Here is a 124,061-nt window from a genome sequence, read left to right as displayed (position 1 = left end):
GTGGCTGGGCTTCTTCTCTCTTGTCAGGCCAAGTTGATTTTCATTCTTTTAATTCCAAATACATTTTAACTCTTGCAGCGTCCTGGATTCTAAATTCACTGAACATTCACCAGGATATGTTTTCACACTGGCACTTAACCAACTGTAAGAATTCCGAGTTCATCTTGATTTAACGTAACAGAAACCTCTAGCACAAACACCAAGTGACCCTAAAAAGTTGAGATGAAGCCATGTGGCTTCGCTAATAGGTTCCAGTTTGGGACGTGTAGAACTTTTTCGAATGTTCTACCATTCTGCATTTTGACGATGCCACGGCACTCACGAATAAAGTCTGTCCAGGTTATCTTACTCCAAAAGCTTATTGGCTTCTCGTTGGAAACAGCATGGAATTTGAAGCTCACCATGATTTGACTCTGTTCTACCTTTCCATTCTCTTCTCTATCTTTCCATGCATTTTACGTTTGAGCCACACCAGATGGATCACTGTGCTTTCACATCTCCTTGCCTTTGCATACACTTTCCCTTTCAACGGAGGGATCCTTTGTCCTGGTCGAAATCCTATTCTTATTTGGTTGATATAAGAACCTTTCTCCAAGAAGCCACTCCTAAGCCACTTTGGGACGTGTAGACACTACTAGCTGCTTCTTTAGCATTCTCATAGCACTTTGCTTGTAACTCTGCTTGGCATTGCTTTTGTTCTATCTCCTTAAGCACGTGATGGTTTTTAGAGTTATCTTTGATACTTGAAAAAAAAAAGTTTATTTTACCTACTCTCTGTATCCTACAGCAAATTCTTAACTTGGTTTTCGTGACTTCACTGGAGGTATGGGAAGGTGGGACAGCTCCTGGACCTTTATTTATAAATATATATGTACATGTTTCTATAATTACGTGTGTGTGTGTGGGCACACACTCTGTTGGGAAGAGGGTCCATAGCTTTCATTAGATGCTCAAAGGGATGTGTAGCCCAAAAGAGGTGAAGAACAACTATTCGAATATTAGACTATTCTGGAATGGGCACCGTGCCACTCAAACAGATGGGGGAGATGACTATAAGCAACCAAGAAATCATGAATGTGCATCAAATGTGGGTGCTTAGGGCATGGTACCCAGCTGGGCAGGTGGAGAACGCCATCCACCCAAAGCTGCCAAGGGCTGTTAGCCAGTGTTGATTAAACTCTGGACTGCGCTTGCACTGACTTTTGGAAATTGCAGTCAAATCCAGTCCTCCCCAGTCACGGCACAGAAGCACAGGAGTTGGCTGAGTTTATCCCCATCAATGCCCTGACTGTGCCTTTGTTGAGAAGCTAAGTTGGCAGTGGCAGTAACGCTGCTTGTTCCTGTCTCGTTTTTCAATTCCCAGATAAATATTAGTTTGATTAATAATCATGTTCCAATGGGTCATAGGAAGGATGAAATAGACTACAATTCTGGAGGGAGAATATGGTGTAGGATGTATATCTTATCCTCATCCTTACAGGAAAATCCTGTAATAGAAATAGAAAATCTCCTCAAAAAGATTACATGATGCCATATCTCCCTTACCATCTCATTATAACACAGGAGTCAAGTATGTGGGTTGCAATATGATACAGTCATGTTTATGAGGTGACCTTCAGCATAAGGGATAGATAGGCCCTTGATTATACTTCTTAAGTGCCCATGCTAAGAAGCCTCATGATTTTGAGAATGCTTTTCCTGCCACTTCTCTCCTTCCATGTCTTTTTCTTCCTTCCTTTCTTTCTTTCCTCCTTTCTTTTCTTTCTTTCTTTCTTTCTTTCTTTCTTTCTTTCTTTCTTTCTTTCTTTCCAGTGCAAGTGAGCAAGGGGCAGAGAGAGAGGGAGAGAGAATCCTAGGAAAGGGCAGAAATGGGAGAGAGAGAGAAAGAGAGAAGCGGGGCTCGAGCTCACCTGATGCAGAGCTCAAGCTCTTGAACTGTGAGATCATGATCTGTGCCGAAGTCAGATGCTTAACCGACTGAGCCAGGCAGGTGCCCTCTCCTTCCATGTCTTTCTTAGAAAATCCTCCGTGGAATTGGTTTGGCTGATAAGAGACAGGCTAACACGTGAAAAAAAAAAAAAGGCACAAAAAATACATACACTTAAAATTGTCACATGCATTTGCGTGCTGGTCAACTAATCCTCATTTTGGCACTTGTCGAAATCATTTGTCGCATATTATTCCTCTCACAACAGAATACTAAAAGAGAGCAAAAGAATATGCAATTCATGTATTTGAAATGTGGAAGTAAAACCACATGTTTCCCCTTCTCCTGAAGTGACTAGTTATTTGTATTATTTCTTTTCAAACAAACCAAGTCACAAAAATCCTACTACATAAAATGCATTATGAAAATCAAAGACAATTCTTTCAAGAGCAATCGTCACAGCCTTCCAACCTTGCTATGCCTAAATGGAAGAGCCGGTGTCTTAATCTGAAAGGCAATAAAACTTGCATATAGTCAAATCAATCCCTACCACTGAGTTTCTTTGAGGGTAGAAGACACTATTCCAGGGCAGGAGTTCTAAAACTGGAGGGTGCATTAGAATCACCTGGAAGGCTCGTGAAACCAGATTGCTAGGCTTCACGCCTGCTAAAGTTCCGAATACAGTAGATGTGGGTTGCAGCTGGAGAATGCGGATCTCCCGAATTCTGGTGATGGTGCCGGTGAGGACTTTGATAACAACTGATCTAGGTCTTGAAGGTCCTAAGGTGTTTGTAATCAATTCGCAAACCAGAACAGAACATGTTTAAAAATACCTAGCAAAGCAAGGTCACCTGTTTCAAAACCCCTAGCGATAGAAGGTAACATAAGGGTCCAAAGCAAGATTCAGTGTGTGTGTGATCGAAGTGCCCTGGTGGGAGAGGACTCTGGGCTGGCAGGATTTGAACTGACTCCCAAATCTAGATCAAGGTCATCAGAGAGAAGGATGAAGGGCATCCTAGGAAGGGTAAATGAACCAAGTTAGTTTGAGCTAGGGCTGGAGGGGTAAGCTTGTGAAGGGCTTTCAATACCATCCTGTAAAGAAGTTCGGATTTGATGCATCAAGTAATATTCTTCTATCCATACATTGTCTCTTCCTGTGGCATGCAGACACAAAGGCTTGGCTCTCTACATTACCGCAGGCATTGCAGTACTGTATCCCAAGTACTGTTTAGCTTAGGTGTGGGAAGAGAGGGGAGGTTCTAGTGTATCTCTGATGTTCGATAAGATACTAACTTAGACCGGGAGGTGGATTATTTACAATGTTGAGTCGACTTATTTTTCCTAGGTTGCAGGGATGGGAAATCAGGCAACTTTTGAATGTCTCCTTACATACGGCGAAAAGCTTGTTTGGGTGTGGACTGAGGTGGCCCACAGGAATAGGAAACCTCTTAGTTGGCTGGGGCAATTCCAGGTGTAGGAATCACCTGGAGATCTTGTTAAAATGCAGATACTGAGTCAGCAGATCTGAGGTTGTGCATTTCTAACAGGTTCCCAGAGGATGCAGGTGCTGCGGGCCGGGCCGCGCTTTGAAACAAGGTACCAGGGGACATCCAGAGCGCGTTGGGGGAAGAGAGGCCTGTTGACCATTATCCCTGAAGGAATGAGGATAGTTGCAATCCTTAAAGGGAGGCCTCTCTGCAGTTCCCCACATAGGGGGGACGGAGAGGGTGTGGGGACAAAGAGAAGGACGGCCAGGGCACAGCTGGGAAGGTGGCACCGGGGGAGGGCGGAGGCGGCGAGGTGCGTCAGGTACGAATGTTCCGGTGACGGCGGTCCCGCGGGGCAAGCGGCCTAGGGTCCGCGGCGCGCCTCCTCCCGGCCAAGGCGCGATTTCTGCTCTTTCGGCCCTCGGCGGCTCCCATCGCGGCTCCCGGGAGCGGAGCGGAGACCGCGACGGCGGCAGCCGGTGGCTCCGGCGCGCGGGCGGGCGCACACCCACCCCGCCGGCCCCGGCGCTCCGGCTCCCGGAAGCGGAAGGGGAGCGCGGCCCGGCCTGGGAGACGGCGGCGGCGCCGGAGGAGGAGGAGGAGGAGGAGGGGGAAGAGCCGCTGGCGGCCGCGAGAGCACCGGCGGCGAGAGGCGAGCCCGCCGGCGCCGGTGAGTGTGTGCAGGCGCGGGGCCGACGCGGCTGCCCGCCCCCCCCCCCACGCCCCCCGCCTTCGCCCCGCAGGGCCCCGGCCGCCGCTGCCCGGCGCCCGCCGCCCTCACCTGGCCGCGCTCCCGCCCCGCGTCCAGCCCCTCCCCGCACCTGCCCCCCGCCCCGAACCCGGCTCGCCGCGGGCCCGGCGGGTCTCTCAGCAGCTGCAGCAGAGCCGCAGCCGCCCGCCAGCTTCCCCTCCCAGAACTGGTGGCAGGGGTGGGGGTGGGTTCCTGCTCCGGTCGAGGTGATTTGGGGTAGTATTTTTTTTTTTTTTTTTAATTTGTTAAATGTGTGTCCCGAGTTTATCGCCTGGAAACTACAGTTTTCCCTCTCTGCACCCCCGCCCAGAGACCTGCGCAGGGATCCCGGGTTTATTTATGCTACCACAGCCTTTCATTCATTTCCAGATCACTGGTGTGGGGCTGCAGAGGACTAGCAGCAGCAGAAATAGTTTGCTCCTTTATTGACCTTCTGCCTCCCTCCCCCGGATCCAAGAGTGATTTTGAGAAAATGGCTCACGGATGGCAGCAGTTTGCGCTTGTTACCATTCGCTATAATAAATAGGTCGCTGGATTTTAAGTGGGGAGTCCATTTAAAGTTGTGGTTTCTCAAGCTATATTTGGGTCACATCTTAAAATCCCTTGTGAGTCAGTCAGTGGAGGATGTCTGTATCTCTAGGGCTGAGAGAACCTGACCGGTTATTACTCGAAAATATTGCAGCATAGCAGTCCATAAAAGTACGGGGGGGGGGGGGGGGGGGGGGGGCGGGGAATCAAGGTCATTGTGGGTGGGTCATAAATCATAGTGTAAAGTTACAGCCTGAAAGACGACTGAGGATAATTAAGCACAAGTTGTGTCAAATGGATCCTCAGCCTAGGATGCTAATATGTAACCTTTAAAAAGAATTCACTACCTTCCTTGTGGTAGTAATAATAACAATGAATAATAATAGTTATCATTTGATGACCGACCGCCTGGTATGTGCTGTCCCTGGCTTTTTTGTGTAATGTCTTGTTAAATCCTTCCATTTCTTTAGATTTTACAGATGAAGTCCAGAGCGGTGCTTTATTTTGCTTTAGTTGTGCAACCTCTTAATGGCCAAAAAGATTTTTGAAGAAGAGATGAGGTGAGAAATCAATGGGAAGGAAAGAACTAAATGAGATTTAGTGTAGTGGAAAGAAAAACTACATTCTAGTCCCATTGCTTGGCACAATCTAGCTCTGGGGTCATGGATAGGCCAGTGACCCATGGTGTTTTCTCAGCTATACAACTAAGGAGTTAGGCTAAATTCTTTAAGGCTCATTTTAGCTTTCCCATACTACTTGGCATATGCTACGTTTGTAATTAATTTAAAACCCTTTAACATGCATGTTAAAAGCACATTTTAAGCATATACCTGAAGAAGTATTGGTAAAATTATATCAAAATATAACTAAATATATATTTCCATACTTTTGGAATAGTACGTGGCCTAGTTCTAGAATTCCTCACTGGGGATGTAAAACAATGGGATTATATCAGGTCCCTTCTGTTAAATGTAACATACTTTAGAAGCTATAATTGGAATAAATGAAACAGAGCGTATTTTAAATGATGGTAACTGTCACACTGCCTATCTCTGGGGTATTTTATTTAATAAAATAAATGCATTTTGAGATGCATCCATGTAACCACCGGCTTAACAGGTAGATTCTAAAGAAGTAATAATCAGTGAATCACAAAATTTTTACTTATTTGCCCACTGCCCGATTTCTGTAATTCATAGGGATTGATTCCGAACCTGTGGAAGAGTGCGTGGATAATATAATGTCACGTATTAGTGAAGAAACTAATTGAGAAGTCTAGTATTGTCTCCATGGAGCTTTTTTCTGGGATTGAAATGGAGTGTGAGTCAATACAGCCTTTTTCAGCGTAGAACGCTTCATAGTCGTATCAGTATTAACAGGCATAACAGGGAAGGCGGAGGAAAAGCCATTTTTATTACCGGGGACTTGTTCCCTAAGCTCAGTTTTACTTTACATTAAGGCATAAAGGAATTTTATATTGCTTTAGTAAAACATTAGGGCTCAGATTCAATTTTTCGAGTGCACTAAATATAAATGGCATTTTAACATCCAGTAGAATAATTAGTGCATTTATGCGTCTTATTAAAGTTGAAAATATTTGAACTATTTTGAATCCGTGAAAAACACAGGTAAAAGACAAGAAAAGGTGGAAAACCCCCAGTTTTTCTTGTAGGCGGCATAGTGACTTTTTTGGTTCAGCATCTTTGGTAAATTGAATAAACCTAGTTATTCACAGATGTGCGTACTCTCTCTGCACTGCTCTCTCTGGGGGTTATCTCCCCCAAAATACCTTAGTGTGATGGTAGTTTATTTACTTCTCTCCCTCTTTTGATGTACCCTAGGAAAAAGATGGGACTTTTCCAAAGTTTGTCGTTGGCCTTTTACGTCTCCCATTTGTGCTTTTTCCCTCCGGTAGATTAACCTCATTTAAGAGCCTGAGCAGATATCTGCTCTCTCCATCTACTTGTTACTGCTTCCACAAAAGGGCAGGTTAGGTAAAATTAGTATTTTACCACTCACTGATTAATTTTATTGTAGTTGTAACTCAACACGCTCGGTGTGATCTCAACCAGGCTTCTGATTTTAAGCCTTTTATCCCATAATTATGGAATGAAACCTAACCTACTGCAGGGTGTTCAGCTTCAAGCAAGTCAGGAGTGATTTTTTTTTTCTCGTTTAGTGTTACTATTTTTTTTTTTTTTTAGTTTCGAGACAGAGAAAAAGCGTGAGTGGGGGAGGGGCATAGAGAGAGGAGAGAGAGCGAGAATCCCAAGCAGGCTCCCCATCAGCAGTGAGGAACCTGATGTGGGGCTTGAACTCACAAACTGTGAGATCACGACCTGAGCCAAAGTTGGACACTTAACGAACTGAGCCACCCAGGCACTTGGTCTTTTAGTGTTAAACTGAGCCTGCTTTGGTAAAGCTTGGTGTGAAAGACCTCTGATTTAGGGTTTTTTGTTTTTTTACTTTTTCAACCTATCTTGGTGTAGTGGGTGCTAGGGGTAAGTAGCTAGTTTCCCTTCCCCCTTGGAAGAACTTACTAGGTTCATTTCTGGCTTTTACTGTATCCGAAGGGTTTCCTTGTGCCATGTTTGAAGTCAAAGCTTATCTGTTGTCTTCCGTCCCTGCTCTGCATTCAACTCCAATTCTTTTCTTGTCTTTCCTGGCCCTTTCCCGCATCCCTGCCTTCCTACGTGAAGATGCCCATGCCGATATTTTGTACTGCCTGAAGCAACATTTGGTCTCTTTAATTCATATCGTCCATACCTTCCGAGCTATTTGTACTTTCTGTTAGGAGATTCTGATGAAGTGTGTCCCTGTAGTGCAATATTTTTAATAGAGATATTAACTTACCTTTATTTCTCACTCATGAAGCAGGTACACAGAGGAGTAATGGCTCATGTTCAGTTTTGCCTAGAATGGAGTGATTTGAAGACCTGTTCTAGAAGCGGGTTCGTGAGACCATTGATGGCGCAAGGGTGTTCTGCTTTGACACCTCTGCCCACCACATTTTCACAGAGTCTTCTTGGAGAACTCAGCGTTGAGTCAAAGTTCCCGACTTCACTAACTCATTCCTCACTAATTTCTGAAATTGGGTCCTGATTTGCTCCCATGTTTCCGTCCTTAACTTACCAGCCCAAAGAGATTGGGTTTACAGGTTTTAGTTCAGTCTCTCTGTTTGAGATCAGATCTCTGTTTTCGGTTTTCTGCTTGAGGAGACCTCATGCCAACACGTGGAAAGAAAACTTCTCTCTATGCTTCTAGTACTATGCCAGCTGAGCGGCTGGGTCTCCTGAGATTGCTCATCTTTGACAAGTGTTCTCAGATGTTAGCTTTAGAGGAAGTAGAGCTGGGGCGTGGTTAAGTTGTATCACGACTCGATTTTTAAAAATGGGGACCCAGAAACATCTGGAGTTTACAAGACTAGAAGTAAAACTTCTTTTTGTCTCTCTTCCTCTCCTATCCCCACTCCCCTTTCAAGTTACTATTTTGAGAGTTCCTTCTCATTTGTCAGGCAGTTCTCATTTAAGCGTGATGACAATTCCAGGAGTTATTTTTATCACCATTTTACAGATGGCTAAACTGAAGCTTGAGAAGAAACTGCAGCCTGGAGAGCTAATAAGCTGTGTCAGAATTTGAATGTGGCTCTCTTTTTCGTTTCCCCACAGGGTTAATTTCCTACGCTGTTGAAATAGACTGAATACCTATGTGTATTTAAAAAATTGAATTACATCATTGGCTAATTGTTAGAGACAGCTATAGCCTGATAGTTTAGGTAGAATTATTTAATGTGGCCAATTTTCAGAGTAGATAACATCAGAAGTTAAATGTCTGTATAAATATGTTTAAAAGTATATAGTTGTAACTTTATTTTCAGAAGCAGTTATAAGTTTAGGGGTGCCTGGGTGGCTCAGTCCGTTAAGCGTCTAACTTCGGCTCAGGTCATGATCTCACGGTTGGTGGATTCGAGCCCCGCATCAGGCTCTGTGCTGACAGCTCAGAGCCTGGAGCCTGCTTCAGATTCTGTGTCTCCTTCTCTCTGTACCTCCCCTGCTTGCACTCTGCCTCTGTCTCTCTCAAAAATACATAGACATTAAAAAATATTTTTAAATAAAAATTAAAAAAAGCAATTATAAGTTTAAATTTTATATTTTCACATATTAACCATCTCTCTTGGGAACTTTCTGTGGGAAGTTTTATTGTATTTTTTTATTAAATTTTTTTTTGTAATGTTTATTTATTTTTGAGAGAGAGACAGAGCATGAACGGGGGAGGGGCAGAGAGAGAGGGAGACACAGAATCCGAAGCAGGCTCCAGGCTCAGAGCCATCAGCCCAGAGCCCGACGCGGGCGGGGCTTGAACTCACGGACCGCGAGATCGTGACCTGAGTTGAAGTCGGACGCCTAACCGACTGAGCCACCCAGGCATCCCTATTGTATTCTTTTAGAAATAGCAATGTTAAAAATATTTAAGGACCCTTTATAGTTATGAAACTTTGGTACGTTCTTTGTTATCCCAAAATTACCTGAAGTTTTAAGCCTAGCATTGTTTCTGTCCCTCTTAGGTGAGATTTGATTCCGTGATGTCAGTGAGACTGTTGAATTAGATAAAATGTTTATCCCATTTGGATGCTATCTCTGGCTGCAGGGTGGCTGTAATAACTGTAAACGTAGGAGGTGTCCTGGAGTCTAAGCCAGTGAATGACTGCGGTTTGACTCATAGACGGTTGACTTGTGCTATTACCTAATAATACTGACAGGAAGTACTGTTTTGCTGAAACATTAGGAAGCCACCCTGGAATCCGAGCCATAGCAGCATTATTGACTTAGGCCATGTTTCAGAACATTTTGTTGTACCACATTTAATTCTGTGTGAGATTTTTTTCTAGAGGAAGATGAATACGTTCATTTGCTCTTAGAGTAGCAGCTCCCCTATTTTGTCTCTAAAAATCAAAGGTGCAGGCAAGGAAACCATTCTTAGCTTAGTTCAGAAAGTCAGAGTAGAAACAAATTATATTTGACAATCTGACAATCACGGACCACAGAGTAATTGATGCTGGGAGAAAATACAGTTACAAAAATCTATACAGGGGATGGAAATGATAATGATTTTGTGTATTTTTCACATCCTCAGTATGTAACAGTTTCCTTTTGCTTTGGTAAGCAGTATGCTTAACAAACTTGTAACTTGTTTATTTCCTGTCTTGGAGAATGGTACCACCCTTTACATAGTCCCTAAGCGGAAAACTTGGGAGCCATCCTACAATCTGCTCTTTGATTCCAATTGATCACCAAGTTCTGTCAGTTTTACTTATTAAATTTTTTTAAGTTTATTTATTTATTTTGAGAGAGAGAACATGCGAGCAGGGGAGGGGCAGAGAGGGAGAGAGAGAATCTCAAGCAGTCTCTGCTCTGTCAGCACAGAGCCTGACGCGGGGCTCGATCTCACGAATCATGGGATCAGGACCTTGAGCCAAGATCAAGAGTTGGCTGCTTAGCCGACTGAGCCACCCAGGTGCCCTAGTTTTACTCGTTAAATTCTTAATCTGCCCTTTTCCACATGCCTCCTGTCTTAAGTGTTCCTTCTTCACCCCCTCCTCTCCGCACCCCCCTTCTAAGTCACTGCTGTTGTGGCCTTATCATGTACCCTCATTTCTCACCTGGGTGACCAGTAGCTTATAGTCAGTTTTGGAGCACTATCCATCCGCCCAAGTCCATTCTTCATAGCATGGCTTTTCTTTCCAAGGTGCAGACTTCATCATGGTATTCTTCTCCCTGAAATCCTACAGTGATTTCCCACTCTGCTAAGTGCAAAGTCCAGACTCATTGGCATAGTTTAACAGTGTTTTCCACTGAGATCACTCGTTTCTTGTGGGTCATGAAATCACTTGAGTGGGCTGTGACTAGAATTATGTATGTATTTAAAATGAACTAGAATAAAATAGAAGAACAGTAGCGGAGTACATCACGTATATTAAATAGACTTTTTCAGTCCTGTATTTCATATAATCAGAGTGTCAAACATTTATATTTCTGTGTGTACTCGTGTTGTAATGAAGTATATTTCTTGGAGTTGAGTGTGCTCAGAAGGTTAAACATGTTTTACGTCATTCTTCCATGTTCAATGACCAGGCATTTCACTTTACTAAGGTTTTCTCTGCCTGCTTTTGTACTTTTGCTTCTTTTGCTCCCGTGGTCAGAAGAGCCTCCGTTCTTTGACGCGCTAACTCACACGTTTACTCTCTCCAGAAACCTTTTCCTGATGGCAACTTACCATGAGAAATGCATTCTGTATTGCCACCTTGTATGCACATAAATACTCACATAACTGAAAAAAGTTCCATGAGCCAATACTCATCTTCTAGGAGATGCATTCTTGCCCTCTTGCCCCCTATCTTATGTTGTCTTACATGGTATCGATCTTGTCTGTTTACTAGTCCGTCTCCATTGAGGATGGGGCCCATCTCTTTTTTATCTGTATCCAGTGCAGAGGCATAATGTGTAGTCAATAGATGTTAATTGAATTAGTGAAATACTGAATTGGTATATGTATATTATCTAGAACTCTCTACAGTATTATTATTTAAGCTTGAACTATAGAAGCTAACTTTTATGGTTGATTCTCTTAACGGTTCATTATAGGAGGATAACTTTTCCTTACGGCATTTTAAACTAAAACTTGCTTCTATTTTAAACTCTTCATTTTATGTTAATCAGTTGCAATTGGATAGTTCTAGCCTCACGTCTTGATAGACATTACATTGCATCTTGTCTCATGAGTGATCTCAGAATCTGTTGTCATTTTGTGCTTTGCGGTCAAGAGTTTGATGAAGCCCAAATGTTGGACACAGGATACTAATTTGATTTTATGGGAACTGGGTGGTTTCAAAAGAGAGAACTTTCACGTATGATGGAAATCAAGTGCACATTTTGGGGGAGATGGGGTGGGAAATGAAAACAAAGTCAGGTGAAATGGAGTTCTCTTATTTCTGACTTTAACACCTTTGTAATTGACATTTTCACAGTCAGAATATTTTAGAGGCTTATAATTTTTATCTTTTGTGAGAGATCATTATTTGTTAAATCATTAATAGATTCTCATGGAGAACGGTTATTGAGGAGAGATCCATTTGTTGGGATGTAATTAAAAAAAAGAATGAATCAAGATAAAACCTCTAAATGCAAGTACCAGAAAAATTACAACACATCTTGGTGAATTTCCAATTGGTAAGTCTACATTTAATTTTATGTGGGAATATGTTTCTGTATTATGTGTCTTAGTATTCTTAAAGTCTTATGTTTAGATACATTAAATAATTTATAAAAAAATTTCTAAAAAAAGATAACTGTAGTTACATTATGTTTATTTAAAACATTTCATATTAAATTTTAGTTAGACATTTTCTTAAATAAGAAATTTCTTTTTCCATGAGAGAAGTAATTTGTACGTAATATGAATTTCAAAAACATTTTCTGAATTACAAATCTGATATGGCTTACAGCTGATGCTTCTGCACTACATTTAAAAAAATACTAATTTTAAAACCATTTAATATAAGGGTAATAAATATAGTGATAACGAGAGACTTAAATATTTTGTGTATAAGGTTGTGGTGTCTAATCAGACTCCCTCAGCTTTCTTTATTTTTCAGTTGGTGGAAAAGAATTTATAAGTACATATGTTTATTAATAAACTTAGAAGAACCCATAATCCATACATAGAAAGTGAGAGCTTTCTTCTCACTACTGTGTCCTTCGTAAGCCCAGTGATAACCACTCGTGTTAACAGGTTGGTGGATGTGTTTTCTTCTATACTTTTTTACTTACACACACATGTTATTTTTTAAATAGTTTATTTATTTTGAGAGAGAGACAGAGAGAGAGAGACAGAGAGACAGACAGACCCAAGAGGGCCCCATGCTGTCAGCGCAGAGCCCGATGCGGGGCTCAAACTCATGAACTGTGAGATCATGACCTGAGCCGGAATGAAGAGTCGGACACTTAAGTGCCTGAGCCACCCAGGCACCCCTATATTTTTTTTTGACAAAAAACAATAATGCCGTACAAACTTTTCTGTAATTTGCTTTCCCCTGTAACATTTACATTTGAAAAATTTTAAACACAAGAGTTGAAAAAATTTTATAGTGTAACATCTGAATATCCCTCACCTAGATAATATAACTAATGTTTTATTAAGCTTTGTCACATGCTCATCCATCTCTTGGTCCATCTGACAATCCACTTTATTATTTTTTTTTGGCTCTGTTTCATAGTAAATTGAAGATATCAGTACATTTCTTCCACTCCCTCCCCGATACTTCAGCCTGTGTATCATTAACTAGAGTTCAGTATTGGTTTATAGGGTTTTTTTTTTTTTAATTTTTTTTTTAACGTTTTATTTATTTTTGAGACAGAGAGAGACAGAGCATGAACGGGGGAGGGGCAGAGAGAGGGGGAGACACAGAATGGAAGCAGGCTCCAGGCTCTGAGCCATCAGCCCAGAGCCCGACGCGGGGCTCGAACTCACTGACAGTGAGATCGCGACCTGAGCCGAAGTCGGACGCTTAACCGACTGAGCCACCCAGGCGCCCCTGGTTTATAGGGTTTTTTAAAAGGCATATTTACGTACCATGAAATGCACCAGTCTTAAGTGTACGTTTGCTGACTTTTGACAAATTCATAACCTGTGTATCTCCGACTCCTATCAAGATAGAGATCTTTATGAGGGAACCAGAAAGTTCCCTTTATGCCTTTTCTTGTCTATCATTATCCTCCTCTCCTCCAGGAAACCACTGTTAAGCTTTTTCTCATATAACTTGCATTCTTTCATTCAGCACTTTGTGGGGGTAGCCATGTGCCGATCTAGATCTACCTCCTTTTCTCCTTTCTTTTTTTCTTATAAAATTGTGGTAGCTTGGGGGTACCTGGGTGGCTCAGTCGGTTAAACATCTGACTTCGGCTCAGGTCACCATCTCACGGTTCGGGAGTTTGAGCCCTGCATCAGGCTCTCTGCTGTCAGCAAGAAGCCCGCTTCAGATCCTCTTTTCCCCCCTTCTCTCTGCCCCTCCCTTGCTCACGCTCTCTCTCTCCAAAATAAACATAAAAAAATTAAAATTGCAGTAGCTTGGAAATAGTCTGTAGCTTGGAAATAGTCTAAACCTTGGAGGTCTCATAGTTTATTTGACCGTCCCCCTCCCTCTTCGTGAACATTGAAGTTGTGCCATATCTTTATGATTACGAAAGGCACTGTGTACAACACCTCGAATGTACATCTACCTCTACACTCTGATGAGTACCTTGGTAGCTATGACTAGAAATAAACTACTGGGTCAAAGAGTTTGACATTTTAATAGAGACTGCTAAATTGCCCTCTGAAGATGATTGTATCAGTTTACATGCATACCAGCAATGGGTGAGAGTGTCCTCTCCTGTACGCTCTCTCAAGAGTGGATAATCCGTCTTTCTAAAAGGTTTTAAATACAAGGGATGAAAAATAGGCCTAGTTATTTCACATTTTCCTCATCAGTAATGATTAGCCACTGAATTTTTTTCCTTTGTGAATTGCTTCTCTATGTATTTACTTCATATGCCTCTTACCAGTTATACGTTGTAATCTTTTTGTTTAATGTTTATTTATTTTGAGAGAGTGAGAGAGAGATGGCACCAACAGGGGAGGGGCAGAGAGAGAGGGGGGGAGAGAGAGAACCCCAAGCAGGCTCTGCACTATCAGTGCAGAGCCCCATGCAGGGCTCGAACTCCCGAACTGTGAGATCATAACCTGAGCCGAAACCAAGAGTTGGATGGACAGTTAACTGACTGAGCCACCCAGGTGCCCTGTTGTAATGTTTTTTTAAAAGGAATGCTGTATCTTTTAACTTCGTCTTTGGTGTGTTTTAGGCTTCACAAATTTTAATCCTCATGTGGTTACGCTTCACTTACGGGTCTTGTTTGTGAAGGTCTTACTCATTCTGAGATTATAAAACCACTTGCTATTTTCGTTTACTACTTTTGCTTTTTATTTGGCATTTGGAAGAGAAAAATCACTGTGAACTGAGGTGACAGGAAAAATTTCATAGGGAGAGTGAGATTCAAATTGACCTTGAATTATGACTTGAATTGAAATAGAAGTAAGCAAAATAATAGGGCCATTTCGGATAGGAGGAATGAGAGGAGGAATATTTTTTTCATATTCACGAACAGTCATAAGACCAGTGGCTGAGGCGGAGAGTCCTATAAAACTGGAAGTTTCGAGCTCACATTTCTAGATTTCCTGTAAATACTTTTGGCCAATTTTTATCATTTTCTGAAATGTGCATTTTGATGTTATCATTTTCTGTCATATAATAGTTTTCCAAATCCCTTTCTTTTCCGAGTGACTCGAATATTCTTCCCGAGGAAAATACATGGTAAAATTTAGTTGCCTGAAAAGGCAAGAAAAGAAAGGTGGTTTCCTACTAGAATGGTTTGAGTGTTGTAAATATTTATGTAGTCTGGTTTATTAGAGTTGAATTATAATATCTTTTAAAAAAGTTTGTGCGGTAGTAATTTACATCATTATTGAAGTTAGTCACGGCACTCAAGTCGAGTTACCAGATAGCAATCTTCAAAAATGTTGAAGTACCAGTAGGTCTACTAAGTTACATCAAAGTTTGAGTCATGAGCTCACCATTTAATGTACCAATTAGCATGTTCGAATCTCTAGCTAATGAAAGTATTTTACAAATGCCACCCTGGAGACCGAACAGCAGCAGTGTGTTCAGTTCGGTTGTGGGTCAGGATGCGTAATAGTTTCTGTTCAGCCGGAAGCCACGCCTGGTGGATATTAAGCGAGTGGAGTGACCCTACAACTCTGCCAGTTACGTGTCTCTGGTTGGAACCTGATTTGGAGCTCTGGGAAGACTGCTGTTTGCTTCTGGACAGTCTAGCTGTAAGGCTTATGTGGCACTAATTTTCGCTTATCAGGTATTTAAAAAAAAAACAAAACATTCACCATCTCATTCATTGTTTTCTTTGTCTATCCTTGGCTTACTTTTCCTTGGGGATGCTTATTCTTTTAGAGCTTGTTGTCTGTATCTTTTACATGCAGGAAGAAAAGACACATTTAACTGTACTTTTCAGTATCTAGTATTTTCAGTTGTGAGAAATCTTTTGCAAGAAAAAATGTATTATTTTCTGGTAGAGGAGACTACAGACAGTTCAAAAAAATGAATGAGTAACAGTTCTGCTAGTTGTTTTGCTGGCTTGTCTGCTTTTCCGTTTCTAATATTAATAAATTTAGAAATAAGTAATGAAAGGATCCTGTTCTCTGTAATTGTTGGAATTCATGGTCTGTTTTCCAGTCCCGAATGGAACTGAAACATTGCAAGAAAGAAGGTACATGAAGTTAATAATATTGAACATGTTGAGAAACAGAGCCTTCTGTCATTTCTTTTAGCACTTGATGGTTGGCAAGACTTTAAAAATAAACATTCTTTTTAATGTTTCTCATTTTAACTACGTAGACAGCATACCATTTGTATTTGAACTCCTTCGGTTTTTAAAATGACGATACCCAGTGTACTCTGTGACTTTCCTCACTTTAATGATCCTGATAGGTCTTTTAATTTTCTAATTAAAAGGTAATGGAGTTCAACTTTTACTTTTTTAGGGCCTGGACACTTTTTCCTATTTTAGAATTCATACGTAAGGACTAATTTCCACCAGATCTGATTTAAACAGTTGGGTTGTGTTATATTTGCGTTCTTGCCTTTTTTCCTGTGGCTCCAGTATTTGCATGTTCTGAGGACGAGAGGATCAGGGTATTACTTTAAAATGAGCTAATCCTAAATCTTTTTTCCTAAAGAACATTGGCAAGACCTCTAAAGGGGTGGTACCCTGAGTCTCTTCATCTGATGATAGTAAGGGATGAAAATCTGGGAGTCAATCTGGACTCTCTCCTCTGTAACTCCTAATATCCATTCAATTAGTAAAACCTACTGGGATGGTTGTAACTGTTTCTTCACTTGATCTCTTCTCCAAACCTAATTTTGGCTTTTGCCCTTTCTTAGCCTAACTGATCTCTAATTTGATCCTCGACACTAGAGCGTCGATAATTTTTTTTTTAAGTATAAATGTCATTAGGCTAACTTCCTTGCTTCAGTAGCTTTCCAGTGCCTAAGAATGAAGTCTCAGCATTGTAACATGGCGTCTTTATGCCATGATGTAGCCCCTTACTTCTCATCACTCTCCACTGAGAGCTTTATGATTTGTGATGGCAGTTTGTAACACTGCCTACAATTTTTGTCGTCTATACCTCCTGCTCTTCCTTCTGTTTGCAGTATTGTCACTTCTCTCTCTCTCTTTTTTTTTAATTTTTAATTTAATTAATTTTTTGAGAGAGTGTAAAGTAGGTATGGGCAGAGAGAGAAGCGGACAGAGGATCCAAAGTGGGCTCTGCACTGACAGGCTGACAGCAGTGAGCCCGACCTGGGGCTTGAACTCACAAACCATGAGATCATGACCTGAGCCAAAGTCAGACACTCATCCGAGTCACCTGGGAGCCCCTTAATTTTTTGAGAGAGAGAGCACGCGCGAGAGAGAGAGAGAGTGAGCAAGTATGGAAGGGGGGCAGAGGGAGAGAGAGAGAAGCCTGAGCAGGTTCCACACACTTAGTGTGGAGCCTGACGAGGGGCTCAATCCCATGACCCTGAGATCGGGACCTGAGCCAAAATCAAGAGTCAAACGCTCAACCGTCTGAGCCACCCAGGCGCCCCTGGGTAACATTTACTCATCTTTTAAAACTGAACTCATATTTTACCAGTTACAGGAAGTCTTGCCCTCATTTACCTAGTCTCCATCCTCTATGCCTCTGGTGACATCTTGTCCACATCTCTGGAACTTAGCATGTTCTATTAAATCTTATGATTCTTTCCCCCACTAGGCTATTGGTTTCTTTAAGCAAAGGCAATGTCTCGTTCATCACTGTATCTATAATAACTTGTATAGAGTGGAGGCTCCGTGAATAAATTTGTTGAACTGAGTTCAACTCCTTGCCCTAACGTTGAAGTCTTAGGGAAGCTTTTGGATCAGCTGTTCCTCGATATCGGTCAGCTCTATCAGAGACACCTGGGGAGCATTTTAAACCCTTTTATTGGTTTTTGAGCTTTACTCCATAAGGAATTATGATTCAGTAGATCTGGAATGAGGCTTGTGAATAAGTATTTTTAAAAAGCTCCTCAGTTGATTCTGGTTTGTTTACAGGTTTGAGAAACATTGTCCTGGTTATTATTGTGTTATTCCATTGTATTTTCTATAAAAGGTGCCCCCTTGACCTTATATAGTAATTTATTGTTTAAGCTTATAAATTATATCTACTAAGGTAGGGATATATTTTACATCACTTTTTTGGTACCATAAATATTTTTAACACTCATATGAAAAAAGCCCCATTTAAATAGGGGTCTCCTTTTTTTTTTTTTTTTTTTCTTTTCAAATTTGTACTTAATTCTCGTTAGTTAACATACAGTGCAATGTTGGTTTCAGGAGTAGAATTCAGTGGTTCATTACTTACATACAACACCCAGTGCTCATCCTAACAAGTGCCCCTTAATACCCATGCCCTCTCTAGCCCATCCCCCACCTATCTCCCTTATCAACCATCAGTTCTCTATCTCTAAGAGTCTCTTATGGTTTGTTGCCCTCTCTCTTCCCCACCCCCCTGCCCACGTTCCTTGGTTTTGTTTCTTAAATTCCACATATGAGTGAAATCATATGGCATTTGTCTTTCTCTGACTAACTTATTTCGCTTAACATAATACACTCTAGCTCTGTCCGTGTCATAGCAAATGGCAAGGTTTCATTCTTTTTGATGGCTGAGTAATATTCCATTGTATATGTATGTACACCACATGTTCTTTATCTGTTCTTCAGTCGATGGACATTTTTGGGCTCCCTCCATCGTTTGGCTATTAGGGTGCATGTACTCCCTTCGAATTCGTATTTTTGTATCCTTTAGGTAAATACCAAATAGTGTAATTGCTGAATCATAGGGTAGTTCTATTTTTAACTTTTTGAGGAACCTCCATACTGTTCCCCAGAGTGTCTGCGCCAGTTTGCGTTCCCACCAGTGGTGCAAGATGGTTCCCCTTTCTCCACATCCTTGCCAGCATTTTAAACAGGAGTCTTCTTGAGTTGATAGTAAGAAGATTAGTTGGGCTTTGTTCCATGAATTTAAATATTTTTGGCAATTTGTAATTCCTTTTCGCTTTTCATTAAAATTTTTTAAAATTATTTTTTAAGTGTTATATTGTGACTTAAACTAAATTGCACAAATCTTAAGTGTACAGCTCCGTGAATTTTTACATGTGTATGTACCCTTGAAGCACCACCTAGGTCAAGATACAGAACATTACTAGCCCCTCAAAGTTTCCCTTATGTCCTTTTCTAGTTAGTAAACACCCCTCCCACCACAAGATGACCACTATTTTGACTTGTGTGAGCATCTGTTAGTGTTATGATTAAAAGTTCTAAAAAATCTGGCACATATCTTTTGACCTGTGTCTCATTTCTCTTGGGTTAACCTATGGAATTACGGGGTTCGGGACAGACTTGTGTTTAACTTCAGAAGGTATTGCCAGTTTACGCTCCCATGATAGCAGTTCATAGCGGGAGCCAGAATTAAATTATGTGAAACTTATGATGAAACTTGAAAGTCCTGAAAGTTCTCTGTTTTCCAGTGTGTTTCATTTTGTCAAAAATATGCAAAGAAAACTCCACGTCATTTTATAGTTGCCAGGAATGTAGTTTTGTTTTAGTCAAATAATTTTTTCTATATAAGTAATTTTTTTCTTTCTTACCTCTCCTTAGGGTCGTCTTCCTTGTGGGTTGGCAGGCAGTTGTAGGACTGCAAAATGGGTCTCCGGATTCACTTTGTTGTTGACCCACATGGTTGGTGCTGCATGGGTTTGATTGTCTTTGTCTGGTTATACAATATTGTCTTAATTCCCAAAATTGTCCTCTTTCCTCACTATGAAGAAGGACATATTCCAGGCATATTAATAATAAGTAAGTTTCTGATCTTTATTTCTTTATACTATTAAAGAATTTTCTCATTGTGAATGTATTTGGAGTATAGTGCCACTATGATAACCTTTCTTTTAGTATTGGTGTTATTCATGTTATTTACTAAATTATGGAAGTTTTAAAAAGACTGGCTTTTCTCTATTTTGCAGGGTTAGATAGATGTGGTCATCTCCATATCTAACTCTGCAAAACATATGAAGGTCATTTTGTTTAAAATGAGACTGGCGCATTACTGCTATTTTGTGTGTGTCTGTGTATTTTTAATGTGTTTCTATTATGTACTTATTTCAAATGTGGAAGGAGTTTTTAGAATGAAGATGGTATATATTACAGAAATGGGAATTTCATGATGAAAAAATTATTACGATGTTGTTTATGATAACACTTTGAACTTCTGGATGATGATTTTCTGCTGTAGTTCATTTAGTGCTGGCTTGCTTATGATGAAAAGAATAAGATTGAAAATGATATATTTTACATGTACATGGATGGCATTTACAGTTACCTTGCACATTATGTCATTTCGACCTCACAAGTGCTGTGGGTAATACGCTCTCTGTGGTACAAGGGATAAAACCGATCGGTACCATGCAGTCAGCCCTGGGGTTAGCGCTCAGACCAAGTTTCCTATTACAGGTGCATTGCCTTCTCTTCACAGCCCCGCCCCCACCTCCGCCAAATGCCTATTTTTTATTCATTTAAAAGGCAGAATTATAATGAATGGATCTATTTTTCCTTACTGCTATTTTTCTAGTTACTCTTAAAAACTCAAAATTTCTAGATTCTTTATTTTCACATTATGTAAATATTTTAAGATCTATTGAAAGGAGCAATCGAATGTCACTAACTCAAGGTAATTTTGAAGCTAGCCAGTTGGAGGCATGAAAAAGTTTAATTGTAGGATAGGTTTTAAAATGCTGCTTTGATTCTGTCACATATAGTACATGTAGTAATTAAAAGGGAACCCATTCATTTATGCCATTATTGACAAGGAATTTGTTAATTAAAAAATCTGATTTATAACAAGTTTGTCAGTTATTATGCAAAATAATATTTAAAGATAATACGTTTGAGAAAGTCCTCGTGGCAGTATTATTTGATGAATGAAATGAAATTGATCATTTAACTTTTCCATTTTAGTTTTTGAAAATTATCCTGATGGCATTAATGAAAATACACATTTAAACTTTAAATATGCTTCTTGAGAAAATGTTTTGAAGAATAAATGCCTCATTTACCTACTTAACTTTCTTATTTATTTCAAAGTATTCTATGGCATTGCCATATTTTGTCTGGTTGCTTTAGTGAGGGCCTCAATAACTGACCCAGGAAGACTCCCTGAGAACCCTAAGATTCCACATGGAGGTACGATACTCTTCAGATTTATCAATTTGACTATACCTGCATTATTATCTTTGTGAATGCATTTTATAGCCTTTAGTATATACTAATTACATGTCATCTACGAGCTCTCAAGTCTTTTCTCAATTGTCTCCGTTCTAGATTTCTTTCTTCATAGTTGCAAATGCCAGCTGACTCCTGTATCCCCCACTCTCTGACTCTTCTGTGTAGCTTACTTGTTTGCTTGTTTTTCTCTCCTCCCACACTACATCTGTATAGCCTGTGTGAGGGTGTAGATTTGTTATTTCGTTTTCTTCGTCGGTTCGGTGCTGTATCCTTAGTGCCTGTCTCTGTCATTTGGTAGATGCTGGGTAAACACTGGTGAGTGATATATAATTACCTGATATATCTTTATTTCATAAAGGGATCTTTTTGATCATGTCCCTCACTTCGTGCATGATATTATAAATAGAATAATGCTTAGAGTCAATATTTGTGGTTTAATAATACTATTGCCTGTGTTTTTCCAAGTTCTAACAATTCAGTGAAAAATTTGACAGATTTTATTCTAGTGTCAGTTGAAGGTAATTTAGGATCAGCTTATTGCATGATAACCGTTCGAACCTCAAAAATGAATTGAAAATGTGTTGCTTGTTTTATTGCGTGCTGGGGATAGTGACCCTTGCTTACCTTCTTTCCTCAGTTTCACTCTTTGGTCATTTGCCCTATGAGCTTTGAGAACTCTCTGTACTTTCTTCTAATGAGAAATGTATAGGACTTTGTTCTACATTAGAGAGCCAGAATACTTTTTCTAGTACTTCAGTGATTTCCAAACTTGCTGCACATTAGAATCCGCAGGGATCTGAGATTTTAAAAATTTCAATGTCCTGATCACCTATGTTAATTTAATCAAAATGTCTGGAGGTGGGAACCAGGTATCAATATTTTTCAAAGATCCCAGGTGATTGCAGTGTGTCAAAAATTGGGGAACCTATTAATTCCTTCTGAAATTAGATTAGTGACAAGTCACTTAAAGAATCTTCCTTAAGTCCCTGGTTGTTGTTTTTTGTGGCCCGTCATTGAGGGACATATTTGGCTTTGCAAGTTTGATGATTAAATGGGAATGATATGACACTGATGTTTACATAGCTGTGAGAGTTTCTGAGAACTGTGTCAAATACTTTGTTTCTATTAACTTATAGAAACAGTGTCACCATCAGGTTGGTCTGTGGGCACACATGCACACGTGCATGTGTGTTTGCGGGGGGGAGGGTGACAGTCTGCAGTTTGTACAGAACCTCTTTTCTCACCCAGCCCAAACCGAAGGTTCTCTAACATCTTGATAAATGTGTTGCCTACTTCAACTCTAAAACCCACTGTTTCCAGAAAATTAGAGAAGCAGGTTTTTCCTAACCCATGACCCATTTCCTAGGAAATCTTTAATTTGCAGTGGTCACTCACACGCCTGCATGTATCAGATACTGCAAATCAGACAAAGGGGCCAAAAAGGAACTTGAAAATCTCATATCCACAGACAGCAGCCACTACTCAGCTACAGTGAAATTGTCACGTAGGCCCAGTATTCTTAGATCTTAGAATTTTTAAAGAGAAAACAGAGAATCTTGGTTTTTAAGAGAAATTTCAGGATTTGAAGACAATTGACAGCTAATTAAAAATTTAAAAAACACTGGTTTTAAAAGAATGCTAAACAAATTATGAAACCGCCGGGTTACCTTTAGCTGACAGGCCCCCGTGATGGAGGACTGCGTGGCATCCTGCTGCTGTTTGGATGTCTGCGTCCTATCTGGTCACGGTTGACGTGTGGCCTGTTTTTCTTCCCTGAGTTCCGAAGACTTATCTTTTGCCCAGTTGAAAAAAAATACATTCGTCATATTTCAATGTTTCCAGAGTCTTTTCCTATCTCCTCTCATCTGATCCTCGTGGCAATTTTATGAGGGAGGTAGACCGAATAATCAAGAGTGTAGACTGTCACACAGCAGGTTGTTAAAGACCTACCGTGACATCCCAACACTTGTCTCCATCATCTTGTTTACCATGTATCTATAGAGAGATTAATAATTTAGCCCTTTATTCACCTTGGCTTTGATTCTGGGAAAAATTGAGGTCGTCATGTGCTTTGTGGTGATTTCCTGATTATTTTGTAAATCTGGTTTTAACTTAGTAAAAAATACAGAATTTTAACAGTGAAAAAATAATATAGCATGACCAGAGGGTTGGGGCCATAAAAAGTGACATTTACTCATCGCTGTTTTAAGGTTGAGCAGTTTTATATAAATGGTTTCTTTAGGAAAGGAAATGTAAGCCCCAGAACTTTTACAGTTTTAACCATGTTTTAATTGAATTACTCCAAAATATTTTACATCCCTTTGTTTTTTTTTTTAAGTAGAACGAATTTAGTGTCAGTGTAACCCTCTAAATATATGAGGCAGTTTGAATATAAGAGAATGTTGCATTATCTCTGCAAAGATTTCTCAGAATTTGATTCTTTTAAACTTTTTGGTGTGTAGATGAAATAGTCAAATGAAATCATTTGTCAATTTCTATTACTTAAATTAATCACATGCATGTTTGAAATATATAAATATTGCTTTATATTACTTTCAGGTTTTATGAAATGATTTTATTCAACCTTTTTAGAAAACCGCTTTATTGAGTATGATTCACATGCCATGTGATTCACCCATTTAAAGTGTACAATTTAATGGTTTTAATACGTCCACAAAGTTGTGCAACCATTACTAAACCAATTTTATGTATGCATGTAAGTAAGCTCTATGCCCAATGTGGGGCTTGAACTCATAACCCAGACATCAACAGTTGCATGCTCTTCTGACTGAACCAACCAGGTGCCCCACCACAATCAATTTTAGAACATTTTCTTAAAAAAAAAAAAATTTTTTTTTTTTTTTAACGTTTTTTTATTTTTGAGAGACAGAGACAGAGAATGAGCAGGGGAGGTGAAGAGAGAGGAGACACAGAATCCGAAGCAGGCTCCAGGCTCTGAGCTGTCAGCACAGAGCCCGATGCGGGGCTTGAACTCACAAACCCCAAGATCATGACCTGAGCTGAAGTCAGATGTTTAACCAAATGAGCCACCCAGTCGCCCCTCAAACGTTTTGATCGTCAAGTTCTTATCTTACATGTTTGACTTCAGTGTTTTTGTCGTTAGTAGAGCCACTTTGAGTAGAGCTGCCCTGTAGCACATTTAAAGTTTGTGTGATAATGTCCCTTGACATTTTACCCTGAGCTATAGGGATGCACATGCTATTAATGCTCAGGGTTGTGAATTCACTTGTAGTTTTGCTCCCCTCGCATTTCTTCTATTGCTTTTTGAAGGAGCTCTGCAAGACACTTCCTGTCATTTATTTTCTACTTTGGCAAGTGATTGTGTCAGGGAACCTCTGTGAAGAGCCAAATGTTGCATTGATTTTGGTAGTCTCAAGTGGTATTTTTCTCCCTAAAACATTACTTTGTGGTTTGAAACGCATATTAGGCCCTCTCAATGACTGTAAGTCTTTTAAAAGGCTTAAATAGAAGGTTATTCCTCTCTCTGAGGGATAATTAAAACACCAAAAAAAAAACCCCTTCCCTTGTATTTATTCATGCATTTACAGCATTAAGGGGATCCCTGATAAACTGAGGGTTGCTGGAGGGGAGACGGGTGGGGGGTTGGGCTAAATGGGTGGTGGGCATTAAGGAGGACACTTGTTGGGATGAGCACTGGGTGTTGTTTGTAAGTGAGGAGTCACTATATTCTACCCCTAAAACCAATACTACACTGTATGTTAACTAACTTGAACTTAAGTAAATAACAAAAAATAATAAACGGACATACACGCGCACACACACACACACACACACACACACGAGGATCCGTGCAAAACAATGTGATAATGTTCACTTAGGTTACTTAGGTTTACTCATTTTCTTTAATTTGTTTTATGTTTTGATTTTTCTCTCCTTAAAAAAGTCACTTTCAATTTTTTATCCTTTAAACATTTCCTTTAAGAAAAAAATCAGTTTTCAATTTTTCTGTAACTACCATAAATTAGCAACTGGATTCTCTCTCCTATAGGCTTTTTTTTAAGTTAAAAATTTTTATTTTCATCACTTACAAATTGTATTTTGCCTTCTGATTCTTTCCCATAGGCTTTTATTTTATATTAGGTGGCTAGTGCAAAAGTCTTCAGACCTTAGAATATATCAGTCTCCAAGGTCACATTTGAACATGAATAAACCTTAAAGAAGGAAAGGGAGAAGATCAAGAAATGGTTTATAGATGTGTAGGATAGGTGTAGGATAGGTTAAGGTGGATAGATTTTTTTTCCCTTGCTATGCAAGGCCAAAACCTAGATGATACTTTAATTAAATTTCTAGATATTTACAGTAGTGCGTTTTTTTCCTTTGTTCCCCTCACACATAGGTGTGTATATGTGTGAAAATGAGTTTTTCAAAGATATTTCTCACTTTAGATACTTGTATAGTTTCTGAAATTTAACCAATTTAGCTCAACTCTTTCTTTAAGCAAATGTATGATCCAGACCATACATTGGCAAACTCTTCTTTACTGTAAAGGGCCAGATAGTAAATATTTTGAGCTTTATAGACCATACAGCCCCTTAGCTCTGCTACTGTAGCCCAAAAGCCGCTATAGATAATGTGTCAATGAATGGGCTTAGCTGTGTTCAAATAAAACTTTATGTATGGACACTGGAATTCAAATGTCATGTGTTTTACATTTCACAAGTTCTTCTTGTTCTTTTCAATCACTGAAAATTGTAAAAACCGTTCTTAGCTCATGATTTGCCTGTGGACTATAGCTTGCCAACCGGTGGTCTGGACTCCAGAGTTACAGGCTTTCTCTGACTATAGCCAAATGCTGTCTTCTTTTCTGAGGTTACAACATTTCAATTATGAAAGAATTTTACTAGTCTAAAGTATTAGATGCTGAAATGACCAATAATGAATACGCCATATTTATATTTTAAGGCACTGGTTTAAGACATAATGTTTTTATGTTGTCTTTTAATGAAAATCGGCTCATCAGGGAGGGTCTACTTTCTGACTCTAATCTTTGCAGTATGTGAAGTCAGGGTTTTTTAATATTAGGATGTTTGGCTGTTTCTGCGGCTAAGTGGGAAAAGAGAGATCTGCTTGTGATATTATATAAATTAGTTTTCATTTCACTCACAAAGAATACTAGTGTATCTAAATTAAACTTTAGTGTTGCTCTCTCACATAAGTTTTCATTAAAATAAGAACTGTAAGAAGTGAAAAGATTTTATTTTAAAATGAAATTTTTGATGCAAAAGATACTTTCTCAACTTCAATATTATTGGAACAATTAATTTGATACTATTATTATTGATTTCTTCTGTAGCAGAAGTTTTCATAATACTTCACTATGTAAAATTCTTGTGTATTGATTTTACTCTTGTCATTAAACTAAAATAATGAAATTAAAATAGGATATCGTTTTAGAAAATTGAAGACTACCTGGTATTATCTTCTTTTACTCATATTTAAAATGTTTCATTTTTAAACATTTAAACTTTATACTTGAGCAGGTATTTAGTCATATGTGTGCTTGTCATACTTTGCATATACTGATGATTCATTCTGAATATTTGGAGTCAGGTTAATTTTACTATGCCCAGGCTTTTAACAAGGTTAGAGTGTAGTATAAACATAGGGTTGGAAAAAAATGAACCTAAGTGTTAAAAAAGGTTTAAGAATTCTGTAAAATTCCCTTTTAACAAATATTAAATAGATGCATTCTTTGTCATAAAGCATTTGTCTTGGTAGATGACTTTCCTATAGTTCTTATAGATCTCATTAGAAAGACGTATGCTGAAAACAAATGACTTTTCTCTTTATTTCTGTAAACCTAATGTTTTTAGCACAAAACTTAAATGTGTGCTCTTTAATTACAACTTAAAAGAAATTGCTACTTGATTGTAGGAAAGAGTTTTGTAAAGAACTCCCTTATTTCCATTAAATAGTAATTATCTTATAATCTTCTTTACTTCTGAAATCATTCTAATACCTCCAACCCTCTCCTATAAACACTCCCAAATGAATTTATTGATATTAAAGTATAGAAAGTCTAGGAGGTGGGAATGCTATCTCTGTTTTTCTAATGAGTTAATAGGATTAATTTTGATTTCTTAGTCTATGAAACCAGGATTCAGCATTATTTCTTTTTTAGTTAATAAAATTTCTAGAAATAAATTTGTTTACATAAAATTCTGTTTAACTATAATGATTTGCTGGGGTGTCTGGGTGGCTTAGTCGGTTAAGCGTTCGACTTCAGCTTAGGTCATGATCGCGCGGTTCGTGAGTTTGAGACCCGTGTTGGGCTCTGCGCTGACAGCTCAGAGGCTGGAGCCTGCTTGGGATTCTGTCTCTCCCTCTCTCTCTGCCCCTCCCCCGCTTGCTGTCTCTCTCTCAAAAATAAACAAACATTAAGAAAAATAAATGAAATATAATAAGCGGTTATACTTTAGGGTTTTGTCATTAAATTTTACTGATAGCAATTTATCCGAAACCCAGATGCGTTACTTTCTATCATTTAGTTTGACTACTAATAGTGTCTTACTATTATAGTGTTTAAAATTAGAAGTGTACAGAATAAGACTTTAATAGAGTAGAGCAGCAGTATTTATGTCAAACTCTCTTACAGTGAAGATGTAGAAGAAGAATATTTTCTTGGATCTATCTTCCTATCTATCTATCTATCTATCTATCAGAGAGAGAGGGAGGACTTTCTATAAACTCTTCTAAACTGTTGTTGCTAAATTTCAGCAGTACTCTTTTGCCTTTAGTAAATGGATTTTAATTTCCTTCTCTAGAACGGGAGTTCTGGGAATTATGTAACAAATGTAATTTGATGAGACCAAAGCGATCCCATCACTGTAGCCGCTGCGGCCACTGCGTGAGGAGAATGGATCATCACTGTCCGTGGTAAGAAGTGGATAATTTACTTTTAGGAAGAAAAAGGAAAGAGATGGTGAAAAATAAATCATAGGACTTAGCATATTTAAACAAAAGTTATATTAAAGTTATGCAGTTAAACAAAAGTTATTAAAGTTATGCAGTTTTTAAAAAAAACCCTTTAGTGAGGATAATAAGGATACCCTTTTCTATCAGGTTCTGTCAACTCTCAAAGTCATTTTTGCACATTTTGCACATTTTGCACATTACACGCATGCTGGATATGTACAAGTGGTAGTTCACTGCTTCTGCTGAACTGCCAACATTTTTGGTCAATAGGGGGCTCTCTTGTAATATTTTAAAAAACGGTTCAGTTGAGAACTAGCGTTTTGAAAACAAATGCTGTGAGAATTCTGCATTGTATCTCATTTCAAAGCTGTCACAAAAATCTGTGAGCAAGATATTGTATTTAATTCTGTTTTCCTAGCATGGGATCTCTGTATAAATATTTAAACTAGTATAGCGTAGCACTTTGTAAATATATCTAAATACATATATATTTATGTTTGTACACTCATACATGCATATATACAAAGTTAACTGCACAATGGGCTTTTGAAATTTATAACTGCATTTATCTATAGTTGACTTAAGGGTGGAGTTTAGCTTTGACAATGCTGATCAATTTAGAGTTCCCCATATTTTTTGATAACTTACTTTGGTAGCATCATTTAAGGTTGGTTACCAAGCTTTTAGTGAAAATTTGATTTTTACTATAAATCTATTATTTAAATAGAAAGTATTTCCTGAGATCAGGAAAAAAATAAAAGCATTTTTTAAAAAAGCATTTTAGATAGAAGCACTTGGTTACTATATAAAAAGGCTTAAAATTGTCTGATTCCATTAACGGGATAGTGTAGTATATTAATATATAGTTGATGTTTAAAAAATATGCTTTGAATTTAAACAGATTAATTCTCAAGTGAATTTCTAAACCTCAGTGATCTGTTTACAACTATAATAGTAATAGACTAAAAAGAAAAGGCTAGGTAAAACATGTATTATTGGGTAAGTGGTAATCACACTGAAAAACTCAACTGAATACCCTTTTTTAGACTACTGTTTCTGATTAACTAATTAAATATGTAATACATGTTCAAATTACAGTTGGATATCAGTCCTTCCTTTGAAAGGAATGCATTATTTTAAGCTTTAAAATAATCAACCAGGAGATGTTTTGGTCCTGTAGAGATTAGCGATATTCCTTATTTTAAGGAATAAAGATTAACTTGGTGACAAAAAAAATGTGCTATTAACCTAAATTTTGAGATTGGGGTGAGCTGTCTGTCTGTCGGTTTCTTCTGTGGTTTTCGTCAGCTTCTCAGAGTCCTGGTGGGAAGAAGAGTGGAAGTAGAAAGAGTTGGAGGTAGGAAAGGAGGGTAGACCAGTGGCTTTAAAAAGACTGAGGGACTTTCCTGATTGAATTCCTTAGTAGAGCATTGCTGAGATAGTCAGAGGGTAAGGGCAGTGGACAGTGTAAATTGGAAGCAAAGAGAATTTTTGAGATTTTCAGAAACTGCATTATCGTAACTGCCTAAGAGCTTTAGATTTGGAGGTCGGTTCTCAGGTCACCTTGAGATTTTCTGTTTCAGGCTCTGATTACTCTTTCTGAATAGCTTGTTACTGAAAGGACTCTTACATATAGACTGAGTACCTTAGTGTTTCTTAAAGCTCTCTGGTTAAGAAGAATGCCATCATCATAGCAGTTATGTCTTAAATTTGGAAAGGACGAGGAGAATGGGGTGAGCAGAAGTCATGGAAGCAACAGCTGGTGAAGAGTGTGTTTGAGATCACACACGAGCACGCTTCCCGCTTGCGAAAGAAAGCCCTGCTTGCGAGTAGCAAAACCCAGGCATTCTCGTGTTTACAAAGCCTGAGATCTTAAGTTTAGGAAATGCTTCTGCAGGTTTTCCATTTCATTCTATGTCTGATTTTAAAAAGTAGTTTCAGTGATACACCTTTAAAACAACAATTTGTTAGGAACTGAACCTGTTGTATCTCCCCCCCACCCCCCAAACAATGGCAGTATAATGCTATAGTGAAATGAAAACATTTGTAAAAGTAAATTATAGTTCTGGACTAGGGTTTTCTGCTGGAATTGTAAAATATTTTGAAAATTGGGGTATGATAAATAAATTTGGAACAATAAAATATTGAGTTTGCATTAGCCTTGAAAATGTTAGGATGATGATAACGTTAATTGTTTTTCCTGGTTATGGTTCACTATTGTCCTGGTGGAAGTGTAGCTCTGAGAATTTGTAAATACTTTTGGATATGTGTTTATTTCCAGCAACTAAGGGTGGATTTTAAAAGTAAGAAAAATTGCGAATGCTTAGCAGTAATGTCAAAGCATCAGGTTTTAAGTTCTTTTGCTTCCAATCGTTCGAATTGCTCTCCACAGCTGGAATGCTGGAATGGAAGAGCGATATATAGAAGGCTCTTGTTTTCTTGGCTACTGTCTCTTCCTCTGGCAAGTGTCTTAACTCCTTTGTTCCTGCTCCCCTATCAGTGAAACGGGGAGACTGCCATCTGCTCTTCCTGCCACACTGGGTGGTTGTGACTTGAAGGCAGATCATCTCCACGGACTTCCTTTTTGTCAAGTAGAAAGTGCTTTACAAATGTGAGGAGGCATATCTGTAGTGTAGCTTTTCCTATGCACAGTTTGCTTTTAGGTTTAGGTGATAGCATATCTCCGGGAAGTCAAGCATAATATGAAGTTGTTTGTGTTTATTTTTACCAGCCCCAAGATTAACATTTTATTAAAGTTGAAAATATTGTTTCTGTTTTCATTTTTTTCTTCAGGATTAACAATTGTGTTGGCGAAGATAATCATTGGCTTTTTCTGCAGTTGTGTTTCTACACAGAACTTCTTACTTCCTACGCACTGATGTTTTCTTTCTGCCACTATTATTACTTTCTTCCACTAAAAAAGCGTAACTTGGTAAGAAATGTTCATGTTCACTGATGTTAGAACAGCTGTAGCATACAGTTATTAACATGTGGTTCCTTTAAGTGCAGAGGATTGGAAACAAAAAACAACAAAAATATACACCAAACTTGGTGAATTTGAGAATGTATTGGGGTTGAGAAAGTGGACTCTAATCTGACATTCCCTTTTAACCAAATCCATTTATGATTATTTATTAGTGTTGAGTGACTTTCTTTAAAAAGCAACATACGAGGTCTTTCAATATGTATGTTTTGGTTTAAGAATATCTACGATAATGAGGGAGAAAGTGAAAAATGTTAACTTCTCATTTCTTTTCAGGAATAAAAACAGACTTCAATTTTTTAAAGTTTCTCAAGGGAATGTTAAGTTTTTGAGAAAAAGGACCTTTTTTCCCTTTGACTTTAAACAATTATGATGAGAATTTGCAAGGTTCTTTAAAAAGTTATTGTCGTATATACCATCGGAAGGAGTGCTTTTCCCACTGTATACAGGAATAACACTAGATCTTAGTAAGACTTGCCCCAAATAGTGCTACTAGGGGTGGTTGGCAGCAACAAGTTTTAAGTACTTGACCAAGTACCAACACCATGCAGTGGGCATGTTGTTCCAATTCTCACTTTAATGCACAAAACAAGCACATGAGGTGGGTACAGTTTCCCCCAGTTTTGTAGAGGAGCAAACAGACTAATAGAGATTAATTAAGTAGTTACTGAAGGCACAAAGCTAGTAAGTGAGTATTCAGCTGGTTTTAGTTGTAGAACTGGGATTTGAATCTGATCTTGTGTTTTTGAATCTTACCCTCTGTGTTTTGTGTATACGGTTGGTATTGAAGCCTGATCTTGTGCATAATTTGGGCTTGGATTGTGTTTTGAAATTGTGTGTGTGTGTGTGTGTGTGAGAGAGAGAGGGAGACACACACACACACACACACACACACACACACACACAGACGAGACCGAGAAAGAGGCAGACAGGTAGACAACACAGAACGACAGCATGCACAAGGGTGTGGGTGCACATGCACACGTGAAGAAGGAAGGTAGGGTAGAAGAAAGAGGAGAAAGACTACAGTCCTTGATGGAGAAGGGGAATTTTTCTTTCCTGTTCATGTCATTTCATACTGCTTGAATCTTCTGTATTAAATAATAACAATTTTAGTGGTGGTACATTTAATTAAGTTTTAGAATAAGGGAGTAGGAGGTCTCTCTAAAGAATAAGGTCTTTAAGTTCTGCGTATTTAGATAATTTTAGTATAGATGATCATTTTGTATAATTAAAAGGATATTTGCTATTGTTGCTTGGCTGTGTATGTTAGCGGGGCCTTGTGATTATGTGTATTTCCTATAGATTGAGCAACTAAAATTAGATACTAACTGAAAAAAGTTCAAAAGGGAGAACTTTATGGGTGTTTGACTTTTTCACACTGAGAATTTAGTGCATGCCAGTACTGTAGTTTTAGACATGTTTCATCTTATTTATAGATTGATTTCTGGTATAATTGGCATTATAGTTAGACTATGTAAAAGGTTGAACGTATTCCTCCAAGAGTGACCTATCTCAAATAATTGAGCCTCGTAAGAAAAGCATTAAAATAAAATTTCCCAGTGAGGGGCGCCTGGGTGGCTCAGTCGATTAAGCATCTGACTTCAGCTCAGGTCATGATCTTGGGGTTCATGAGTTCAAGCTCCGCAGCAGGCTCTGTGCTGACAGCTCAGAGCCTAGAGCCTGCCTCAGGATCCTGTGTCTCCCTCTCTCTCTGCCCCACTCCCGCTTACACTCTGTCTCTCTTTCTCTCTCAAAAATAAACAAACATTAAAAAGAATTTTGTTTTCGTTTCTCAGTGAGATTAGGGTCATACTTTTTTAAAGAGAGATAAAATTTAGTGGCGTTAATGAAAACCCAATAGGGGGTTTGCATTGTAGGAAAGTGGAGGGGATTGGCAAACTATGGACCTTGAGTTAAATTTGACCCTTCACCTGTTTTTATTAATAACGTTTTACTGAAACACACCTATTTACATTTGTTTCCATATTGTCTACATTTGCTTTTGGGCTACAACAGCAGAGTTGAGTAGTTGTGACAGAGACATTTGGCCCAAAAAACCTGAAATGTTAACTCTTTGGCGCTTTATATTGAGTTTGCCAACCCCTGGTAGTAGAATGATCTTGGCTTTGTGAGCAGACACACTTAAGATCAAAGCCTGGCTTTTCTTACTTTATGTATAACCTTTGACACCATGTTTAGCTTTTCTGAATTGCAGTGTTCTCTTCTGGAAAATGTGAATAATAAAAGAGATTAAATGAGATAACACATGTGAAAGTACGATATATAATAGACATTCAGTTTATGTTATGTTTGACTTTATAAAAGCTCTCAAAAAGAGGGAACAGCTTTTCTTTGGCCTGTTAAATTTTATGAAAATGTTACAGACCATTTAACAGTATTACTGGGAGACCAATGATAGACTAAAGAAATTTCGATAATCAAGAATATAATGGTGGGGCGCCTGGGTGGCGCAGTCCGTTGAGCGTCCGACTTCAGCCAGGTCACGATCTCGCGGTCCGTGAGTTCGAGCCCCGCGTCGGGCTCTGGGCTGATGGCTCAGAGCCTGGAGCCTGTTTCCGATTCTGTGTCTCCCTCTCTCTCTGCCCCTCCCCCGTTCATGCTCTGTCTCTCTCTGTCCCAAAAATAAATAAATGTTAAAAAAAAAAAAAAAAGAATATAATGGTAATGTTTAACTGAAGGATTAAGACATTCGAAATTACAAACTGATGTCCCTCTCCAAATGAAAGGTAGAAACTTTGGAAAATTTCTGCCAATTAGAGAAAGAATCACTTTTTTAAATGGGAAAACTGGTTGTAGGCGTTAATATTTGAATCCTTAGATATATATAAATATTATATGTTACATGATCTTATTAAATAAATATTTAAATGCATACTGAATGTTGACAGAAGACCAGCAGAATAGTAAATGTTTGTTAGGAGATACAAAATGTAGGAAGAAAGAAAAAGTGCAGAGAAGCTGAGTTAATGTAGAAGATTAGAGGTGTGGTTTCATTCTTTGCATGTGGCTGTCCAGTTTTCCCAGCACCGTTTACTGAAGAGCTAGTCCTTTCCCCATTGACTATTCTTGGCCCCTTTGTCAAAAATTAATTGACCATATATGCATGGGTTTATTTCTCGGTTCTCTGTTTTGTTCCATTGATTTATGTGTCTGTTTTTACACCAGTATCATACTGTTTTGACTACTAAGGCTTTTTAATATAGTTTAAAATCAGAAAGTGATGCCTCCAGCCTTCTTTTTCTTTCTCAGGATTGGTTATTCAGAGTTTTTTGTTATTCTGTACAAATTTTAGGATGGTTCTCTTTCTGTGAAAAAAATGCCATTGGGATTTTGGTCGGGTTTGCATTGAAATCTATACATTGCTTGGGTGGTAGACATTTTAAGAATATTTCATTCTTCCAATCCATGAGCACAGAATAGCTTTCCATTTTATTAGTGTTTTCTTCAATTTTTTTCATTGGTGTCTTGGTTTTTACTGTACACATCTTTTACTTCATTAGTTACATTTATTCCAAGGTATTTTTTGATGCAGTTATAAATGGGATTATTTTCGGGGTGCCTGGGTGGCTCAGTCGGTTAAGCGTCCGATTTCGGCTCAGGTCGTGATCTCGTGGTCCATGAGTTCGAGCCCTGCGTCAGGCTCTGTGCTGACTGCTCAGAGCCTGGAGCCTGTTTCGGATTCTGTGTCTCCCTCTCTCTCTGACCCTCCCCCATTCATGCATGCTCTGTCTCTCTCTGTCTCAAAAATAAATAAACGTTTAAAAAAAATTGTTTTAAATGGGATTATTTTCTTAAATCTCTTTCTGATAGTTATTAGTTTACAGAAACACAACCGATATTTGTATATTGACTTTGTATCCTGCGACTTTACTGAGTTCATTTAGTAGTTCTAACAGATTTTGGTGGAGTGTTTAGGTTTTTCTATATATGTCATGTCAGATGCAAAGAGAGAAAGTTTTACTTCTTTTCTAATTTGGATGCCTTTTTGTTCTTGCTTAATTGCTCTAACTTGCAGTACTAAGTTGAATAAGTGGTAACAGTGGACATCCTTGTCTTTGATCTTAGAGCAAAAGCTTTCAGCTTTTCATTATTGAATATGATGTTCCTCTGGGCTAGTCATATATGGCCTTTATTATGTTGAGATATATTCCTTCTACACCTAATTTTAAGACTTTTTATCATGAATGGATGTTGAATTTTGTAGAATGCTTTTTTTCTGCATTATTGAGATCATCGTGATTTTTTTTTTCATTCTATTAATGTGGTGTATCACGCTGTTTTGCAGATGTTGAACCATCCTTGTATTCCTGGGATAAATTCAACTTGATCATGGTGTATGATTTTTTTTAACGTATTGATGAATTCACTTTGCTTATGTTTTGTGGAGGATTTTTGCATCTATGTTCATCAGGGATTTTGTTGTGTGATTTTCTTTTTAAAAATTTTTTTTTGTTTAATGTTTGTTTATTTTTGAGAGAGAGAGACAGAAAGAGATAGATCAGGGGAGGGGGAGAGAGAGAGGAAGACACAGAATCTGAAGCAGGCTCCAGGCTGTCAGCACTGAGCCGGATGTGGGGCTGGAACTGGTGAACCACGAGATCATGACCTGGGCTGAAGTCAGGTACTTAACTGCCTGAGCCACCCAGGTGCCCCTGCTTTTCTTTTATTCTAATGTTGTCTGATTTTGGTAGCAGGTTAATGAAAGTCTTGTAGAGTGATTTTTGAAAGTATGCCCTCTTCAGGTTTTGTAATAGTTTGAGAAGGATTGCAATAGTTTGAGAATTCTTCTTTGAGTGTTTGGTAGAATTCACCAGTGAAGCTGTCTGGTCTTGGACTTTTCTTTGTTGAGTGGCTTTTGATTACTGATTCAGTTTCCTTACTAGTAATTGGTCTGTTCAGACTTTCTGTTTCTTCATGATTCAGTTCTGGTAGGTTGTATGTTTCTAGGAATTTATCTGTTTTCTTCTCGGTTGTCCCATTTATTGCTATATCATTTTTATAGTATAGTAGTCTCTTATGATTCTTATGTTTGTGTGGTGTCAGTTGTAATGGCTCCTCTTTCGTTTCTGATTTGATTTGAGCCCTCTTTTTCTTTTTTAAGTGTGTCTAGCTGAAGATTAATCCATTTTCTTTATCTTTTCAAAGAATCTGCTTTTAGTTTCCTTAATATTCTCTATTGTCTTTTTAGTCCCTATTTCATTTATTTCTGCTCTTATTTTCATGATTTCTTTCCTTCTCCTAACTTTTGGCTTAGTTTCTTCTTTTTCTAGTGCCTCGAGGTATTAAGTTGGGTGGTTTGAGATCTTTCTTTTTTCCTAATTTAGGAATTTGTTGCTGTGAACTTCTTTCAGAACTGCTTCTGCTGTGTCTCCTAAGTTGTAGTGTGTTCAATTTCTATTTTCATTTTCCTCAAGATGTTTTCTTGATTTCTGTTTTGATTTCTTCTCTGACACATTGGTTGTTCAGTAGTATGTTGTTTCATCTCCACGTATTTGTGAATTTTCCACTTTTCTTCTTGTAATTGATTTCCAGTTTCATACCACTGTGGTTGGAGAAGATGTTTGATATGATTTCAGTCAACTTTATGAAGACTTGTTTTGTGGCCTAACATGTGATCTGCCCTGGAGAATGTTCTGTTTATGTTTGAGAAGACTATATATTCTGCTGCTCTTGGGTGGGATGGTCTATAAATGTCTGTCTGCTCTAATGTGTAGTTTCAGTCCAGTGTTTTCTTAATTTCCTGTCTGGATGTTCTATCTGTTGTTGAAACTGGAGTATTGAAGTCCCTGCCATTATTGTATTGCTGCCTATTTCTCCCTTCAGGTCTGTTGATATTTGCTTTATGTATTTAGGTATTCCTATGTTGTGTGCATAAATATTTACAAATATTATATCCTGTTGTTGAATTAATCTCTTTATCATTATATTGACCTTCCTTGTCTCTTAATATAGTCTTTGGCTTAAAATCTGTTTTGTTGGATATAAAAGTATAGCTACTTCTGCTTACTTTTGGTTTCCATTTACATCAAGTATCTTTTTCCATCTCTTTACTTGCAGTCTGTGTGTCCTTAAAGCCAAAGTGAGTCACTTATAGGCACCATATTGTTGAGCTTTTTTTTTTTTTTTTTTTTTTGTGAAATCTATTCAGCCATTCTTTGTCTTTTGATTGGAGTATTTAGTCCATTTACATTTAAAGTAATTGTTAATAGGTATGCAGTTCCTTTTTCCCTATTGTTAATTGTTTTCTGTCTATTTTATAATTCCTTTGTTCCCTTCTTCTCTTGCTCTCTTTGTGATTTGACGATTTTCTGTAGTTGTGTTGTATACTGTTGTGTAGGAATTGCTCAGCTAGTTTCTGGGTTTCTTTCAAAGAGAATTGATCCATGTGTAGCAGTAGATCCAGTGTGTCTGTGAAAAGAGTTGAGTTCAGAAGCCTCACATGTCACCACCTTGGGCTGGCACTCCCTTCTTTTTTGGTCTTTATATTTCAGTTATTCTGTATTGTGCTTCACTGTCTTCTTTGCATCTTTCCTATTTGAGACTTTATGTAATTTCTTGAAACTCTGGCTTGATGTCTTTCTTAAGTTACAGACCTTTCTTTGCCTATATCACTTCAAATGTTGCTTCTGCCAAACTTTGCTTTTACGGTTCTGATTTTCTTATTTTGTGTACATGAGGTCTCACTGCACTGCATACCTTTCACAGTCTTTTCTGTATTTTATTTTTTTCTCTGTGTTTCAGATGGCTGTTTTCTACTGACCTTTATTCTGGTTTACTGATCAGCTAGCTCTTCTGCTCTGTCAAACCCCTCCACTGAGTTATTCATTCACTTAGAATTTTTCACTTTCAAAATTTTCATTGATCCCTTTTTCATAGATCACTAGTTTGGTGAAATTCTCCTATTTATCTTCTATACTTGTGCACATTTTAATTAAAGTTATTTTAATGTCTACGTCTGACAATTTCAATATTGAGATCTACTTGTGGGTCTGTTTCTGTTGACTCTTTTTTTCTGTCTCTTAGTTTCCAATTATTTGGTCCTTTCTTCTGGCATATCTGATAAATTTTGTTGGATGCCAGCCATTTTATATGACAAACTGTAGAAGATCTGTTTTATTTATTTATTTTTTCAAGATATGATTTACTTACTTTTTTTGGACAGGCAGTAAGAGAAGGCTCATCTTGGTCCAACGAAGGGTTTGTATGACAGGTATTTCTAAGACTAAATAATAGAACATTGGTCTTAATACAGCAGTTCTTTTGAAGATAACATTGCATTTATTGAGGTTTTGTAAGGATTTATTATTGCTGGGTTTGGTCTTTGCGAAGGACTAGTTTCAGTTTGCCTTCTCTCTTACGATGTAGCCCTTCATGAGTCTCAGTTGAAAACCTTAGGTGTTTACTGTGGATTGTACCTTTTCCTTGTTCTTTCCCCAAATGTTTTCCCTCACAGGTGTCATTGGCAGTAGCATTTTGTTTAAAAATTTCTTCCCAAGTGATTCTTATCAGTGTTGTCTGCGCAACTCCAGGAGATAACACTCACATCCTAGTCTATGTGAAAGGTGTCCTATGGGGTTGTACAGAACAGTGCTGCTCTAGCCGCTGTGCTCTAGCACTGTTGTACTGTAGGGAATGAGACTTGGGATGGGCTTTCAGCATAGGTAGAGATTAACCAGACGAGGACATGAAGGAAGTCCTTGTTGAATAAGGCAATAATGGAAACAATTGGTTTTAAGGTCAAGTCTGCTCTAAAATACTAATAATACTGTACAGCAAATGTTTCTAAGGCTAAATAATAGAACCTTGTTCTTGCTACAACGCTTCTTTTAATGATGACATTTATTGTATTTTTTTTTAATAAAGGTAGAAAAAATACCAGTAATTTCAGTACAAAAGTCATCATTATTATCATTGACATTAAAAAAAAAAAAATAACGTTTTGTAGTGGACCATTTTTCGGACAATGCTGCCCCATCAATTTTTTTCTAAGTTTTTGCTGTGTCTTTTTATTTTATTTTATTTATTTTTTATTTTTTTCAATATATGAAATTTATTGTCAAATTGGTTTCCATACAACACCCAGTGCTCATCCCAACAGGTGCCCTCCTCAATACCCATCACCCACCCCCCTCTCCCTCCCACCCCCCATCAACCCTCAGTTTGTTCTCAGTTTTTAAGAGTCTCTTATGCTTTGGCTCTCTCCCACGCTAACCTCTTTTTTTTTTTTTTTTCCTTCCCCTCCCCCATGTGTCTTTTTGATTTTTCTCTAAAGCAAACGAACCAAACTATATCCAGCTCTTCACTTGGTGTGTAAAGCTGGCCAGATAGTGTCAGAAACCTGGTTAATTCACATTGTGACCCTTTCAGTTATTTGAGATGTGGAATAAAAGTCCCCCAATGTCCCTAATTATCTTTGGAGCTTGTATTAATGATCACTGTGTATCGTTCTTGTGGAAATATTAGCACAATTAAGGCATGCCATAGCCTTTGACCCTGTATTCTGTCAGCCAAAGAAGTGAAAGCTTTAGTCTGTGTTCTTCTTTATACCCTTTCGGGTTGGTAGATGGCAGCATCGTATCTTTGCCAGCCAAATTCTAAAGCTGAGTGCTGGTTCTCTGGGTGGGAAAAGAAAGTGTTAAGGACTCTTCCTTCGGTTTTTGTTTCGTTTGTTTGTTTTTAAGACGAGAGTGTTTATTAATTAAACAAAAGAAGAAATGAATTGTCATTTAAACTTTGTTGTAATGGCACTCCACCTGTATTCAGTAGAAAATTGGTACATTTTGGTTAAACTCAAGGAAGAGAGCCTTGAGAGAGAAAGCATGCCGTTCACAAACTCTGGGAAGTGAAGGGCTTGGAACCCTGGTTTTCTTCCATTTCTCTTCTAGTAACCTCCTCCTGTCAAGAGAGTTCTTTCTGTGCTGGATTGTTTTAACTGCTTTGCATTTGCCCTGTTGTTTTTTTTTAGAGTACCCGTGCTTTTTGGGTTTCTTCTTAATCTTTATTTTTAAAATATCCACCTGTCATGAACTTTAAAAAATGTATATTTTTACTATGTGAAGCTTTGAGGAAATATTTCAGTATATCCTTTAATGAGGGAAGGAGGTAGTAAGAACTTAAGGAGATAATTTATTCAGCAGGAATCAATGCCCATAATAAGAATATATTTTTAAGCTGTAAATATTGATAAATATCCTAAGTTTTATGCTAAAGAAGGCCTAAGAACCTAAAATGAATTAGTATTACTATTTTCTTTGTAAATAATAGCTAAAATAATCTCAAAATACTCTGGATAGACAAAAAATACATTTATCTGGAAAAACTGCAGAAACTTAATAGGTATCTTTCTCAATAAAAGGGAATCAATTAAGCATTTTGGTTAAAATCACAGAATCCAAAATCAATGAAGATCATAAGCTTTCATCTTAAACATTTTGGACAAGTTTTTCAAATGTTAGATGTCAAATTAGTTTGACCATCATTTGCACTTATCATGCCAATATAATGTTAAATTTTACTTTTAAAACCCCTCTTGAAACTAATGTCTTACTTTAGTGATTGGGATGAAATCATTTTAAAGATTTCAAAACCTGTAGATGAGGGGAATGATTTGGCATTTTAAATGCATAAAATAGATGGATGTTAAATTGAAATTTCTGTGACCAGTGTTCATATTTGACTTTTTCACATAGTTGTTTTTAATATAAACACTTGTCATATGGCGTATTATTAAATTATAACAGTGTATTTCATTTTATTGTGTGCTAGCTTACCAAAACCAATATTAGAAAAATATAGCTTTATAATTAAATATGAAGTATCACTATACTTAGTATACTTTAAAAAATTTATTATTCGTTGATTCATAAATATATCATTAGTCATATTTTTCATGAATTTTATGTGCTGTTATTCTGGAGCTGTAAGCATTTGATTAGTGGAAAATGTCAACTCCTTTAAAATATTCCTGCGAGGGTAAATAGCATGGTTCCCATTGTACCGATAAGGTGACTGAGATTCAGAGCAGTCTGAAACTTGTCCAGTCTGAGAGTTACCACTTGGCAGGTGTGATTTCAGCCCATTTCTTGCTGTCTCTAAGTCAGTATTCTTTCCAGGTGCTATTGTACTTTTTGTATTTTTCCCTAAGGGCATTTTTTTGTCCTAACAATTTTATCGTAGCATTATTAATTTAAAAATGTACAGATTAAAAAATGCTGGAGTGTCACAAAATCTGTTCTATGGAGAAAGCTCATTGAAATCTCCTGATTGGTGACTTCATATTTCGCTGTTTCATTTTTCATTGAGATATCCTATTTTTAATAGCTTATCTAATATGAAGACTGTCAAAATAGACCTTATTAAGGCATTTTAGTGGTTTAAATATTTTTAAAAATTTGTACCTACCTGCAGTCTCTTATTGTAGGCAATACTGTCTGCCTACGTGAGAAAATCAGAGGTTGTTTTCTTTTTGAAATAAAAAATTTGTAGCTATTAGTATAGAGATTTTGCAACTAACAATTTGTGTCATAACCACGTTAGTTCTAAGGTGACATCTTTTAAATTCTTTTTAGATGAAATAGATTCACATAATTTCTAACTGGTTCCTTTATACCTATTTTTTTGCGAAGGCCCGAAACTAATCTATGAATTACATTTAAGGCTATGTATGGGTAGAGTGACTGACAGAAGGGGGAAGGAAGGGAGAGAATTTCAAAAAGTGAATGCTTCCAATATTCAGAGAAGGAAAATAAATAATGTTTAGCAGTCCAGCTAACTCTTCGAGGAAGATACATTATTATTATTCCAAGTAGCTCATATCTAGTAGCGTTGCTAGTAGGATTTGATGTCAGGTGTAACAATGCCACAGGATTATTTGCCTAGCTTTTGGCTAACAAAGAATAGAAATAGCCAGAAGATTGGATTGCAGGTAGCTTCGAATATTGGTTAATCTCTTTATAGTTTATCTTTCTATATAACCAATCTTAAAGTGTCCTGAATACTTTATTGCTGTTTAAAAAATATTTTAGAATTTGCTCCATAACCTTTGTTTTTTGATGTCTATAAAGTCATATGGTCACTTTAGAATGGATAAAATTGCTGAAATATGTATTTAACTTTTTGGATTTGGGGGAAAATAGTTGAGAATAGCCAAGAATAGTTTGGAATTCAGGATACAGTGAAATGAAAATGACTTTTAATGCTAATATAATGGTAATTGGCATTTTTGTTCATGGACCCTGAAATGGTAGTGGAGATCTCATCCCTTGGTAAATTTTTTTTTTTTTTTTAGCTTGGAAGTTATAGTGTCAGATATACAATTAGTTTATATTTGTAGGGGGAAAAGTAGACAGTTTAAGAATGCCACGTCATTCTAACAGTTGTCAGTTCTGTGTGTCAGTATATCCCTGTGCTTTTAGTGTTACGTGGAACACAGAAACCTTCTAATAAATCTTGACCTTGCCCTGCAATACCAGGTCTACTGAATATATATCCTCAGTAAATATGTTTTATACAGCTCATTATTTATGAAGATTATAGCATTTAGTAAAAGATTTAACCCTTTTTTATTTCTAAGAATGGTTCAGTCACTTTGAGTTTTTTTTTTTTTTTAATTTTTTTTTTTTTTAACGTTTATTTATTTTTGGGACAGAGAGAGACAGAGCATGAACGGGGAAGGGGCAGAGAGGGAGGGAGACACAGAATCGGAAGCAGGCTCCAGGCTCTGAGCCATCAGCCCAGAGCCCGACACGGGGCTCGAACTTGCGGACCGTGAGATCGTGACCTGAGCTGAAGTCGGACGCTTAACCGACTGAGCCACCCAGGCGCCCCCAGTCACTTTGAGTTTAAATCATCACAGCCTGGCAGCAGTTTTATTGTCTTGTTCATCTTTGAAATCGTAAGTTCAGTGGTAAATGTAGCAAGAAAATAGGGTCTCTTGTGTTGTTTTTTATTAAATTGCTCCAGTTTTTCTGGAATTTTTACTGTCAAAATATGGGAAGGCAGATAAAATGTTTTTCTAAATTATTTTACCCTCAACCATGAACCTGACAGGTACCAGTGCAGTTTGCTCCCTAACAAAACTGCAGTTATATCTATATGCAAACTTAATGTGTAATCCTGAATGCTCAGTGATAGCCATTAGTTATGTGTGAATAATGATTTTTTTCCTTTAGATATTAATTTCCATTAGGATTTAACAAAACTGGAAAGATGCATATTACTTGGGGGCTGGAGGTGAGAGAGGGATGTATAGAATAGTCCAGTAACTTCTTTGCCTGCATTTTGGAATATAATGGTAAAACTTAAGTCAAGGCTTATTCCAAAAAGTGCTGATGACCATTCAGATGTAACAGGATTTTATTTTATCCAAGAATAATTGCCACATGAACCCGACTTCAGCATGTGAAATTGGTTATGAAGCCATTTTGAAAATTCAAGTCTGTATGCTTTAGATATCTCAGTTGTGTTCTAAGCCATTTTCGTTTTTGGAAAATGGGAAAAACCAAATCCCTTCGAGCAGTATAGTGGGCGAAGGAGGGAGATTTTGTCCCCCAGAGGACATTCATTGGATAGGTCAGGAGACATTTTGGGTTGTCACAGGTTGCTTCAGGCATCTAGTGGGTGGAGGCCATAGATGCTGCTAAAACTCCTACAATGCATAGGACAGTCCCCTCTAACAAAAAGTGATTTGGCCCAAAGGAACACCTGTGCTGAGGCTGAGAAACTTTTTAGTAGGAGGAAGATCATAAATACCTCAAATATTGTTAATTTTCAGACTGGTCTCATAAAAACACAGAAAACTACTTAAAATAATAGCCTATAAATAAAAATTGCTTCCTACTGATTGATATAAAAATTTATCATTTTATAATGTAAAATTGTATCTGTAAAGCCTAGATGTTCATTTTCAAAAATTATGAAGAACACTCATTTAGTCATTTAACAGATATTTGTTGAGTGTCTTCTGTGCACACTGGTCCCTGATCTAGGCTCTGACAATGCAGCAGTGAATAAAACAAAGTTCTTGCATTAAGGAGCTTATATTCTAATTGGTGGAGCTACGCAATGAACAAATACATGCCATGCAAAATAAATATTCTGATGTATAATAAAGTTGGGTAAGGGATAGAGATTAATGATTGATAATACAGTCAGAGAAGTCCTTTCTCAATAGCGACACTTGAGCAGAGACCTGGAACGCAAGCAAGTCACTGATACTGGGAGGAAGAACATTCCAGGGAGAGGAGAGAACCATGCCAAGTCCCCCTGGGGTGGGAGCACATTTGACCTTTCCAAGGAACAGTCAGAAGGCCACTGTATCTTGAGTGGAGCCAATTGGGGAGAGGGTAGGAGGAGCCGAATTGAGAGCAGTGAGGGATGGAGTTGGATGTTGGAGGTGTTTTGTTGTCAGGATGTTTGGTGGTCGGGACTTTGGAAACTACTGAAGGGTCTTGAGCCTAGTTGCACAAAGGCGTTTACGTATTAGAAAGAAAACTGATTGCTAGGAAGAATAGATTGAGGGAGGACAAGGATAGTAGCAGGAGGACTAGTTGCGAGAAGATCGGAGTATAGTTCAAACGTGAGATGATTACAGGAGTGGTGGAACTGTTGAGAAGTGGGCCAGTATAGTTCGGTAGTTGGGTCAACAGAATGAGGCCCCACTGAGGTTGAGGATTTGTCAGCATTGACGCCTACAGGGAGTTGGGCATGAAAGATGGGAGGTGGTATTCGGAGTGTGCCGCGCTTGAATTTGCATTTATGTTACGGGTACAGTTATGGGAAAGGATGTGATGCGGATTTAATTATAGAATTTGGATTGAGACTAGATTAGGATAGAAGATAAGATTATTGGAAGAAATGAGTTCAGGGAAATCACAGACCAAATATTAGAAGACTTATGCTAGATCATAAGTGGCCGAATCTGAGTCTTGGCTTATTTTCAGATAACTTGCATCAAGAGGCGATGCCCCCACTACCTTCTAGTTTTGTTAACATTTTGAAAGTTTACATGATATCATTACAAAAGATTACCAGATAGGAATATAGGAGTATTATTTCATGTAAGTGCCCCTGTCTTCTGCCTCTGTTGGCTTTTGTGACATGTGTGTCTGTGTCTGTGTACTTGTTGCCTATGTGTTTCTTTTTCTGTGTTTATCTCTGCTATTGGATGTGTGTAACAGTCTCTGTAAGTGGTACTCTGCCTCTTCACATGTTGGGGGAGGAAATTTTGCTCTTTTGTCAGCTTTCTTCCTCATTTTCATTTATTCAATAAATACTCATTGAGTACCTGCTGTGAGCTAGAGCTGGGGTCTAGGTTCCAGGGACTCCTTATTGAACAACAAAAAGGGCAAAAGTCCCTATCCTCAAGAAATGTACATACTACTGAGAGAGGCAGGCAGTATGTAAAGAAATAGATGTATATCAGATGGAGATAAGTACTAATGGAAAAAATTAAATATATGAAGGAGATAGGGAATGCTGGGATTTTCTGTAGTTTGGGCAAGGAAAAACAAGCAAATAGGCCCTGGTAAAAAAAGCGTAGGGGTCTCTATCAAATAAGGTGATGTTTAGGGAGAGACCTGAAGACAGTGAGACAGTAAACATGGATATCTGGGGAAAGAGTTTGCCAGGAAGGACAAGTGTTAACAGCCCTGATGTGGGAGTTTGCTTGATGCGTTTGAGGAATAGCAGGGAGATCAGTCTGGTTGGATCAGAGTGAAGAAAGTGGTGGATGAGATCAGGGAGCCAGTCTGACTCGTGCTCTCTCCCTTTCCCCTTCTGTCTCCTAATATATCCTTTTCTAGAACTTACTTGACATTTTTTTGTTTCTCCTTTTACAGGCCATATGTAACCAAATTTTATTTTACATGTTGTTGTACGTATTTTAAAAGTTTTGTTTCTGTTTCTAAAATTAAGAAAGTATTTTTATAATAGTTTTACATTACGTATTTCATGATCACAACTTTCTGTATTCCAAAATACACATATAGAGGAGTACACAAAAATAAAAACATACAGCTCACTGAATTATCACAAAGCCTCTTTGAGCAATGCTTATAAGATTTGTTCTTTTTGTTACATTAGATACAGTTCATTTTCATTGCAGTGAATATCGCTATAAATATTCATGGTGCAGTTGACCCTTGAACAATACAGGGTTAGGGGAGCCCATCCCCTGCACAGTCGAAAATTCATATATAACTTTGACTCCCCCAAAACATAGCTCCTAATAGTCTACTGTTGACAGGCAGCCTTACCGATAATATAGTCGATTAACCTGTATCTTGTATATGTATTACATACTCTATTCTTACAATGAAATAAGCTAGACAAAAGAAAATATTATTAATAAAGGCCTAAGGAAAAGAAAATACATTTATAATGTAGTAAAAACAAAACCTGGGTTAAGTAGACTGGTACAGTTCAAACCAATGTTCAAGGGTCAACTGTATTTCATTTCCTATAGGACAACTTATTTGTCCATTCTATTGAAGGACATTTACGTTATTTCCAGTTTGAGGCTGTTACAAATAATGGTGCGGGAAAACATCCTTGTTCATGTCTCTTGCATGTGTGTGTCTTTCCCTTGGACTTAGGGCTAGGAGTGGTAGTGTTCAAAGGATATATCCACGGTCCTTGAAATACCGTTAAACAGTTTTCCAAAGCGGTTCTATGAATTTAAACCCCCACTAGTAGAGAATGTAAGTTCAGGGTCCTTCACAGGCTCACTAATGCTTGTTCAGATCTTCCTGAAGTTAGCCGTTTTGGTGGAGATGGCTCGGAACTTGATCGTGTTCTAATTTGCGTTTCTCCAATGACTAATGATATTGAGCCCCTTTTCACATGCTAACTGACTGCCTATTTTGTGCAGTGTGCCTGTTTAAGTGTTTTGCCTATTTGGTGGTTGCGGTTATTTGACTTTTTTTTTTTTTTTTTTTTTGTAGGGCATTTTAGATTTGAGCTCTTTGTTGAGTATGTGTGTTGTAAATCTCTTCTGCCCTGTAGCTTGCCTTTTCTCTGTTGATGGTATTTTTTGATGAACAGCAGTTTTTAATTTTCATGTACTCCAACATCAATCTTTTCCTTTTTGGTTAGTGTTTTTTTGGGTTCCATTTAAAAAGTCATCTTCTATCCCCAGATCATCAATATAATTCTCCTACGTTGTCTTCCAAGTATCGTATTTTTTATATTTCCACCTGGAATTGATTTTTGTATTTCTCATGAAGTATGAGTCAGGGTTTCATTTTTTTCACAGATGGATAGCCAATTGATTTAGCACCATTTATTAAAAAGAAAATTCTTTCCACTCTGCTCTGCAGTGCCACCTTTTTCATAAACCAAGCTGTATGTGTGAGTGTCTGTTTCTGGTTCTTTTCTAGTCCATCGGTGTATTTGTCCTTGTGATGGTACCGCTGTCATAGCTATAGTTTTATAACAAATCTTGGTATCCAGTGATGACTCCTCTTTTTTCATTATTTTTGCTCCCTCAGGAGCCTTTTAAGACATTTTCTCCACTTCCCTCTATGAAATCACATACTAAGGAATAAGATTTTGTCAGGTAGGATAGATTTGTGTATGGCCACAAAACTATTGAACTAAGGCGATCCTCTCCCCCCCCCCCCCCCCCCCCGCAAGAACCAATTTTCTCCCTCCTTGGGGGCAATATGACCTATATTGAGAATGCATGCAGTCAACCAAACCCTCCCACCTTTTTCTTTCTATATAGGAGTGGTATGGGATTCGTTGTGTTTTGTTTGTTTCTGTGAAATTTAGAAACAGCTTACTTAGTAATTTGTACAGATCAAAACAAAACTTTTAAAAAGCTGCCACCAGTAGACTATGTGCTCTGCTGGTGGGGATTTTTATTGGGATCGTATTAATGTTATACATCGGTTTGGATAGTTGACACCTTTAACAGTACTGAGTTTCCTGATCATAAGCATAGTATAGCTCTAAGAAGAAAATAGCTTTGAGAAGAAATGGGAAACAGGGGGAGTTCTATAACCATGAGTGAGTAGTTAAAACTTTTGCAAAGAATATTCACAGGTTTGCCAGTGAGTTCCAGCTCTGTCAAATATGAAGGGAAACAATAATTCCAGTCTTCCACCAACTCTTTTAGGAGAGGAAACTCTCCCCAACTCATTTTATGTGGGTAACATATGTTGAATACAGAACGTAGCAAGGACAATAAAGAAAGAAAATAATAGGCTAGTCTGATTATGACCATAGGTGAACAACTTCTACCCAAAATATTAGCAAACTGAATCTGATTCTGTGTAACAAGCCTGATCAAGTTGGGTTTATCTTAGAAATGTAAGGTAGTTTTGCATTAGAAAATTCGTCAGTATTTTCGTTACATTAACAGATTAGAAAAAAATCATGTGTATATAGATAATCCTTTAGACAATGAAATTAATGCAAAATCATTAATAATAGAATGGAGAAACTGGAAGTTCCCAAATTAAATATGACCAAAAAAGTACAAGACCTCTAGGGGGAAAATTAGGAAGCTTAATGGAGACAATATATGTGTGTCTGTGTGTGATTGTGTATTGTAACTTGAAAAACTAATTTAAAAAATTTTCTGGAAATACAGATTATCTAGAGTAACTGAGACATTTTTGAAAAAGAACAAGAAGGGATGACTTGGTCCATTAGGTATGGAGACTTAGCCATGGGAACTAAAATGTGAGGCACTGGTACAGGGACAAACAAAACGAGAGAACAGAATAGAGAGGCCATGGCAGACGCCTGCATGTATGGACACTTGACCTCTGATCACTGAGGAAGGGAGAGTTTTTAAAATAAACCATCCTGGCACAATTGGATATCCATATAGTAAAAGTAAATTCAGACCCCTGTATTTCACTGTGCACAAAAGAATAAACATCAAGTGATTAGCGACCTAAATGTGAAAGGCAAGACTATAAAGCTTTAAGGCTTTGGATGATAATATAGGAGCATGTCATTATGACCTTGGGGTTGGGAAAGGCTTCTTAAACAGGGAATAAAAAGCACTAAAGGGAAAGACTGATAAATTGGACTAAATTGAAGCACTTGGAGTTATCAAAATACGCCATAAAGAAAGTGAAAAGGTGGACTCAGAGTAGAAGAAGATATGTGCACTCTACAACTAAAACACGGTAGTGTCCAAATGGTATGAAGAGTGGCTCCGTAAACTTGACCTTCAGGGTAGGGATGAGGGAGAGAATGTGACGGGGAAGGAATGCATAGATGAGAGCTCTGTATGGTTTCAAATGTCCTGTTTCCTGAGAGGGTGCTCTTACCTTTCTCTAAACTGAACTTACACCTTGGGCGTTTTCTGGATCTAGCCACATTTCTTAACAAAAAAATGGGAAAAATGAAAACAATTAACAAACACAGTTACTATATCAGTTTGCTAGGGCTACCATAACAAAACCCCACAGAATGTCATTTTCTCACAGTTCTGGAGGCTAGAAGTCGAAGAGCAAGAAGTCAGCAAGTTTGGGGTCTCTGGAGGCCTCTCTCCTTGGCTTGCAGATGGACCACCTTGTCGCTGTGTCCTCACATGGTCTTTCCTCTGTGCTCAGGCATTCCCTAGTGTGTGTCTGGGTTTCTATATTTCCTCTCATGAGGACACCAGTCAGATTGGATTAGTGCCTAGTGTAAGGGACTTGTTTTAACTTAGTCACCTCTTTAAAGGCTCTGTCTCCAAATACTGTCCTGTTCTGAGGCACTAGGGATTAGGACTTCAGGATAGGAATTTGGGGGGAGACCTATTCAGCCATAACACTGACTGTGTACTAAAGGTCTTGAATAGCAGATGGGCTCTTGTGATTTGGATAAAGTTTCCTAAGCCAATTTTTAAATCTCAGAAGTGCTTCATCAAAAAAACAAAAAACAAAAAAACTAAAGATGTTGTGTTCTGAAGAACTGTGCTAAATGACTACGATCTGGGTTTAGTACTGAAGATGTTAATTACGTGTATGTAAACTTAGAATGCTATTGTATTTTGAAAATGTTAAGAGTGCTAAAAAGAAATTTCTCCAAATATCTTACTGTTTCACACAGATACTCTTAAATGTAAGTGTGCAATGAAGTGAGTAGTAAATGTAATGTTAGAATTACATCTTTCAGTTTCATCATCCCCAACATTTATTAATTGTAGTTGGCTGGAATTTTTTTTTTTTTTTATTTTTTTTTTCAAGTTTATTTATTTTTGGGACAGAGAGAGACAGAGCATGAACGGGGGGAGGGGCAAAGAGAGAGGGAGACACAGAATCGGAAACAGGCTCCAGGCTCTGAGCAGTCAGCCCAGAGTCCGACGCGGGGCTCGAACTCACGGACCGCGAGATCGTGACCTGGCTGAAGTCGGACGCCCAACCGACTGCGCCACCCAGGCGCCCCTAGAGTTGGCTGGAATTTTTTAAAAGCTCACTTTACTGTGCAGAATTATACAATGGAGACCAAAAGGCTTATGGGAAAATGGAGGCACAACACCCAGAAACTCGGTCAGTGACACTCAAAAGGGTCAGAGCCTGATAAAAACAGCAGCACAGTTTCACACACATTAAATAGTTAAGAAATACATAAGTACTATATTGAACATGGCAAGGTCCCTTTTAAGGACCTGCCATGTTGTTGTGGAAGTGGGCATCAGAAGGGTTGCAGTACTGACAGAAGGGGAATCATCTGGAGTTGGAGGGAAAGTTGTAACACCAGATGTGGATGAATGTGGCCCATAACACAAACAACTGAGGTAGGTGGTAGGTGTTCGGGTGTGCGTGTGTATTTTGTGTGTTCCCATATGCCGTGATTTAGCTGGGTGCAGTTTTCCTGCTCATCTAGGGGTTCCTCCCAGATGAAATCACACATAAGCAAAACCAGAATTCTTGCTGCGCTCTCGTTGTTGCTTCATGTATCAACGGTGTTGGAACAAATTTGTGTTTTCAAACAGCATTATAGCAGGATTCACTGCACTTAATGTTTTTAGATCTTGCATAGCTCTACCTTTTCATCTTTGTTTTGTAAGGACTCTACATGGGGCTTTTTTCACTGTGCTTTTGAAATGACTGCCTAACATGTGACTGCTACACGGCACCTAAAATGTCTTGGTGAATTTAAGTTTCTCCAGGCTAATGAGTTAAATGGTTTGGGTGTGGAATCAGATTTTTGCTTGAGTCTGGTGGGTGGTCACTGTGATGCACAGAAAAGCATCAGTTCTTTTGTGTCAAGCAAGCTCGTTATGTTCGGTGACCTCCCTCTTTTTGATGTTGCTACCAGGATACCTTTAAGCCTTAACCTGAATCAGGTTTTAAAAAGCACGTGGGTATATGTTTTGGGGGTCCTTCCATTCTTCTGTTGCTTCTATCCACTGTGACAGTATTATACCAGAGCTTAGCCGCAGCAGTAGGTTTCTAGAAGTCTTTGTTCCTTCCCTCCCTTTCACTCCTCTGGTCTGCTTGGTATCAGAGTGCATGAAATGCTTCTTGTTTTCCTGTCTTTCCACCACTTTCTTGGGTTCACCCTTGTTTTATGCCCTGAGCCAGAAAATCCATTGTCCCTCACAGCATTTCCATTTCTCCTTTCTGTCTAGACATTGCAACGTGTTTCTGTAGTCTTCTGCATGCACCCCCGTTATAGCATATATCACATTGCTTTGGAATTTTGCAAAGTTGGGTTCTGTCTCTAAATAAGCTGCAGCTTCTTCCGGGCACGGACATATCTTTCTCATTTTGGCTTTTCTATTACACAGTGCATTGCTCGGCAGTGGGGGTCGGGTGAATGGATGGATGAATGAATGAAGTGGGCTCAAGAGCTGGTCCACATGATCCTATCATTTGTGTTTCCCCTTATTTTGCCTAAGTGACATCACCTCTAGGTGTCTTGATCACTTGAATTTCAATACTATGAATCAGGCTTGTGCATTCAAGCTTTTTAGCAGTATAATAATAAAATTTTCTTTTGTATAACCAAAGATCGTACAACATGGTTTTGTGTTTTTTTGCTGCAAATAGTAAATGAGTGTGACTAATTTGCAACTTTAGGTTTGAGGTTTTTTGACACAAGAGTAGTAAAAATCCTATTTTTTTTCAACTTGCTACTATGAGTTAAAACAATTATTTTTGAAATTTTCTAATATTTATATAGAAAGTGGAATAAACTCGGGAGAATATTGTTAAGATAATAAGTTAATTCATTGTTAATTCTTGACTCTTACTGAAACAATAAATAACTTTTCAATTTGTTTTTAAGGCTTCCTTTTTCCTTCTTCCTATAGGACCTCTTTGTGGTTAGGCATGAATTGGCCATAATGAGACTAGCTGCCTTTATGGGCATTACTATGTTAGTTGGAATAACTGGACTTTTTTATACTCAACTAATTGGCATCATCACAGTAAGTATCTATTTTTTAATGTAATGTATTTATGAACGTATTCCCTAATTATGAACTTAATTCCAAGAAGCTACAAAAAGTTTAGCAATTAAAGGAGAAAATTACTCACAGTCATTTATATGTTTTCATTTCCATATGCCTATGTAATTTTAAAGTAGTTACAATCAGTCTGTAGAGGACGTATGCAATTTTGTATCCTGGTTTTAAAAATTAACGTATTTCTGTGTGGCTACAGACTTCGTGTTTATTGTTTTTAGTAGTTGGATATACTCTGTTTAGTGAATATACAATATTTTAATGAATAGTTTTCCTGTTGGTCAGCATCTAGTGTGTGATCATTTTTTTCTATATTACAAACATTCCTTTGAACATTTCTTTTCCTCTTCAAATTATTTATTTACGGTAAATTCCAAAAAATGGAGTTGCTGGTAGAAACATTTTATTAATAATTCTTATTTTTTTGCGTGCATTTATTAACCGTATAGGATTTATCACAGCAGAAAAGCTCAAAAAGTGAGAAAAATTATATTGAGTAAGGATTTAAGTTTGGTAATACACTGTATTGTAGAAGATGTGGGTTAAGGTTTTCTCATACATTGTTGGTGGTGATGTAAATTGGTGTAACCTTTTTGAAAGGTAAATTGTCATTGTGTATCATACTTTAAAATGCATAGTCCTTTTGATCAGCCTCTACGTGTTTATTTTGTAGAAGCTATTTTATTCATATGTGTGTACATAAACATGTATGTTAAAAAGATCTCCTTAATATTATGTGTAATAAACATGTATGTTAAAAAAGATCTCCATTATGCATAACATATGTATTGTGTATGAAAAGTGTTTACCAGATATGTTCAGCGAAAAAAATATATAGTAAAAAAAATGTATCAAGACTTACTATAAAGTAACAGTAATCAAGAAACTGTGGTCCTGGCACGAGGATACACATATAGATAAATGACATAGAATTGAGAGACCAGAGCTATATATCTGTGGTCAGTTGATTATCAACAAGGGTGCCAAAACTATTCAGTGAGGAAAGGAAAAGTCTTTTGAACAAATGCCGCTGGGATAATTAGATATCCACATGCAAAAGCATAAAGTTGGACCCTTACCTCATATACATATATATACATATACATATACATATACGTATACATATATTAGTTCAGAATGGAGTACAGACCTAAATGGTAAGATCTAAAATTATAGACCACTTAGGAGAAAACATAGGAGGAAATTTTGGAATAGGAAATAGTATCTTAGATATGATATCAAAAGTGCAGGCAACCAAAGAAAAAAATGGATAAATAAAAAACCATAAACTTTTGTGCTTCAAAGGACACTATGAAAAAAGTGAAAAGGCAGGTCATAGAATAGGAGAAAATAATTTATAAATCATGTATCTACTAAGGGGGTTTTATATCTAGAATAAAGAGCTCCTATAAATAATAAAAAGCCTAATTAAAACATGGTGAAAGGTTGTGAATGGAGATTTATTCAAAGAAGTTATCCAGTGGACAACAAATACATGAAAAGATGCTCAACATTATTAGTCATCAGGGAAATTAAAATCAGAACCATAACGAGGTACCACTTCACACACACTAGGATGGCTATAATGAAAAAGGAGGGGTGCCTAAGTGGTTCAGTCCGTTAAGCGTCCGACTTCAGCTCAGGTCATAGTCTCACGGTTCATGGGTTTGAGCCCCGCGTCGGGCTTTGTGCTGACAGCTTGGAGCCTGGTTCGGGTTCTCTTTCTCTCAGTCTCTCTCTCTCTCTGCCCTTCCCCTGCTTGTGCTCTCTCTCTTTCTCAAAAATAGATAAATTGACATTAAAGAAAATAAGGTTGGTAAGGATGTGGAGGAATCAGAACCCTCACACACTGCTAGTGGGGATGTGAAACAGTGCAGATAACAGTCTGATAGTTGTTTTAAAAGTTAAACACAGAGTTATCACTTCTCTTATCATTCCACTCCTAGGTATATACCCAAGAGAAATGAAATCTATGTCCATGCAAAAAATTATAGGTGAATATTCATAGCAACATTATTCATAGTAGCCCCAACCAAAAGCAATTCAGGTATCTATTGCTAATAACATTTTGTATATCCACACAGTGGATATTATTTAGCCATAAAAAGAAGTAAAGTGCTGATTCATGATATAACATGGATGAGCCTTGAAAACACTATGTGAAGTGAAAGAGACCAGTCACAAAAGGCCATGTATTTGTATAATTCCATTTGTATGAACTGTCCAGAATGAGCAAGTCCGTAGAGATGAAAGGAGATTAGTGGTTACCTGGGGGTGGAGAGCTAGCGGGGCTGGAGATGATAGCTAAACGGTTCAGAGTTTCTTGTACGTGATGATGAACATGTTCTAAAATTGATTGTGGTGATGGCTGCATGACTCTATGAACATACTAAAAAAAAAAAAAGTTGAAATGTACACTTTAAATGGGTCAACTGTATAGTGTGTGAATTATATGTCAATATAGCCCTTTCCAAAAAAAACTATTTCTAGCATAAGTTAAATGTTAATTTTATTCATTTTGTATATGGTTTGTTGATATCCTTTGTTTTCTTAAGGTGTCCTTTTCTCACTGATCACTAAGAAAGGTTAATAAAAAAGTTAACTTTCAAAAAAAAAGAAATAGTGCAGGAGATCACTGTCTGTCTATGTCTGTCCTACTGGCTGTATTCAGACTCCTTTGGAAAGGCACATTAGATAGCGGTTCTGGTACTGGCCTCTGAACTGGAAGGATGCAGTCAGATATGGAAGGAAAACATTTACTGTATAACCTGTGTTTCCATATTTTATAAGGTACTCATAGTAACCTTTTTTCCCTGGGTTTTATAGGAAACATTTTTAAACACACGGGAACTTTTAAGGAATTTTACAGTGGATACCCAACCACAATTAACATGTTAGAATACTTTACCTCATTTCATACCATCTATCAATCTGTTATATGTTTTAATACATGTCAGAATAAATCACAGGCATCAAATTGTTCACCATGCAAATCATCCACTAGAGCTCAATGCTTGTTTACGTGTTTTTCCTATGAGGCAAAATTTCCATACAGTGAGAGGCATACGTTAAGTATGACTATTGGATGAGCACTGACAGAGGTGCACAGCACAACCCAAAGCCTTTTCACAACACAGAATATTACCATCACCTCACAGGAGTTCCTTCCTGCCTCACATCAGTAAGTCCGCAGAGGCACCACTGATGTCATTTTGTTCCCCACCATAGATTAGTACTGGTTGGAGAATTTCATATGTATCCATTTATGTAGATCTTCTTGTGCTCAAAATAATACTGTTTTCATCCATAGCGTTGCATGTGTTGGTAATTCCTTTTTGTTGCTGAGTAGTATTACATTGTATGACTAGGCCACAAGTTGTCTATTCTATTGAAAGAGGGCTGGCTTGGTTCTAGATTGTGGCAGTTACGAATAAAGCTCTGAATATTTTTGCTCAAGTCTTTTTGTGGAAACCTATTTCATTTTCTTGGGTCAATATCTGGGAGAAGAACGGCTTTGTCACTTAGGAGAGGCTTACCTTTTATTTCATAAGCAACGGCCAGATCTTTTCCCCAAGTACCAGTTGCCCTCTCCCCAACAATATATGAGAATTCTGGTTGTTCCACATCCTTGTCAACATTTGTTGTCATCAGTCTTTAATTGCAGCCATTCTGGTAGGTTTTAATAGCATCTTGTTTTCATTTATATTTCCCTGACGACTAATGATATTGAACACTTCTTCGTGTGCTTATTGGCTGTTCATGGATCGTGTAATGTCTGCTTAAATATATTTTTACTGTTATTCAGCTTGAAATATTTTCTAATACCTCTTGTGATTTTTCTAATGATGATGGTAAATAACATGGTATTAATAACAGTGATGAGGATGAAAGTAGGTCTTTGCCTAAATTCTTTTTTCTCTACTTTTATATTAATTCCCAATTACTTTATAGTCCGTTCATCAGTCACGTCAGAATTGCCAGATTGTACTTGCATTGTTTGAATTTTCACATTGGATTTACCGAAATCACTGGTGTATATTTTTGTCCCCTGGAAGGAGAATTCTCAGATTTTTCCAATTTCTTACGATGAATGACTGAAAATGGACATTTGGGACATTGCTGCTAAGAGTACAAGCTACTTATGAGGGCCGTCAGGGGTTTATAGCCGAGGGCAGCAATTTCTTTCTTCCCTAGCAGCCCCAGAAGCTTCAGAGGGGAGGGTTTGGCAGCAAAGCCTTCAACATCTTTTAAGAATCCCTACTTTAAAATTTTAGCATTCACTTCTGAGTTGGCCATAAAGTTATTTACTGAATTTGTTGGTGTTTGAAGGATGTGTAATATCAAATTCTGTTCTGAGTCTATTCTGTATTGCCAACATGTTAATGTTTTTCAAATTGTATGATTTTTTTCTTTTGCTATAATACTGAACAACATTGTCTTTAGAGAGGTTGGTTCTGATGTGATATTTCTAAAACTAAGTAGAAACCACGGTGTTTGTTTTTTTTTTTTTTTATATCTAATGCTTTCTCCAAAAGTTTCATTTCTTTCTGTATATGTATAGTACCCTCTCAGAGTACTCTGTACGGGACAGTTCTGATGTCTGTAGAAGTTCGACATTTGTGAAACATTCAAAAAAGAATGCAACGTTAAGAGAACATATACACTGTATTTGCTAGTCTAGTCTTTACTCACCACTCACTGTACTTCCTCTTGAATCCCAGTACTTCAAACAATTACAGTAAATTTTAACTCCATTTACCTGGGCTTTCATAGTGAACTTCTAGCATCACTGTTTTTGAATGAAAAACATTTTTTTTTTTTTTTTTTTTAGGGTTTCCAGAATGCACTCCTCCTCACATTGATTTAAGGCTCTTTAAGGCTTAATTATTTAAGGTCATTTAACCTCAGTATTAATTTTAAATCTAATGAATAATTAGTATTTAAATAAAGTAGAACCTAATATTTTAATTAAAGTTAACATACAGAGATCATGCTTACTTTTTAAAATACAATATGCTTGCTGTTTTCATCTTCTGAAAAATTTAAGACTACCCACAGGAAATGTCACACCTGGGTGTTTTTGTCGTAATTTGAATCCGTGCATCTCTCACAATGTGAAAGAAAGTGATGAATTTGTCAAGTAGTATAAGAAAGAAGAGGAGGAGGAGGAGAAGTTACAGTAAATTTAATCCTTCCACTAAAGTCTTCCTCCTTCCCCTATTCCTGCACCCCAGAGACCAAGAGGCATTTTGGGAAAATACTGGTAGGAGTATTATTTCGTCATATGAACTGTCATTACGTAGCTTGAACGTAGGCCTGTTGGACAACAAATACACAAAACACAGGCTATCTTTTTGAGGTTTAGGTTGAGATTTTCAGGAAGCAGTACCTCAGTTTTCAGTAATTTTTTTCCCATTATTTGTTCTTACTTGGAATAAATACATCATTTCTCTCCATGTAAGAGGGAAAATCCTGTCTTCTTATTGACAGTAGAAGGTAACAGGATAATCACAGTAATGATAATCTGATGTCATTTTAGATTTAGCAAGAGCAGATTATCTGTGACCCAGATAAAATAACTAGAAATTAAATTTAAAAACAGTGGGTTTCTAATCTCATTTCCAAGGTTAAAAGATCTCAACACAACCAGATGTTTCTGTGGAATAGACTAATCTTAAACCCAATTTTAAGGGATTACCTTTGATTATTTTTAGATTTAACTTTAGGCATATGTTTATAAGTTGGTAAATTTTTAGTAAAATCAATATTGAAATTAAACTGTTTTCAAAGCAATCTGCTTTGAAGCGTTCTTTATTTAGGGAACAGATTATTCTAATTATTCCTTACTTAGCCTGGTTAGCCTTTTTCTGTTTCTGTTTCCGAATGAAATGGATAGTGATGTTGTTATTAATGTAATTGATGTTGTCAGAATTTCTTATTGAGCAGTAGTTCACACACAGCCAAGAATAATGTCCGTTCTGATGAGCACCAATACTAACAGTGCTGGATGATTGTATTAGTCATGTTTTCAGTCACCGGGCTTGGAGAGAGTTCATCAAGAAACGCTAGAACAGCTGGTACAGCGCCTTCTGGTGAGGTTCTGACAGTGAGCTATTGTATACCATGACACTGCTCTGACAGTTTATCTACATTTTGTATACAAGCATTTTTGTTTTCTGGGCACCGTGGAGTTTATATAATAGCTTAAGCTTTTGATGGCGTCTCTGGAGCATAGTGCTTTTCTCAGTTGTGGTGAGGTTGAGGGTAGGGCGGGGAAGATGTATTTAGCTGTGGTTTTGTGCTTTTAAATTCTCAAAGAAAAAGAAGTGAGCTCTTGCATTTGTTCATAGGTACTCTTGTGGGACTCTACTTGAATTACTAGAGCTAGCTTAAAGTAAAGCTTTTCAAATTAAGAGGGAAAATGCTCCCCCACGCCCACCCCCCCCACCCCAAATACTGACCCATGGTTCCTTAAATAAATACAGAGAGAATCACAAATGCAGGGTGATTTCAGTTTAACTTGGTTATCTTATGCAGTGAAAAGTATCTTATGTTCAAAATGTTAAATTAGTTTAAATGAGATTATCTATTAAATAGCATTCTCCTTAATCAGACAATTAGTGGGCTTACCTGCCTTTTACTATGTATCCAGAAATGTGTCCTGAGATTATTAATCCTTATAATTAAATTTTGCCAAGTATCCCACTGAATCAATGTGGTGAATTAGCGGCATTCAGTACAATCTGTGTACAAATTATGTTTGGTTTACTCAGCTCTAAATCAGCATTGCAAATATGGAAATTATTGCTAATTATGCAGAACCCAACTCACTTACATTTCTATAAAGGACGCTCTGTATAGCATTTTGTTTTCCTTTCTGAATTATATTTTTTGTTTAATAAAAACAAAGTGTATTTAATAGAATACCTCTACTTGTAATATTATATGACATATCTTCTCAGTAGCTTTAAAAACCTAGAAAAGTCATTACAATTTAAAATGTCATTTCTTCTATGCTTTTTAATATTACATACTAATATTGGCTAAGTATTATTTCTTTGAACTTGAATACATAGAAAACTCTAGAACCTGGGTTCCCCTGTGCCAAAGAATTAGTTTAAATATATACTAAGTCACATTGCATGGTATATAAAAAGCATTCTTTTAAAAAATGCCTGCTAGCATCAAAATTATTATGTGTGGAATTATATTGCTCTTTAGCATAATATGTTCCTGTGTGAAAAATGTATATATATTGCATCATCTGTCTGCTCAGTGTCATAACTTCCCTGTATATCTGATAATGTTAAAAGTAATTAAAACTATTTAAATCTATTTCTAGAATTTCTTCCATAGGAATACTGCATTTTAATTTTCTCAAAGCATTACTAATTGCTTGAGTGATTAACTCAGTGCTTTTTTTTTTTTTTGGTGAAAAAGTTAAACATTTATGAGTTTTCATTTTACTTGCAATTTTCCACGTTCACTTTATTTTCTCATGTTCTGAATCTACATGCATTTTTTAAAATCTGATTTAAAACATTACTGTAGAATTGGAGAAAACACTGAATCCTGTATTTACGGTTAATTTGTAGATCTTTTCCACAATGATTCATATGCTTCTGTCACATTCTGTCAATACGTTAGTTACTCCCTAAATCTCAGCCAGAGAGGCCCATTACCATTAGCCCATCCTACTTATTATGCTGGTAACCAAAAATCTTTTTGAAAGTATAATTTTGTATTAAAAATGTAAGAGTAGTTGACAGGGAGTGTTGATTGCAAACTTAGTTTCCAGCTGTTTCAAATATTCAGTTACAGAGCTTACTTATATAGTATGTTATTGCATATAACCGTTCTCTTTGGCATTCTCTGTATTTTCTTGTATAGTTATCCTGTATACTTGACCACTTTCACTAGACTGTCAAGCTCCTTGATGCTAAGGACCGTGTTGTAATAGGTCCTTAGTAGATTTTTGATAAATGGATAGATGAGTAAAGGAGTCGTGGTGTGTGTTACATAGTACTTATTTTCTCAGGTGGATTGTGAGCGTCTTGTGGACATTGGATTTTATCTGTGTAAAATAGGCCCTGTCATTTTATCGTTTGTTATAAAACCCACTTTTTTTACTTAAACATGTTTTTTTAAGTTATATTCTGATGTAATTGAGATCATATCTCTAAGCCCTCTCAAAAAGAGCATAGTAGGCAACATCAGTAAAAGGACTGCTGTTTATTGAGGAGTTACGGGTTCTAACATATATCGACTCATTTAATCCCTACAAAAATCTATGAATAAGGAATTATTATTTGAAAATTATGATACTGAGTTTTAGTCACTTTCCTAAGGTTTTATACAGCCAGAGAGTAGCTTGATGAAGAGAAGTACAGGAATCATATTGGAAAGAAATTTTCAGTGACGACACATGTAAGATCTACCACCTTCTCCTTTGGTTCCATGATTGATTAAATGTTTCTGTGAACTTCAGATCTCTAATAAGAGATATAGCTGGTCCTCTCTTGGTGGATAAATGCTTAAAGTACCAGTGATTTCAAATGAAGAATATAGTGAGTTCTGGCTTCGAAGGAGGAGAGAGAGCTATGATTCATGGGAAATGTTCTCTCTTTGAATTCCAAAGGAAAAAACTAAGGAATCACGCTGTTTGTGTCCATGTTCAGTTAGTTTAGTGCTGGAAACATACATCGGGTATCCACTTGGAACCACGTATGCTGCTAGGTGCTGTGAAAGACGTGAAGTTAACTGAGCTGCTGTCCATTCATTGGTGAGAGGTGCTAGGAAGTCAAGCCAAAGTCTGTCTTAGAATTAGTAGTAGTAGTAATAGATAAAACAGGTATATAATCTCTCGTTGTGAAGAAAGTTCCTGAGTGGTTTTTAACTCCAGATTCAGTCAACAGTCATTGAATTAGGTATGTGCAACAGACCAAAGGAAGAATAAAGTGTTCAGGTGATCATTGAGGTTACACTGAGCTGTTTTCATGTCTTTGTGATAGAATGCTCTTAACTTTCATCGAGTTAGCAGTTCGGCAGGTCTAGAAACTCCATTTTGGAAATGTTTCCAGAGTTAGGCCCAGAGATCGCGACTGTGCCTTCCAGACTCAAAAGCGTTGGTTGTATAAACCAGATTGTTTGTTCCCTCACGTGGAATTGTCAGGCGTGCCAGAGGACTTTCGGCATATTCCTTGTCCTGCACAACAACATACGTGGCAGCGTTGCTCGGTGAAAACGAACCCAAAGCAGGATGAGTCAGTTGAATGGATTGGATCGTCAAGCTGTGTGTTCCGAGAGGGCTAGTTGTCTGGTGATAAATTCTTGCTCTTTGTCCTCCACTCTTACTACTGATTTTTCCAACAGACAGTAAATACTTTCCTATCCCTTTCTGTTAGGAACTCCCCCCCCCACCAACCCCCCGCCCTATTCCAGATATAATCTTACTAGTGTTTTAGACTGAACCTGATTGTTAGGGTAACGTCAGCCAGCAGGAGAAGATAAAGGATCGGTTGATGAAATAGGTAAGGTCCATAGAAGTCCTGCTGTTCCTAATTTATTCTTTTTTAGAAAATAAACTTTCAGTTTTTAAATATAGAAAAGCATTCTCATATGTCTCTTAGTTATGCAGATTGTTGGAAGTCTTAGATATTTTGATCATTAGACCATCAACGCGACATAAATATTTTTCTGAAGATAAGATATCCTGATTGAAGATGACCTACTATAAAAACTTGTGTCTTATCATTCCTTGAAGAATGAATTTTTCTGGATAGCTAGCTAGTTTTATAAAGCACTAAGAATTTATAAATTATACTGCTTGAAGATTATCTTATTGGTCATTGGCGATTTTCTTATTGGTCATTTCCTGATAGTCACTAGAGGTATTGAATCTTTTATATGGAATTAAACTGTCTGCACCAAAATCTATTTTAAATGCACTAAAAATGTTGGTTTTATTTCCCAGCTTCATAAAACAAAAAGTATATTAGGGGCATCTGGATTGCTGTCGGTTAAGCGTCTGACTCTTGCTTTCAGCTCAGGCCATGATCTCACTGTTGCTGAGGTTTTGCCCTGCTCGAAATGCGCTGAGAGCGTGGAGCCTGCTTAGGGTTCTCTCTTTCTGCCCCTCCCCCACTTGTTCACGCCTGCTCGCTGTCAAAATAAACCTAAAGACTATATCAAACCTCATTTGGCACTTTTGGAAATAACTTACGGCTTCAGTGTTCCTGCCGGTAGTAACCTCTCTGCTCCTCTAAGTTTGCAGTTCCTGCTGTGTTTACGAATGTGATGGTGTGATAACTCGTGTTGTTCTGAGTACGCTCTAGAAGTGCCAGTGACATGTTTGTGACCTGTTTGGCTGTTCAAATACAAATTGCACATTTTTCTTATAAGCGTATGCTCGATAGCTGGGTTTCAGAGAGTTATGCATTTGCTATTTCTAGAGGGAAAAGAGTGGCCTTCTTTGTCTAGCCTCACAAATCCTGTTCAAAAAGTCCTGGCAAACGTCACATTCATGGATAGAATGACCGTCTGTTTATGATCACTTAAGAGGTAGTATTCTACTTATTACTTGAACCAGTTTCTGGGAAGGTGTCAAAAGCACTTGAAAATAAAAGCTTTTCCCACATGAAGTCTAAATCCAGAATCTTTGAAGATGAATCTTTTATCGCCACAAATAAGTTCCTCAGAGTCTTAATCAAATTGTAAATTTATGCATAGTAAAAAATTTCATACAATACTAGCTGTGGTAGTCTGACTTTGTAATTGCCTTCCTTCTCTCGAAATGGTTTTTAAGTATTATCCCTTTGCATCCATTTATTTACCTGTCCTAAGAACCCTGACAGATTTCTGTCCAATCGTTTGCTTTGCATTTTTGCACAAGTTGCCTTCAGTCTTTCGGGGCATCCTGTCAACCCATCCGTGCCAGGAAACCGTTAGAATGACTTCCTTCACTTTCTCTACAGATGTGGAAGCAGAGACCCAGCCTTCCTCTAAGCCCATGATCAAGGTTCTCATATATTTGCAGACTGTGTTGTCACAAAGTAAAACATTATTTTGAGGAAATTATGCAACAGAACTGAGAAAAGTTAGTTATAAATAGACTTGTCATTGGATACCATGAATTTCAAAGCATGATAGGAAAACTGATGAATATGGAATATGTGGCTAATCTACCATCTTGTCACAAATTCCTGGGAAATATGGAAACGGAACACTGCTATTGGTTACTCTGTCATCTAAAAAAAATAGATTTATTTTCTCGTATGTGGGCCAACCGTAGTTCTTCAACGGTTCATGCGTTAAGGACTTAATATTGTGAGATGTTGATGTAACTTCTACAAAGAGATTTTTAAAGTCAAAGTGTTTTATTACCAGTATCGTTGGAAGAGAGTTCTACAACTAGATGTTCTTGGAATTGGAGTTGCTGTCCCAGATTGTGCATGCATAGTGCTGCTTAATAACAGTACAGTTCACCTGCCATATGTGAGCAAGCTATCAGAGGATAAGAGGGAAAGTTCACTAACTCTTTTGCATATTTAAAAGAACATATTTCCTTTTGTACTACTTTGAAATGTGTCTAAAACATAAAATATATATTTAAAAGAAGATCATGTAACTTGTGTTCTGAGCATTTGGCTATTATTTATTGCAGTTTCTCAGTCTAGTGATAGGATTTCTGTATATATGAATGGAACCAGCATGTCTAGAAGCTGTCTTCTCTTTGTTGACTTCCTTTGCTTACATATTTGTGTTAGAGCTTTATGGAAAACATAGAATGAGAAATTGTATTATTAGGAAGATACAAGGATAATTGTATTATTAGGAAGGTTTTTCTGTTGAAAAGAAGAAGAAATAGTTCCGCTTTACCTTTCAAGGTAATAGATGCTGTAATGTGGCAGATGCATAGATTGCCTTGTTGAATTTGTGTTTGTTTATAGAAATCCAGAACCAGTAGCACTCTGGCTCTTGGCAGCTTTCTGTTTATTAAGTGCCTTTCATTTGTCACTTTGGTATTTATTTTGTAGCACATACTCCCTGGCAGTTGAATTAAAAATAGATCGTAGACTTTTAAAAGAATTATCAAAGAAAGCAAATGTAATAGGTTATATTTTAATAAAGTGAGACTCCTACAATTTTTGTGAGGTTTTGTAACTGAATACATTTTTTTGGCACAATGTAATGTTCGTTCTGTTTTTGTCAAGGGAATTTCAGCAATGTATGCAGTTAATTTAAAATTCTTAGTACCCATATGTAAACTGTTGAAGTCTTCAGAATAGTCTCTGAATATGATGAAAAGCATCATAAAGTAGATACAGAATAAAGTCTTGATAACTTTGTTCCATCTGAGTATAATTTTTCTTTAATTTTTAATAGGATACAACATCTATTGAAAAGATGTCAAACTGTTGTGAAGAAATGTAAGTATAAAAATGAAATCTGTAGTGCTCTTATTTAAAAGTGGAAACAGCTGGCCACATTTGAAAAATGTGTGCATGTGATGGAAAGATAACATAATGATGGCTTTTTCTTGGTGCCTTGTCTAAGGTCTGAGCTAGACAAGCATAATCCAGTCTTACAGTAGGGGTCTTCAAGCCATGAGAGTTTCCCAACAAAATAAGTACTGGTCGTTCTTGTTCCTTGTCTAACTAAAGTAAGTTAAATTATTTGTCCCGAAAGTACATCAAAAGAGATTTGCTACTGTGTCGTTGACACACGCTCTGTTAATCCTGAGATTCTCCTCTGCTTCAAAAGTTCCCCTAGGTTGATTGACGACACAGATACAATATCTGCTATCCAGAGTTAAAACTCAGCTGCATGCCATAATGAAAGAAAAGCTGTATTTGTGATGCTGGGACACAATTCATCAGAGTCCAGTAATGGATCCCCAGCCAACCTGCATTGTTTTAGCTGACTGAAGTGCACCATGGGAGTGCTGTCTTTCACTAATAATGCTGTCTTCTGTAGATCGAGGCCCCGAAAGCCATGGCAGCAGACCTTCTCAGAAGTTTTTGGCACTCGTTGGAAGATCCTGTGGTTTATTCCTTTCAGGCAGAGGCAACCACTGCGAGTTCCCTACCACTTTGCCAATCACGTCTAAACAGATGGATGGTGGGCACAGATGGGTCCTCCATGCTGGAAATGCGTTACAGGTTTTCTGATAATAGAACTATGACAGTCTTCAAGTCAATTAAAATCCACCCACCAATCTTAGGCGTCATAATGTGCCCCAGGCTTTATTTTAATAGTGATCTTGAATCCTGTTGTGGGACGAATACAAGATCTATATTTAAGTTTTAAAGCATGTTTACTTTCAAATTAGCTTTCCACGGGGATTTCTTGAAATGCTTTTGTTATTAAACCCAAAAGGCAGTGATTGAGATAAAATAATTGTACATAATTTTTTTTTCTTTTTTTTTAGTACTGACAATGTTGCAGATTTTAATTTATGGGAAATTTCAGATGTTTATTTAAATTTTTCACTCTCAAACAGTACTAACCAAATCTGAATTTAATTCTTCAGGTTTATAAAAGTTGACACACCTTATAGTATATGCAAATTTTCTTTTTCAAATACATAATAATTTAAATAATACTGCCTTTTTTATATGCTGCAGGATTTTTTTTAATGCAGCATAGAATTGAACAATAAAACAACAACAGAAAAAGGGCAGTGTTTTCTTAGAAGTAGCTTTCTAATGTTTTCTGTTTTTCTCTTCACCAGAAACAAAATAAAAACGCCACTAAAATAAAACACCAACTACCTACCTTATTTTCAAGGCAAGATTAATTTTTTTTCCATATTAACTTTTCCATTTCTTTTCCCTATACTGATGTAATTGTTGGTTGTTGTTAAAATAATTACTCCAAGGTGAAATTTTTGACCAAGCGGGCATGTATATTCTATTTTACCCTAAGATTTTGATGAGCAAAAAGGGTAGAGAATTTGCAATAATTCCACAGATACCTTTTCTAGTACGGTTATATTACAATGCGTATGTTTTTAAAGTGCTAGTATAACTAGATAATATATAATGTACAGTATAAAGAGGAATATTGTGCTTTTGAAAAACAAATATATACTTTTTACTTTTACTTACCTACTAGTAGATCTAAAATTACACACTCAAGGTTTGTATGTAATAGATATTGGCCAACTAAGAATGAAATCTTAGTTATAGGAAGTTGCTAGTAAAAGTAAGTTAATTTTTGTGTACCTATAATCACCCAAATTGCAATTGGCCAACTATAAGTTTGGATTGAGAGACCTTTTGTACTTAGTACCTAATGTTAGGAAATGACCTTAAAATAAGAAAACGTAATGATCTACATGATTAGCTTCTACAAATTTAAATTGCTAATGGTGATGGTCTCTTGGAGAGCATAGAAGATTTGTGTGAAAAGACATTTTAGCATGCTTTGAGAAAAATTCAGCTTTTACACTTTTTTCCATTAGAATACTGCAAAATCCATATATCCTTTTCAACAATTTATGTCCTCACAGTCTTTCCCTTGAAGAGAAGATTAAAGGGGTCCACTGTTCTTGGAACGTACCAGTATTTTCCTTTTAGTTTGTTTTGAGAGGAAGGAGTCAAACCTGAGAAATCATGAAACAGAAGATTTCCATTGTCAGCCAGTGAATTCTACTGTAGTTAGTTCTTTCAGGAATTGTAAATATCTTCTAAAATAATTGAATAAGCTGTTCTCAGAGATACAAATACCATGTCTTTCATGTTCTGACTACAGTGCTTTATTATTTAAAAATTTGGAAGTGGCAGATGAAAATATTTATTGGTGCTGATAAGATGCATAGTAAATGTAATATGAGGAGTATATTTATAGAGCTTAGTGAACCACAAAACTAGTGTGTTTGTTTGTGTCCGGCACCTGGGTTGGGTTTTGTGCAAGCTAACATAGTGACCACATTTGGTCTGTTGACAGAACTGTTAAAGGGAAGTAACGTGTAGATATGTAGATATATATCAGTCAAATGCCTCATGCTGTGTACATTTCTGTCAAATGAGAACCTTGAGAAAAAACAAAGCCAACTGTAGACCCGCTAAAGAGCTTTATGGACATATTTACGCTTCACGTAGTAGCAGTAGCTACCTTGAAAGGTATATACCTGGGAGATCCTCATTGCCGATCTCTGTCTCAGTAATGGGAGCCAGAGATGGTCCTTTCCCCGCCCTGAGGGTTTTTGTTTTTCTTAGATTTACCACTTCTGGGCACATTTTCCTCCCTCTTTTCTCTTTAACCTCCCTGTCCTGTTCCCTCTACCTGATTGCTCACAGTCATTGGGGTACAAACTGATACACTAGGCAAGGCATATATTTATTTTGTTTGAATGGCAGAAATGCTACGTATCAATCTATATAAGAATCTATATTAAAGCCTATCTGTATACGCTTTTGCTGTAATTTTCAGTGTGCTCAAGTCAGCACACCTAACTGTGTTTACAATTCTCGAGCGATGACTTGAAAGAAGCCAACCGGCAGTTTCCTGGGACGCATGGAGTCTAGTTGTGTTCTCTCTGCGCCCTCTTTTGGCTAACTAGTGTAATTATACTGGTTCTAGAGATTTATTGCCCCACAGTTCATTATTTGTATGGCCTAATTCTGAGCATGCCAGAGGTGCAAACTTAGGGGAAGTGTAAGTACAAAAACGTAAGAGTTTATGAAAACCAGTGCATTCCCGTTTATGATGGCAGTGTCTGGATCATACAAATATGATAACTACTTTGGTTCATCCGTGTATATTATTATACTTTTTTACTATCCATTAGAAATTTATATCAGATCAGGGTAAACAAATGTAAACCATTTCATGAATAATATTTTAAACCTTATTTCGGCAAATTAAGTGCTTAGAACTAGGAAAGCCATTACCTAAAATTACCAATTCATTACAAAACACAGAAACTTACTGTAGTTACGTTGGCAAGCAAGTATCTAATGTGTTTTAATGAGTATCCAAAAAAATACATTTAGATTTTTTAATCTCCGTTTCAGAATGATTTTTTTTACTGATTTTGTTGTATTAATAGAATAATAGATTAATAATTCTTTCTATGCTTCATTCTTTTTAAGAGTATAAGTTATACTCTTATAACTCCCATTCAGAATTATAGCTATAACTTTAGTAGTCATCATATTATGGGTTTTGGATAACTGTGAAAATGACTAATGTTGAGCCTTATTAGAAAATAATTACAAGCAGTGAAATTACTGATATAATCTATTTGTTGGATGAAGTATTTCCTTATAAACATTCCATTTTGTTTTAAGCAAAATAAATGTTAAAGGATGCTTTGCATCAGCAATTCTTAATTGGGCTCTGGAAATGAAAGGTTTTTAGCCAGATATTCTGAGTTACAAGTTATATTTGTTGTTGTTCTCTTCTGTAAACAAAAATGCTTATGGACCCAAGATTGTAGGCAAAAATGGACTGAGTTCAGAATTCCCCAGACAGCAAGCATCAGTTTAAAGAGCTTTTGGTACTTTGTAACCAAGACTTCTAGTTTAAAAATACAAAGTTAACTGGTGTTCCATTATAAGAAAAATACTATTTTGCTTAAGAGTTGTATTAAAAGTACTTCATGTAAGAGGTAACCATATTTAAAATTTTAGTTAATGCTTTAACCTCTTTTAACAGAAGAAAGCATAGTTTACTTTTAATAGTAATGGAAGTACGGAGCATAAGCAGACATAATGCTCCATGTGACAACTAAGTTAAAACTTCTGTCGGACTGAACAGCAGTGACTTTTTGCCAATGCTTGGAGGTATTTTTCTCTGCGGATGCTGGCTAATTATAGCTATTCATTGTCACACTCTTAAGTCACTTCCATAAAAGTTGAAGGTGTGATTCGCTCAAAAGGGTGTATTATTTCTGAATGCTAATCAGAAAGACTTAGGTTAGGAGGACACTTCCGACTGGGAAGTGTGAAGTAATTTAGAGTATGACCACACGGTTTCCTATGTATTAGATCACAGGGCAGTTCGTGTGTTCTCGCGTGTGTTGCTGTAAAATCGCGGTGTGTCCGGCCCTGATGTACAATGGCATTAATGTTAACAGAGCTGCTAGTCTCTCCCTGGACTTTGCTCTAGTCTCTAACTACTTCCCTCGTGCTTCATGTATGAATAGATTGTCTAGCTCAAGTTTACTAAACGAGTGCTGCTTCATTAAACAAATTTTTGACATCACCTCAAATGTAAGTAGATATACCTAGAATTTATTTGGGAAAGCTTATACGTACAAACATCAGATAGTTTACTAATAGATACAAGGTTTAGCTTTTTTTTACCCAACCTGTTCTTGCTTTTGAAAATGTATGTATTGGCAGATGTAGTCATGTACATTTAGTATGTTCTATTTGCTAGTGTTGTTAACCATATAATTAACAGCTGAACGAGTGTATTATTTAATGTCATTTGTTACCTTCTACTCTAAGAATCACCCTCAGATTTTATCTATAAATCAACAATTGCACTGTGCTCTGAATTTAGCCATTTTCAATTGAATTCTAGAATATTCTGCAGTAGAATGTGAGAAAGTAATAGAAGCAACTTGTTTAAAGTATTTTGAACCAATGTTGTTGTTTTATATAGATCAGTCAGTATTTAGCATTTCTGCTGCCTTTGGGATAATGATGGTTTAATTTCAGGAAAGTGACTGTTTTCTCTGATGTCTTTCATCATCATTGTGCAGTTTTTAACAACAAAATTTACTGCATTTTTGTCTGTTCTTCTGATGTTGTAATACTTCCTGCTAGTGCTAATTTGCAACAGAAATAACAGTGGCATTTATGGTTCTTAAGGTGTTGATATTACCAGTATTTTCCATCCTCACTATATATATTTTTACTATTATATGTCCTTTTCCCTCATCCACCATAGAGGGCAGATACAAATGAGCAGTGAGTAGCCAAAATTGGATAAAGATATTAGGGAAACTTTCGAAGATGGGAAGAAGGCTAGATGGGACATGTAAAGCAGCATCTCAGCAACAGGGTTGACGGGAGATAGTCTCTGTGACATCAGGAAATCCCCAGCTGTAGTCATTTTAGCCTTGTCTCTTGTTGATAATCATTTTACTGTAAGAGTTGTTAATGCATGGGAGCATTAAGTTAGAGTTATTTATATTGCGGATTCTCATGAGTAGGCCAGATGCCTTTGAAAAATTATTTTAAATTTTAAACATTATAATTATGTAGCGTATGCTAACCTGATGTGTTACGAATAATGTGAAAGCTACGGCTATTTAATGGAGACTTGGGAAATGAATAGGTTATTGAAAGTTTGGAAAAATTGGGACCTTTTTTTACAAGCCACCTATTGCAAATAAAGGATACAAAATATTATAGTAAATTTGCCACCAGAGGGAAAATTAGCAATTTGTGTATAAAAGGTGATTTTCACTTTAAAATTTGGGCTATTTCGGTCCCTCCAAGGTCACTATATCTATTGGTATTGTGAACACCTGTAACATGTAATGTAGCCCTTGCCACAGTTGTTCAACACCTGGATCTTTTTGGTATCGATAGCTTTATATACGAGCAAAGGTATGGACAAAACAGCAACAACAAAAGTTAGGCTTCTTTTTGTGGCTTCGCTTGCCTGTTTGACCTCGTACAGGGTTTCATTGCATAGGCTGTTAACTAAAGGGAAAGGTTGTCCGCATATCGCCAGCTCTGTGTTCTTGCCAGTGTGCACTGGGTGATCTTTCAACCTACTGGTGCCTGAAGTCAGTGTTTTACAGCCTCAACAACTAAAACATACTGGTGCTACTCACTTTAGCATTGAGTGACATTTTTAATTCCTGTACCAAAGAATTATTTATTTAGGTTTTCTGTTTGGTTTTTTTTGGTTGACTGGGACTTTGCTTCTCTCATCCTTCTAAATAATGTCCCTAAGAACAATTTTGATGAACACATTTGAGTTTTTGCACACTTCTGCCTCAGTTTAATTGGTTTTAAATGTCTCTCATTTGGACTTTTCTTTTTTTTTTTTTTTTTTAGGCATATTAGTATGGTTTTTCAGTCTGTCTTTTAATATAGTTTGGCTACTTTAAAAGGTAGTTTAATAGGTTGAGGTTACAAAAGATAATTGAACACTTTTCACAAGATTGTATTTTATTTCTGCAGGAATAAATGAAAAATAATAACTCCTTTTATTTCTATAAATGAGCTATACATCCTATTGAGCCCTCTTAATGAATGCTGAAACAAAATGCTAAAATGAAAAGTTGTAACGGGCTCATTCTGATTATAAATGAAGAATTCTGCATCTGTCTATGTATGGGTGTGGGGGGATTATTTTCCAAATAAAAATACAATTAAAGAACACCTTAAAAATATATATATATCTATACACACACACCACACACACACACACACACGCGCGCGCGTGCACACACGCTCCCCAAGAGGAAATGCAAATGTACCTTGATTTAAGCAAAACGATCATAGAAAATTGAACTTCACCAACACACACACCCACAAAAGGTGTCTGGATATTGCTACTCACTTTACATGAAAATTAGAGTAAGATTATTTTCAGAACTACTTCTGCTTAGTGATTCATTTTGCCAAAAAATGGGGGGAAATGCCCTTTAGAAATACTTGCAATTGTCCAAATGTAGTAACGGCTGTCGGGGTACACTCTGCCGGTTCCCTGTTTTTCCTTTTTCCACAAATTTTCAAAATACTTATTTAGTGTCCTTAAAACTGCAACTGAAGTGGTTAAAATTTCTGGCAAGAAGATAACTGTTCGTGTATTGGAAAAGTTGACAATCACATTTGAGAATGTTTTACATTATTTTCAGTCAACCGAAATCAAATTTCTCCTTGAATGTAGATACAGTATATGGTTTTGCAGTGATTTCTGAATGGAAAAAAAGAGTCAAGTCTGAAACTTAAATGGAACATGACATAAGATCATTTGAATTATATATAGAAATACGGATGTACCTGCCATTAGAGGTAAAAGGACAATTTACTTGTAATCAAAATGGGAAGAAGCAACATTGTGTCTCTAATTGTCAACAATATATTTCCCAGGTTCTGTTGCTGCAGTATCGGTTCTGAGTTATTTGGCTTGTTTTTTATTTAAAGTGCTGTGGGTGAATGCAGTTGCTTGTTCAAGTTATTGGTAGTGGATAGTTCACTGCTATTTGTTGTCCTCCAGAGATGAACATTAAAAAGAAGTCTTCTTTAGTGTAGGCAGAACGAAACAACTACGATGATCCGATAGGAAGAAATTCCTCCACAATCCGAGACCAGTAAGTTGCGAGTCTAACACAGGGGGTGCACGATAGGCGTTCGGAGGCCTGAGCACAGATAACCACGCTTGTATGAGCCGTGTGTCCCCGAAGCAGTCTTTTTAAAACTCTGACTGGCAAGTTGAATGGGCAAAATCTGTGACATTTTGGGGCTCCTAAAATTTTGTGTCCACCTCAAACTGTGTCTAATGTTACATCCTTAAAATAAAAGTCTTTTAATACTGGGGCGTTCCAAGTGCCATAAAGATCCTGTTTTCGAATGTGTCAGGCGTTTTTTCATTCAGTGCATATGTTTAAATCTGAGTGCTGTTTGGCTGCATTGTCTGTTTTACCTTGTCTGGTCCCTCAAGAGCATTTAAAGAAGATCTTCACTAACATTTCTAGTGCTAATGGCAATAGGGAAAATAATAGCTGAGAGCTGAGACCAGACCGAAAAGAGAGAGGAAGCCATGTATCTGAGATACGCTTGTTTAAGTGAAAGATCTACACTGGTTCTTAAAATGGAAAACCATGTATCTACCTTAAGAACAATGTTTTGTGGGTTTTTTTTTTAATTTATTTCAGTGATTTAGTTTTTATTCCTGTAATATTTGTTTTTCTTTGCAGATTGTTTTTAATTTAAATTGTGGAATTTTTACTTCTCTTGAAATGTATTATGTACTGTATTTTTAGAAATCTTATTTTTAAATAAATATTTTTCAAAAACATAGGACTGTTTTTCTCCCCCACCTCTTTATTTATTAAAATCAACCCAAATTCTAGATTTCAGGACCAAGAGATGATAGGCCACTTTTTTTAGTTTTACGCAATTTGGATGGTTATTCATAATTAGTAGCCCTTTTAGGATACTGTTCTACCGTAATCCCATAATTCATCACACATCAAGAACTAGGTACACATACTAGGGTTGACATTGACAAACACAATATTTGCAGTCAGACATTTTTGTCTTAGAGATGACCCATATGGCTAGATTCAGTCCTCCAGTTTATTTCCCATTTATTGTGCCAGACACTTTTATAGAAATATTTTTTTTGAGGAATAATTTACGTAAAATGCAGAATATTCAGGTATACAACTAGACATTTTAGAGCTAGGGATATTGAATTCCTTAAAGCCTTTGCTCTCATGGAGTTATATTCTAGGAGTTTCTGGATAGCTTTTTATTGACAAATTTCCAAAGTCTCAACTAACCGCTTTACTTGGCCATGCAGGAAGTCAAAAAGGAGAAAGTATATTCGTGAATATAAATTGGTCAAAAATACCATCTGAAAATCCGTACGTCTTAGAAACCATGAAGGACTATGAACTGCCCTGAGATGGAAAGATACAGGCTTAACTTTAGTTTTAAAATTCTTAAGTTTTTATTGTCAAAAAACTATGTTGATAAATATCCTGGATTAACACTTAAATGACTTGGTAGAATTGTAGATAAAACTACAAACTTAACTGCGTTGGTGAATGAAAGCAAATTCAGTTGCATTCTGACCAACTGAGGGATTCTAAAACTTTAATCTTGTTTCATTTTGTTTCCTTTGCTCTGATTCTAGGCAACAGTTACAATAATTGTACTTCCTTAGTGATGATCAATTACAATGATTCTATATCTCTTTGGTCATAGGACTCTTTTACATTCATAAAAATTACTGCAGGCCCCAAAGAGTTTTTGCTTATTATGTAGGTCGTCTTAATTACTATTGGCTGTATTAAAAAATTAAAACTGAGAAGTATTTTAAATGCTTATTTATTCATTGGAATAGCAATAATAAGCTGATTGCGTGTTAACATAAGTAATGTATTTTTATTTAGAGACTCATGAGTTTTGTTTTTGTTTTTGTTTTTTTTTTTGCAAAGGTCTAGTATCTACCTTCATAAAAGAAATTTGAAATCTCATACTGTTTCTGCATTTAATCTGTTGCATTGTTAGTTTGGTTGAAGTATCTAGAGAAATCTGGTCTTATGCAAATAGTGTAGTTGTGAAAAAGAATAATGTTTTCAAGTGGCTGTTCATATTCTTTAATACTACACAAAAACTCAGCAAGTATTGGTTTCCTGAACTTGCAACGTGGAACCAGAAACAATACCAAGAAACGTTTTTAAAGTTTTTAATTTTAATTCCAGTTAGTTAACATACAGTGTAATATTACTTGCAGGTGTACGATGCAAGGTGATTGAACACTTCCATACAACACGCCGTGTTCATCACAAGTGCACTCCTTAATGCCCATCACCTATTTAGTCCATTCCCCCACTTACCTCCCCTCTGGTAACCAGCAGTGTGTTCTCTATAGTTAAAGGACTCTGTTTCTTGATTTGCCTCTCTCTTTTCCTTTGTTCAGTTGTTTCTTAGCGTCACATGGTATTTGTCTTTCTCTGACTTGTTTCACTTAGCATTGTACTCTCTAGCTCCATCCATGTCGTCACAAATGGCAAGATTTCATTCTTTTTATAGCTGAATAATATTGCATGGTCTGTGTGTGTGTATGTATATGTGTATACACACACACACACACACATCTTCTTTTTTAAGTTTTTCTGAGAGCAAGCAGGGGAAGGGGCAGAGAGAGGGAGAAACAGAATCCCAAGCAGGCTCTGTGCTGTCAGCGAGGAGCCCAAAGTGAGGCTTGAATTCACAAACCACGAGATCATGATCTGAGCCGAGATCAAGAGTTGGACGCTTACCTGACTGAGCCATCTAGGTGCCCCTATACCACATCTTTATCTATTCACCAGTTGGTGGACACTTGAGCTGCTTAGCTATTGTAAATAATGCTGTTATAGGGGTGCATGGATCCCTTTGAATTAGTGTACTTGTATTTTTTGGGTAAATACCCAGTAGTGCGATTATTGGATCATAGGGTAGTTCTATTTTTAACTCTTTGAGGCCTTCCATAGCTTTTCCACAGTGGCTGCGGCAGTTTGCATTCCCACCAACAGTGCAAGAAGGCTCCTTTTTCTCCATGTCCTTGCCAAGACCGATTGTTTTTTTGTACTGTTGATTTTCACCATTCTGACAGATGTGATATCTCATTGTAGTTTTGATTTGCATTTCCCTGATGATAAGTGATGTTGAGCATCTTCTCGTGTGTATTCGCTATCTGTCTTCTTTGGAGAAATGTCTGTTCATGTCTTCTGTCCATTTTGAATTGGATTATTTTTTGAGTGTTTTATAACTCCTTTATGTATTTTGGATACTAATCCTTTATCAGGTATGTCATTTGCAAATATCTTCTCCCATTCTGTCAGTTTGCCTTTTAGCTTTGTTGATTATTTTCTTTGCTGTGCAGAAGCTTTTTATTTAACAGTTCATTTTTGTTTGTGTTTCCCAGGCTCTGGAGACATAGCTAGAAAAATGTTGCTATGGCTGATGTCAGAGAAGTTACTGCCTATACTCTCTTCTAGGATTTTTATGGCTTCAGGTCTCACATTTAGGTCTTTAATCCACTTTGAATTTATTTTTGTGTATGGTGTAAGAAAGTGGTCCAGTTTCATTCTTTTGCAAGTTGTCTCTACTTTTCCCGACACCATTTGTTGTAGAGACAGTCTTTTCCCATAGGATATTCTTTCCTGCTTTGTTGAAGATTAATTGATCATATAATTGTGGGTTTATTTCTGAGTTTTCTGTTCTGTTCTATTGATCCTGTGTGTCTTTTTCTGTGCTAGTACTATACTGTTTTGATTACTACCGCTTGGTAACATAACATGAAGTCTGGAATTGTGTGTGATGCCTCCAGCTTTGCCTTTCTTTTTCAAGATTGCTTTGGCTATTAGGGGTCTTCTGTGGTTTCGTACAAATTGTTCTAGTTCTGTGAAAAATGCGGTTGGTATTTGATAGGGATTGCATTAAACGTGCCGATTGTTTTGAGTAGTATAGATATTCAACAATATTTGTTCTGCCAATCCATGAGCATGGAATGTCTTTCCGTTCCTTTGTTTCATCTTTAGTTTCTTTCATTAGTGTTTCATAATTTTCAGAGTATAGGTCTTTCACCTCTTTGGTTAGGTTTGTTCTCAGCATCTTACTATTTTTGGTGCAGCTGTAATTGGGATTTTTTTTTTAATTTCTCTTTCTAATGCTTCATCATTGGTGCATAGAAATGCAAGAGACATTGATTTTGTATCCTGCGACTTTACTGAATTAATTTATTCTAGCAGTCTTTTGGTGGAGTCTCTTGGGTTTTCTCTACATAGTATCATGTCATCTGCAAATAGTGAATGTTTTACTTCGTCCTTACTGGATTGGATGCCTTTTATTTCTTTTTGTTGTCTTCTTTCTGTAGCTAGGACTCCCAGTACTATGTTGAATAAAAGTGAGAGTGGACATTCTTACCTTATTCCTGACCTTAGGTGAAAATCTCTCAGTTTTTCCACATTAAGGATGATATTAGCTGTGGATTTTTCCTATATGGCCTTTATTATGTTGAGGTATGTTTCCTCTAAACCTACTTTGTTGAGGGTTTTTATCAAGAGTGGATGTTGTACTTTGTCAAATGCTTTTTTGGCATCTATTGAAATGATCATATGGTTCTTATCCTTTGCTTATTGATGTGAGGTATCACATTGATTGATTTTTGTATATTGAACCACCCTTGCAACTCAGGAATAAATCCCACTTGATTGTGATGAATTGTTTTTTAAAATGTATTGTTGTATTCAGTTCATAAAAGATATATTCAGTTCATAAAAGATATATTCAGTTCATAAAAGATATTGTCCTATAGTTCTCGTTCTCTCTCTTGTTCTCTCTCTCTCTCTCTTTTGCTTTTGTGGTGTTTTTTTATCTGGTTTTGGTATCAGGGTAATGCTGGCCTCATAGAATTAACTTGGAAGTTGTCCTTCTCTTCTGTTTTTTGGAATAGTTTGAGAAGAATATGTATTAACTCTTCTTTAAATGTTTGGTAAAACTTGCCTGTGAAGCCATCTGATCCTGGACTTTTGTTTGTTGGGAGTTTTTTGATTGCTGAATCAATTTGTTTGCTGGTTCTCAGTGTGTTCAAATTTTCTTTTTCTTCCTGTTTCCATTTTGGTAGTTTATATGTTGCTAGGAATTTATCCATTTATTCTAGGTTGTGTAATTTTTGGTATACAGTTTTTCATAATGTCTTATAATTGTTGTATTTCTGTGGTGTCGATTGTTTTTCCTCCTCTCATTTGTGATTTTATTTGAGTGCTTTCTCTTTTTTTTCCTGATAAATCTGGCTAAAGGGTTATCAAATTTATGGATTTTTTTCAAAGAACTAGCCCCTGGTTTCATTGATTTTTTTTTTTTTAACTTCCTATATCATTTATTTCTGCTCTAATCTTTTTATTTCCTTCCTTCTTCTTTTTTGTCTTTTTAGGTTTTGTTTGTTCTTTTTCTAGCTCCTTTATGTGTAAGGTCAGGTTGTTTACTGAGATTTTTCTTGATTCTTGACATAAGCCTGTATTGCTATAAGTTTCCCTCTTAGAACCATTTTTGTTGCATCCCAAAGGTTTTCAACCATTGTGTTTTCATTTTCATTTGTTTCCATGTAATTTTTTATTTCTTTTATTTCCTGGTTGACCCATTGATTGTTTAGTAGCATGGTATTTAACCTCCATGTATTTGTGGTCTTTGAGGTTTTTTTCTTGTGGTTGACTTCTGGTTTCAAAGTGTTATGGTAAGAAGAGATGCACGCTGTGATTTTGATCTTTTTGAGTTTGTTGAGGCTTGTTTTGTGGGCTAATATGTGGTCTATTCTGGAGAATGTTCCATATGTACTTGAAAAGAATGTGTTCTGCTTTAAGATGGAATGTTCTGATTATAACTGTTAAGTCCCTCTGATTCAGTATGTCATTAAAAGTCATTGTTTCCTTGTTGGTTTTCTGTTTGTGTGATCTCTCTACTAATGTAAGTGGGGTGTTAAAGCCCCCTACTCTTATTGTATTATTATTGATTAGTTCCTTTATGAATATTATTAACTGTTTTATGTATTTGAGTGTTTTCATGTTGGGTGCATAAATATTTACAATTGTTATATCCTCTTGTTGGATTGTTCCCTGTGTTATTATATATTGTCCTTCCTTGTCTCTTGTTACAGCTTTTGTTTTAAAGTCTAGTTTGTCCGGGGCACACTAACTGTGTGCTCAGTCAGTTAAGTGTCCGACTTCATTCAGCTCAGGTCATGATCTCATGGTTCATGAGTTCGAGCCCCCACACCAGGTTCTGCACTGGTGGTGTGGAGTCTGTTTGGGATTCTCTCCCTCTCCCTCTGTCTTTCCTTTGTTCCTTCCTCATTTGTGCGCGCTCTCTCTCTCTCAAATGAGTAAACTTTAAAAAAATGAAGTCTAGTTTGTCCAATATAAGTATTGCTACTCCAGCTTTCTTTCTTTTCTTTTTTTTTTTTAAGTTTGTTTGTTTTGAGAGAGAGCAAGAGTGAACATGAGTGGAGGAGAGGCAGAAAGAGAGAGAGAATCCCAAGCAGGCTCTGCACCATCAGCACAGAGCCCCATGTGGGGCTTGAACTCACAAACAGTGAGATCATGACCCGAGCCCAAATCAGGAGTCAGTCACTTATCCAACTGAGCCACCCAAGTGCCCATCCAGCTTTCTTTTGACATCCACTTACATAAAAATGTTTCTCCAACCCTTCATTTTCAATGTGCAGGTGTCTTCATATCTAAAATGAGTCTCTTGTAAGTAGCCCATGGATGGTTCTTGCTTTTTTAATCCATTCTGATGCCCTGTATCTTTTGACTGGAGCATTTAGTCCATTTAAATTCAAGGTAATTATTGATAGATAGGCATTTACTGCCATTTTATTACCTGTTACACATTGTGGTTGTTCCTGAAGATTTTCTCTGATTCCTTTGTCTTTCTCTCTTTCATGGTTTGCTGGTTTGCTTTAGCGATACATTTGGATTTCTTTCTCTTTATTCTTTGTATATTTATTAGTGGTTTTTGTTCTGTGCTTATCACTAGGTTTGTATATAACCTCTTCTGCAAATAGCCGTCTATGTTAAGTTGATTGTCATTTAAGTTTGAGCCGATTCTTCTTTCCTTTTAGGTTTTTGGTTTAGGTTTTTGGTTTTAGGTATTTGGTGCCATATTTTACATCCTTTTATTTTGTGAGTTTTTGACTGATATTTTCAAAGAGTCCTTTTTAATATTTCTTGCAGGGCTTATTTAGTGGCCCTGAACTCCTCTAGCTTTTGTTTGTCTGGGACGCTCTTTATCTCTCCTTCTGTTTTGTAGACAGCCTTGCTGGATAGAGTATTCTTGGCTGCAGATTTTCCCCATTTAGCACTTTGAATATATCATGCCACTTCCTTCTGGCTTGTAAGTTTCTGCTGAAAAATTCACTGATAGCCTTATGGAGTTTCCCTTTATTGTAACTGTATTTTTTTTTTTTTTTTTTTTTTGGTCTTACTACTTTTCAGATTTTGTCTTTAATTTTCCATTTTAATTGGATCTGTTTTTTGTTGATTTTGTTCGGAGTTCTCTGTGGCTCCTGGATCTGGATATGTTTCCTTCCCCATATTAGGGAAGTTTTCAGCTATTATCACTTCAAATAAATTTTCTGTCCCCTTTTCTTTCCTCTCCTTCTGGTACTCCTGTAATGCAAATGTTACTACATTTGATGGAGTCATTTGTTCCCTAAGTCTGTTCTTGTTTTGCATAATTATTTTTTCTCTCTTTTGTTCAACTTATTTTCTATTACTCTGTCTTCTGGGTCATTAATATGCTCCTTTGCCTCTTCCAGCCTGCTGTTCATTACATCAAGCATGTTTTTCATTTAGTATATTGATCCCTTTATTTCTGCTATGTTATTCCTTATCTCTCTTTTAAGGGTCTCACTCATGTTTCCACTCTTCTCAAATCCAATGAGTATCTTTATGATCATTACTTTAAATTCTTTATCGGACATGTTATTTACATCTGCTTCTCTTAGATCTCTGGCCATGCCCTTGTCCTGTTCTTTCATTTAGGACAGATTCATCTGTCTTTTCATTTTGTCTTAGTCTCTGTGCCTGTTTCCATTTGTTAAGAAAGTCAGCAGCATCTCTCATTCTTGAGGGTAACGGCCTTATGAAGTGTCCTGAAGTGTCCTGAGTGTAGTGTCTCCTGTTCCCCAGGACCTGGCACTTATGGGAGTGTCTCCAATGTGCACAGCGTGTGCTCTGCTGTTGTGTCCTGGCCACATTATCCTTCAGGCCAGTTGTCTGCAGGGGCTCTTTTTGCCTGTTACGAGCAGTGTTTGGTTCCTGGCCTGAATGTGGTGTGTTTTAATTAGGTGTACCCTGGTCTGCTTATGAAATGGGAACTGTTGCAACTGCCACTGGAACTAAAGCTCTGCAGAGCTTCTAGGTCAGGGGATGTGGTGTGGGCAGGGGTTTGGGCTGGTCTTCTGAGGGGTCTGCCGTATCGGGACTGAGGCAAACATAACTGGGAAGGGAAGTTCTTTGGGAGTTTGGCGGGGGGGGGGGGGAGTGGGGCTTGGTAAAGCCAGTTAGGTAGTGAGTGCCTACACTGCCCTGGTTACTGAAGTGGTTCTCAGCTTATGCTGAGGAGCAGGGCAGAGAAGTAGCACCTGCCAATTTCTTTGTTCTCTGTGAATGCTGCCTCTCTGGGACAGGCTCCGAGATGAACAAATAACCTCCCCATTGGGTGCCCAAGGAACTTTCAGATGGCTGTTTCCACGCTGTATGTCTGCAGGCTGTTGCCCTGCCTTCTATCCAAGAGCAGCCCCAATGCTCTTTGGGCTCTACCCAAGCCAAGCCCACTGACTTTAAAACTCCAGGCTTTAAGCCCCATTGGTTATAAGAACTCAACAAAATTCAGCCTCTCTCGTTTTCTAAGCTAATTTCTATGGGAACTCATTTTCTCTGTGCACTCCCGTGTGTCAGTCTGTCTCTTGTCCTTCTCCATGACCGCAGCTACCTCCCTACCACAGCAGCCACAGTCTGTTTCTCTCCCAAACTGAGTCTCTGCATTTTCTGCCTTCTTCATTGTGGCCTGTTCTTTACCTTTAGTTGTGGAGTTTGTTCTGCCAGTCTTCAGGTTGATGATCTGGGGTATTTAGGATGATTTGATAGTTAACCTAGTTGTATTCATTGGAGGAGGCAAGCCTAGCATCCTCCTACTACACCTCGATCTTCCAGACTCTCCCCAAAGAACTTCTCATGTTTTGTTACGTTGAAATCCACTGGTCTCTTTTTTCCCTTTGGAAAGTTCTCTTAACTACTACATGATTTTGTGACAGCATCCATTGGTCATTTGGAAAATATTGGAATAACACAGATCTTCTAAGTGTTGATACATTTAACTCTATAAAATTAAATTGAAATTTAAAAACTTAACTTCTCTGACAAGGTCAGTAGTAATGTTCAGTACTAGAAAGCTGTTAAACTCATAATACATTACATTTTTCAAAATTCTGGTTTTTACTTGAAAACTTGAATTTTTCATCATCGGTGACCACATACTGTCAGTAGTTTTCCTTGAGGTGAGAGGAACACTTCACTTACTTTTGAAAAAAAAAAGGTCAGATACCTACATCTGAAAAGCCATAGTTGGTCAGTTACTCTTTTAATAAAAAATAGTGTTTCATGAAAAACATGGCTAGTTCAGCTTGCAACTCAAACAGGTGCAACCTGTGCTTTTCCTCAAGAATAATCATAGTTGGGATTGCAGGTGAAATCCTTTATGTGTACTTCCCATATTGTCAAGCAGAACATTAGAAATGCACTCCAAGATCAAGATTTAATAAAATTAATTATTTTTACTGATACATCAAGGGCACTATTAGGTGAAGCTGGCTTATTCTCTTTTTTGAGCTAAAGTTTATTTGAATCTACTCAATTTGGCTCTTTTTAGGGAAAAAAAGCAATGGAGGAAGATAGGGCAGAACATTATGTGTTTGAGACTCAAGTTCATTTATTCTGTATCTGATAAGTGAAAAGGAATGTTAGCTGCTTAAACAGTTTGCATTTGTATATTCCTGCTTTTGAAGCACTTAAAATATAGCATCCTTAAAGATTTACATCTATTTAGTCTTGTTACAAAGACACAAAAACTAAAAATGCATGATAGTATTATAATACTGCAAAACCATTTGAGAAGCTGCCAGATACTGTAGATGAACAAATCCATACAAATGCTGCTCTAGGCTGACCAATTACCCATATGAACAGCAATTATATTAGCGTGCAAGGGCAATTGGAGGGAAAATTGGACCCTGTGGACATCCAGCTGAGCAAACAGGACTGAGGAGGGAAGGATAGAGGATGTGTGTTAGTTCGAAAGAAAAAAATACATCTAAGCTGACTTAAAAAAATATGTGTATCAGTTGCAGCATATTCTTTAAATGTCCTCTGGTTGCTTAGTATTTTTCAAATTAGCCCTTTTCTCCAAACAAACAAACAAACAAAATGCCTCTGCTTAGATCAAACGCCCCAATAGCAATGTGTTTTGCATGTAAAAAATACCAGGATAATTCAGGAAATAGAGAACTTGAAATCTACAAATTCAAACATTCAGATGCTACCATACATATGCACTGAAGTGTGTCATTAGTAGTTTAATTGTGGCACGGTCTGGATTGTATTTATCCTTCTTAGTACTGAAACTTACTATTTTTATAACTAAAAGTGTTCCCTACTTCTTATGATTCCTGGCAAAAACTGATTAAGGATCTAACATGATGTGGAGCTTTTGTAGTTCCACACTGACACTATGGATGACTAATCCATAATGAGTAAATAATGACCATCAAGTTAATGAAATTTGTTCTATAAATTGTATAAGCTATGTAACTGTAGGCCAGATATAGCCTGATTCCCTTGAGCAGGTTCATATTTTCATGGCAACTAGAAGTAACTGATAGCAAAGTTTTTTGGGTGATCTATACTTCTTAAAACTTGATTTTTGATTTAGAGAGTTCTTGAATGTTTGAAAGCATTTCAAATATTCTTAATATGGAAAAGCATCCACAATACGGAAAATACAAATCCATCCAAAGTGCTCTAATTTTTGCCATCCATTTTCCATGTGTATCAAGAATTCAGAAAGGGCACAGCAGTTTTTTCTGTTTTATAGTGTCTGAGGCCTCAGCTAGAAAAACTTGAGACTATGAAGGAGTCCATCACTGGAGACTGCAATTAGCTAACGTTTCATTTACTCCCATGTCTGATGGTTGATACTGGCTGTCAACTGGGACCGAGCTGGGGCTGTCATCAAGAACAGCTCTTTCCAGGGGCCCCTGAGTGGCTCAGTCAGTTGAGTGTCCGACTTCAGCTCCAGTCATGATCTCACGGTTCATGGGTTCGAGTCCCACATTGGTGTCTCACTCACTGCTGTCAGCGTGGAGCCCGCCTCGGATCCTCTGTCCACACCACCCCCCCACCTCTGCCCCTACCCCGCTCACACACACTCTGTCTCTCTCAGAGGTAAATAAACATGAAAAAAAAAGAAAAAAAAGAACACCTCTTTCTATATGTTTCTTTGGGCTTCCTCACAGCATGGTGGCAAGGTTCCAGAAGAGAGTGGCCCAACAGAATCAGACAGAAGCTATATCACTTTTTGTGACCTAACCTCAAAAGTAATAAAGCCTGCTGAGATTCAGTGAAAGAGAATGTAGACTGTAGTTATTGGGCAAAGTGTCAAAGTCACATTTCACAGGAAAAGTATGTTAGCTGAGATGTCCTCCTCTTGAGTACATCTATGGAAAACAAAATTTGCCACAATCATTGTCTTATGGAAGAAGTAAATTACCTTTAATCGTATTCCTTAAGATTTCTGGGTTTTATCTTGTGTTTTAAAAAGTCTTTCCTAAATGAAGGTTATGTATTTTTAAAAAAAACTTTGATTATGTTGCTCCTTTGTATTATGATACTAAGTTCATTTAGAGTTTATGGACATAAACTCCAATTAATTTTAATTTTTGTAAACTTCAAAGTTTTTCGTATACTTAATAAGCTTTTATTTTTGTAATAAGTGTGTAGTGGGAGACTAAGTTTAAGTTTTTTAGGTGTACAAAGTATCACCAACACAATTTTGGTTCACATAGCTTATTTTTTCATATCACTTGTGTTCTTGGAGGTGTGTTGCATGCATTTAAGTCTTCTAATTATTATTGCTAAACATTTCAGAAGCATTCACCTATGTTTTTATAATTGTTAACTTCATGTAAGAAATGGTATTTTTAAATACCCCCACCCATTTGAAACAGAAGCCTTTCATGTTTTTGTTTTCCAGAATTTCACATAAATAGAATTATACATTTACAGTGTGTCTTCTTTTTTTTTTTGATAGACTTCTGCTCAGCATGTTTTTGAGATTCATGCATGTTGTATCAATGTTGTTGTTGTTATTCTTTTGTATGAATACTCCTTAATTTGTTATCTATTCTACTTCCTGAAACAGTTATGAATGATTGGTGTTATTTCTTTAAATATTTGATAAATTTCAGCAGTGTAGATAAATGGGCCCGAGTTTTTCTTTTCTTATTATAGGTCTATTCAGGTTTTTCCATTTCTTCTGAAGTCTGGGGAATTTATGTCTTTCTAGGAATTTGTTTCATCCAGATTGTCTAATTTGTTGGCACAAGGTTGTTCATAGTATTCCCTTAGAAACCTTTTAATGTCTGTAGTGTCAGTAGTGATGTCCCCTTTTTCATTCTTAATTCTGCTAATACGTCTTCCTTCTTTTGTTAGTCTGCTTAAAGGTTTGGCAATATTGTGATCTTTTTAAACATTTTTAAAGTTATTTTTAAAATTTTTATTATTTATTTTTGAGAGAAAGAGAGAGAGAGAGAGAGAGAGAGAGAGAGTGTGTGTATGCAAGCCAGAGAGGGACAGAGAAAGAGGGAGGGAGAAAATCCCAAGCAGGCTCCATGCTGTCAGCACATAGCCCGATCTCACGAACTGTGAGATCATGACCAGAGCTGAAATAAAGAGTAGGATGCTTAACCAACTGAGCCAGTGATCTTTTTAAGTGACATACTTTTGATTTCATCAATTTTCTCCAATTTTGTTTTTTATTTTATTGATTTATACTAAAATTTCTTATTTCCTCATTTCTTCTGCCCACTTTGAGTTTTCTAGTTGCTTTTCTTTTTATAGTTTCTTAGGGTGAAAGAAAAATTATTGACTTTAAACTTTTTTTGTTTTCTAACTTCTACTGATTTTTCAAAGCTATAAATTGCCTTCTTACTACTGCCTTAGCTGAATCCCATAAGTTTGATCTGTTGTGTTTTTGCTTTCATTCAACTCAAAATACCAGTAAAACCTTAGTTTGCAAGCATAATTCATTCTGGAAATATGCTTGTAATTCAAAATGCTTGTATATCAAAATGAATTTCAAGAACCATTGGCTCAGTTGTGATCATGTGATGTTCGGCATCACGTACTACTTGTATTGGAGGACATTGCTTGTTTATCAAGTTAAAATTTATTAGAAATGTTTGCTTGTCTTGTGGAACACACAACAAGTTACTCACAATCCAAGGTTTTGCTATAGTTTCATTTCTCTTAAGATTTTTGACCAGGGATTATTTACAAGCATGTTGTTTAATTTGAAAGAATTTAGAAATTTCTCAAATTTATTTCTACTTTTGATTTCTAATTTAATTCCATTATTGTTAGAAAATACAGTTTCTCGATTATTTTAATTTACTGAGATTTATTTTATGTCCTAGCGTATGATGTCTCTCTTAAAGAATCTTACAAGTGTATGTGAAGAGAATGTGTATCCTGCTGGTTTGGGGTACAGTGTTCTTTAACTATCAGTTATGGCAAGTTGGTTAATATGTTTTCTCAAATCTTCTATATCTATAGTGGTTTTCTGTCTAGTTCTCTTAGCTATTGAAATTAGGGTATTGAAATCTCTAGATATTATTGAATTGTATATTCTTTTAATTCTTTAAGTTTTTGCTTCATGTATTTAGGGCTCTGTTGGATGAATGTAGATTTATAATTGCTAGAGCTTTCTGGTTGTATACCATACTATTTGGTTTATTACAAAGATTTTATATATACATACACACACAATAGCACAAAGGAAGAGAGGAAATGAACCTATATTGGGATAAAGTTTCTGTATTTTGCTGGAATTAAGTTAGTGTTAATTCACAGTAGATTGTAGTGAGTTACAATGGAGATTCTAATCACTGGAATAACCACTAAAAAATAATCTAATAAAATACAATTTAAAATCAGTAGAGGAATTAAAATGGTACACTAAAAATATATGTTTAAGACAAAAGGCAGTAGGAGAGGAATAGAAGGGGAAAAGGATTTAAGATGTAAGATATAGAACGCAAAGAGTAAAATAGTTTTTATAAATCCAATCATATCAATAATCACTTAAATATAGAATAAAAGCTCCAATCAAAATGTACAGATGGCCAGACCGGATAAAACAGCAAGATTCAACTATACACTGTCTATGAGAGACATAAGTAGACTGACAATAAAAGGATTGTAAAAGATAGACCATGCAAACAATAATCTTAAGAGAGCTAGAATAGCTATAATGATATTGGGCAAGAGATTTTATACCAAGAAACATTACTAGAGACAAAGAAGAATGTTTTATCAAAGAGGTATACTGAAGGATCATGGTTTAATAATATCAATAATTTTTACTGCTTCATGAAGGTTTCTTGAGACTGACCTTGTTTTCTTTCAGATTTAACGAGGATGAACACTACAATGATTACTAATACAGTGGGATGTTCCGTCTTGATTTCTGCTAAAAGATCATAAAGCATGGTTTTAGAACTGCTGAATTCGGTCATTTTCACTTAACATAATTATCATTATGGTTGTGTTAAGTCTAACATCTTGCTAGTTTTAAATGACTTGTCCTATCCTTTTTCTGTTTTCTTGCCCGTTTTGGATTTAGTATTGCTTTAATACTCCATTTTATCCCCTCTATTGCTTTATTAACTGTACCCCTTTTAATGTTTTAATCATTTCTTTCAGAACTACAATATGCCTCTAACTTACCTGCCTATTTTCAGATATCATTATTATTCCACTTCATGCATAATGCAAAAATCATACAACATTTTGTTTCCATTTCCCTCTTCTTTCCTTTTGAATGTTGATGTCATATATTTACTGGTACATGTGTTATAAAGCTCACAATCACATTATTATTACTTTCCTCTTACCAGTAAATTATCTTTTAAAGAAATTTAAAAGTAGCAAAAATATTTTTAAAATTTGCCCATCTGCTTACCATTTCTGGTGCTTTCAATCCTTTTTTTAGATCTTGGTTTTATGTATATCTTTTTCCTTCTGTCTGAGAATTTCCTTTTACATTTCTTGTGATTCAGGCCTGCTGGTAATGAATTCATTCAACTTTTGTTTGTCTGGAAAAGTTTAATTCACCTTCATCTTTGAAGGACATTTTTGTTGAATATAGAATTCTAGGGTTGGTGGGATTTCTCACCCCACTTTAAGCCTCTTCCATTCCATTGTTTTCTGACATGCATATTTTCTGGTGAGAAGTTTGTTGTAGTTTTTTTCCCCTTCTACTCAATGTATCATTTTTTTTTCCCTCTCTCTCTCTCTCTCATTTAATAGCCCCCTTTTCTGTGTTTTTTAGCACTTTAATTATGACATGTCTTGGTATGGTTCTCTTTGTGGTTTTCCTGTGTGGGATTATTGAACACCTTAAATCTATGAGTTTATTCTTTTCATAAAAATTTTAAAACTTTGGCCATTATATGTTCAAATATTTTGTCCACCCCATCACTTGTAAACACGTTGCAACACTTGATATTGTCCCAGAGGTTACTGAAGCTCTGTGTTGTTTGTTCGTTTGTTTGTTTCAGTATTCTTTCCATCTGTCCTTCAGTTTGAAAGTTTCTATTTTGATGTTTCAAGTGTTTGGTCTTTTCTTCCATAGTTAATCTATAGTTAATCCCATGAAGTGAATTTTTCATTTTAGACTTATTTTTTTGTTTCTAGAATTATATTTAGTCCTTGATATCATTATTTTCTCTTTTTACCAGGTACATGTTTTCCTTTAAATATTTAAACACAGTTGTAACAGTAATGTTTTAAATTGTGTTTAGATGTGTCTGTTAATTCCATCATTTCTGACATTTTTGCATCTTTTTTTATTGACTAACTTTTCTCATTATGAATTACATGTTCTTGCTTCACCCTATGTCTAGTAATGTTTGGTTAGATGTTGGACTTTCTGAATTTGACATTTTTGAGGGGTAGATACTGTTATCTTTCTTTAAGAGTGTTAGATTTTGTTCTCATAGGCAGTTAAATTACTTGCTTACCGGTTTGATCCTTTCCAGGCCCAACTTCACCGTCCTTTCCCATTCACTTCTCAGAGCCCAAGAAACACATTAGATACTCAGTTGGCTTGGTGCCTCTCCCAACTTTCAGAGAAAAAATTATTAATCTTTTGGTTTATTAAAAATGGGGTGTTGGAAACCCTCAAATTTAGCTAGAATTTCTTTTAGGATCTCCCTCTCTTAGTTTCAAGGAGAGAAAAAGTTGGGTATCCTCCCCCATGGGGAAGGGAGGGTCAATATAGCCTCTTTCTCAGAATATTCCCTCAGAGGCCACACTTACCTGCCCGTTCTTCCTTTGTGTTAATTGGGGGTACTGGGGCTTGAGGTGGGGAAGACTGAAGCAGGCACCTCTCAGGAAACCTAGGACATTGTGTGCCATTCCTGTCTTCATTTGTTATGAGTCCAGAACAACAGAGAAAATTCTGTCTTACGGTGACAACAGTAGTAACCATGAAGCTGTGCTATGAATAGCTGACAATTGTGGGATGCTTACTTTGTGCCCCCGATGGCGCTGAGAGCTTTCCTGGCATTATCTTCTCTACCCCTCAGAACAAGCCTATGAAATTGTCTTCATGATCTCAGTTTTACAGGTGAGAATATGAAGTCACTCAGCTAGGAGATGGCAGGGCCAAAATTCAGATCTGGAGCCTGCATTTTCTAACCTCTAATGCTATTTCTGTGCCCACATTGTGCATTTGGCTGTCGGTCTTGGTGACGCTATTGAAAGGCTGCATCTTTGGCTGTATCTTCGTAGGTATCAGTTGGAGAGACTGCAGAAAAGTGCCGGTGCTGTTAGCAGCCGTTTTCAACCAAAAGTCTCATTCTCCCTTTGGAATCTTCTTGACTTGAGGATTCTGTGGTTTGGGCATAAATAATAAATCTGGTGTCGTAGAGGGTAATAAAACACTCATTGACTTACTGCCAACTTTACTCTAGGTCCTAGTTTCTTTGATTCTCTTAGGGACTAACTACCTCTTTGGGAATTCATTTCCCCGTGTGGATGTGAATTAATTCCCTCAGGCCACAGAATTGTAATCTGGAAGAGTTCATTTAGCAAATGGCACCCAGCTTTTCTCACCCTGGTTTGCCAAAGACAGTGTGAGGCTTTGTTTGAACACAGGCAACAGTTCTGGACAGCAGATGTTTGCAAATACCATTTGTTTAATTGCTCGGGCACTTGATAATATATTTTTCTCCTAAGCTGTGGGAAACACATCCTTTATCAGCTTTAAAACAGAGTGCAACTTTGGAGGGCCATTCTGTCTGTCTTTTTTCCTTGTGCATTGGTCCAGACAGATTGAGTGAACAAAAAGAAGAGAAAGGGGAAGCTGTTGGCAGTTACCCCTCAACTTTACCTCTTATTGCCAGCAGCAGCAATATAGAAATGAGTACCCTTTCCCATCCCACTCCCCACCCCCTGAAATAAACCCAACCACCAGAAAGGCCCTCACAACTCACAAGCTGAAAAGACAGTCCAGGAGAAGAAGGGTCACGTGGCAGCAGCCAGCCCTCCCTCACAACACATCTTGCCGCATCTGCAGTTAGTAGGCGTCTGGGTTCTGGGAACTCCCCAGGGACCTGGCATTGCCTTATGGCTGGCACAAGCTGTAATGGGACATGTATGTTGGCTCCGCAAGAGTGCCCGGCATGGCCTTTTGTTCTGTGTGCAGTGACTTCAGTCTCTTACGCAGGCTGTGGATGCTTTGACAGTTGCACGTTAGAGGACGTGGGCATGTGGTAAGTTGGTGTAGGTTTCAGACGTATTGCTGGTCTTAGATGAGGCCCACAATAGGAACTGGGGCTCTCCAGAGCCTTCTTCCATGACGTCTTGTAGGCACAGGCTCTTTCCTGCCCTAGATGAGCGTGCCAAGCCTTAGCACCATTCTGTTCCACCCTTAAAGAATTCCCAGTGATGCCCCCAAAACTACACACAGCCAGACCTCACTTGGAGAGTTTGATTCCATCTGTCTTGATCTGGACTTGGGAATCTGCATCCATGTATCAATCTGTAGGCGATTCAGATGTGCAGCTACTATTGAGAATCACTACCTTAGCGCTTTCCAAAATGGGACACTAAATGTATCATTTGTGTGTAACAGTTACAAGAAGATCTGTACAGCCAAGAATCTTGTCCTAGCTCTGGCACTTATTTGCTGTGTGATCTCGAACGGTTAACCTCTCTGTGCCTTATTTTCATAATCTCTGTTATGGGGATGATAATTGTACCTACCACATACGGTGGTTTGAGAATCAGATAAATCAGCATATGTAAAACACTTAGAATCCAGTAGTCTCTCAGTAAGTTGTTGTAAGTGTAAACTTATTTAGAAGAAAGAAAAAAAAATGGCCATCTATTTGCTTTCAGGCTTTTTTTATTTGAATCTGGTAAGAAAACAGGAAATTGCTTCGTTCTGCATCTGTCTAGCCATTATGGTATCTGGGCATAGAGAGAGCTATGGAGCTGTGGAGCTATTTTGTGGGGCCAGATTTTCCTTTTAATTCTTGCTGTAATTGCTGTCTCTCTTAAAAACTTTTTTATAGAATGCAGTTTTAATGAAGAGTTAATTATATATTTTTAAATCTCTTAACGGGATTACTTCTGCCTTCTCCAGGAGTCAGCCCATTAGCCAGATAAGGTACTCATCCCCTGTGACAAATACACATATTCTGGGTACATACTCAGTATTTTTTAAAATGTAACTTATCGTCAAGTTAGGTAACATGCAGTGAATACAGTGTGCTCTTGGCGTCAGGAGTAGATTCCCGTGATTCATCGCTTAATGTAACACCCAGTGCTCATCCCAACAAGTGCCGTCCTCAATGCCCATCACCCACTTTCCCCTCTCCCCTGCCCTGCCCTGCCCCACCAACCCTCAGTTTGTTCTCTGTATTTGAGTCTTCTTATGGTTTGCCTCCCTCTCTATTTGACACTATTTTTTCCCTTCCCTTCCCCCATGGTCTTCTGTTAAGTTTCTCAAATTCCACATATGAGTGAAAACATTTGACACCTGTCTTTCTTTAGCTGACTTATTTCACTTAGTATAATACCCTCCAGTTCCATCCACATTGCTGCCAATGGCAGGATTTCATTCTTTCTCATTGCCAAGTAGTATTCCATCGTCTATATAAACCACATCTTCTTTATCCATTCATCAGTTGATGGGCATTTGGGCTCTTTCCATATTTTGGCTGTTGTTGACAGTGCTGCTGTAAATATTGGGGCACATGTGCCCCTATGAATCGGCACTCCTGGATCCTAGAAATACCCTACGACCCAGCAATAGCACTACTCAGTATTTTTTAAGTTCGGTTCACTTCAACAAATATTCGCTAAGTTTATCCTAGGCGCGAGGCACTTCTGGGAGAGGGAGGCAATGAAGGAATCTGACATTTATTGAGCAGCTGCTTTATACCAGATATACTAAGAACTTTATAGTCACCTTATTTAGTATCTGTGACTGACCACTATATCTTACAGATGAGGAAACTGAGACTTATAGGATTCGTTGTCCTGGTACTTTAGAAAATCCAAGGCTCTACCCTTTCTACTTTGTCATACCATCTCAGGAGGTTCAAAGGTGAAGATGGAGAGGGTCATACCGTATTTATTTAGCATGTCATTATTTATAGTCACGTGCACACCTACACTATATGTGGGGACGTAGGTCCAGAGCTGCTGGCTGTCCTGTATTCCACATGACTTCTCTAGAGCTCATAATAACCTGCGTTTGGGGGGCCTTGACCTAAGGGAGTGCCGTTGTCTTATCCCCCAGGATTATTGCAACAACCCCATGAAGGAATTAACGACCGTCGTAATGACTCATGGGCAGTATTTAGTAAGCACTTATCATCCAGGTCAGCCTGCCTCCGAAGCCCAAGGTCTTACTTAATCACTGTTACACTATGTCATTATCTACATTTTATGAATGAGGACAGCGAGGCTCAAAGGGGCTATGGACTTACCCTTGGTGTGACCGAATCAAGCCCCTTCTCTTCCGATGATATGTTTCTGATCAAAGTAGTAAAAAGGACAAGCAAGTATACAAACAAATATACTACAAGGCAGATAAGGAAAGGAAATAGGAAAATGGCAGGTGTGTGGTCCAGTGGGATAGGAAGGAAGTGAACTAGGTCTAATAGGATGAATAAGATTTCTAGAAACAGAAATAACCAGGAAGAATATTTGAGATGAAGGCAAGAGAATGAGTAAAAGTATAAAACACGGAACATTCAGAAAACAACAGACACACTGCTATAAATTCACTGTGGTGTGGGGTGCTCATAAGGGGTTGGGAGACTGGGTTAAAAATCTATGTGTGCTTGAGTGCAAGGAGGGTCTGCTCGTACTGTGCTGGAGAATGGGAGCCATCGAACGTGCGTGAATGAGCATGGAATGTGCTGTGATCAAAGCCACACTTTAAGATAATTGTGGTAGAGAACACTGAGACCAGGGAGAGGCCATTGCAGTAGTTCTTAGGATAAAAGGAGGATCTGAACCAGTGTCAGAGTGTGGGAAGGGAGAATTCAAAAAACCATTGCCATGGAGAGTTTGCAGAACCTCCTAACTGTCTAGGTGTTGGGGTCACAGAGAAGGAGGTAGCAAATATAGTTCTGTGTTGGAGCCTAGGTCCTTAAAAGAATTGTATCATCATAAATAAAAATAAGGAATTAAGAGGGGGTACCTGGGTGGCTGAGTTGGTTAGGTGTCTTGACTTTGGCTCAGTTCATGACCTCACAGTTCATGAGTTCGAGCCCTGCATTGGGCTCTGCACTGACACTGTGGAGCCTAGTTAGGATTCTCTCTCTACCTGTCTCTCAAAAGTAAATAAACAAACTTAAAAAAAAAATAGGGAATTGAGAAAGAAGAATTAATGGGAGGGGGGGCATAGGCATCTCAGTTTGAAATAGGGCAGCTTTGAAGTGCAGGCAAGTTGTTAACGTTGAAGTACATCAACCTGAGTGGAAAGTGATGCAGCCAAATTTTAGTTCAGGTGAAGGTGATCATGGGTTAGGCCATGGAAGGAGCAGGCACAAAAAGAGAGACAAGGCATAACCTTTGGAAATTCCTACATTTGGAAGACAAATAGGTGATGAGCTCTTAAAGTAGGTAAGGAAATACAAGACCATGGAAACCAAAGAAGAGAGTATTTAGGAAAAAAGATATGCCTAACAGTAGGGAATAGGACAGTCAAGGAAGCTGAAATCAGAGAAAGATCCTGAGAGCAAGTTTGATTCCAGAGTGGTGATGAGTAGGGAGGGGTTGGTGGTAGGAGAGCCTAGACAACAGGGGCTACAAAGTGAGTACGCAGGGTCAGGCAGAATGAATGGGCTGCTGACTCTCCCAAGAAATCTGTCAATGAAAGTCAAGAGACAAGATCAATTCCCTCCTGTTTTGGAAAGTCACATGGCATAACACATGCAAGTCAAGGAGGGGTGGTGGCTAGTAATTCTTTTTATATATGAATCTGCATTTTCAGGGGATCTGGAGAAAAATTTTTTAGAAAGTCTTGGGAAGCAACATGAAAGAAAGTTCTAAAGCAGTTATTCTAAAGAGGATGGATAAAACATATAATACCACAGGCTGGAAATGAACTTGCAACTTAAGAGATCACGATTTTGGCCTTTATACAACATTCCACTAATAATTAGAGGAGAGAAAAACTATAGCCTCTGGGAGAAAAAAATATTGAAGTCATTTCCAACCGAGACACCAAGTTTCTGGAACCTGCTATTAATGCACCTGGCTACACATGGCCCTTATCTTATAGATAAACAAGACAGCTTCCTCAAAGAGACACAGTATTCAGTGTTCTCTTACTGAGAGCTTCATTTCAAAGCATTTGCCTCATATCTTCCAACAGATTACAACAAAAGGACAACATTCTTTTGTTTTCCCTTATTATTTTTTGCAAGCTGCTGTCTCCGCACCATGTTACGGTGATGGTCAGATTAAAATGAGCTCTTTTAAAAACATTCAGTCGGTGAGTATTTGAAGAAGCTACACAAACTTCCAGCTCATATGCTGTATGGATGTAATAACTCTATCATATGCTCTGGAATAAAACCACGTTATGCAAAGAAGGGTGACGATTCCAGATGGCTCATACTTACCTCTGACCGCAAAAGACACACACACACACACACACACACACACACACACACACACACACACGAAAGCTAAAATAGTACAGTTAGTGAATCACCCCCAGTTTTCCAGTCGAGATACCAAGACCTACTCTTCTTGGGGGAAATAGAAGTCTCATGTGTAAAATAGTTTTGGCACGTGGCTGCCTTTGTCTTCCTGTATATAACTAAGAGGCAGGAAACCAGGAAAATACTCATTGCTTACTTACTCTCTACCTCAAGCCCTTATAACTCGAGAGACCCCATTTGCCGTATTCTTTTCTTCTCTTTTCTTTTCTTCTCTTCTTTTCTTTTCTTTTTTCTTTTATTTTTTTCTTTTCTTTCTTTCCCTTCCTTCCTTCCTTCCTTCCTTTCTTTCTTTCTTTCTTTCTTTCTTTCTTTCTTTCTTTCTTTCTTTCTTTCTTTCAAGTGTTCAGCTCTTTATTGAACAGATTACAGAAAACAGGTTTAGTCAAAAAGACCAAAGCCCATGTCATCATCAGACTCCTTTGATTCTTCTTTCTTGGCTCCCACTTTCTTCTCTTCAGCTCGGCAGCCATGATGGAAATGGAGGACCTCCTGCTGCTGCAGTGCCAGCGGCCAGCTGGCCCACCAGCCCCTACACTGCAGATGAGTCTCCTGATGTCGACGCTGGCCAGGGCCTTTGCAGACAAGCCTGGCCAGAAAGGTTCAAGACTTACATCTGCTGTTTTAATGAGGGCATTGATCTTATTCTCGGTGACCATCACATCGTCGCTGTGCAGGATGGGGCCAGAGCAGAGGCTGATGAGCTCCCAGACCGAGGCCACGATGCGGGGGAGTGTTGAATGGTGCTGCCGGGCACAGATGAAGTAAGGGGCTCACCCCAGAGCGGCCTTAGCTTCCTCGGAGGGACCAGCACCTTCCAGCAGCTGAGGAAAGGGGCTGCCCCCTATTCATAAGTGTTCCTTCTCTTTAGGAGCTTACAGAATTGAAACGGCCACTGCATTAGTTTTAATGTTATTTTATTTTCATAACATTGCACTGCAGAAGATCCAAAAAACCAAAAACATTGCCTGTAACCGTATTCTGAGACCACAATCTTTATTCTGATACATGTCCATCAGTCTTTTTTGCTTTGCATATTTATAACGGAATTGTATTACAATACAGTTTTGCATTTTCTTCATGTAATTTCATGTCTGAAGCACCCATTCAGCATCCATGCCTCATCCCAGGCACTAACGCAGAGATTCCCTACCTTGTCAAGTAAAGCTACAAGGAGACTGCTGTTTACTAATTCTTGTCTCTTGAGGGAGACACATTAGTTGGCTAGATCTTAATCCAACTGTATGCTGTTCACAGTGTGTTTAGCTCCTTAAAAACAAAGAGACTGCATCACTATCCAGAAGGCCTACCTGCCTCTCCGTCAACAGTGTGATGGTTCTAGGGGTGTCTGGCTGGCTCAGTCAGTTAAGCATCTGACCATGATCCCTGAGTCTGGCTCTGTGTTGACAGCTTAGAGCCTGGGGCCTGCTTCGGATTCTGTGTCTCCCTCTCTCTTTGACCCTCCCCTGTTTGTAGCCTGTCTCTCTCTCTCTCAAAAATAAACATTAAAAAAAAATTAAAAAAACAAAACAATGTGATAGTTCTTTCACCTTGGGGAAATCTGAAGAAAAGTATGCTCTCACTTTTTTGAAACCATCGATTGCCTGCTTACCAGACTCATTATCCTGCACTTGCTAAAAACTGCCTTGAAATTGGGATTATCACTGACTTCAACATTAGCCTAGAATCGTGGTTTCTTTCTCCCTCCCTTCCTTCCTCCCTCCCCTCCCCTCCCCTCCCTTCCTCTTCCCTTTCCTCTCAAGCTAGTTAACATAAAGTGTCGTCTTGGCTTCGGGAGTAGATCCCACGATTCATCACTTACATACAACACCCAGCTCTCGTCCCAACAAGTGCCCTCCTCAATGCCAGTCACCCATGTCCCCCACCACCACCCCCAACAGCCCTCAGTTTGTTCTCTGGATGTAAGTCTTCTTATGGTTTGCCTCCCTCTCTGTTTCTGTCTTATTTTTCCTTCCCTTCCCCTGTGATGATCTGTTAAGTTTTCTCAAATTCCACATATGAGTGAAATCATGTGATACTTGTCGTTCTCTGACTGATGACTTGTTTCGCTTAGCATAATACCCTTCAGTTCCATCCATGTTGTCACAGATGCCAAGACACCTTTTTTTTTTTTTTTTTGCCTTCCCTTCAAGATTTTCTTAAAGCCTACTATATGCCATGTATTCTGCACTCACCATGTGATATATTCCTCACAGCAACCCCAGGAAACAGATAGCCTCTCCCTGTGTGGGCAGTACAGGAGGGAAAAAGTGAGGCATTCACCTAAAATCAGAAGTTAGGGAAACAAAATAGCCTCAGAGGGTTAGGCTGTGAAACCAACACCAAATGGAATGCAAAGAAGGAACTTAAAACTTTATGCTAAAGATATTTGTCAGGTTGGCTCCCAAGGATAGCAATATGGTCGTTTGGCAATAACCGTATCTAATGATTAAGCGTATTTTAAAGATTTGATTAATAATGGAAGCGTAGATGAGTGGGTGTCACCGAGTCAAATATATATAGGCTGTGCATTCCCAAGCAGGACCATTGAGTTAGTAATCTTCGGGAAACGTTTATTGAATGTCTCCTGTGGGCCATGCATTGTACTGGATGCTGGACATGCACAGATAAGTAAGATATAGTATTTGCCGTCAAGAAGCTCAAGGTTTATTGGAGTTTAATAGACACAAAACAGAAGCACCTGGATGGCTCAGTCGGTTGAGCATCCAACTCTTGATTTCGGCTCAGGTCATGACCCCGGGGTCATGGGATTAAAAGCCCATGTCAAGTTCTGCACTGAGGATGGAGCCGGCTTAAGATTCTCTCTCACTCCCTCAGCCCCTCTCCCTGCTTGAACTCTCTCTCTCTCAAATAATAAGAAGAAAAAATAGACCCATAAGCAGATAATTAAAACAAGTGCACGAGGGGAGAGATTTTCTTGGAAGTATAGAGGAAAAACACTCACCTCATCTGGGAGGCAGTGGTGAGGTTTCCTGGAGGAGGTGATCTTTGAAATGAGTCCGAAAGCAGCTTCTCGAACTATCCATATTAAAGGGCTAATCTTTTTCTCTTTTTCATTTCCAATTTGCTATGTAAATACAATGAAAATGGACGATGAGACCAGTCACATTCAGAAGTACAAACCCAATTTTGTTCTTAGAGTACGCCGATATGTAATGGCTCTGGCTTATTACTATAAAAGTTTCTAAATGCTTGCTTTTCACTTCCAGACTCACCTCATTTCACCCTAAAAAACTCAACAGGACGGTTGAGAGCCAGCACCGATGCTTAGAGCACACTTTGCGAGTGGCCTTGTGTTGAAAGATGAGGAGGCATCAGCCATGAGCAGGGAAGGGATGGATGGGGCGGTGGGGAGGGCAGCCTCAGCAGGGACATGGCCAAGTGCAGGAAATGGGGGCTGGGGGTGGAAGCACTGGGAAAATTCTTTGGGCCTCTCCAGTGACTCTTCCTTACTCCTGTTCTGTGCGGGCTCTGCTTGCCAACTTCTCCCAGCCCTATGCCTTCGGTCTCTTTCCTTCTCTTGGATACATTTTTCTCCTTCAGGCCCTGCATTCTCCTCATCTCCTTCCCAACCTGTAATGACGACTTTTCTGGGACCAAGAGACAAAAGGGAAGAGGGGAAGTTGTGATTAGGGGAACTGCCCCATTTGTCTTCCTCTCCCTTTGGTCTGAGAACATTTCAAATTCTTTTATTTAGCATTAAAATTTTTTTTTAATGTTTATTTCTTTTTGGGAGAGAGAGAGAGAGAGAGAAAGACAGAGAGTGAGCAGGGGAGGAACAGAGAGAGAAAGAGAGGGAGATGCAGAATCCAAAGCAGGCTTCAGGCTCTGAGCTGCCAGCACAGAGCCTGAAGCGGGGCTCAAACTCACGAACCGTGAGATCATGACCTGAGACAAACGCGGACTGACCTGAGACTTAACCAACTGAGCCACCCGGGCACCCTGAGAACACTTCAAATTCTTACTCTAACATTCCCAAGCTTGCAAAGTATGTTAGGAGTCAACAGAGAAAGGAACTGAAGAACTTGAATTTGTTAAATTCAATTTTATGAGTTAATGGAGGAAGGGGTCAGTCTCACATTTTCATTTTCTGAACCTAAAACCTGGAAAGGGGAAAGGGAGTAGAATTTTTTTTAAGTTACATGAACTTAAGAAAAAGGGGGGGGGCAGCTTTGTAACATGTAATTTTTTGGTTGTCCCAGCATCACTCATGCTCATTACGAAATTTTGTCATAGCCTCAATTAGAATAATTTCTAACTCAGAACTTGAGAATTGGCTTCAGTTAAGCTTCTGGGTATTGTTTGGATGAACTGGCTTCCCTGGTTTCAGAAGGCTGTTTATTTGAATGATAAACTAAATATAATTGGCGTTAAACCTAGTTATAAACAGAGCAAATGATGCTTGTGTCGAACTACCCCGGGGACTCAAAGCCACACATGGTTGGGCGGAAGAAACCACGAGGGAAAATCTACAGATTCAACTCTTGTCTTTAAAATGAAAACTTTTCTATTATATCAAAGACATGAAAGCCAAAATGAAACGAAAAACCACTGGGAAAAAGATGTATAACTACATTGACAAAGGACTAATATCTATGTTATACAAATGGTTTGTGTACATGAATGAGAAAACCACCGAGCAGAGCATATAATAGATAAATGTGTAAGAGGGTGTGAGAACCTAGAACAGACCCAAGATAAAAATGGAAGTAGTGAAGTAAAGATGTGTTTAAATGTGAATAAAATTAAATTAGAAAGAAATTCTAATCTCTAACGACGATCTTAGCCGTGGAAACACTGGAGGGAGTTGAAAGCCATTTGCCAGTTCTAAACCCTGTAACACATGCCTGCGTGACTATTTATGGCCAATAGACAGTTTACGTTTGGAGATGTTTTCCAAAAGGAAGAATACGTACCATGCACACAAGGTACCATTGTAGCATTGATTAGAAAGCCAAAATGTTCAATAACAAGAGAATGAGGTATTAAATTATGGCATGTTGACTGGATGAAACAGAAGTATAACCCCCTAAAAATAACTATGAAGACAGTAATTCACCAACTTCGTACTCTCATCACAGAAAAATAGTATGTGGCTTAAAATATCACAGAATAAATCAATATAAATTTTTATTGTTCTATGATTGGACGCTTTCAAATGGATATGCCTAAGACTAATAACTGGAAGAGAAAATAGAAGGCTGAAAGAAGTGGCTGTTTCGCTGTAGTGCAACACTTTTTAAATCTCCTCTTTTCTTCCTTTCTTGCCTCCCGAACCCCCATCTGCTTTCTTTCATGTTTTAAATAATATGTTGGTGTGACTTTTCAAAAGCAGGCTTCCGTTTGTCCCGATTTCTACACTTATTTCTTTGATAGCCAGTCACGTTAAATTGTTTTTAGGAACAAAGCTAATTATAAATTGATAAATGAAAAAATTAATGAAATAGTGAATAAAAGAGGAAAGACTTGTCTTACGAATGGGCTATAACTTGACGTCCGCTCCCCACACGTGGGAATGTCCTCTGTGTGTAGCACACTAAGTAAAGATTTCTTTTTTTAATTTTTTTAACGTTTATTTATTTTTGAGACAGAGAGAGACAGAGCATGAATGGGGGAGGGTCAGAGAGAGAGGGAGACACAGAATCGGAAACAGGCTCAGCTGTGCTGACAGCTCAGAGCCCGACGCGGGGGGGCTCGGACTCACAGACCGCGAGATCATGACCTGAGCCACCCAGGCGCCCCAACACTAAGTAAAGATTTCCTGCTGACCTCACAAAACATAAAGCCAGCAAGAAAGGAGGATGGACAGTCAAGCAGATGAAATGTGTCCTCTTCACTGTATTCATTCAGGAACGTTTCAGTAAATTACTCTTGTGAACGACAATCGTGTAAAAACCGGTAAAGCAGGGCCATGAACGTGCTTGCCAGATGGAGATGTCCTTAAAGAGAGGACGTTTAAGGGGGTTTTGTTTACTTAAAAAAAAAGAATGAATTTTTATTTTAACAATGTAGTGCATGTCTACAGCCCAATGTGCCTGGTAGTTTCACCAAGTTTTTCATGACCTCAGACACGCCCTGCTCTCTCCTCCCTGGAGTCCCACAACTAAGAGGCAATAACTTCCAGCACTCTTCAGAGGCTTTCCTACTCCTGGAGAGGAGCCTCTCCAGGATGAAACCTCAGGGCTTCTGGGTGGAGAGGGTATTTACCTGGCTGTGTAGGGAGGGTAAGTAATTCCAGGGAGCAGCAACTTCTTGCACATTTTTCAGGGGCTCCTGCTCTGTCTTCCATGGCATCCAGCCCCCCCTGGTTCCCGAGTCCCCTCGGTTCTGCCGTGAGACCCACTTTGTCACTCGGCTCCCCATCCTTGCTGCAGGCACTCAGCCACTTCTGGCCTGCTAAGTTGGGCATCGTACATCTGCTTTCCACATTCCAAAGTTTTGTTGAAACACTTCATCACCTGTCAGCTTCTCTCTGCTTTGCCCTTGGGGGTTTATGCATCTTTATTAAAAAATCCTTTTTATACTCTTTTACTAAGTTTTCAGGAGGGAGCAGGGAAAATGCATCTTCAATTGGCCCCTTCTGACTCGGAGCCGTAAGTCATACTTTAAAGAGGAATTTAAGGGTGAAGACATGGGTGGACGAGAAGGGCATTTTAGGTCAAGGAAAGCAAGTCCGCAAACAGATTTCTGAACGGCTGTGGCATCGTGTTTGGGAAATGAGGATCACAGTTGGCTGGGGTGTATGGTGTACTGGATGGGGGGGCCAGAGGCAGGTAGACAAGTCCCCCGTGGTAGACTGGCAAAGATGGCCCAACTGATTTTTCTCCTTGGACGCACACAGTCCTTGCAATGTGACTTTGTAGCTTCCTCCAACAAAGGGGGAGAATCTGCCCCGTCTCCTGGAATCCAGGTTGGCCTTGTGGCAGCTTCGGTCAATAGAATGTGGCAGCAGTGATGAGGTATGGTTCACACTAGGCCACCAGTGGCCTTGTGTCTTCCACTGGCCATCTTGGAACCTGGCCAGGTGCCGTGAGAACAAGCTCAGCCTGCTGGAGGATGAGAGACACGTGACCCACCTCACGTCACCCCAGCTAACAGCCATCCAGTCCCCAAAGCAGCCACCCAACTGGCTGGTAGCTGGCTACATGGACAAGGGAGCCCAGCTGAGGCCAGAAAAAGCGTCTGGGCAGGTTCTAAGATGGTGACCAGAAAAAGCACCCAACGGAGACATTGTCTAAGTGTCCAACAACTTAATTGTAGAATTCTGAGGTAAATGTTGTTTTTAATTTTTTAAAAATATTTATTTATTTTTGAAAGAAAGAGAGAGAGACAGAGTGCGAGCAGGGGAGAGGCAGAGAGAGAGGGAGACACAGAATCCAAGGCTCTGAGCTGTCAGCACGGGGCCCATTGCGGGGCTCGAACTCACAAACTGCGAGATCATGTCCTGAGCGGAAGTTGGCGCTTAACTGACTGAGCCACCCAGGCTCCCCATAAGTGTGGTTGTTTTTAAGTGGTGATGTTTTGGTGTGGTTTGTGACTCAACTAGAGCTAACCAATATGCCCAACAGAAATTGGCAGAGGCATTGTGAGGCCAAGGAAAAACTACTGCTTAGAATTACAGGATCAGGTTCTAGTTCTTCCGTTGCTACCAACAGGTCATGCGTCCTTGGGCCTGTCACTTAACCTGAGCCCTGCCATCTAATTAAAGATGCTGGATGGTGGACCACATAAGTGGTTTTCAAGCTTCTTGGCCAAGTAAGCCACCTAGGAGCTTGTTAAAAATAGCCATTCTGTCCCCAATCTTACAAGATTGAAAAAAAACTATAGTTTATTTCCTGGTGACTCGGATGCAGCCAGGCCAGCAGGCATCTCAGACACCAATGTTCGAGAACGTGAGGGTGTCTTCCAGGTTGAAAATCCAGCGGGCTTCCCTCCATTCAGTAGGTTTTGCTGTGGCTTTAGATGCTTGTCCACCAAGGTGCCTGGGTTTCTTCTTCCCATGGGGCGGCATCTCTTCACCTTCCTGCCCTCTAGCCCACTCCACTCCCCCAGGCTCAGGTGGCTATTTATGACTCCCAGGCTCACCACCTCAGCAGCGATCCATTTCTTAGCTCTCCCAAAACTCTTTTTTAAAAAAAATTTTTTTTAATGTTTATTTATTTTTGAGAGAGAAAGAGAGTGCGAGCCAGGGAGGGGCAGAGAGAGAGGGAGTCACAGAATCTGAGCTGTCAGCACAGAGCCCGACGACGCAGGGCTTGAACCCGTGAACTGTGAGATCATGACTTGAGCCGAAGTCGGATGTTTGACCGACTGAGCCACCCAGGCACCCCTCTCCAAAAACTCTTAATTCTTCAAGAAAATGGTCATTCCACAGTCTTCCATGGCCTTAACCCTTACTCTTAAACGGGAACCCATTCGGCTTTCTCATGTCCTTCTAATCACTGCTTCCATGGTCCTTTGGATTCTCTGACAGACAAGTGCAGGTTTCCAGTGTTCGGTGGCTGGCGGCCCATGAAGCGCCACACCTTGTCCAACCGAGGGTTTTCTTAGGCTCTGTGAACCAGTGTTTTATTTATTTATTTATTTTTATTTTTTTATTTATTTAATGTTTATTTATTTTTGAGATGGAGAGAGACACAGCATGAGCAGGGAAGGGGCAGAGAGAGAGGGAGACACAGAATGTGAAGCAGGCTCCACGCTCTGAGCTGTCAGCACAGAGCCCGACGCGGGGCTCGAACTCACGAACTGTGAGATCATGACCTGAGCCGAAGTCGGACGCTTAACCGACTGAGCCACCCAGGCGCCCCAATGAACCAGTGTTTTAAAAAGACCTGTCTCCTGCCTCTTGACATCACTCGTTTCCCATCTGGAGTGCTCTTCCCGCAGGCCCACGTCTCCCAAACTAGGGTGTCTCCTGGGTAACGGTTTTGCCATGGATACCAGTGGTTCTATCTTTCAAATTGAATAGCAAGCCTTGGTCTAAGCCTTCCTGTCATTTATTCTCAAATCACATTTCCTGTGTGTGGCTGGGGGAGGGGGAAGGAGGAGGAAGACTTTCCATAAACTGCATCCATATTGTATACTCCCTGTCCTATGCCAGAAAAAAATTAATAAATGACCTCAGGACATCAGACAAAAGCAGTAAGGCACATGGCAAAACCAAAGTCATTCCCACCAGCCTTATGACAGTGGTTGGGGTTTGCAGGAGGCAGGCCTCCTGGGGGCTCAGGTAGAAGAGACACTCTCTGTCATCCTGGGTGACCCTATAGTCTGACCCCATCTGACACTACATGCTCTCTTCTCTCTAGATTCCCCTCTGCACTGGGAGTCAGTTCCTCCAGGGGACACTAATTAGCAAAGCTGAACAATTTGCAGATAGGTTCTACATCCTGTGTAGGATTCTTTTTAATTTAATTTTTTTTTTTCTTGAGAGGGAGAGAGAGAACACAAGTGGGAGAGGGGCAGAGGGAGAGGCAGGGAGAGAATCCCAAGCAGATTCCACGCCCGACTTGGAGCCTGATTCGGGGCTTGATCCCACGACTGCGAGATCATGGCCTGAGCCCAAATCAAGAGTCAGATGCTTAATGGGCGGAGCCACCCTGGCACCCCGGGTTCTGTTAAGGATATAAAAAGTAGGTTTTAAAAATTCGTGTGGGTCGGGGCGCCTGGGTGGCGCAGTCGGTTAAGCGTCCGACTTCAGCCAGGTCACGATCTCGCGGTCCGTGAGTTCGAGCCCCGCGTCGGGCTCTGGGATGATGGCTCAGAGCCTGGAGCCTGTTTCCGATTCTGTGTCTCCCTCTCTCTCTGCCCCTCCCCCGTTCATGCTCTGTCTCTCTCTGTCCCAAAAATAAATAAACGTTGAAAAAAAAAAAATTAAAAAAAAAAAAAAAATTCGTGTGGGTCAATAATGTTGATTTAATTCTTTTTATTACAAAGCCGGGGCAATTTATTAGATAACGCACATGTGGCATAATGCACTCAGAAGCCTAGAGCCACTTACTGTGTCCTCAGCCGGCGGTGATAAAATAAATAATCTCTTAACAACTTGATTTCCTTGAAAGAAAATTTTATAGCAATAAACTTGGCTCTTGTTCATACTTTAAAGTAAACAACTAGGTTTCTTCGTTGTTTGGCCGTGAGTGAAGTTTCTGTCTTACTCATGGATCTTTGGGTAGATCTTTGCTAGCAATTTGAAGATAAGCCAGCCTTGTTTCAGACCAGATGGTCCTTTTCATGGTCTCTTACATTCATCTTAGTATGGCCTCCAGACTCTGTCCCCCGCACACCATCACCAGCTTGGTGGTGATAGGGCACGTGGGCTCCCAGGGTCGACATGTGGTCCCACAGGATGAGCGCTGCCTCGTGTTGGGAGAATTGAGTTCCACACGGTGCTGGGCATTGACTGGGCTGAGTGACCAAGACCATCCTCCCAACCTCCCTGCCTCTCTGGTTCCTTATTCTATATAAAGGCACGGCAAAATTGGTCCCTATAGCTCTTTCAGTGCTGGCTCTGAGAACACATTTGTGATGACCATTTTAGTCCTTCAGTAGACTCGGAGAAAGCATCCAGAGTTCCTCACTGACTGATGGGGTCGGGGGTCGGTATCGGGTTTCCTTACCCTCCTATCAGCCCTGGGTACCATCTCTTACTTCAGAGGGGAATATTGAGACCTTCTGTTTTTGATTCAAAAGAAGCTCGGCACTAAATAACATTAACCGTTTATACTCTAAATGCCAGCATGAGCTCTGGAGTTCATTTTTCTCATCTGATCCTCACCCTGTGAGGGAATCAGGACAATGGTTAGCATTTTTGTTTGACAGGAAAAGAAAATAAGGTCTTGCCACTCTAAGTCACTGGTCCAGAGTCACGTGGCTAGTGATGTGGCCCGTGCCACCGAATTCAGGCTTCGCACTTTTCACCAGAGCCCTTTACACGCTTTACTATCCCTTCAAAAATGAAGCCGCCCCTTAGAGAGCTGACACCCCCATTCTACCTGTGTTTTCAACCTTTCCCGCACAGATACTCCGCAAGATGTGGTCTGTAGTAATTATAAGGAATTATAACCGCATATTCAGTTTCCAATTTCTCTCTCCACGAATTGGAGCAGGGAGCTGAGGAGGGAGAGTGGAGAAGAACTGAAGGAAAAGCCCTGCAAAATGAACAGCCCTTTATCCAGCCAGCCACACACCTTCCTCAGACAAACACAGGTGCCTCTCTGTGGCCAGGCTGGGTGCTGGGAACATAATGTGATGCAGGCACGAGGGGCTTGGGGGCAAGGGTGAGAGTCGGAGGAACCTGTGCCATGTGAATCAGCTGCCTCAAGTTAGTTGTTCAGGCTTTAGGACCATAAGTGCATTCTTCACTGGTTTTCTCCTCCATCTTGGTTTCTCCTTTATCCAATATCAAAAGAAAATTAGGTGAGAACAGCACTGCAGCTCTAAGTGTGTTCTCCAAGGTAGCACGGTCCAAAGGAAATAAAAGGCGAGCCAATAGGTGTAATTTAAAAACTTTCCAGCAGTCACATTTTTTTAAAACGAAAAAAAGAAGCAGGTAAAATCAATGATATGTTTCATTTAACCCAATATATCCAAAATGTGGTCCTTTCAGCATGCAGTCAATACAAAAATTACTGAGACATTTTACATTCTTTTCTGTGCAATGGGGGGTATCTTTTAACTTTTCAGAACGAGCCTCATTTCGGACCAGTCACTTCACCAGTCCTCAGTAGCCACCTTTGGCTGGTGGCCGCCATGTTGGACGGTGTGCATCACTGGGTTTGCCTCAGAGAACAGACTGGTAAAGCAGCGGAGTGAGGCTCTCACCACCCTCGGTTGGGCGCCCCACTCCAAGGAGTCCTGAGGGACCTCTCCGACTCCTGCTCTGATTGTATTTGGTGGGGGGAAGCTGCACCACCCTTCCCGTTGATGGTTGATCAGCCACAGGGAGCCCTCGGCCTCCTTCAGGTTCCAGCCCCCAGCAGGCCTCCTTTCCTTACCGTGAAACATGACCACCGCCAGAGCCGGCCTGCAGGCGCACTTCAGAGAAGCCCCCGTTTGCAGCCCTCATGAATTGCTCTTTCTTTTCTACCACACACAGAAACCATTTCCCCGACTCCTTTTACCCCCAACGCCCTGTGGGGGGAGCTACACAAGGCTCCCTTTGTTTCCCAGGTTGGAGTTCCACAATGTACCTGCTTTTGATAAAAGCCTTACCCTGCAAAGCCACATTTTTGTCCCTTTTCTTCCTTTCCCATTTTTACAGAACCAACGAATAAACCTTCACTTTCGACATTTAACCTTGTAAAATATGAACAGGTTTCGACTTTGGAAGTGGATTTGAGAGCTCCCCAGCTCCCTGCCCGGGGTTTGGCTTTCTGAGAGGAAATGAGGAGCTAGGCATCAGTTCCGAAGGCTCCAGAAATCCCTGTATGATGCCTTTTGGTAATTTGGTGACCCTGCATTATTCTCTACTGCTTACTAAAATCCTTTCCTAACCTCACGGGGTGGTGTCCTTTAAAGAAACGGGTTTTGCAAAAACTGTGCAGTTGGGTAATTCAAGGAAAATTAGGAAGCCCCGGCGTAAATGGAGAGATGGGAACGCTCCGCCCTGAGGACGATAGCTGCCAGTGTCTGCACGCTACAAAGTTGGGGCCATCCTCCCGCAACTCTCCCACCCCACCTCGGATAACCGGCTCCTGAGGGGGTATGTAGAAGGTGGGCTGTCGGGTCATCAGCAACCTTGTTTTCTCATTTTTAACCTAGAAACCTTACATTTGCTGCACAGCAGGACGGTTGGAAACCACATCAAAAGATCCTCTGATGTTGTCTTAGGTACACCTTAAAAAAAGAAAAAAAAAACAATGCTGAAAACAAAGCAGCCTTGTGCAGGACAGGGACACGCTGGCGATTCGGAGGCTTATCGCGGGGTCTCTGGACAGGGGGTACTTTTCACGTAGGAGACTGGAACCTTTACTTTTGGGAGAGAGTCTTAGTGTTACTGAGCCCGGTTTTCCCGTGGAGAAATCATGTTTTTTACTCCTTTCATTCTCTCCCTCCCATGTGGTTGACTCCAGACTCAACCCTTTCCAGGACTTGGCCGCAGAGGAACCGCATTCAGTGAGGAGCGTGGTGCATCTATGCTTTGTCACCCACAAGACTGTGGCCCAGGAAAGGCTGTGCCTTTACAGCACTCGCTAGCTCTTAAGGTGGCATTTTTTTTTAAGGTTATTTATTTTATGAGCAGTAGGGGGAGAGGGCAGAGAAAGAGGGAAAGAGAGAATCCCAGGCAGGCTCCATGCTGTCAGTGCAGAGCCCGACCGGGGCTGGATCCTGCGAATCGTGAGATCATGACCTGAGCCAAGATCAAGAGTAGGACACTTAACCAACTGAGCGAGCCAGGTGCCCCCACAGGGATGAGTTTCTTCAAGCCCATTCCCTACCAAATGTAATTGCTTCTGTCCTTGGTTTTTGTCTCAGAGGGACGGCGACCTTCACCCAGGCTCACAGTCCCATCTCAGCCTACTTTCTCTGAAAGGTCCATCAAGCATCCTCTCTCCTTATATGTTTAGCCTACTTTCTAGCTTATTTCCCTATGCTTCCAAACAATGCTTACCCCCTGAATAAATCTATCTATCTATCTATCTATCATCTATCAATCATCTCTCCAACCTGTCTTTCCTTCAAGTTACCACTCTCTGTTTTTTGGTAGCAAATGACAGAAGAAGTGACCTGAGGTCGAGCAAACAGAAGGGTTAATTAGAAGGATCCTGGGATGGCTCAGAGAACTGAAAGGAAAGCGAAAAGAGCTGAGTAACCAGGCTTCCGGAAGGAAAGACTAAGGCAGCTCAGGTGCCTCGATGTTTAGAGACTCCCAAGGTTGTTCCAAAGGACTCCCCCTCTCTCTATTGCTTATCTCTGCTTTTGTCTGTGTGACTTCAATCACTCAGACTGTATTTCTCTAGCAGGCTGGAACTATGGCTCTGGACATCTCCCAGGATCATGTCTTTTCAGTATTGCCACCAGAGAGAAATGACCAACTTTTCTTAGTTCCAGCTTACTAACCCCCAGAGAGGGGCTCCAAGCTGCCTTTCTGGAGCCCTGTGTCACCCTGAAGTGGGTACTGGATTACAATATTCTCTGAACCACGTGGATAGAGCAGATCTCCAAATGAAGCCAGGTTTGCTTAACGAGAAGTAAAGAAAAGCACTGGGAGCAAAAATGGATTTTCATGCCTAGGTGTCCCTCAGGCATTTCAGATGTGTACAGAAACAGATGCAACATTTTCTCTTTTCCCCTTTCGTCTTCTCTCTAGAGACTTGCCTCTTCTTCTGAAGATCCATTTTAGATAATGGTACCAATCTTTTAAGCCAGGAACCTGGGTTCTTCACTTTGCCCTCTTCGTTTTCCATGTGGGCAACAGACGTCCACCTCATTCATGTCACTTGGATCCATGTTCTTCTCTCAGTGCCCACATTCCCTGGTTTGGTTCTGAAAGTCATCATTGCTTGCTAGGACTATTGCAAAAGTTTGCAAATTGGCTTCTCTATTTTTAAACTCTTCCCACTCCCTGTGGGGTTGTCTTTTAGTATATGTGTGTGTAAATAGGTATATGTGTGTGTGTGTATACCTGTATATATAAAATATATATTTAATTATAATATATATAATTTATATGTAATATAGCATCTATTTAATTAGAATATATATAAATTTATAACACATATATAGTTATGACAAGTTTTTCCAGAATACAACTTGATCATGCTACTCCTTTGCTTAACAACTTACACCTTTTCCTTGCTTTCTGAAGCCCTGCACAATGGGCTTGACCAAAATTCACCCCTTTTCAGCTCTTGATTCAAACACTTCAAACTGGACCCCATTTTCATCACGGCTTTTAATATATTTAATGTTTATTTATATTAAATTCATGCATGTGTATAGTTTTTCTTGTGAAAAAATCCTGTTTTTCAAGATTTATTGTGAAAAGCGGTAACCTCTGCCTGTGTTCTTCCCAGAGAAGCCATTTCAGCTCTTTTAGCTGTTTCTTTGGTGTTACCTCCATATTCTGAATAACATGATGTCTGTCATGTGTCTGGTTTGATTTTTCAGATTTAATATTCTAACCTTTATTTCTGCCTTTATTTCTCCCCAACTCATACATACATACTTTCCTTTCCATATCCTCTCTCTATAGTTATATCATACACTTGATACATATTCAGACTTTACATTAACATAACTAGGAGAATATTTCTCACAGCTGAGCTGTGTTATATATTATGACTACATTTACTTTCTTGAACAACTTTCTGTTTTCCCTGGAGTTAGTAATTGCCATATTTTTTAAATTGTTTACTTTTCTATACACCAGTCAGTGATTCAGTCCTAAGTTCATTGCCAGAAGTTAAAATAGGTCCTCAATATATTCACACATGGCACTAATCCATCTGTTTTGTTTATATTCTTGGAATTAATCTTTCTGAACCCCTCTGTCTCCTAATCTGATTTTTTCATTTGGGTGGAATAGAAATGAGGTTAGGGAAAAGCACTCAGAAATAAAATATATACATCACTCTGGCATTTGGAGGGAAGAGAAAACACTTTTCCTCAGATGTAATACCCATTTACTTTATTTTTTTTTTAATTCATCAATTTATTTCCTAGGCCACAGTACTGCATGACCCCTTGGGCTATTTGGGTTGGGGTTTGCTCTCTGACTGGTTCATGTTCACTTACATGCAGGCTTCTCCATTGATATATGATGGGATGACAATGCTAGTGATGATGACAGTGATTCTACAGAAGATGGTAAACAAATATCTCCAAATGTTTATCTGTCTCATCTTGCAGAGGAAGGAGAGCAGTCACAGAACAGGAGTAATCAGCACTGGTCATTTCATCATGGTGGAGATGCACATGTTGCTCTGAGGAGACAGCTCTTCACTAAAACACTAATGCACATAAAACAGGTCTGTAAGACCAGCTTACATTTCTCCAGTGTGTATAGCCTGCCAGGTGCCTCGTGCTGTGCCTGCATTTTCTCACTTAATTCACACAGTAGCCCTATGACTTTGGATGTTGAGGACTTCCATTTGGTAGAGAAGGAGACCATGTTAGTTTGCCCAAAGTCAAGCAACTAGTATCTGTGGGACTCAGGAATTGAGCCCAGGAAGTCTGACCTTAGAGCCCCACTCTTCCCTCTGTGCCTTACTACTCTTGATCTTAGAAGTGATATATGGGGTGTGGTACCAACCAATAGAATAACAAATGATTGAAGTGAATTCCGAAGGTGTGCGGAAGAATGGTGTGGCAACTGCGTTGTGAGCATTGGACCACTGGGATCTTTTTATGTTCATCTTGATGTCCTCAGGATTGCCCTTGGGTGTATTTGCTGAATCTCATTTAGTAGAACACATCATTTCCACAAATGTGTCAACATATGTTCTCTCTAGGAAAAGGAAGAGAGGGCACATGTTTTTAGCAATACCTACAAGGTGCTGCAAAATCAGAGCTGGATTTTTGCTTGGTCTCACCCTTAGACTTAACGTTATGTGTCCCAGGTTATTAAACCTTGTCATTTCCTCACCTCCCATGTCCTGTGTGCTTTTGTTAACACTGTTTCACTGCCGTGTGATCCCCTTCTCCCCAACTCCACCTAGCAACACTTACTCACCCTTAGGATAGTTCAGATAGCACCTCCTTGGGGGACACTTTCCATGACTTTTGCAGAGGATTCCTTGTCCACGTTCCACGAGGATGTGATTTATCTTGCCTCCAGTACGGTATGTCCCTGTGCTGTCTATACCAGTATTTAACACAGTGCTTGGCTCTCTGATGGCATTTAGTAAAAGTTTATTTAATTAATAAATAAATGTTGAACAGGCAAATAGTCTTATGAAAACTGTCTCTCCAATTCCCCAGGACCACTTTTCCTGGATAAGAAATTTTTCCAGAACTGTTCCCTCTACGGTTTACTTTATCCTATCTTCATTTTTTGGGGGGTTATTTATTAAAAATATTGTATAATGGAAAGTGGCCTACCCTTAATTTCTAACTGACTGTTTTTATTAGACCCAACTGAGCGCAAATATTCCATTCCACTACTTTGTTATTTTTTTTCAATGTTCAACATACATATTACCCATAAAAATGTGACTTCCTGCTTTATTTCCAGCATAACACATGAGGGTTCTATAAAATTTACTGGAGAAAATAAAATGTAGCGCAGACAGGAGATTTTTATCTATTCATGTGGCTCCCCACTGTCGACTCATATCATGTAATTCTACTTAGCACTTCTGGGCCCATTTCCTTCAAAGTACTTTCCAAGCATTACCTAAGCGATGTTGTATAGACGAGCGGATGGGACGCCGGGAACTTAAGCCGTAAATGCAGAACTGTTAAACACAGTTCTGAGGAAATTAGATTTTAGACTTGGAAAGAAATATGGTCCTGACACTAATACCCTGTCTCAATTCAAATGACCAAACGTCCACCTCCCCTCTGACATCTCCTCTATGAAGACAAGGGGGATATTATATGAAATGGAAGGGTGACTGAGCAGTGGTGTTCTAAAGATATGAAAAGCTATAATCGCCCCAGAGCAACTACACTAAAAAACGTGGGTTTTTTTTTTTTCTCAAGATTGTTGAAAAAAGAACTGCCATCGCTTCATAATCAAGACATAGTATACCACACCTGGAAAGGCCAGTAACAGTTCAAGCACAACCAGTATTTTCATGTAATAATCGCAATTGCGATTTTCTAAGTGCCTACTCTGTGCCAGGTGTACACTGTATCTTTAATCCTTTCCGTGACACTTAGAACAAGCTTGTGATTCTGCAAAATTGAAGTTTTGCAGGCCAGGCTCTGTGATCCCTCCTAACTTCAATCTGGGAGGACTTTCCAATGTCAAAAGGACACCTTTTAGAAAATGCCATCGAGTAGAGAAAAAGGCCAGGGGGCTAAATAAAGAATTGTGCTCACAGAATGAAGTTTTCCAGACTCAGTTTTTCAAACTCATGGAAATATCTGGAAGGTGCAAATTAACACAGCTGTGACCAGTGGGGAGTGGAACTGCAGAGTACCAAGAGAGGGGTAGCTCTCAGTTATTAGCTTATATAGTCTTCTGTATCACATGCAGTTTTTTGAAACAATAAGCATACAGTGATTTAGGAATTTCGAAGTAGTTTTACGGGAAAAACGTATACACTTGTTTTATAATCTGGGTCCTGTTTTCACATGTTGCTTCTCCCTCCCCGTCCGGCGCCATCTGTAAATCCGAGTAGGAATTCTGCAGTTTTTCCTGCAGGCAGAAGCGTGTCCTGTCTAGTTCATCACTGTGTCTACAACCTCAAGCACCTGCCTGGTGCCTACTGAGTCCTCAGTAATTATTGGTTGAATGAATGAGTTCTGTAAAGGAATCTTCAATTTTCTGTTTCCCTTTCTGCTTTTTGATTTTAGAGAGAGAGAGAGGGAGAGAGAGGGTGAGAGAGCTCACGCGAGCAAGGGTGAGAGGAGCAGAAAGAGAGAGAGAGGGAATCCTAGGCAGGCTCCATGCTTAGGGCGGTGCCCAACGCGAGGCTCAAACCCACGACTGTGGGATCATGACCTGAGCCAAAACCAAGGGTCAGACGCTCAACCGACTAAGCCACCGAGGCGCCCCTGTTTTCCTTTCAACGACCGTATCATAAGTAAAAAATTCTAGTTAAGACCGACACCATGCTTTGGTGCATGTATATGCATTCATGTTTTAGATGGGGCTTGCTGGGCAGCTGGGTGGCTCAGTTGGTTGAGCATCTGACTACAACTCAGGTCATGATTTCATGGTTCATGAATTCAAGCCCCGTATCCGGCTGTCTGCTGTCAGGACAGAGTGTGTCCCACCCCAAACCCTCCTTTGGTCTCTCTCTCTCTCTCTCTCTCTCTCTCTCTCAAAAATAAACATTAAAAGAAATTTTAAACATAAGACGGGGCTTCCAACAAATGGGCTAGGCTAACGAAAAAAGAAAACTAGGCAACTGAATGTGTAAATGATGTGCATGTGCTGAGCTAAGGTCAATGACACTGTATCAGGCTGTGGAATAATGACTGCCCAGACTTCAGACATCGAGAGACCCTTCCCAGTATTGCCATGCCACGCCCAAAGCACCTGCCCATCACTTTCAGGCCCACGTGGGGGTAAACCAGTGATTTCATGTCTCATTAATGTTGTTAATCTGATTTTCGCAGGGTTTGCATTTTCATTTTAAATTCTAGCTTCATGGTTACATTAAAGCCATAAACAATATTTAACCTTATTTGTGCCTATATTTTTTTTGTTTTATTTATTTTTTTATTTGTGCCTATATTTAAGTAATATTATAATAAAAAATAATTTAAACCCAACACCGAGGGTCCGTCAAATTGCTTTTTCAAAAAGGAATTGCATTGAAGAACTGCAAGTTCAAATTGTTACTGAAACTGTTAAGCCAGACGAAACCAAAGACAGAGTCCTATGACATACCTTGAATCCTACAGTTTGTGTATCTTTGGTCCATCGAGCAGAAATGCACGTGGTAACTCGCACCCACGCTGGGCAGTGACCTTATCCACAGGATATAATCACAGACTTCATCTTCTGTTTTTCAAAATCAAGACACATGTCCTGATCCTGGCCCTGGTGAGCTGGTGGCTTGGCTCTCAGCCACAGCCGTTACAAACTCCTGTGCAGACCTCCACCACGTATGGCTTTACCGCTTACGCTGTTTACTCAACTGCATGCAGTTTTTGTCATTATACATCAATTATCACAGCTAGGAGACCAGAAACTAGTCATATGCAGTTTCTGCCTGCCTTCAGACTTGAATTCCTCTACGCTAAACTCCCACTGTGTTCTTTTGACCTCACTCCTGAGGCCAAGTGGGATGTCAAGCATTGCTTCGCTCACCGAGCTCTTTTTCCCTGCGAAGCTTCTATCTACCCTGGGCCCAAGGGATTGGTGACTTTGCTTGAATTGCCTATGTAATTAGCATTATTTCTGCTACCCACCTCTTCTGCCAGTTCAAAAGATCTGCCTTCTGAGTAGCCCTGACCTGAGCATGAGATTTATGCGGATAAATTTATGTGGATTTATGTGGATAAGTGAATATATATTGTAACAATGATCCCGAGTTGAAAGAGGAAGAAATAAAATTGTATACAAATGCTGATTACAGCTAAGGGAAATATATGCATATATTATAAAAAGATTTTAAAAGAAAATTATGTTTATCATATTATTATTATTATTTTAAAGTGGGGAAGAGTAGCAGAGAGAGAGAGAGAGAGAGAGAATCCTAAGCTGCTCTGCTGTCAGTGTGGACCCCAATATGGGGCTGGAACCCACGAACTGTGAGATCATGACCTGAGCCAAAACCAAGAGATTCAACCCACTGAGCCACCCAGGTGCCCCTTATATATTATTATTAATAAACTATATTGCGTTCAGTGTTTATTACATTTTTACCATTGAGCTTGAAAATAAAATTAACAAATCAAAGTAAGTGGGTTTAGTTGACATAGCATGTTTTTGGTGAATGTATGACAGCTCCAAGTTCTCACAACTTTTTCTAAGTCCTCACAAGATGAACGATGGTCAGCCAGAAACTTACAACAGAGTGATACTTAAAGTGATCTTTCTCCTCCTTTCAAAAAAAAAATGGTGGTAGGAGGGCATATGCTTTGTCCAACATTCTAGAACCTCTACTATTCTCCATGATTTCTCAAAAAGACAAAAAAAAAAAAAAAAGGCTGTTGATGATTCTGATTTCATATTGTCTACTTCTTTCGGTGCCCTTGAAATATTCATTAGGGCTGGGATAATTCCTTGGGCTTTGCCGTCAGAAGAATGTTTATGTTTTTCCTATCTTCTTTGGAAATCAGTATTTCCATTGAGAAAAGAAAAGTGGGTTAGACAAGATTATCACTAATGCACCTTCCAGATCTAAAATATTACCGTAGGAACGACTGTGTGTATTATACGCAAATGTGAAAAGATCTACCCGGTGTAAATAAAGTATAAAACAATGGAAGTTGGAATGATATATACATATAAATTTAGCCAAGAGTGGTATAATAGAGTGGTTATTTTGTTTTGGTTATAAAAGCAAAATTGTTTGACTTCTGCAACAATGAACACTTGAAAATATATTTTAAAAAATTAAGGAATAGTGTTAATTTTATCTGCAGAATTTGTTTCCAGTGTTCCTGTGTTTCGCTAAGAGGTTATGTATTAGCCAGTCACAAAAGAACAAAGACCGTGTGATTCCACTTACACGAGAGACCTGGAGTGCTCACCTCACGGAGAGAAAGAAGGGGCAGGGAGGATGATGGGGAATTACTGTTTAATGGGCACAGAGGTTTAGTTTTGCAACATGAAACACTGCTGTGGATGGGTAGTGGTGATGGTTGCATGACAATGGGAATGTATTTAATGTCACTGAACTGTATACTTAAAAATGATTAAGACGGTAAATTTTGCGTTATGTGTATTTTACCACAAATGAAAGAGACAACGTACTTATTATTCAAACGCAGAGGTCTGTGTTAGTCCTATATATTCATGTCATTTTTAAAAATAAAATGCTTAGAAATAAAATTAATGAGAACTTATAGAATCTAAATGAAGGAAAGCTTAAAATTTTATGCAAGGTACAAAATTGGTGTGAGTAATTGGAGAGATGTGCGTAGTTCTAAGTACGAAGATATAAGGTTAAGACTGCTGACTATATAAAAAGATCTATATTGGGGCACCTGGGTGGCTCAGTCGGTTGAGTGACTGACTTCGGCTCAGGTCATGATCTCACGGTTTGTGAGTTTGAGCCCCACATCGGGCTCTGGGCTGATAGCTCGGAGCCTGGAGCCTTCTTCAGATTCTGTGTCTCCCTCTCTCTCTCTGCCCCTCCCCCACTAATGCTCTGTCTCTCTCTGTCTCAGAAATAAACATAAAAAAAAATAAAAAGATCTATAAATTCAATGTACTCCTTTTGTAGAAAGTAGACAAATTGATTCCAAAGTGTGAATCAAAGATATCTATGTAAGAATATCCCAAAAGGTCTTTAAAAAGAGGAAAGGAAAAAAATACCTCTAGATATTAAAATGTATTCTAAAAACTAAAGTAATTTTAAAAGGTTGGCATTATTTTAATAGACAGGCAGATGAATGGAAAAAAATAAAATTTAATGCATGCATACATTTGCTATCAATAAAAATACAATCCAAACTGTTGGAGGGAATGGATATATTTATAATATTATCATCATTATATGAGAACGGGTACTGGCTAGTCCTTTGGGAACAAAATACAACTTTGCTTCTCATGCAAAATAAGGTCCCGAGAGCTCAAAAATTTAAACATGTTAGTAAGACAAATGTACTAAAAGGAAAATTGGGAAATAATTTTTTGTAAGAGTGGAGGGGAAGGACTTTAGAATAAATACTCAAGATCCAGACACAATAAATACATATTCAATAAATAGGACCATATAGGGGAACCTGGCTGGCTCAGTTGGTTGAGTACCTGACTCTTTTTTCTTTTAATTTTTTAAATGTTTATTTATTTTTGAGAGACAGAGAGAGAGAAAGAAAAGATACAGAATCTAAAGCAGGCTCCAGGCTCTGAGCTATCAGCACAGAGCCTGACATGGGGCTTTGAACCCGCCAACCGTGAGATCATGACCTGAGCTGAAGTCGGAGGTTGAACCAAGTGAGCCACACAGGTGCCCTGCACCTGACTCTTGATTTCAGATCAGGTCATGCTCCCAGGGTCGTGGGATTGAGCCCCACCTTGGGCACCGCGAGTGTGGAGCCAGTTTAAGATTCTCTCTCTCTCTCCCTCTGCCCCTCTCCGCCACTCACGTGCTCTCAATCTCCAAATAAATAAATAAATAAAGCCATATAAAAATTAAATACTTTTGCAGAGAACAACCAGGAATACAGTGAATATAAAATGTTAAGGCTATTTCTCTTAAGATACAAGGAACTCTTAGAATTAATAAGGGAAAGACCAACAACCCAATAATGGCCAAGATATTTGAATCAGTTCACTCACACACAAAAATGTGAATAGTTTATAAACTTAAAAAAATATGTTCATCATAATTCAAATAGAAATATAATAAAATTTTTTTGTTTACATTTATTTATTTTTGAGAGACAGAGCACAAGTCGGGGAGGGACAGAGAGAGACTGAGACACAGAATCTGAAGCAGACTCCAGGCTCTGAGCTGTCAGCAGAGAATCCGATGAGGGGCTCGAACTCACAAACTGTGAGATCCTGACCTGAGCCAAAGTTGGACACTTAACCGACTGAGCCACCCAGGCGGCCCTAGAAAGATAATTTTTTAAAAGTGATATATGTCATGTTTCACATAGATTGGTGAAGACTAATATGTTGTGTACATAAGAGTTTAGGGAAACAGGCAAATTTACCCACTGATGGAAAAAAGTGGGAATTGCAATGATTTCTTTGGAAAGCATTTATGCAACAAATATCAATATTCTATTTTATTTTATTTTTGAATTTTAAATATTTATTTATTTTTGAGAGAGAGAGCGCGCACGCGGAGGAGAGGCAAAGAGAGAGGGAGACACAGAATCTGAAGCAGGCTCCATACTCTGAGCTGTCAGCACAGAGCCCAAACCTAGGAACCATGAAAATCGTGACCTGAGCTGAAGTCAGCTGCTTAACCAACTGAGCTACCCAGGCGTCCCAAGTATCAATATTTTAAATGAACATGCTATTTTACCCAGTAATTCTCATTCCGAAGATATATCCTCACTTGACCGCAAAAAAGTAAGTGTAAAGGATAGTCATTTAAACTCTGTCTTTAGTATCGAAAGACTAGGAATACATCTATCTGTAAATAAAAGAGCAATTAAGGAAATCATGGTACTTTTATGCAACAAAGTAGTATACAGTCAGGAAAGGAGTGAGTTAGATACAATAGTGTTAAGTGCCATAGCTTAGGAATAGACAGATTGACAATGGAACAAAATAGAGAGCCCAGAAATAGACCTATCCATATCTGCTCAACTGATATTCAGTAAAGAGGAATATCAAGTAGCTTTGAAGCATATAGTTATTAATAATTTTTAAGTACGAATTAAATAATAGGGTTCTATTTTTGTCTGTCAATTGGCACGTATTTCTGTTTCTATTTTGATGTTTATTTATTTATTTTGAGAGAGATAGAGAAAGAGCATGAGCGGGGGAGATGCATTCATAGTTTGTTTGGGCTTAGTTTTTTACACACAAAAAGAATCATCTTCCACATCCTGTTTTGTAATTTTCTTTTCTCACTTAACACGCCAAGAATAGCTTCCCACGTCAGTTAATATACAGCTGCATCATCATTCTGAACGGTAATCTCATTTCATTGTATAAATGAATGAGATTTCCCTTCACCAGTCTCCTGTTGGGCATGCACGTCGATCGTTTTTTAGCGATTACAAATAATGCCTACTCCATTGGTTCCCACTGTGTAGCAAACCACCCCTAAAATTTCATAGCTTAAAATAACAACCTGTTTTCTTAAGCTTTTGTTTATATTTTGATGTTTATTTATTTATTTTGAGAGAGAGAGAGAAAGAGCATGAGCGGGGGAGGGGCAGAGAGAGAGGGAAAGAGAGAATCCCAAGGAGGCCCCATGCTGTCAGCGCATAGCCTGACTCGGGGCTCGAACTCACAAACCGTGATAACATGACCTGAGCTGAAATCGAGAGTCAGATGCTTAACCAGGTGTGTCACCCAGGAGCCCCTCAACTGTCAAAAATTTGAAGAATGGTAACTTCAGTATTATCAGGCTGTTGATTTACTCATCTTGTTGTTGATTTATTTATTTAGTGTTGTTTGTCCATTCATTCAGTTATTTCATTTATATTTATTGTGCAACATGCATTACACTGGGCGCTGAGCTCTTATTGCTACAAGTTTAGTTGATTAGAGACACTCCAATCGTGGCAATATGAATCTACAGCTTAAAATGTTCCTTTACGGCACAAGTTACCTTCTAGAAATTTATCCCGCATCAATAATCAGGTATGTGTGCAAAGAAGTAATTAAAAGAATATTTAGTATAGGACTTGTGGAGGATGGAAATGGAAAAAAAAAATCTCCATCCTTACAAGTACAACTCCTGTAACGTGACATTGCAGATTTCCCCACCAAGCCAGGGGGGCTGTTTCAACATCTCTTGAATCTGGGTTGGATTTGTGACTAGGAACGGCCAGTAAGAGTTTAGTGAGTGTTTCGGAAGCAGAGGCTGGAAAAGCGCTTGGGCTCGCGGGCTTGCCTCCTGAGACCCTGAGGCCTTGCATGGAGAAGCCTAGGCTAGCCCACTGGAGGATGGGAGACCATGTAGAGAGAGGCCCTGCTGTTTCAGCTGCACTGGTTCTTCCAGTGTCCTCAAAGAATCGTGAGCTTAAGAAAACGGGTTGTTATTTTAAGCTATGAAGTTTTGGGGGTGGTTTGTTACACAGTGGGAACCAATGGATTAGGCATTATTTGTAATCGCTAAAAAACGATCGACGTGCATGCCCAACAGGAGACTGGTGAAGGGAAATCTCATTCATTTATACAATGAAATGAGATTACCGTTCAGAATGATGATGCAGCTGTATATTAACTGACGTGGGAAGCTATTCTTGGCGTGTTAAGTGAGAAAAGAAAATTACAAAACAGGATGTGGAAGATGATTCTTTTTGTGTGTAAAAAACTAAGCCCAAACAAACTATGAATGGGTCTGGTAGATTATACTCTAGTGTTAACAGTGGTTATTCTAATTTTTTAAATTAATTCTTTGCATATCTGTACTGCCTCGTCTCCTACTTAGGTGAAATGAAATAGTAATGAGGGTTGGGGGGCCAGTTATAGAAGAGATACTGAATGGAGTCTGGTTTCTCTAGGTAATATTCGAATCAAATAACTTTTTAAAAAGCCACTGTCTGTATCTATGCCCTGGTCCCAACGCTGTGCTCTCGCTGTTCTCTCCTCACCGCAGCTTCGTGAACCCACCGGTGGTTCCCTGCTCCTGGGTTCCCCTGCCTGTCTTTCTCCTTTTCTGCTTTTCTGGTTGGCCTCCATGAAACGTTCATTATAATTTTATTCTTTGCTTCTGTTACAGCGCCTTCCTATCTCTACTCGGGTTCCCATGCAGGATCTGTGGTTGTGGATGAAACCCAAGAGCACTTGGCTACAGACACACTTTTGTCTTCCTGGTAAGCAAAGTAACAGGAGAACCCACGGAATGAACGCCACCAAGTGCACGAGGATGGCGGAGAGCATTAGCGATGGGGGACACGCTCCCAGGCTTCGTGTCAACGAGAACACAGTGCGCAGGCCACTCTTCCGCATACCTGCTTAGTGTTTATATTTTGGCTTTTCCTATGGAGCTGAATATTCTTTCCAGAGTGCTATTAAAAATTCTGACTAATCCTGGGGCGCCTGGGTGGCGCAGTCGGTTAAGCGTCCGACTTCAGCCAGGTCACAATCTCGCGGTCCGTGAGTTCGAGCCCCGAGTCGGGCTCTGGGCTGATGGCTCAGAGCCTGGAGCCTGTTTCCGATTCTGTGTCTCCCTCTCTCTCTGCCCCTCCCCCGTTCATGCTCTGTCTCTCTCTGTCCCAAAAATAAATAAACGTTGAAAAAAAAATTTTAAAAAAATTCTGACTAATCCTGAGGTAGGTGACAGCCTTTTTTCACTGATGGAAATGTGGAGCACCCAAATGACTAAGTGATCTCTCTCACGGTGGAGGAAAATCTACCATAAACTCCGTCATCTGATTGCTACCAGTGGTCCACGTGTTTTAAGCTTCCACAAATAGACGCTCTGACAGGAACGGTGTGGAAACTCTGCTGGCATTTCTACAAGTAAAATGGTAATTTGCCATTAAAAATTTACAACATGGGGTACCTGGGTGGCTCAGTCGGTGAGCATCCGACTCTTGATTTCAGCCCAGGTCACGATCTCGGGGTTCATGGCTTCACGATCTCATGGTTCATGGGTTTGAGCCTCACATCAAGCTCTACACTGACCATGAAGAGTCTGCTTGGGATTCTCTCTCTCCCTCTCTCTCTCTCTGCCCCTCCCCTCCCAAATAAACTTTAAAAAGAAGCAAAAAGAGTAAAGCGTCATTGTTAAAAAAAAAATTTACAACACCAATGAATACAAAAGTAACAATTAATGGACTTAGACCGGGGAAAATAACAATAGTATTTATCTACATGTCTAACTCTCTGCCTCTTCCTTCATCCATTTCCCTCCATTTATATGTATATATGTCACGGAAAGAATTTTTTTTTTTAAGTGAGTTTACATAGGTGAAGTCATGGTGTTTATCAGGCATTTGGGGGCAGTTTCTGAGCCTTTGTATCAGGTTTTCCAAAAATTCAATCAAAATGCTAAGTGATGCAGTGCAATTATGTGGTTTTGTGAGCTTCGGGATAGTTTTTATTTTTTTAATTGGTTCAGTCTCGTGTTTTCCCTAATGATTACAAATGATTTGAGGCTGGGAGCTATGAAATCTGCTTAGTGGAAGGTAATCCTGCCCTGGTAGTCATTCACTGTGCCTGGGGGGTGGAGGGAGAGAGTGTTTCATATATTATCGGTGTGAATGGTTGCATTGAATCTAAACCACAGCAACTGTTAGCTGTGGGTGTGTGCTAATCCATAATTACAGTTGAACCACTTTCTTGGAGTAACCAAAGATTTCTCTACTTTGGGTTCTTTAATACCATGCGGTAAGCGAGTATGGAAATAAATTCCTCAAGCTATGTAAAATCTGACTAAAGTACATTTCTCTTAAATGCGCTCTCTAAAAAACTGTGCACAACTCTGTCACGTATCAGAAATTCCTATCTTATTACACTGTGAATTTTCTTGGCTGGTTTTGTTTTGTTTTATGATTTACCACTTTTTTTTATTAAAAAAAATTTTTTTTAAATGTTTATTTTTGAGACAGAGAGAGACAGAGCATGAACGGGGGAGGGTCAGAGAGAGGGAGACACAGAATCTGAAACAGGCTCCAGGCTCCGAGCTGTCAGCACAGAGCCCGACGCAGGGCTCGAATTCACGGACTGCGAGATCGTGACCTGAGCCGAAGTCGGCCGCTCAACCGACTGAGCCACCCAGGTGCCCCGATTTACCACTTTTTAAAAGGTTTACTTATTTATTTTGAGAGAGAGAAGCAGAGAGAGAGAGAGAGGGAGAGAGAGAATCCCAAGAAGACTCTGCAACATTCGTATGGAACCATGAGGTCATGACCTGAGCCAAAATCAAGAATCAGATGCTTAACAGACTGAGCCACCCAAGTTCCCCTATAATTTAGCACTTTTAAGTCCCAATATATTGAAGGATCAGGTAGCAGTGATACTAAGATAATAGGGTTGAACTAAAACCTTCTCTTTTTAATCACACAGAAACTATCTCAAAGCTCTGGTGAATTCCACTGGCTGCTCACGCACCTACCCCCCTCCACAGAAGAGAAGGTTGGAGGCTGAGTAACCACCAGGATGGGACGGGGGGTGGTAGTACTTAAAGAGAGAATCGTGTGCCCGTTTACAAAAATCAAATTAATGCTTTCATATATGATACGCAGAAACTACTTGCTTATTCCTCGGATCTTTATTACCTGTTATGCACCAAGAACTGTGCTAGGTTCTCTGGCTACATCTTCCTGAGACTCTGTCCTCAGGAAGGTGCAATTGTAGTC

At 38.7% G+C, this 124,061-nt stretch overlaps 1 protein-coding gene and 1 pseudogene across 9 annotated transcripts; one reads left to right on the top strand and one right to left on the bottom strand.

The window, feature by feature from the left end:
- The first annotated feature begins 3,412 nt into the window (after positions 1-3,412).
- ZDHHC21 (zinc finger DHHC-type palmitoyltransferase 21) lies at positions 3,413-73,046 on the top strand. 9 transcript variants are annotated; one of them, XM_045470454.1, is made up of 11 exons: positions 3,965-4,084; positions 5,164-5,253; positions 11,787-11,919; positions 12,345-12,481; positions 19,537-19,734; positions 21,019-21,117; positions 27,966-28,077; positions 30,910-31,048; positions 52,383-52,499; positions 64,920-64,963; positions 65,511-73,046. In XM_045470454.1, exons 5-11 carry the CDS (start codon positions 19,581-19,583, stop codon positions 65,641-65,643), a joined length of 798 nt encoding a protein of 265 aa, XP_045326410.1. In that variant the 5' UTR covers positions 3,965-4,084; positions 5,164-5,253; positions 11,787-11,919; positions 12,345-12,481; positions 19,537-19,580; the 3' UTR covers positions 65,644-73,046. The 9 variants fall into 9 exon arrangements, with proteins under 9 accessions (XP_045326413.1, XP_045326410.1, XP_045326407.1 ...); XM_045470457.1 differs by lacking the exons at positions 3,965-4,084; positions 5,164-5,253 and adding an exon at positions 3,413-3,523; XM_045470451.1 differs by lacking the exon at positions 5,164-5,253.
- Positions 73,047-95,619: 22,573 nt separating this feature from the next.
- On the bottom strand, positions 95,620-101,742 carry LOC123592706 (annotated as a pseudogene).
- Positions 101,743-124,061: the final 22,319 nt, after the last annotated feature.

The sequence above is a fragment of the Leopardus geoffroyi genome, chromosome D4, assembly GCF_018350155.1.
Source record: "Leopardus geoffroyi isolate Oge1 chromosome D4, O.geoffroyi_Oge1_pat1.0, whole genome shotgun sequence".
NCBI classification, from domain to species: Eukaryota; Metazoa; Chordata; class Mammalia; order Carnivora; family Felidae; genus Leopardus; species Leopardus geoffroyi.
This window is presented reverse-complemented; position numbering and strand designations above follow the sequence as displayed.

Coding starts and splice junctions, on each gene's coding strand:
- ZDHHC21 (XM_045470457.1), top strand. CDS start 19,581: ATGGGTCTCCGGATTCACTTTGTTGTTGACCCACATGGTTGGTGCTGC. Junction 19,735..21,018: donor TCCAGGCATATTAATAATAA/GTAAGTTTCTGA, acceptor TTTATTTCAAAG/TATTCTATGGCATTGCCATA. Junction 31,049..52,382: donor CACTAAAAAAGCGTAACTTG/GTAAGAAATGTT, acceptor TTCTTCCTATAG/GACCTCTTTGTGGTTAGGCA.